Source organism: Hippoglossus stenolepis, chromosome 20, assembly GCF_022539355.2.
Source record: "Hippoglossus stenolepis isolate QCI-W04-F060 chromosome 20, HSTE1.2, whole genome shotgun sequence".
Lineage (NCBI taxonomy): Eukaryota > Metazoa > Chordata > Actinopteri > Pleuronectiformes > Pleuronectidae > Hippoglossus > Hippoglossus stenolepis.
In genome coordinates this window covers 19656669-19774168 of record NC_061502.1, presented here as the reverse complement: position 1 = coordinate 19774168, position 117500 = coordinate 19656669, and the positions used below count along the sequence as shown (strand labels likewise).

Below are 117500 nucleotides of genomic sequence, written 5' to 3'. Positions count from 1 at the left end.
TTCAGCCATCTTCATCGGACCAGTCTGACCACTGTTCCTCCCCAGATGGTAGAGCTGCTGCACCATTTCACCGTCGGCCAACCGCCGGGAAGAGGAAGAGGAGCTTCAAGCTGTGGTCCAATGTTTTCCCAGAGAGATCACTCATGTGATTTAATTAATTTTTGCTGCTTAGAACTCGTGCAGGAACCAAACAAAACAGGCCCTGTTAGTTGTGTTGGTTTTAAATACCACGATGCTGTAGGCTCGTGTTGACGAGGCCGAGTTCCCTGTGTCCTGGAGGTTCACTGGGACTTTGGTTGATCATTTCAGAATTTAGTGAATGTCTGAAAGTAGTGATGATGGCAGATCACAGTCAGTGTAGGTTAAACATCATACGTGTTCTGGAGTCGGTGGAGTGTGGTAAAAATAGTGAGAAGATATTCAAAATTACGAGAAATTACGAGAAATAAATCGGATATTTTTGAGATCGTGAAGTGAAGGGAAGCAAACACGACAGAGGAGCTGCAGCAATGGACCGATTTAATTATCTTTAGGTTAATTTAATACATTATTATTGTTAACTGCTTAAAAAAAGATATTTATCCTTATTTTCATAAATAAAGAGACTTATAATATCTGCCCCGTAACCCGACGATCACAGGTTTGATCCCCGCAGCCGCCATGTGTGTAAACACCTTGAAACATGTGAGGAACACACTCCGTCGTGTTGACAGAGTGTGTGTCTGTGTCCATCCATCCATAAACCTGTTAATTGCAGGAACAGTGCGAGACACTTGCGTCTCCATGGCAACAGCATCACCTTTCTTCGCTCGCTGAAGATCTTTTTTCGATGTGATAAAATCCGTCAGCTCTCGTGTCTCTGTTCTCTCGACTGAATTCACTTCATTTTCACTTTAAACGGCTGCTTAGTTGGCACAGCTCAGTTTGTTTTTATGAGGTAAGAAAAAACCATTTTGGGTTTTTTCTTATACATTTTGCAAAACCTAAAACTCTTACATCGAACAGCGACGTCACAAAACGCTTTCAAAAACCCAACAGGACGTTATAATGCGATTAAGACGTCTACATTTCTAAATAATGTGGTATGATAATAAGGTCAGATTTCATTAAGGTGTCATCAAACCGATGTCACGTAACCGATGTCACTTCTTCACCAGAGTCGGTGTCCTTCATCGTTTCAGATCCAGGACCACGGCCACATCGTGAATCGTGAGAAGGATCATGGATCGTAGTTTGTGATGGTGGCGGCAGCTGATCGTGGATTGTGATTACAACCTGATTGCTTGGATATACAATATGACTATTCTCATATACTACTGTTATTGGAAATACCTTTATCGTGACATCTATCATTACTGCTCCCTTCATCTTCATCCCAGGGTACGTTGGCCCCGACATTCAAATTCGACTCCCAACGGCGTCATCTCCACCAGGACTTCTCACGATAGTTGTTGATGTTGACACTTGGAGGCTTGTTATGTTTTCTTCTGTTGTTTTTTGTTCTATGTTGTAAGAACAGGTCATTTACTCTATATACTCTGTATTGGATTAGACCCCCCTCCATCATATTGGTGAGGAGATAATGAATTTGAATTTTCAGTGAACTATCCCTTTAAATCCAATGAGACAAATAGTGATTTGTGAATAAGGACAATACAAATAACATCTGTATGACTAATTGATTGAATTCTCCATTCTGAGTATAAACATATCTGGGTTAAATTAATCTGGTTTTAATCTGGTTAATGTCGGTGTCCATGGAAACCTGGAGTTTGGAGACCCGCCCCCCCCTGGCCCTACTCCGCCCCCTGACATCATCATCCTCCTCCTCCTCCTCTTCATCACCACAACAGGAAGCGGTGGTCGGACGGAGCAGCGGAGACACCGCGGCCGGAGCAGGTTGAACCGTCAGACAGGTGGCGGGAGGAGAGGCGCAGCTACACCGGGAATCAGCCACTCTCCGCGGGCGTCATGGCGCTGATCCCCTCGCAGGTCCTCCGGGTGGCCATCCTCCTGTCCTACTTCTCCATCCTCTGCCACTACAAGGCGCTGGACATGCCCGCGCACCAGACGTACGGAGGCAGCTGGAAGTTCCTGACCTTCATCGACCTGGTGAGAGAAGTCACAGCCGCGCGTGGTTAGCCTCCGGCGGGCAGCTAGCTCCGTGAAGCCCGGGGGTGTGTGTGTGTGTGTGTGTGGGTGTGGGGGCGTCAGGTTTAAATGAGTGCTCTTCACTTCCGGTCCCCTGCCCTCACTGCTCCGGTGTTTGAGTGACTGAGGAGCAGGAGGAGGAGGAGGAGGGGGTGGGGGGTACATTAACGTTACACCGTCAGCGGGGTCGGTAACGGAGCCTCCACCGGGATTCACCGGTGAACTCCGCGCGTCGTAATAACCCGGAAGTGGTGGAGACAGAGAAACGTGTGTCTGCAGGAAAATGGTTCCCCCCCCCCTGAGCGGGAGCGCGCTGCGCCGCGCGTACACCCACAATTAGAACAGCTGGATGAATCATAACCATAAAACATTTCAAATCAATTTGGAAAAACGGGAGAAAAGACAAAAGTATCTGAGTGTTGTCACGTGACTGGAGAAACTATACATCCCATAAACCAAACGATCCCTCTCCTCCTCGTCTCTATCAACCTGCTGCTGTCGTGGTCTCCATGGTAACAGGGAGCTCCACCAATTAGAGCCAGCGCTCCTGAGGATTGTGGGTAATCTAGTGCTTCTCCGTGACTTCGCACGTACGTCGTGTTTTTCTTAAAACACAGTTGGTATCATTCGGACTTGAGGCTCCGACACGAGAATTTAACGTTGTTTCAGTGTCTCGTCGCTCGTGGGGGGGGGGGTTCTACCTGGGATGGTTAAAATATTACGGCTCTTTTCATTAAAATATTTGGATTTTTACATTTTGATTATTTTCTTTTTGTTAAAATTAACTCCTCCCCTTTGCGATAGGAAATAAACAATCTGCATTTTTATAAATAACAACTTTCCGTCCTCGATCACACTATTTACTGAACCTCACATTGTGGGACTACCTTCAGTGGGACCTTCTTTCACATGACAGGGAACTTAGGGTCAAATTGAATTAAGGACTTCAGGACGCTGTGATGACCGAATTAGAAGAGGACACAAACGCACACAGCCTCCATTCACACTGAACAATGTGTGTGTGCGAGCGTTCACAAAGAGGCCGTTCAGTCAGAGGCCGTCCACACACTGTCCACACACCGTCCACACACCGTCCTCAGTGTCGGACACGACGAGCTGTGACAAGCTGGACAAATGTTAGTGGACAGACGTTAGCGGACAGATGTCGTTTCCAGTTTGATTTGAAGAAAGCAACCAAGGCATCGTTGTCAGTTGTCTCTTTTGTCAGTTACATCGACAAAATGTTTTCACCCGTCTGTTCGCAGGATTACGCAAAAACTGCTAAACTGATTTCCACCAAACTTGATGGAAATCTGTTACAGATGAAGACTTTAGAGTAAACGTGTGTAGGTTGGCCAAAATGAAAACCTTTATTTTACAGGAAGTTAAAAAAGTAAAATGTTTTTCCACTAATATATGAAGGAACACGTGACAGATGAATAATTAAAAAAGCTTTAATGTGGCTCATTATACTCTTAACTTATTTTGAATATGTATTTTTGACCAATGATTCCAGCAGATTATTTACAACAAGACAACTGACTCCATGAAATACTGATTGATAATCGTCCCAAAGGCAAATACATGTTATTATAGTTTTTTTGTTGAGGTCCGTGTGTGTTTTAAAGTGTGTGTGTGTGTGTGTGTGTGTGTGTGTGTGTGTGTGTGTGTGTGTGTGTGTGTGTGTGTGTGTGTGTGTGTGTGTGTGTGTGTGTGTGTGTGTGTGTGTGTGTGTGTGTGTGTGTGTGTGTGTGTGTGTGTGTGTGTGTGTGTGAGTGAGAGAAATAGCCGTGTCATATTTTCCACATTAGACCTCTCCCCCTGGTTAACTGTGCTTTTAATGACCTGTACACACCAGCAGCCAGGAAACACACACCACTTCAACATCTGGATCTTAATCACTGTGTGTTGTGTGTTCGCATCTGTGCAACATGAAACCTGCATTTTGAAACACAGACATGCTTTAGATCCATTGGACAAATAGTCGTGCATATGTGTGTTTTTGGGAGATGAGACACTCGTCGTTAGCCAAGTTCTCATAGAAAGTCATCATCTATGTAGCAGAGAAGCTACATTAGCCGTAGTAGCAACCTTAGATTTGTCAAAACGGATCTTATGTCGTCAAAGAGGCAACACACACACAAATCATCCTAATGATGAAAGGATAACACACACACACACACACACACACACACACACACACACACACACACACACACACACACATAACTGGATTTGAAGTGGCATGCGATAGCTCTAAAGCCAGAATGCCCCGGACGTCCAACCATGCCTTCACCCACTGGGTGACACCAGATCCTCCCACAGGGAGAGGGGGAGCAGGGGGAGGAGAGACGGGGGGGTGCATCAGGTCAGATCTGTCACTGTGAACATATTGATGGGAGAGTTTCATTACACAGAGATGGAGGTTGAAGCACTGAGCCTGTTGGTGTCTCTCCACTGTCCAGTGGACGTGGACGTTCGGGATCTGAGGAGTCTCTGGTTGAAACAGACTCGGAGGAATCGAACGGCTCCAGAGTTTCACATTCACACGTGTCAGTAATGATTAGAGATATGTGATGGTAACTTTTTGGAGATATTAATATTTAGTCATAGGCATAAAGAAAAACACTGGTGCTACTGGTGATGAATGTGGAGTTCGCTGCCTTCAGATAAACCAGCTGAGGTCGTGATTTAACATTTAAAACTCAAGTACAGGATACGTTTATCAATCAAGTGGTTTAAGTTGAACCATAGTGTTGCTAGGTGACGGGAATGGAAGTCGTTGATCCTGATTGACAGTTGAAGCTGTGACTCAGTTCTTCTCACAGGAGATGGAACAGCAGAGTTACACAGAACAGTTCAGGGTGAGGACTGGGAAGGGAAGAGGAAGCTCAGGGTTCGTCCTCCTGGTGAAACTGTAAACTTTATGATCATGTTAAAGCTCAAACCGTCCCGACATCCTTCTGTTGTTGCTAAACTAAAGTGACTTTACAGCATCGTGGATTTGATTCTAAATGAACTCTCTGCAAAAAAACACATTAACCAACAGAAAGTAGACTTAAAACTAAAAGAAGCTGCTCCATGAAATGCGATACAGGCTTTTTAACGGCGGTGCAGGTTGGTGCTTTAATGTCTCTCGTCCTCTCTGAACTCTTCTTCCTCCTCTTCCTCTGAACATTTTTACCTTCTAAGCTCTTTCTTCCTCCTCTGTCCATCTCTTTTAAGTGCGTGTCATGTGAAAGTGCTGTAAGCAGCTGTTAAAGGGCCCCGCTGAGCTGCCTCCCTCTGCGTCCCTCTGCAGGTGATCCAGGCCGTGTTCTTCGGCCTGTGCGTCCTGATCGATGTGTCCAGCCTGCTGACTAAGGGAGGCGACAGCAGGGAGCAGGAGCGCCAGCTGAGGAAGCTGATTGGCCTGAGGGACTGGATGATGGCCGTGCTGGCCTTCCCTGTCGGAGCGGTGAGCGGATGGATGCATCCAACCACACACACACACAATCACACACACACAGACACACACAGAACAGCCTGGGGAAGGAAAAGCCTGGCTTGCAGGAATCAAAGGCTCGGGTAATGTGTTTGCAGTATAATTCTCTCTCTCTCTCTCTCTCTCTCTCTCTCTCTCTCTGATGTTTAGTGTCAAATGGCCTTAATGTTAGTTTCAGGTTTTAAAATCCTTCTGTCTGTTTTTAAATGTCGCTTCGTTTGGACGTTGGCGAGACAAACATGTTTAATGATTAACAGCAGATCAGGAAGCCTCTGGGTAAAGAGCACGACGTCTTCAACACGCAACACACTGGGCTTACTGGGAGACGGGCCAACAGATGGAACCGAGCGTCTCTTGGAGTCCACTGATATTAGCGTCCGTCTCGAGTGATCCGGTCACAATTGGACAGTTCAGGTCTCTCGCTCGTGCAGACTCACACAGACACACAAACCTTTTTGATTGGACACATCTTTTAACTCAAACTGGGTAAAAGCCTCATCATCTGGTCCTCGGGAACAGAACGTCTGATTATTTGCATATTGAGCAGGAAAGTGACGTCCGACCACAGGAGACAAATTCAGGATGTATTTTATTACCTTTGCTGTGTCCATCCCTGGACGGATGTTAAATCTAGGATCTGTAATCCCCCCCCATCCACCCTCTTGTCAAAGCTACGCCCCCAAAACTCATGAACGTGCAACAACTGCTAGAAGACGAGTTTTTTGTGTCTCGCTAATGAAACGATGGTCGAGTTCATTACAGTCCTGTGAGGATTTCAGTTGGCAAAGTTCCCCAAGCTGCCGCACAAACATATCTTCAGTTTCCACACATAACACACACACACACACTCATGAATATGCATACTTCACACCCACAGACACGTATCACACACACACAGTTGGTAGATAACAGCCCCAAGCAACCTCAGATCGCGACACACACCGACACACACAGACACACACACGCCTATAGAGGCAGTCGGCTGGCATGGTGCCGTGAGTTGGGCACAGAGTTCAGTTTACACACAGTACAAAAGACATGATTATCATCACAGCTAATGTCTGGAAACCCAGTCCGACTGATATGGTGTGTGTGTGTGTGTGCGTGTGTGTGTGCTGTACACATGGATGGAATGTAGGTTTATCTCATGTGTTGTGTGTGTGTGCATGAACGTGTACTTTCCACAGCAGTATGGAAAATGGAGTGTGTGTGTGTGTGTGTGTGTGTGTGTGTGTGTGTGTGTGTGTGCCTGTTGAAAGCAGAGAACATGCCGGTCAGGGTACAATGATGGTGGGGGAGGTTGGTTCAGATGCCTCGAGCTGGAACCCAGATGACGGTCAGGTAATTCCACCCCCGTCCTGCAGAACATGGTCTGGCCCGGGTCCAAGCTGCAGATACATTAGACCACAGGTCCATTAGCTTATGGTGCGTTCAGGACACGTGGGACAGAAGGTGCTTTGCCATCAGGATGCTCTGGATCCAGACCCGGGGGCTGAAAACACAATTTGATGATTGTTTTTGTGGGGAACTGGTGGAATGTTTATCATCCAATCACCATTTCTGGCTTTGTAGACTTTTCTGTTCTTCTTCCAGTGGTTTGTCTCTTTCTTTAAAGTCCCAGCTTCACGTGGAAGTCGACCGTTGAACACACAGTCAGTCCTGTGAGCTCTTTTTAACGCCACAGTCTCACCTGTCGTATCAGGGACCTGATGTGGCAGCCGCCCAGTTCCTGTTATCCAACCACTGAACCACCAGCACAGCGCAGAGGGATCAGAACACAGTTTCATTTAGTCTCGTAAATAAAACATCGTACGCAAAACTTCCTCTGGAAAGTTTCCAGTTTCTCAAATTTCACTTGGCTTTGTTGCATCACCACGGCAGATTTTATTACCTCCGCCAAGTGCGTCTTCATCTGCGTTCGTCTGATATTTGTGTAGTTTGTGAGAATTGTTTCTTATCACTGACCTAACGATGCTGTTACTTCATTTCTGTGTTTTTCCAACAGATGTGAATAGTTTTTTTCTTTCTCTCTCTCTCTAGTTCGTGGTCTTTACATTCTGGAGTCTCTACCTGTACGACAGAGAGCTGGTCTACCCCAAACTACTGGACAACTTCATCCCTCAGTGGCTCAACCACGGCATGGTGAGTGGATCGCTCTGCACGGCGCCATGGAGCTGCTCTCAGACCTGCACTGACCTCTGGATATTCTCCTAAAATGATCCTGAGGAGCTGCAGTTCAGAGCGAAAGTGTCGGAGTCAGCTGCTCCGTAGAATCTCTGTAGTTTATCCTGCAGCCCCCCCCGAGTAAAACCTCTGGATGATGTCTGAATGAGCACATGTGAGAATGCAGCAGGAAATAGTGCGAATAATTAGGAGGAAATCTGGGATCGTGCATTAAGAGACTCTCAGGTCGCAGCCTGCTGCTGAATCTGAGCCACTGAATTGATCTATATTGTAGAATTCTGCACGTAAAGTCCTCGGATCATTACTCGTATCAGTGCATCATAAACTCTGTAGAGTACTCGACAAATCTTGATCAACGCTGGTGCCGGGAAACGTCTGAATTTTCATGGAGCGTTGGCTTTGATTTGCCGTCTGGAGGAAGCAGGTTTAATCTAATATTTAGACAGTGACCAACGCGCTGATAACAGCCGCGTGCGTGTGTTTTCAAATCAAGCTGCACGATAATCTGACATTTTTCCGGCGCTGCGTCTGCAATATGCAAAATCGTGTCATGAAACTTCCCTCTGCCAGAGCACCGTCCGCAGAGCGGGAGCAGCACGAGGTGACGAGGGTTGTGTGTTCCCATAACACAACTCTGAGATGAAAAAAAGGACACAAAGACGGCGTGTGTGTGTCTGTTCGGTGTCTCTTCTCCTACTCCAGGAGCTGATGTAATAGCTGAGTGGTTGCTAAGGCGCCGTCGCCAAGGACCAAAACAACCAGAACATCACCAACGGCCGTGTTTTTATCTCTCTGTGTGTGTGTGTGTGTGAGAGAGACTGAAATTGTGAGGAAGCTTGTGCAAGTGTAACATAATTTGTGTGTGTGCGTGTGTGTGAGAGAGAGACAGAAACGTGAGGAAGCTTGTGCATGTGTTACATATTTTTTCTGTGTGTGCGTCCAACGCTTGTAAATATTTTGCGGTATTCCATGGTATCACTGTTGTTTATTTACCCCGGCTTCCACGGCAACCATGTAGCCATTCCCATCGGAGGAGGGAGGGGTCGAGTGATGTCGAGCGAATGAGAGAAGAAGACGCCGTATTTTAATAACGAGTTGAGCAGCTTTGCCAGCGGAGTCATCGACAGAGAACAAGAGGAAGATTAACTGCAGACTTGTTATTGCTCGACCGATTCTTCATTTCCACCAAACGGCTGCAGCTTCAGTTTCCTGAGTTTAGGGCTGAAGTTTAACATCTTCTGCGTTTAGATCGATCTGCAGCAGACGATTCACACTTCTGATAAATGTGATATGATGTCGAAGGTTTGCGATGGAAACCGAGCGGGATAAACACAAGAAATCCATAATTACAGAAACAAGGGTCCAGACAGTTTGACCTCTCATGCTGTCACTGAGTGATGGAGGTGATCTTATGATTTGGTTGGATGATAGCTGCTGCACGTACTCCAGGTTTTATATATTTTGCTTTCACTGATATGTCTTGAGTTCTGGGTTTTAAACCGGCTGTGAGACTTCTGCCTTGCTTAAGAGCCCCTCAACATCATGTGCTGATGCAGCCGACAAGTTTCCAACTCACTTTCTCCAGCTCATTGTTTTAATTTGACTTTGGGATCAGAACCCACCGCTCTCAGGTCAGTCCCAGTGCATCGCCATCCCATCAGTCATGGCAGTGGAGGATGTTTGAGCCCGTGACCCTGCCCTCGGCCATGTGACCCGCCTGCCCCCTGCTGTGCATCTCTGTGTGAAATGGTTTGTCCTGTTTTTAGCCCCAGACCAGAGGATCCAACCACCGCTGTTTGTGGAAGAGGGGGGATTTTCCACAGAGGCAGAACGCTGGCTTCTCGAGCGAGACCACAAAAACCTCAGGGAGAGAGAGAGACACAGAGAGAGACAGACCTAGATATAAAAATAGAGAGAGAGGGACACAGAGAATAGAGGGAGTATTATTTACGAGAGGCGACTCCTCTCAGAAGAGACTAAACTTAAACACAAGACTGGAATTCCACTGAGGCACCCTGGGTAAAACTGCAGCTTCAGGGTGTGTGTGTGTGTGTGTGTGTGTGTGTGTGTGTGTGTGTGTGTGTGTGTGTGTGTGTGTGTGTGTGTGTGTGTGTGTGTGTGTGTGTGTGTGTGTGTGTGTGTGTGTGTGTGTGTGTGTGTGTGTGTGTGTGTGTGTGTGTGTGTGTACAGTGTAATGATGGGAGGTAAACCTATAATTTAAGACCCCAGGAGGGAGAGAGAGCGATTTCGTCCTGATGTTAGTTTGCACACTCGGAACTCGGCCTCTTGGAACTTGAAGGGTCAAAGTAGAGTCGTGACGCTCTGGGCGACTCCTGTGGTGAACGGGGTTTGAAGCTTTCAGCTTTAACATTCACATGATTTTGCTGCGGAATCCGTTTTCAAAATGTAATTCTTCTGACACAAAGTTTAGACCAAAGGTTTGAGAAAAACCAAGACGTGTGAAAACCTTCACATTCACCTTTAAACCAAGCATCAACCCACCGGGACCAGTGGTGTGTGTGAGCTGCTGTTTGTTTCACATTTTCTCCAGCGCCATCTTAGTTTTTTGAAACCAGAAATAACCATATTTGGAGGAGTGGGGGGGCGGAGCCTGCCTGAGAGCTAGAGGGCAGTGCACGCCCACCTACACCTGCCGCCTGCACCCATTGGATGGTGCTAGCTGTCAATCACACTGTGGTATCCTCCCCCCAATACATCCGGTGCTTTATTTGACTCTAAATGATCATAATTTACTAAATGAACATCATAAAGTTGATATGACCGAACTGACACTTGAAGAAATGCGATGAAATAGTTTAAAATCAATCTTGGTAAAGGTAGAAAATCCTGGTTAACAAGCAGCTTTGAGTCAAACTGCCTGAATCTCACAGCATCAAACTGAACCACTTCACACCTGGAAGAGTCCCAGTTGTTGTTTTCTCACTTTAACATGAGGACGAGCAACACACACACACACACACACACACACACACACACACACACACACACACACACACACACACACACAGCTGTGCTCCTCCACAGTGCAAATGAGGTAAGAGGTCTCGACTCTGCAGAGACAATCACGCCTGCTGTCTGTCTTTGTTTTGAGTGTGAGTGCCCCCCAGTGGACAAAGACAGTATCGCGTGAAGGCGATGCTGAGATTTTGATGTATTTATTTAGATTTTGTCTGAGGATCTATATTTTCTTTCTCTTCTCTCGCTCCGTCTTCCTCTCAGCACACCACCGTTCTTCCCTTCATCATCATCGAGATGCGGACCACCCGCCACCGGTATCCCAGGAGGCTTTGGGGTCTGGCCGCAGTTTGCTGCTTCGGCGTCGGATACATCCTCTGGTACCAAACGTTTCCCCTTTAAACCCTGTTAAACACCAGGTTCTGATAGTTAATTAACCCTGATTTAACTTTTCTAGATTAGTTTATTTCCTGAAGTCTGGTTTAAATGAGCCCAGTCGAGTTCACGTGCAGTAAACGTCCTCTCTCCGCCCGGCCAGGACCTGTTGGGTGCACCAGGTGACGGGGGTGTGGGTTTACCCGGTGCTGGAACGCATCGCTCCGCTGGCCCGAGTCGTCTTCTTCAGCGTCATGACGACGGTGATTTGTATCTTCTACGTTCTCGGAGAAATCCTCAACAGCTACATCTGGGACCAGTCACACACAGGTACACAACACACACTGCAACAGAAACACACACGAGTACTACACGTGACACAAAGCTATGAGAAACAGCAGAAAGCTGCTCCACGTGTTCACTCTCCTCTCTCTCCTCCGTCTTTCTCCCAGAAAAGGTCAAAGGTGAGTGATCCTCTCGCGGCCGTGCGGACATCGACCCCTCAGGCGGACAGGAGAGGACGAGTCGTGCTCCGCCCGTCCCGGACAGCACAAGAAAGAAAACAAGCGACCTCTCTGGAGGCGGAAACGACCATTACACCTTTGAACTGTATCCATGACGACAACCATAAAAAAAAGACAGAAACAAATTTGTTAAATGTAAAAAGCGATGAAGCGCCATCTTTTCTTGTTTGGTTTTGCATTTGACTTTTGTTTTGTGAAGGACTGAACATCTCCATGACACGTGTACTACACACAGACACACACACACTCACACACTGTGTTTGTCATCTTCTGGTACAAACCATTAAACAATGTGAATGAATCCCATCATAAGATACAATGACGCCACTGAACATCCATAATGTGTCGAACTTCATTATTCATCCTGAGTCGCTGTGTGGACGAAACTAGATGTGAGTTAATAAAGTTTGGTTCAAAATCTTCTGTCGGCCGCTGCAGTTTGGATTCTGAGTGAATCTTTCATGTGAATCAGGTTCGAACCCCCGAGTGAGTCTGGGTTTAAACACATCGAAGCAAAGTCTGACAAAGCAAAATTTCCGATGAGGAAATGATTCAGCTTGTGAGCGAGTGTTGTTGGACTTTGACCAATCAGCAGAGGTTAGACCGAACACACACACACACACACACACACACGAGCAGCAGGTTGGAGGCTGCTCTGGATATTTATCTTGAAGCGTCAGCAAAGCTAATCACAGAAAACCACTCATAAATATTCTACATTACCATGTAACGTGTGCACTTACAGACTAATTGGGCTCTAATTGGTGCTGCAGAACTGACACAAGTTACCATGGCGACAGCAGTGTTCAATTAAAGCTCATGTCTCCAGAGAAAGGACGTTAGCTGCTGTTTGACTTTTTAGTCCATCGCCATCTTGGGTTTTTGAAACCAGAAGTGACCATATTTGGAGAAATGAAGAATCATTTCTCAGACTTTGAGATTTGTGTCTCCTGACAAACAATAAAGAAAATCTACTAATTACTCCAAACCATCTTCATGTGGCGAGTTGAAACCAGAATCTACTGGTTTTACTACGTTTCTCCCTCAGTAATGATCTGAGACGTGAAGCTGAACGCTTCCACCAGATGTCTTTTTCTTTTTTGGATCTAAAAAAAAAAATTAACACGTCTGTGCAACACTTCCTGTCAAGACAGTCAAAGCAAACTCCCCCCGTCTGCTTCCTCCTGGAACAGAAACAAACGCCCCCCCCTCCTTCCTCTCAGGTCGTCTGCTGGAGAAAGATTTTTTTTTAAATAAATGAAAAGAAACTTCTTAATTTTTTCTGGCACAGTTCTCTCACGTTTACACAAGATGACATCTGATAATATTACACAGATTTTTACAAAGTGTTGGACTGTGTGTGTGTGTGTGTGTCTCGGCTCCTCTCACTGTCAGTTTGGAAACAAGAGTCTGACACAACACACCCTGTTCATTAGTGCTCAGCAACTGACTCTGCACCCTGTTGTGTGTCTGTGTGTCTGTGTGTGTGGTCTCTTCATTAACACGTCAGCTCTGAGGTGACACATTAAAACATTCAGGAATATTCTGCTCTGAATCCATTAACATAGATTTACATGCTAACGAGGAGCCGGACGCTGACACGTGTTCCAGATAAATAATCAGATCAAATGAAAAAAGAATAAAACGTCTCCAAGCAATTTATTGTGTGAAATGTTCTGAAGAAGAAGCGACTGATGGGAAATTTGATGAATTCATCTTTGTGAGGGAGGAGAGCGAATTTCACAAGGAAGGGAGACAAAAGATGAAACTAGTAAAAGAAAGAAAGAAAGGAAGGAAGGAAGGAAGGAAGAAAGATATGGTGTGAAATTGAAAGAACAAAGCATGAAGAGACGAGGAGGTGAAGAAAAGAGGGAGGGACACTGTGGGAGCAAAAATCATGAGGAGGCATTAAAGGAAGGGAGGAAAAGAAAAAGGAGGATAGGATTCAGGAAGGAAAGTGTAAGAAAGCAATGTGAAAGAAAAGAAGGAAGAGAAACGTCAACCATTAGTGTGAAAAACACACACACACAGACACACACAAATGCACATTCTCTGAATTGTTGCATTTTTAAACATTTAGCAACAAAAATTAGATTTTTCATTTGATCATTTTCATATTTCTGTTTTAATCCCATGTTCGACACAGTTTTAGTTTCTGATATTTTACACATTCAGATTTATGAGTTTTATTTCTGATTTGGACAACGTGTGGTTAGTTGACCTACAGCGCCCCCTGCAGGCAGATTGACTGACAGGCAGCAAAACAAACATTATTTATAAAACAATTTATTAAATTACAAAGGTAAATACAAGAAAATCTACAACTCCTGTGTCTGGAAACCACCTCAGTCCTTCCTGGGTTTAGGTTTTGGGGCTGAAACAGACAGAAAGTAAAAGACTGTTAAAGAAAGTAACTTAAAAAACAAGAAGAGAAGAAGATGTGGAAAGAAATGGAAGAAAATTCAAACAGAGCAATTATAGAAAAGGAAAATAAAGTAAAGCTGATGTAGGAAAAGTAAAAAGAACGACAGAAAATAGAAAAGAAAGAATAGTTAAAAAAAAGAGAGAAGAAGAAGAAGAAGAAGAAGAAGAAGAAGAAGTTCTAATCACCGTTTGGATTTTCCTGTTTGTAGAAAGTCTTCAACATCTCAACAGCTTCTTCTGCTCTGTGACCTGAAACACACTGAACACACAAGATACAGTTACATACACAACACGCTACACACAGACAAACACAAACACACACACACACACACACAGACACACACACCTTGAACGTGGTCCCAGTTTGAGGTAAGTTTGCGGAGGAGACGTCCAGAACCGACCCGCAGCCTCCGAACCTCTCGTTCCTGCAGCCGTACACGACCACAGGGATATCTAACACACAGTGAAGGAACAACACACACACACACACACACACACACACACACACACACACACACACACACACACACACACACACTCACACACACACACACACACACACACACACTCACACTCACACACACAGGGAGGATACTGAGCAGGCGCAGGGCCGACGCACACATGATGCACGGCTCCACGGTGACGTACAGCGCCGTTCGCTCGCACACGCTCCTCACATCCAGGTTGCTATGGCGACACCAGTCCAGGAGCTGGTCCAGAGCGACCATCTCAGCGTGACGCGTCGCCTGGGAAACCACACACACACACACACAGACACACACACACACAGAATCACATGTTAGTTACAACATAAACACAAACTCTCGTACAGTAAAAACCACGCTCTACATTGTCCCTACGTTTTTGCTCTGGTTGACTTCGTTCCGTCCTTTTCCGACGACCTGCTCCTTGTGGACCAGGAGACACCCGACAGGAACTTCTCTGTTCTCCAGAGCGTCTCTGGCCTGAAACAACACAAACGTGGAACCATCAGGTTTTTATCTTCTCTGGAATATTTCTACTATTCAATCAATTTGAACTTTTGAAGACACGGAGACGATTCAACGTGTTTTTATGTCATCATGAATCTTCACTCCCCTGACCCAGAGATCTAGTGACGACTCTGGACAGAACTCAGCTCCGGACCTATGTCGGTTTTATTTTGCTGCCCTAGTAAAGCACTTTGTAATTTAGATTTCGAAAAAGTTCTCTATAATCAAAGTTATCATTGTTACTATTGTTATGATATATTTACGTGTTTATAACTTCACTTAAAAACAGAGTCCAGGCTTCTGATTGGCTGTCGTTGAGAATTCTGGGATAAAACCACGTTGAGGCTCCTCGAGTCAAACACATTAACACATTGTTCATAAACATGTTGTTTTAAACACTTTAAAACTCACTCAGCTAAAAGAGAAGACCTTCGAGAATAATAACTTCAATATGAAATGTGTTTTTCGTTGATGTCTGATATTGAAAACGTCTGAATATTAAAAGATTATTGATAAATTAATCATTATTATTGATAGATCAGTATTTTTTTCACTCACCATCTTGAACGCGTTGAACATCCACTTCTCAATTTCTTCATCACTCGGATAAAAAGCCCCAGCTTCACTTCCTGTCTGCGTTCCCATGGCAACAGATACTACTACATGTACTAATACTACTAATACTACAACTATTACTGCAACTGTTACTACAACTAATTCTTCTTAACTCGAGTAAAATAAAACACGTTGTAGCTCACGAGCAGCGCAGTGACCACGCAGGAGGGGGAAGATAATATTGGATGCACCACTTCCGCCTTCAGACATGAGCAGTCGATCCTCGATATTAGATGTTAACAGGAAGAGAGAGAATAATTCCTGTAAAATAAAAGCATAACTCAGTGACACTTCAAGTTCACACGTTTATTTATAATCAACATTAATATCGATGGTATTTTAGTTGCAAAAAAAGATTTAAAGGTTTAATGATAATTGTATTTGTCGACACCAATTCACTGTTTAAACAAATAATCACTTGAAATGCTTTTACATGTTCTGTCTTTCATTTTAATGTGTAACAAACAACTTTCACACCATCAAAATATTGGTATAAACCATATTTAGAGCTTTAATAAGTTTGGTACATGTCTTAACTTTGATCTCTGTCTATATATTAGTGGTAAAACCCTTATTTCTGATGTGACTTTAATAAATATACACAACTATATGACACATATACAACAGATACCGCTTTAAAACTACATTTCCCCTGTTTTTAAACATATAGTTGCAACCTACATTAAATTGACTTAATTATTACTTTTTTAAGTATTCATTTTACTGACTGATAAGTATTATAATAAGTCACTAATTTAAACAGCTGTACTCCAGTTAATCCAGTTTCACATTCAGACTTTATTCAGATTCAGTTGCAGACAGAAAGAAGAATTTGAAGTACCTTATTTTAAAATGCTTGTAAATTGTTATATGTTTAACACTAATGATTCTTTATGTTCATAAAATTGTTATTTATGGTTCGATGAGGATTTTGGGGACAAACATTTCAGTCAAGGGTCAATGTACTTTATTTTATTCTGAAATGTCCAACCGGAACTTGCGTCATCCTGTCAGGTTTTTTTTCTGACAGCTAGCATGTAGCAGATGCTAACTAGCGAAACTCCGGCGAACATGTCCGTCAAATAGTTCGTAGGAAGTTCGGAAAAGGACGCAGAGTTCCCGCAGTTCCGGTCGCTGAATCGCTCCGAGGATGTTTTCTTCCGCCTGGAATTTTATCAAACGTCACAAAAAGAAATTCCTGTTCTCCGGAGCTGTCGCTGGAGGTAACCGCTGTTAGCTGCTGTGCTAGTAGCCGGGGCGCCAGACTCCGTTGACTTATATCCGAACAATGTCCTCTCCTCTCTAGAAACTCCGGAGGTCACTTAAAATACGAATTGAGATCATGGACGAACCGAAGATGCTGTTGTGATCAATTCGTCTCGTCTTTCCCTCCATTCGGCGGCAGATCTTCAGTTCTCTGTCACAACATCGTGTTTATTCCACTGGTTCAAACCTGTGTTAGAACCACGCGACAGAAGTTACATCTCAACAAAACTAACATCGTGTAATAACTTGTTTGTTGTGGCCGAGTTTTAAAAAATGACTTTCAACGATTCAACAAACCGGTTCGTTCACATTCAGTGTGAGGTTGTGCTGTAAGAGCGGCTTCTTTAAATGTCCAGAAAAATGAACGAGGTTTGGTTGGAAGTTCCACGCATGAGCTCAGCACTCATGGATGCTAAAGGGTTAGCATGTTAGCCTGAGTTGTTTCCAATGCGTTTTTAACTCAATAATAAAAAGTGGAATAGTTAATGTAGCGTTGAAGATCATTGGTTTGTGATGAATTAAAGTGAGTCAGACTCTAATAATAATAATAAGACATTTAATCATAAGACTAAAACATGTGAGCTTTACAGATTCTATTCTAAAACATGGATTGTGTCTTTCACCATTAGGTCACATGTTCTGTTTGACGGTATGAAATACAAAAGCTCCTCTTCTATAAATGTCACATTGTTGTTTATTAATAGTTTAAAGATTTGTGCTCCTGAGTGAAGGTTGAGGTGTTAAAACACAACACAACACAACAACACAACACAATAACACTACATCAATACGTACTGAACCTTGGTTAGGTGATAATTGTCGTCATTGCTCACCACTGCTTCCTGTTTGTCTCCGACCACCAGGGGTCTACCTCCTGGGTAAATATGCCCAGAAGAAGATCATGGAGCTCCAGGAGAAGGAGGCGATGGACTACATCGCTCAGGCCAGGAGGCAGTTCCACTTCGAAAGCAACCAGAGGACGTGCAACATGACGGGTAAACACGTTACACGCGTGTTCCTCAGAGCAATGACATGGCACAACGTGTGATTTTATTGTGTGTGTCATTTATTTTGTGTGTGTGTGTGTGTCACAGTGCTGTCCATGCTCCCTCCACTGAAAGAAGCCATCGTCAATCAACTGAACTCAGAAAGTCTCACATCACTACTCAAGACCAAGTGAGAAGAGCTTCCACTGTCACAACCAATGATTTCTAACTATTTTTAATTTACATGTTCACAATTCAACACAGATTTGTTCCAATAATCAATATGTTTACATTTATGTCACTGAATGTTCTTTTTAGTGGATTTTAATGGAACTAAACATCCATGTTGAAGTTTTACATTATATCACAGGAGCTGTTTTCAGGCATGAACTCTGGAAACTGTCTGGAAAATAGTGTGTGGAGATTCTCAGGAGTTTGTGTTTCTCATGGTGTGTTTTCTTCTTTCTTCCTCATCATGTCACAGACCAGCCAACAAACTGGAGATCTGGGAAGATTTAAAGATCATCAGTAAGTCATCAATATTCAGTTGTCAATAATCCCATTACTTACTTTATGGGAAGGATTGCTAATTTAACCTTTTTAGTTATTGTCTTGAGATTCAGGATCTGACATCGTTTGGTTTTCCTCAGGTTTCACTCGCACCGTTGTGGGCGTGTACAGCACCTGCATGCTGGTGGTTTTACTGAGAGTCCAGCTCAACATCATCGGTGGATATCTGTACCTGGACAACTCTGTGGGAAAGAACGGAATGGTGAGGAACACGAGGAGCGTTTCATAATCTCCTCTCACACACAGAGCTGAAGTTTCTGCTGCTCGCGCTAAACCTCCGCTGAGTCAGCAGGATTATTCCAAAACTGCTGATGACCCCAGGTTACATCACTGATGATGCGTCTGAGTTGCATCCAGAGATGTGTCTTAGAACCTTATTCACGTTTGTGTTCTGTGTTTTTTCTTCCAGACACCACTTGCTCCTCCAGACATTCAGCAGCAGTACCTGTCCAGTATCCAGCATCTGCTGGGAGACGGTAACAAACGCACCACGATCACATGAGATCACATGAGATCACATGAGATCACATGAGATCACATGAGATCACGTGAGATCACATCACTGCCTGACTCTGCTCATCCTCGTCAGTAAGGTAATAATCCTCCTCTGTCTCTGTCTCTGGTCAGGTTTGGCAGAGTTGATGACGCTGGTGAAGAAAGTGGTGCAGAACTCACTGGGGGGGTGAGTGAGGTTCTGGACCTAACAAGTATTTTCATGGTCCATGTGTCCACAGATGATTCTCATGTCTCTGCACCAGCAGCAGTTGTTAGAATGTTTGTCCTGTTCTCGTGAACACGATTTCTCAGAGGATTTCTTCACTCTGACATTTTCCTTTCTAACCCAAATCTAACTCCCCCAGCATGTCTCTGAAGCACAGTATGTCTCTGCTGGAGTTGGAGCAGCAGCTGAGTTGGATTCGAGCTGAGGTGGAGGCCGGCTCCGAGCGCTCGCTGTCCTGGTACATGCTCTCTGACGACGAGAACACGCTCACTGACCAGGTGCAAACAGAGAAACAGTATTTATAGAAGCCGCTGCACGGTGTTGGTAACTAACGCTCTCGTCCCTCCAGGCGTGTGGGTTGACAGAGAACGATTTGATGACCATCAGACTGTTGAACGAGACCAGAGACATGTTGGACAGGTAAACGCCGTCGTCGTCATTTAAACTTGAACGTATTTGTATTCGTGAACTTTGTGAGTGAGACGTGTTCTGTGACGACAGTCCGGACTTCACCACCGTCCTGAACGCTTGTCTGAACCGGGGTTTCTCTCGTCTCCTCGACAACCTGGCGGAGTTCTTCCGCCCGCCTCCTGGTGACTGCGCCTCCAGCGCCGCTTCTGATAGGTGAGCTGTTTGAATGACACACCCACTGAACAGTTTGTCCCAGTTTCATATCAATAAACGTACAGATTATACATTTTTCAAGATGTTTGATGTCAACATGTCTCTCTGCGTGTGTGTGTGTGTGTTTGTTTGTGTGTGTGTGTGTCCAGTCTGTCTGCAGTCAGTCTGCCGCTGGCGAAGATCATCCCCATCATCAACGGTCAGATCAACACCATCTGCAGTGAGACTCCGAGTCACTTTGTTCAGGTAGAGACGGACATCCGTCCTCCTCGTTCTGTCTTTACAACGAGACACTTTCATCTGTTAATGCTTCGTTTCATGTTGAGCTACAGCGAGTAGTTTAATCGATCAGATTAAGTCATAGACTGTATTCACTTCTCCAAAAGTGAAGCCAAAACATCTGCATCATCCCCTGGTGGCTGTCTGCAGTATAGTTCATAAGCCCTGCCTCCTCCATGTTCGTGGATTGGACTTTGTTTTAGATCAAGCCATGAATAATTGGCAGATGAAACAGTAATGAAAATGATATAAAGTGTCGTCCTGACTTGTTTGTTTGAAAGATGATGAAACACTGAAGCAGGAGATTGTTTGAACTCATCGATCAGTCGCACAAATCACAGCTGAATAAACAGGTCAAACGGCACTGGTTTGATTTTCTATCTGAAAAGTCCAGCATGTGTCTCACGTGCTGACAAACACAACACAAAGTTAATATTAATCAGCCGAAGCAGAATAAACATGTGTCTCTAACTTCCTGTCTGACGCCTGCAGGAGCTGCTGCTCAACGACCAGGTGAAGGAGTTTGCCGCCAACGTCTACGAGACCTTCAGCACACAGGAGGAGCTGCAGAAATAAGACCATGGACCAATCATGAGGAGGAGGAGGAGGAGGAGAGTGTGGTCAAAATCAGAGATAGAAGATGAAGATGAGTCGAGGACTTGTTGCCCCTCCCCCGTCTCTGTGAGACGATTTCCTCCTCGCCATCGCTCCAACATCTGGCTCTGTGGTGAAAACATTCACAGGAGCGTCTGCTCTGGGAACCATTCCGTGACGGATCATGAACTGGTGGAGGAGGAACCTGCGCCGGTGATCAACCCCTGGATAAAGCAATGCATCTTGGGAATTTAAGAGTCTTGAATAACCAGGTAATGTGATTCTAATCGACACTGAGAGGCGGGAAAACTGTCTGCGAAGGATGAGACGGTTCCGCTAAGAGCCGAACGCCACGTTCTCCAAACAAGTCGTTACGGAACAACTTCGGTTCAATTTGTTAATCACAGGTTTTAGATGATTTCCCCTTTTTTTTTTTTCTATCAGCTGTGATTTCACGTCTCCGGCGGTTCGGTCGACGCTCTCGCTGTGTGTCCAGATCTGAAGGGTTTACAATGTGTTGGGTTTTTTATTTTTAATTTTCATAAGGTGGCAAAGGGATATGGTGATATTCAGACTTTTTAAATTTGACTTTTTGCTTTGAATTTTTTTTTCACGGTGTTTAAAGAAATCTGCAGCAGCTCCGTCCTTGTTTAGCAGATTTTACAACTTCTAAACACACAATGATCACGTTGAAGTGCCAGTGATTCAATTCAGATTTAATATGTCGTAAAGTTAACATGATTAAAAACTAAATATGTGAACAGAACCCGAGGGGCTCGACCCTCAGTGACTATCAGCTCTGTTTGCATCTTTGCACATGAGTCACCTCTTCTGCTGCGGAGTTAAACAAAATAAAAAGAACATTCATAATTATAAATGTGCATAAAAGTAAATATACAATAACATGATTTCAGAAAATCCCATGTTTCTGTAGTTTGGCCAGCAGGTGTCACTCTTCCACTGCTGTTGTGAAAACTCATCCTGTCAATTCATAGAAGGAAATTCATTATATTTAAAAAATAAAATAATCAAATTAACTTAAATTAAAATGAATGTGATTCTATTCTCAACAGTAGTGTTGTCACCTCCTGGTTTTATCCCTAAAACTGTAACAACTAATTGTGTAGGAGCGAGCATCATTATTATTAATATCATTATTATTAATATATCATTATCATAGTGAAATGTTTCCCCCACAGACTCAACACATTTTCTTTCCTTTCACTAACTGACTCAGCTTCACATCAGGAACTCGTTCAGCCTCGGTTCTGTTTTGAAGCTTTAAACGACAAAACTCCCGTCTGTGAAGATCCTCCGATAAACAGACCTTCACCCTCGTGAAGCAGGAAGCAGTTTAAAAGAAAATAACTGATTGTTGGAGCGTTGCTGCCTGGTGGGATTTAAAGGGACTCCCCTTGACTGCGTATGTCTGGACGCTAGTTTCGTGTTAACAGATTTTCACGTTAACCCGTCAGATCCCAGCTTCCTTCTCAGGGGACGAGAAAAGCACCAGGCGGCGGTTTCAGCTCACTTACTTCCTGGTTCCTGGGTTAGTTAACAAACAGGTGAGAATGTAAAACGATGTCTGTCGTCATCAGTGACGCGTGAACGACAGCGGAAATGTATGTTTGTAGAAAATGATTAAAGAGATAAATAAATAAACTTAAAGTGTGATTTCGTAAACACTGAGCGTGTTTTCTTTTGTCTTTGCAAGTGTTTTTAAAGGAATCGACAAACTGTAAATGAAGATGGATGTGAAAAGTGAAGCCAAATAGTTTATCGCCCCCTGGTGGCTGGCTGCAGTAAAGGCAAGGCAGTGACATTTAAAACAAAATTCAAAATCAGAAAGCGCAACAATTTTTCAAGCAAAATAAAAGACATTAAAAAGTAGAATATAAGGTCGAAATTCTAAATTAAGTTGAAGCAGTAAAACAATGCCTATAAATGTTTAAGATAATAAAATAAATTGATAGTTTGACCTTAAATTTTGTAAAATAGTTCAGTTAAAGTCACTTGAATAAAAAAGTTGATGCTTCAGTTATTCAATAGGTGATTACTGTGTCAACAGGGGGCGCTCTACTGCAGCAGCAAACAGGAAATGATGAGTGTGTCTGTTCTCTTTGACTCAACACATTGAAAGATTGATGCTGTTTTGAATAAATTAGAATAATAATTAAGAGCCAACCTGAGACCAGCTTTAGTTTCTGTTGTGGTTTTTAATGGAGAAGCTGAATAATTAGAAACATGTCATTTCCTTTACTGGACTGGATCATGAAACCGACTTTAAACACGTTACAGTTCTGATCAGACAGGAGTTAAAAAGGCTTGAATGAAAAAGCAGAGTCGACATGTTTTGAAGTTCACAGGTTTCAAAATCATTTGAACTTTAGTCGACTGTTCAGAAAATGTGCTGCTGTGAAACTTAATATTTCACTTCACCGGTTGAAAAAGGGGAAACACCGGAACGGCTCGATCACATGATTCTCTGTGACTCGAGGTTCGATTCTGAAGAAACACTGTAAAAAGAAAAGCTGCGGTTTTGAAGAAAGGAAAACTCAAACACAAAACGATGTTTGCAGAGATTTGACTTTTTTCAGCCTATGAAACATTTTGCAAGATTTTAAAACTTAGTTCCAATCCTGCAAAACTTTGCTTGAAAATTAGATTTCAAGCCTTTTTCCCAGTTTTGGAACACGAGGCTCAATTTAGCTGATTCAGCGTGTTTGTGTTATTTCCACCTCAGACCTTGGTCAGATTTCACCTTCAGCCGTGTTTGTGGTGACGAGTCGTTCTCGGCGCAGCCTCGAAGGCAAAGTCGTTTTTTGAAAAACATCTTATCAGAACCAAAAGCTGCAAGAAGAGCAAACAGTGGAAAAAGCCGACGTACGAAAAGAGAAACACAACAGAGACGTCGCACACGAGCGCAAAGGTCAACGCAGCAGCTGAGAGGAAAGAAACACAATAACACGTTTTAAATTTACAAGTTTAAATGAAACTGTGTGTGTGTGTGTGTGCGTGTGCGCTTGGATACATTCACTTTCTTCCTAGTGAGTCAAAAGATGACTTCATCCTCTCTTGTGACCCTTTCAGATATTTTACCTTATAAGGACGAGTGAAGGTGAATCCTTTGGCACAAACGTTCACTCACAGATTAACTGATAAGAGTCGTGTGGTCAAGGTCAAAGGTCAAAACTATCATTACCAAGGTCTAACGAACACACACACACACACACACACACACTCATTGTCAGTCAGATGTGTAATAAACGTGTCTGAGTTTCATCGGCTGCAGCCTCACGACCTTGTGACCCGCTCGCTGACGAAATCCCTTTTACGTCCCGAAATAGAACGCGACTCTCACGTAAACATGCCGAATCACGGCGAGTGGCAGAATGGAGGCCTTGTGCCACAAAGACAAGCCTCTGTTTGCTGAGTAACCGTGAGTCACCGAGTTACGTTCAGCAGAAGCACAAACAGGTTCTGCTCTTCCTGCAGCACATGACTGCGTGTCACTGTTTGAACCCCTCTGTGCTTTTTGTTCACGCTCCACTGATCGTCTGTGGCACGGAGCTGGAAACCCCCAGTCGAGCTGAAGGTCTGTTCTCACCGGCCGGCTGCGTGAGGCTGCTCACGTCTGAGTCTCTGAAGACATAACGGAACAGGTTCTGTTGTCTTTACCTCCCTCCTCTTTACGTGAAGTTTCAAATCCAGCACAGAACAATGAAGGAACGGCTCCTGTGCGGTATCAGTGTCACTTCCACCGCGACGATCAGCAGCTTTGATTCCTCTCGGTAAAACCTGCTGAGCCACAGGTCATGTGATCTCTGAGCTGGCATCAGGTGTTTGAACAATCACCGCTGGTACGTGCTCTTAGTCACGAGTCAGCGCTTGAAACTTTCCCTGTTTCTTTCCAGCATCATCGGTGACGTCAGCTTCTTAAAATCATGTTTCAGGTCAAAACTCTGCTCGAGTTCAAGTTTCTGGTTTCAGATAATTAGTTTTTTTTAATTTTACACCAATAGCACATTTTTTCCCCCATTATTTGACTTGAATTCTTCATTTGTATCTTGTGAAGCTGTTTGCTCCTGTGGTTTGAAAGGTGCTATTATAATTATAATTATTGAATTATAATTATAGTTATTACTTGTATAACAGTAGTAATTGCCTTATTTCCTGTTACGTGACGACTCTCACTGTGTCGGGACCAGATCCGGCTTTGAATCGTGTCCTGGCTTCACTTTCACTGTGTTTTCTGATTTCACGAAGTAGCAATGAGAAAAAAACAGGTGCTGATTTTGACAAATCGACTCGTGTTGACGATTTATCTGACTAGTTCATCCCACTGTCGGGAAGCATCGGATTCCTCTTCTCTCCCTCCTGCGGTGAGACGACACACGATGAAGCTTAAATTCAGTCGCACTCGAAAATGAGTCGTCAGGAATCAGGTCCAATCGAGTACGTCCAGTTCTCCACGAGTCTCCGAATGAAACCATGTTCAAATTCACTAGATCAGTTTTTTTATTTACCAAATCACACAGACTCAGAAACATCAGTTCTCTGAACATGTCTGATTGTTCTCATCCAGCCCCCTGGATCCAGATCCTCCTGATCCAGATTCCTCCTGATCCAGATCCCCCTGATCCAGATCCTCCTGATCCAGATCTGCACCCAAATGTAATGAGCTCCTTCCTTCCACCAAGTTTCATGGGGATCAGTCCAATAGGTTTTAATATCAGACAAACAAACCCAAGTGAAAACATAACCTCCCTAAAGCGGAGATGACAAATCCACCTGACAACAAACGGAGCTCGGCCTCGACGCAGAAAACACAAAAGAAAACAACGTGATCAGAAGCTAAAGAGCGAGAAACGAGGGGTCAGCTCAGGTTCGTCGTATCAGAGCTGATCCACGATGTAAACAGATGCATTACAGCGAGTTTACATCGCTGGTGACTCACAGCTACTGGCAATGAATCATGGGAAAATAACACTGACATCATCTCTTTTATTTCTCACTCGTGTCCTTCTCTTTCATCTACGGTAGTAGTAGTAGAGACGGTGTGTGTGTGTGTGTGTGTGTGTGTGTGTGTGTGTGTGTGTGTGTGTGTCTACATTATTGATTCCCCCTGAGCCACTACAGGCCGTAATCTTTGTGCTGCGACCTGATTGGCTGCTCGCGGTCAGGCCTCGTTACCCGATAATCCAGGCCTCTGCTGATTGGACGACGTGAGATCCCTCGTTAGGAATTCATGATGACACAGACTGAGGTCACACTGCTGATCGGGAGGTGATGTCATCAGCTCACCTGAGCGAGCGGATTGGACCAGAGAGGGGAGATGGATAATACCCTAATAAACAATTGTAAGTATAATATATTTTAAGTATATATTTCCTTTTATACTTTTAAATTTCGATTCTTTTTTAGATATTTTTACATTTCTATATTTCTATATGTGTATATTTGTGTCTGCAGCAGTAAAATGACAATGAAATTATTTGAAATTTAAAAAACAGATAAGTCACAGATAAGTTGATTATTATAATTCTTTCCCTCCACATACATACTAGAGGCAAAGTTTGAGGTCTTGCTCAAGGACACTTCAACAAAAGCTAGTTGGGTTTAACACCACCAACCTTCCAGTAAAATAATAAAACATCAATAACTGTATCAATCAGTGGATGTCAGGTCCATGAGAACTGTATGAATCAACTCTTTTAATTTATAGAGTAAATAAAAGCTTCATTCATCACGTCAATCACGTTTTCTGTCTCTTACATCAGCAGATACTGATGAATTAATATCAATATCCTGACGATAGCCACACAACGTACAGATGTGGGCCACGTCTGGCAATGATGCGGCACTTCTGGCCTTTGCGGTGTACATGCGGTGTATCTTTGGCTCACTTGTGGCCCAGATCTGGCAAATCTGGGACTAAACTATTTTACTCTGTGAGAAGTTTTACTAGATAAACCAAATTCATCATGTCCACAGTTTGTATTTCTGCCTCTAATTTAAACTTAGAGTCTTTTAGACGAGAGTCACTGATGAAAATATAATTTCATGAAGTGATGTAAGATTTCATCAGCGGTGACTCGACATGAAGCTGATGTGAAAACAGCCGACATGAGATGACTCAAGGTTTGTCGAGCTGAGGTGAAGCCGTGTTATGAAACGAGGTCGTAGATCAACACCGCGGCCACATGTGACCTGGGTGTTCAGCTCGAAAATCTGCCGTGTCATTTCAGGCAAGGAAGGAGGAAAGAAAAAAAAGGAACCAGACAATCAACGGTTTCCCGCTGCTGAGAGAGAGAGTGAAGACAAACACGCTGAGTCACGGCGGCCGAAACAAAACTGTTACATCTGTGTTATCGTGAGAAAGTAGTGGAAGCCTGAAGTTAAAGTTTAACTCTTAACGAGGGAACGGCAGCGTCAGACCGGAGGAGCAGAGACTCCTCTTGGTCACGCTGGACGTCAAAGTGGTGTCAAATATTAACTTCTAATGTAAATCCAACCTTTGAATTTTCATATTTTTCAGGCCTGGACTTCCTCATCTCGCCGTGTGGACGTGTGTCTCTGAGTTCAGAGTCACGTCGCCTGTTTGTGTGTTTCTGCTGGTTTCAAGCCTCAGTTTGACGTTTTGTCCATTTTTGTACGTGGTAGTTTTTGTGGATGTTTAAATATATAAATACACAGATGCTAACATTAGACAGCAGCCATGAAATGTCGTCTATGACTACGAGTCTATTTACACAGTAACATGTTAACTTTATTAATATCCACACGGTGATGTCATGTCTTTTCAAAGCTTTGCTCCTCTCGTATGAGACAAATAAAAACCAGTGTTCTGACGTCACTGATACCTAAACCTGGGTGTGTGTGTGTGTGTGTGTGCGTGTGTGTGTGTGTGTGTGTTTGTGTTTTGCAGCTGCCAAGGCCACAAAAACCAGTTTACACATGATCTAAAAATAACACCACAGAGCCGCCGAGGATGTGACGCCACGTGAAGAGCGCCGAGGCCTCGAGGTGCTGGGAGTCCTGGGAAGCGTCCTGTTCCAAACCTGCAGATCGAGAACGTTAGAGCGAGTTTAGGGACGAAAATAAAGAAAAACAACTTTATTCAGATTTGAAAATAAAGGTCACATGGAATTCCCCCATTATTTTTTAAGCTATATATATATATACTTTTATAAAAAGTAAATTATCTTGAATAAAGTAAATTATAGATGCACAATACATGAAATACATTTATCGGGATTTGAATGTTTCCTGAGTAAAGATAATAAAAATAGATATTTTTAACAAAACTTTATAAATTCTGCAAAATAAACAAGAATATTGTGAATTAAAAAATGCAGTTTCTTGAAAAGAGGAAAGAGTCACAGACACTTCAGGATGTAAACTCTTCAGAATGGGACGCGGCCCCTGCAGAGGTTTCCCTTCCTTCCTTCCCTCTCTCTCTCTCTCTCTCTCTCTCTCTCTCTCTTTCTCTCTCTCTCTCTCTCTCTCTCTCTCTCTCTCTGTCTGTCGTCGTGCCAGAGGTGGAAGTCCGCGAGGCGTGAAGCTGTTGTCGCCACGGTAACAGCCGTGTAAACATAAACACAGGGGGTTAGTGGAGCAGTCTGAGCGGAGATCAGCTGTCACGCGGTCGACGCGGTTCAGCTGTGCAGAGGAATCATGGGAAATCCGTCATGAAACCGGTGATAACGTCGGATTTATTTGACGTGAAAGTATTTAAAACGGGGGGGAAGCTCAGTTTAACAGGGAAACTCCCAAAAAGTGAATTAGCTGTAAAATAATGAATGATGTGCTTCCGAAAGGGAAGGTAAATAATCTTGATCGCCCCCTGGTGGCTGGCTGCAGTATAAGTTGTAAAGCCAGCCTCCACGTTAGCACATGGGACATGGACCAAGCAAAGAGAAATTAAACCGCTCGTTGAATGTTTCTCAAATATGGATTCTGTTAGTAGCCGTAGCTTCACGATCACTGAACAGACTCTGAATGAACAAGATGGACGCGTCATGTCGTCTTCACTCGATACAACAAATCATGAGTCAGCATGAAAACGCTTTATCTAGAAATCCAACAGTAACGTACTCACTATCTGTCAACATCTGGTTGGGGACACTCTCATTGGCTAACGCGGGTTTCTGTCGGAGCTGATTATCGTAAATATCCATCATGTTTACGATTCGAGATCGGGGAGGTTTCGACACAATCGGTAGCGGTAAGATTATTACCATGTGATTGTCGAAGAGGGCTAATCGGTCGGAAATCGGCCCGACCGAAATTTATTTCCTGCAGCTGCTGAGACCAAGCTGAACGCCGCATCTTCACTGTTCTCGGTCGAGGCAGCACGATGGGACATTTCCTCGTTCAGGGTTTTCCATGAACGCAGATACATTCCTCCGAGGTGAGAATCAACCCGACAGGTTTTCATTCCACAGATGCTCTGCATGCTTCTTGTTTTGTTGTCTCCTCGTTTCGATGTCAGAGTGACACGTCATGACGGTGAGTTGTTGCGTAAGTAAAAGTACGAGTCATAACTTAAACCATTAAGAGGCTGGAATCCTGCTGCACCACAACATGATGGAACTAACACGTGAAACCTGCATAAATCTGTTTTAAATACGGTTGAATTAAAGTCTAATTATATGAATTTTTTCTCCAGTGCCCCAATGTAATTAGTAGCAAATTACAGAAAAAACACAATTCTGTAACATATCATTACCGCTGCAAGGAGGTTACGTTTTCACCCCTGTGCCACTGATAATTGAAGGAAATTCTGCAACGCACCTTTAACTGAAGTAGAGAAGTGGTTATAAATAAGTGTGACTGGAGCAGCAGGAGCATGTTGGGAGAGTAATGTACCAGGAGGAGGGAAGAGAGGAGGGAAAGAGGAGAAAAGAGGGAAGAGGAAGGAGAGGAAGGGGGAAGAGGTTGAAGAAGAAAGGAAAGAGAGCGAGTGCTGACTGGAGGAAAGAAAGGATGTAGTGAGAGACGAGGGGGGAATGTAGCAGAGGCAAAACTATTTCTCATGTCGTGGTATCATCAGTCAGAGCTGCGTTCCTTCACCGTGAGGTCGACGGTCCGAAACCTCCACGTCACCGACTTCGTCAGCGAGCAGCTATATTTACATCCATGTGCTAATGTTAGCTTCAGCTGCAACGCCACAAACACGGAGGCGACACGATCCTGTTCCAGATCTGGACCAAAACAAACGGGAGTGATTCTGTATCTGGAGATCATTCTTATTAAATATTATGTATTATACTTATTTCCTTCTAATGATGACACAGTCTCATCAAAACGTCAAAACAATATCTGAGACTTCTCTGTAAGTCTCAAAAATCACAACTCGTCATCGTTTCTTTTTTCCAACTTTCCACAGAATCTGATCTTATTCTCACTTGTTCCATTTTCTGTGTGTTTGCCTGACAAACAGGCTTCAGGTTGATTCCTTTAAAACTTTATAATCCATATCATGTGCAATGAAAAAGCCAAATATTGAATGATAGGCTGAATATTTAGTTTCCCTCTGTTTGACTGTGACTCTCTAGATATTTGCTCTGTGTTATTTATCAGAACTTCCATCTGAAAACTGGTATCAGTGCACACAACGTTCATCTGATCCATCACACACACAAGCTCAGTGATGGCCATGATCACATTACGTTTGTATTTAATCAGCACTTTTCTTTCTTCATCTTGACATTCTGACATCATGCGGCAAAACCCACATGTACCGATACAAAGGTTTGATTCCAGAACAGATTCACTGAACTCGGTCATTTCCTGAAAGCTCGACAAAATAAGGGCGAGAACAACTTGTCTCTGTCGACGCAGGAATCTCCGAGCAGATTCCTCTGACCTGAACTGACAGTAAACGTCTCTCGCTCGTTCTCCGGTTGCTTCATATCAGGTTTTACGGTTCGTGTTGGCAGAATCGATTGTGAGATGAAACACACACAGCTGTTTCCTCATCCACAAAGTACACACACACACACACACACACACACAACACAGCTCTGTGTGTGTGGTTCTCAGTTTCCTTTTGTTTCTATCTGATTTCCTGAAACTTGTATTCTGATAATTTACCTCCACTTTAATCGGCTCAGTCAGAACCGTGTGTGATGCAATCGTCTAAATTTGCTGATTTAACAGCCACAAAGGTCAAATTCACACAAACGACGAGCTCGACCTTTAAAAGTGAAACCACAGAGGATGTTACAGTCCAGCGGTGAACACACATGATGCTGGTTCCTGTTCTCTGCATCCAGGTTTTGCAATTTCATGCCGTTTCTGTGTTGCACAATCTGAGCGTAAACATGTAACCGTGGTTTTCGCTCTGTTGAGAAATCCAACCTGACAAACGGCTTCTGGTAACAATCCAGCACTATCAGCCGCTCACGCAGCTTCCCTCAGCCCGGGCTCATATATCCGATCACTCGGCGGAAATGCAGAACAAACTTGTGTGAACCCGCTCGTTCTGTGAAAGCGATGATGAAACTTTAATCATCCCTGCAGGGAAAAGAGTCGCTGCAGCGAAGAGGAGACGGAACAAAGGAGATTCAAAGTTCACAAAAACAGGAGGGTTGTTTGTGGCACTTCGTTAAACTGCAGCTGTGAAGGTGCAGAGGGAAATTATGTTTCTGACAAAAAACCTTGTGCAGCACAAACTGTTACTGGTTTAAACTTATTATATACCAGACGTTCATATGGTTAAGCCACTTTAGTTGAGCCTTAAAGGTCATTTGTTTGTAAAAATAAAGAAACACTATACGTTCTCACTCACTGGCTAACGCAGGTTTCTGTCGGACACGATTTTCTGTAAATTTCAAATATGTTTAGATCATTAATGTATATTTAGAGTTTGAGATCGGGAGGATTATTAAGATTATTTTGTAAACCCGTCACACTTCAGGATTATTTGTTGGAAGGGGTGAATCTGGTTTGGATTATCAGATCTGTGTGTTGCAGCCTCAACACATCCTTCCACCAATACAGACAAGGATGAAAACGTTATGACAGAAGTCATTCAAAACTGGAAATGTTTTGTAAATGTTCAACATGCACATTAAAACCGTGATATCAAACGTTAAAAAGTTCCTGGATCTGCAGCGTAACTCGTAAGGTAGAAAGAAACAAAGGGACAGAAAATCAGCTGCAGAAAGATGACGGGAAGTTTTCAACCTGGAGGCAGCAGCAGCAGGAAGTCAATGATAAATAATAATTACTATTAACAGTGTAATTATGTTTTCTTTGTTTGAAATGATGAGCTTCATTCTGAACTTCTTCCTGCTCAGTTGTATATTGTTCTGTTGCAGACTGCATGTTCTGTGGTTAGAAAGCAGTGAGGAAGTGTGTGTGTGTGTGTGTGTGTGTGTGTGTGTGTGTGTGTGTGTGTGTGTGTGTGTGTGTGTGTGTGTGAAAGAGATTAAACTTGAATGAGCCCTGGGGGGGGAAACTGGGTCACTGCAGCAGAATACGAGTCAAACTCAAACAAAGGGAAAATATTCAGATAATCTGCAGTGACTTCAACTCTGAGATCAGTTTCATTCTGCCACATTATCCCGTCGACTCTATACTCTAATATTCTTTATATCATTTTATTTTACCCTCGTTGTTTTAAATTCATTTAGTGAAGTCTGTGATTTTCGAAGTCTGCATCACAACAACAACAAATTATCTGTGTGAAGAGAAACTAAAAGCTGCCTTCAACAGAAGTTTCATCCAAACTGCACCGATCACGTGACTGAAACAGGATAAGAGACGTAGAGCGATGGAAATCAATCAATCTGACACGGAAACACTGAATCACACTGTTTACTTTTTATATGAGATCGCAGTGTGTGATCTTTGACCCACTACACACCGTTACACTGTTACAGCACATTAACACAACACATTACACAATCACTCACTGTACGGAAAAGATCTAACATCAGGGAAGACTTCAGAAGCTCTGTGTGAGTGAAGAACCACAAACTCTGGATGAAGTGACTTTTAACTTGTCGGAAAGTCAATCAATCAAATGCAAAGAGAGAATCAAAACTATAATAACGCCTCAAGACAACAGAGGAAGCAAAGCGAGCGGCTGAGAAGCAAAACCAGTGAAAGTGATCGTAAACCTGAGGGAAGCTAAACGACAAGCGAGATTCAGATCTAGAGCAAAAAAGAACGGAAGTGTGATGATCAAATTAGATAACACACGAAAACACACAGATTCAAACAAACCACAAAGAGATGCAGAACAAGTGTGAACAAAATAATGAAGCCTCACACAACAACGCAGAGGCAGTGAAAGGATGGAATGAGAATCAAAACCACAGCTGCAAAAAAGACACAAAACACAACTAGAGAAGATGCAAAATGAGGTGCAAAACAAGTGAAAATGATCATATCATCAGGAGATTACCCAGAGTTCAGTGCATGAAAGCAGCGGTAGAGAGAGAGAGAGAGACGCAGAATGACCACAGAGACGCAGAAAACCACACGTGGAAACCGTCACCGTGACAACAGAGAAAAACAACCATAAAGAGACACACAAGAGACACACAACTCCGTCTCAAAATGTCCCCAAGAGTCACAGAAGACAACATCACAATCTCATCGAGGTCAAAGTTCGTGACGCGTCGCATGAAGCTGCCGATTGTTACTTTCTGATCTTGGGCCTGTTTTAAACTCTGAATCATGAGTCTGACTCCCGTCGTCTTATTGTGACGAATCATCACCGCATCAATCCATCCTCACATCGGGGGGGCACGGGTACGACCTCTGTGTGTGTCCGTGTCACGGCCGTAGAGATTTGACAACGTTTTTAAAGCCTGAGACGAACAAAGTCTGGTCCCTGATATGAGTGAAACACAAAGAAGGTCCAGGGTTCAGGTTTCATCACAACCCAGTGATGATACTTTATACATAAACTCTACATCACAGCTGCAGCCACGGGTCATTAAAACCTACGATCTGAACTATCAGAGTCACATAAACAAATAAATCCATCTTTAGTTTCATTTAGTGAAAAGTGAGTAAAGTGCACCAACAACAAAAAGATCCAGGACTCACTCGTGTCTTCATAGTAAAATGAGACGTTTCATAACCAGTTAAAAACTTGTTTAAATGATATATTGTGTATTTGTTCTTTTGACTCATTCACTGAGCAGTTAGAGCAAACTGATAATGTCCTGATACTATGTGATACTGTACATGATACTGTGATACTATGGGAATATGATACTGTGATACTATGGGAATATGATACTGTGATACTACAACAACAGAGCCCGGTTGAAAAAATATCTTTTTTAATAAGAGTTCTTGTTTTGTTTGATCAGCAAAAAGCGAAAGACATTAAGCAAATTGAATCTAATTAATGAGGTAATAAATTCAGCCGTATGATAAAATAATCTGTTACTCGATCTGTTATTTAATGTTTAGATCATTTCGTGAAATCACATTCAACAGGATCACAAACATTATAAACAGTAGAAATGAAACGAAGCAGCGTGAACCTGCAGAATCACTGCATCGCCGTCATCAGCTCCGTTTACAGGAACGAGATGAATCACTCAGATCGAAAGTGCAAAGGATCCGCGGCCGTTCAGCACATTGACATGTACAGTAAAGAGCTGCAGGATGAGGAAGATGAAGATGAAGACATCCATCACTGTTTCACACCCTGCAGCATCATCTGTGGCGTGATGCTGGAAACAGGGAGGGAGGGGAGAGAGAGAGGAGGGGGAGGAGAGAGAGAGAGAGGAGGGAAGGGGAAGGGGAGGGAGAGAGAGAGAGAGAGAGAGAGGAGGGAGGGGGGGATTTCCCGGATTCCCCGTGATGGAGAGGAAGAAATAGAGGAGGAGGAGGAGGAGGAAGAGCCGCTGCTTCCCGGAAGAGATGACGTAATCTGGAGTGAGAACAAGAAGGTCACTGATGAATAAATAAATAAATAAATGTTACTATATTATGACAAATTAACAAATAAGAGAAATGATGTTGTTATAAAATATAAAGTGTGATATACTGATTTAACAAATAAATATGATTTCTTATTTAACAGTTTATAAAATATTAAAATGTTATCACCATTATATTATATATATTGATGATTATTATTAACGGTTGCATTATTGGGGTCTTGTGATCTGTTGCAGCGGAACAAGTTTTCTATACAACTTTTCTATAGCGGCAGAGTCTTGAACAACAGCTCCTCCTCCTCCTCCTCCTCATCTTCGTCCTCCTCCTCTTCCTCCAGGAGCTGATTACGTCACCCTCTTCCTTTCCGGGAAATAAAGCCTCTCATCCTCTCGATGGATTTACCGGGCAACCAGCAGGGGACCGGGAAGAGACACCGGGACGTTGATGGGCCTCCAGCTCCTCCAACAACAGTTACCATCAACATTTCAATGCTGGGAAACGAGAAAACTCTAATAAAACAAACACTTTCATCTGAAAAGCTGAAAAATCTGAGGATGGTGACCAGAAAACCCAGATTCGACTTCACCAACGTCCCAGTTTTTGAGGTTTTCAAACAACATAAGATGGAAACTGAGAGTCGAGGCGACGGCACCAAAAACAAACAAAAGCAGAATAACTTCAGGATGTGTTTTGTTCTTTTCACACAAGAAACCCCCCAATAATCCAAACTGCTCAAAATACAAAACCACAAGCTACAAAACAAATGTAACCAATCACTAGTCACCAGCTCATTATGACAGTGGGACTTTAAACAGAGAAAAAGAATCTAAATTATAGTAAAATATATAAAACTGAGGGTTGAACTTTTGTCAAATCGGCATTAATTTGATAACAAAGTTTGAACTTGACTGAATAAACGAACCTTCGTGTGATTCTCTGGAGCGACTGATGGAATTCAAGTGTTTTCCTGAGGCCTCCTCTGCCCCTTACTGCCTCTGGTTCTTTTCACTTTCTCTTCCACAGGACCTCAGAGTGAGAAACTCCCTGACAACCCGATGTTGTTCTCTCATAGTGAAACTCACAGTTTATTTCCTTATCTCCCGTCCTGTGAGGTGGAAGGTCCACGAAGCAAACGCACCCTGCAGCTCAGCAGGTGAAAGTGAATTCTCATATAACACATAACTTCTTATAATGACCGAGCTTTTCTCCGGAAGCTCTGCAATCGTCACATTAGGCCTTGTCCTACTCTCTTTAATTTAAAAAACCTAAATTGATTCTGCTAATGTCTCGTTGTGTTTTTTATTGAATCTTCCTCTCGCAGAGTTTTTACTTTCTTGTTTTCACTTCACCATGTTTGTAAATCCCTTTGGCTGAACGCCTGTTGTATTTAACTCATCATCCATGAATAAATCTGACTTGATTTAAAATGACACCAATGAACATGATGAGATTTCCTGAGAGGATGTTTGAGCAACAACCAGAGAGAGAACAGCAGCACGCACAGTCCCAGCTCAGGACCGGCCCAGTCAGACCAGTACAGTTCAGGTGTGGGTACAAGGACGAGACTCAACTCATCCCTGTTAGTTAGGATTCTTGTATTGAGCTGATGTAATAGTTCATTTTCTCTCTGTCAGTTAATTCATCATTTGTTGATTCATGGAAATTATGCAACAAAACATGACAAAATACATTTTACGATCAAAAGCTTCCTCAAACCAAATAGAACCAGTTTTACATCCTGTTTAAAATCCCATTTAAAATCAACATGAAAACAGATTTCTGAGAGTGTTCGAATCATAAATCCCACAGCTAAATATTCAGAAATCTTAAATGTTGTAAGTGTTTTTTAAATAAACGACACACAGCTGCACTGGCAACAAACCCTTCAAATATAAAAATAGAGAATGTAATATTTAGCCGGCGGGTTAGCGCTCCGATCATTTGGTATTAATAGTCGACAGGGTCAGCGATGACTTCACGCAGCGGAGCATCAATCTGGATCACCACACTGACCTCATAAACTTTTCAACACCCGTGTGTCTGCGGCCTGAGAGAGAGAGACGCTGTGTGTTTCTGTGTGTGTGTGTGTGTTTCTGTCTGTGTGTGTGTTTGTGTCTGTGTGTGTGTTTCTGTGTGTGTGTTTCTGTCTGTGTGTGTGTTTCTGTGTGTGTCTGTGTGGGTGAGAGTCCACAAGGCACACGTCCAGTAACACTGGAGTCATCTATGTCTTTTCACATGAATCAAAACCAAAAGAAAAACCAGAACTAAAAAGCTGAAGTGGGGCTCTGGGCTGAGCGGTGACAAACCGGACATGTCACATTTATGTGCTCAATGTATTTTACAACGGAAGCTTTTAAGGAAGTCCAGCCTATATATTCATATTTCATGAGTGACGCAAACTTCTTCGACTGAGGCTGAAATTCTCGACAATTGCAAAACCAAACCATATATGGCATCTTGTTGGTTAAACTAGAAATATTGCACAGAGGTTGTTTTCCTCACCAACCAGGGAAGTCTCAACCACCATATTTCCAGAGAAATATGAGTACGAAATTCATGAGGTCACCGTGACCTTTGACCTCAACGTTCTAATAACTTCATCCTTGAGTTCAAGTGAATTTTTGTGCCTTGACCTTCGACCACCAAAATCGATTCAGTACGTTTTTGAGTCCAAGTTGACACTTCAACCAAATTTGAAGAAATTGCCTCAAGACAACGTGAAAACATTAAAACAATTCATTCCATGTGATAATCCAGATTTAAACTTTTACAATTTAAATAATCGAAATCAGTCGTCCTACCTCACAATTGGTCAAGTTTTCAGTTTTCACAATGAGCCAAAAATAACTCTTCCTGAGAACAGATGTTTCATGTTTTCATAACTCGGTGATTTCATTTCATCTCTAAACTTTCAACCCTGAAACCTGACGAAGAAATTCCATCAGCAACGCGGATATTTAAAGGTTTTCTGAAGCGTCTGAGCAGGGAAACACCGTCGGGTTGATCATTAACTGTTTTACAGCAGCAGGTGTATCACAGCTGAGTTATCTAAGTGGAAAATCAACATGGACGTGTTTTCAGCTCAGTGTGAAGGCTTCCCTGGAAACAGTGTGTGATCCAGGCTGAGTGAACAAACACACACCCTAACAAACACACACACAGTGTCTCACACACACACACACACACACACACTGACAACAGATATGGAAGTTTCTAGATCAGTCAGTTCAGTCCCGGTTCAAGGTCATGTTTCCTGTTGCGAGGCTCATTTCGGGTAAAGCCAACATATGAGCCTATTTCCACATTTCACAATTTCTGAACTCTGTATTGTTTCTGAGAAAGACGGTGGAGGTGGCAAAAGTGAAAGTCGCAGAATCCGGACGCTTCTAGGATACGCCCCGTCACAGGCTTTGAACTGGAAATGAGGAAAAAGAGGTGGCGGAGGAAGGGAAGGGGCCGTTTTACCTCAGTTACTGTAATTGTGCAGCTTGTCAGGGTCAGAGGTCACGATCGGGTGGTTTAATCGTAAAAGTCACCGGGCGACCTCAAACTTGAGATTTCCCCAAGTTGACCTGGCGTTAACAGCAGATCTGTGGTTTGTCGTTAGGCTACCGACAAACTACTCCAGTAAAATAAGCACCGCTACTGATACCAATCTCACTTGTACCATTACAACCAGCTGCTAACTTCTATTTCCAGTAAAATAAAGTTGTCCCATCTCACAGCAGCGTTCAGGAAATCCTCCATCTGTTCCCGCCGGCGAGCAAAGAAGATCAACCGATTAAGACTCATTAAGACGCAGAATGTGGTAGATTACAGTAAAGCCACTTCACGGCCACAGTCAGTTTTTACGAGCAGCTCAGACACAGCGAATAAATCCATCAGGGGACAAAACATCAGAAGTTTCTTCACTTACCGACGAGTGAAGCGTCAGGATTTAAAACAATGTCAAGAATCAAACAACACATCAATGTGTCTCTGTGTGGAACCTGGTTTTATACTGATGAGATGTAACCACAGAAGAACCTGAAGCTGGAGAGAGAAAAGAGAACGAGAGAAGGAAACGGATGAAGGAGAAGAAGAAGAAGAAGAAGGAAAGAAGAAGAAGAAGAAGAAGAAGAAGAAGAAGAAGAAGAAGAAGAAGAAGAAGAAGAAGAGATACAAGTTAAATTTAGTTAAAAGTTAAATAAAGTTTTCAAAAGTTAAATTAAGTTAAAAGTTAAAGTACAGATGAAAGAGGAAGACTAAGAGATGAGGAAGAAAGGGGGAGGAAAAGCTTGTGGGTGGATGGAGCAGAGAAAAGAAGAAGAGACTGAGATTGAGGAGGGGGAGAGGAGGAGGAGGACAGGTGGTAAAAAGGGGAGAATAGAGGAGGGGGAAAGAAGAGAGGGAGTGAAGAGTGAGGAGGAAGAGGAAAAGAATCGGGAGAGATTGAGGAGGGGAAGAGAAGTGGAGGAGGAAGAGGAGGGAGGGAGGGGGGGAGAGGGATGAGAGGAGGAAGAGTGGAGGAGGAAGAGAAAGAGGGAGGCAGGGGATGAGAGGAGGAACAGTGGAGGAGGAAGAGGAGGAAGGGAGGGAGGAAGAATGGAGGAGGAGGAAGAAGAGGGAGGCAGGGGGATGAGAGGAGGAAGAGTGGAGGAAGAAGCGGAGGAAGGGAGGGAGGAAGAGGAGGAGGAGGAGGAAAGGGAGGAGAGGGAGGAGGGAAGGAGAAGGTGGAGGAAGGGGAGGAAGGAGGGAGGGAAGAGGAGGAGGAGGAGGAAGAGGAGGGAGGCAGGGGATGAGAGGAGGAAGAGTGGAGGAAGAAGCGGAGGAAGGGAGGGAGGAAGAGGAGGAGGAGGAAGAAGAGGGAGGCAGGGGGATGAGAGGAGGAAGAGTGGAGGAAGAAGCGGAGGAAGGGAGGGAGGAAGAGGAGGAGGAGGAGGAGGAAGAGGAGGGAGGTCTCTCCTGTTATGGCGCAGACTCCATCTTGCTGAGTTGCATCATCGCAGCCACAGCCGTCTATAAATAGGATGACGTCACCCCTCTGCTCTCTGTCCTCCCTCCTCTACCCCTCCCTCGCCCCTCCCTCCCTCGTTACATTCCTGGTTGCGTCATCAGGCCACTCCCCCTCCACGCTGCTGTAAATACTCGTGTGATGCAACGCGTCAGACACAAGCGCAACTTTTACGCACGGAGCAGCGCGAGGAGCGGAGCGACAATAAGAGGAAAACTTCCCCGACTTCACTTCGTCTCATCCGGCCACTGACACCTCACACAGGTAGGTCCCTCTTTTACTTCGCTGGAGGAGGAGGCGGTGTGTCCTCCTGCCCCGGGCCGCGGGGAGGCTGTGTTGTCCCGGGCAGAGGAGCGGAGCGGCCCCGGTGCGCTCTCGAATGTCCCGGGACACTTCAGACAAACTTCTCAACTCGCTCCTCTCGTTTCCATCTCGTTCAGAGACACAGAGACTTTCTCACGCTGACTTTCAGCTGGAACCTTCCACTTCAAAGAGTTGATTTGATTTAATAACAGTTTTTATGGATGTTTTAACAGATATTTGTGATTTATGTCTTTTACGTGTTTCACATCACAGTAATTTAGATCAAAGGAAAACAATACACTTTAAAGAACCTGTTGGCTTTTCTTTAAAACGACATAGATGTGTTTAGGGAACAGATTTTTTTATTATACATTTTAATAACAACAGAGACTTAACACAACTCACTCACAAGAGCAGACAACAACACAACACAACATTATTATATCACAACCTCATCAACAGGCCCAACAACCTAATTAGGTGACAAAGGACAAATACACGAATACATAGGTAAATAAATGAATATACTTTTAAAATGCTTCAAGTTTAGAGAACTGAAGTTTATTTTGCTGTTTTTCTTATATTTGTTGATACTTCACATGGAAAACTACAGTATTTTCTTTAAAATGCCTTAAATGTTTGTTTTTAATCATTTTTGTGAGAGAACAGAAGTTTGATTTTAAAGGTTCTGAGGTTAAATTTGATGAACAACAACTGTTTCTATTCTCACTTTTTAAAATTATATGTATAGAGATGATACAAAACTTACACTGAAAATCAATATCAACTTTAGATGAATTGGAAAATGAAAATGAAAAACACAGTTATAATAATAATAATAAAAACAGATATAACTTGAATTAACCTTTAAGTTTAATCAAGTTTTTGAGAAACATAAAAACTACAGAGCTCCTTATGAAAACACTTCAGGAAAAAACAACATAAATATATTATTTCTCATGTTATTTTCCCTTTGTGATACAGACTGTGTTTGTTTTGGTCTCACTGAGCTGAACCTTATAATCATCTTATCAAACCATTCGTCATAATTCTCCATGAGTCACTGCTCCGCTCACTAAACAAACACTTATACATGATTATCTCAAAGTATTTATGACATCGGCTCTCAAAAAATAGGCAGATATATATTTTGTTGCCTTGTAGAAGATAAAATCTTGACTTTTAAACAGAAAAACTCACCCAACATCTTGTGTTTGAATATTTCCAGACTCTCATGCAGCATTTTACATCTTTGTTTTTATTTATTTTCACATATTAAACACTTATATTACAGTGAATCCTAATAAGTTGTCTGTGGTTTAACTTGATTGTGACCCTCTCATGCTTTAATGTATTTTTTTTACCACCTCCCCGTCTTCAGAAGCTCTTTTTAAATGTTAGTTTTGTTTTCTGGTAACTATAGTTTGTTTTCCTGTGAGTAAGTCCAAAGTATTCCCAGTGACTCACACGGATCTGTTTGATTCTTTCCAGAATGATGCTGCAGCACTCGGGTCCCTCGCTGGCCGACATCAGCTGCTCCGCCCTGGTGCCCTGCCTGTCCCCGCCGGGCAGCCTCACCCTGGACGACTTCACCAACTTCACACCCATCGTGAAAGAGGAGCTGCGGCTCGCCATCCAGACCAAGCGCCTGTCCAACGGGCTCAGCGTGGACATGAGCTCGGACGGGGCCAGCTCCAGCTCGGACCGGGCCTTCGAGGAGCCTGCCCGAGGATCCGGGGTCAAGAGAGAGGTACGTGAGTCAGAGGGGAAACGATACGACAGGCGGGGCGTGGTTTTACCAAATGAGAGCGTTGGCTTATTGCAGGGTAAAATGTTCACGGTGTGTAATTCTCTCTGGTTTTCAGTTGGTGGTTGAGGAGCATGACAGGAGGAAAAGGAGGAGAGAGAGGAACAAGGTCGCTGCGGCAAAGTGTCGCAACAAGAAGAAGGAGAAGACCGATACTCTGCAGCAGGTACTTTTTAACTTTCATCACTTAACCGAGTTCACATCAAACCTTCTCCACGTTTTCAATCACAAACATAAATGTCAAGAAGAAGTTTTAATGAATGTCCCGATGAAACAAAGTTTGAAATTAATACATTGAATACAACATTTCTAATTCAACAAATCACAAAGACGAATGATTTAACAAATAAGCATTAGAGGAAGGTCTGAACTGATCTCCGTCCTTGTCTCTGCAGGAGTCGGAGAAGCTGGAGTCGGTCAACTCCGACCTGAAGGCTCAGATCGAGGAGCTGAAGCAGCAGAAGCAGCAGCTCGTCTACATGCTCAACCTGCACCGGCCCACCTGCATCGTGAGAGCGCAGAACGGCCAGACGCCCGAGGACGAGAGGAACCTCTTCATCCAGCACATCAAGGAGAGCACCTTACAACTCCACAACATCACCTCCTCCTCCACCGCCTCCACCACCTCCTCCATCTCCTCCCTCTCCACGCTGTCACCCCTCGACGGAGGGCTCCTGACCCTCGACCACATTCACTGTCCCGGTCACCTATGAGCAGCTCACGACTTCTCTGGGACGATGCTCCCACCCGCTGCCTCTGATGTGGCACAGACCGTTTAGACTTACGAGACATGCCGGACGCCAGCTTCGGACTCGGACTCATTCAGCATCCACATCGCTGCTACAGGGAGTGACCCCCCCCCTGAAACCTGATTGGACAGCTGACATACAATGGACAGCACCTTGACATGCGTCGCATGTTTCAAACAGTCAGGGCCAAGGACGATGCTAAAGCACTAAAAACTAAATGATCATTGATTGTCTTTTTTATTTACAGGTATTTTGAATAGATGAAAGTCTGATTTAGTGTCTGAGTTTTGTACCAAAGTGATTTCATGGTGATCAAGGCACACGGTTTATCTGTTCACCCACAAAGAACGTAGTTACAGAACGACATGTGAGCGTGCACACACGCACCAGAGAGTTTGAGCTGCGAGACACTGACTTCAAAAGCAATGTTGTTTGCGCTTGTTGTATGAAAATCTGTATATTTATTAAGAAACTGTCGTTGTTGTATTAACCCTGTCTGCTCGTCCTTTATACAACATGAACTACTACGTCTGCTGCTACCACTAACCACTCAGGTCGCACGCTGGCTGTAGAAGTCGCACTGTAAGTTTATTTTATTGCCTCGTTTCACAGCTAACCTCTGAGAGAGTGTGAGGCTGCATCGACGCCGCTTCGTTTTCCGTCCGGCTCCTTTTCAACGTGACGGGGATCAAACTGCTCGTGTGGACAGAGATCGTTTTAGTTTGAAGATGCTGTTTACATATGGAAACACAGTAGTAAGGATGTAGCCTAAGTCAGGTTGTGGGCTGTCAACCACAGTAGCAGTAACAGTTGCAAAAGGGAAATTTAATTTGCAGGCAGGGTTTGTGATTGTGCACCTAACACACAGTATAAATGCCGATATACTCCTATATGCAGACGATACTTTACTTTACTTAAATGTTGGAGATGTGCCGTAGGGAAGATTGTCGTGTAATTTCACAAGTACACTTTAATTATCACTGCGTTCCCTCTTAAACACACCTAGTGTTGTTTTTACATCCTCTGTGACGATGAAGCTACATGAGTGTTATTTTTCAGACGTGTTTTCTACCGAGAATCTTGTATATTGTATTGACTGCGCATTGACTCTGTGCTACTGTATATAAACACCAGATGCCTCCTTTGGTTTTGACATAGCAAAAAAAAAAAATATATAGGTTGTTATTTTATAATAGTGTATTTATTAAAATTTGTCGGTTTGAAAGTTGTGTTCACTGGATATCGTTAGCTAGGTATCAGAAGTGTTGCGTCACCTTTTGGCCCGTCCTCCACTCAGACTCATTGTTCTTGTCGAGCACCAATCACTGCAAATAAGTGCAAATTGTCCAGAAAGTGTGTGTGTGCATGCGAGGCTGAACAACATCCGTACATATTACAACAAGAGAAGGGAAATAAATAGGTTGTTGAATTGTGGAAGACGGTTTCTATTGTGTATCGTGTGTGTGTCTGAGAGTCACACGGTCAAAGGGACGCAGGCGTCTGCGTGTGTTCAAAGTGTGTGCGTTGTGGTTGTGGCTGTTAATTGTCGAGTCGTAGCACTGAGTTGTGTGTATTCTGTTGTGCCAACTGCTGGAGGCATCAGCGTCCAAATGAATAAACCACAGGCTGTCAGGTATAAACGCTCCGCTGCTACCAATGTGTACTTCCATCTCTGTGATCCGTCAATTTCTGTTTTTGATACTTTGTTAATTAAAGATATGTGTTGAAATGAAACCTGTCGTCTTCAGAAAAACTCAGTCAACACTCAAAGAAGTCAATGCACAGATGATAATGATTAGAACTGAACTATGATGTGAAACTAAAGGTCCACATTTTATTCTACGTGTTACAAAGCTGCAGAAAAGAGGACGAGAGCTCGTAGTTCACATTATCAATATAATAATAATAATAATAATAATCAATATAATACGCTATTTACAATGTACAGTCAATGACGAGTTCAAACATTGGACAATAGGAACTATGTTTGTGAAACTTATAATTACTAATGTAAGGAAAAGAAATCGAATTAATGTCTGAGGTCAGTGTCTATTTTACTTAAAGATGTTTCTAATGTAGAAGAATTTCCACCTGTGTGACATATTTTTCATCTAAAAGAAAGTAATAAAACTAGATAATTTAATTTTGATCTTGTGATAATAGGCTTTAATAGTTAATGAGCCCCCTCAGCAGCTGTTTGTTGTTTTATTTTGAATAATACACACGTCACACACACTAACTTTGCCTCTCGCTTGCATCAGTATGAACCCTGCTGTGTTTTTAAAAAGATAAAAAGGTAAGAAGGATAAAGATCTGGAAAAATAGACCAGAAAAACAACAATGCTCTTTCCATAGGACCAGATAATTATATTCCCAGAGGGACATGAATCTTTGAACATGTCGGGTCGTCCCTTCCTGTCTTTTCTCTTGTTTTTCACTGGAGCCAGAAAACCAGAAAACTTAGATGCAAATTAGAGAAGCTGTATTTACCCTGAAGAGAGAGAGACAAGACTGGACATGCCGTCCGTCCTAGAGAGAGAGAGGGGTGTGTGTGTGTGTGTGTGTGTGTGTGTGTGTGTGTGTGTGTGTGTGTGTGTGTGTGTGTGTGTGTGTGTGCACCGGCTGATCAGATATGACTCAATGTTTGTGAAGACAATCTGTGAAATACAGTTTAATTAACAACCAACTGCAGAAATGTTCAACACACACTCTTTTTAAAATAAGACGCGTTCTGCTCATATTCACTTTGATAATTCCAACGAGTGTTTTTACTGTAAAATGTTTTCATGCTCTAATGTTCAGAAAACATCACGTTCCTCAGACCGTCCGCTGCTGCAGCTCCTCTGTTCAGCCTCCGTCTCAAACACTGGGTTTTAGCTCCTGTCTCTTTAAGACCCCCCCTCCCGATGAAGCCCAGTCTGCTCTGATTGGCCAACTGCCCCTCCCTGTTGGGATTGGTCATTAGGGGGCGTGTCAGAAGAGTGCTATGCAAATGGAGAAGATGTGACATGACCCGACTGGAGCCGACGCTGGTGTCGATGTCCCGTCAACAAAGACACGTGATCTCTGCATCGGAATTAAAACATCGCCGGAATCCTGCGGAGAATCTTTTTATTCACTCTTCTTAAATAAAATCTCGTCTGATGACTCGTCTCGTCTTCACGGTTAATTTAACCAAAACTGAACGTTATCTGTACGAGAATATAATTTATCGTAATTCAACATAACAACCCTACAAACGTGGGCGCGAGCGGAGGAAGAAGCTCCAGCAGAGCACAGAGGGAGGAATCGGATCTCAGGCAAGATTATAAGTTGTAATTAACATACCAGTTTGTATGAAAGTACACAGAATCAAGTTGAAACGTTTCCCTCACGCAGAACACCGCCCACTTTTCCACCGCTCCGCAGCTCACCTGAAAACACCTCATGGAACATCTTTTCCTTTCCCAACCCACGTTCTAAAGAAGTGAGTTTAAAATTTCTTTAACAGAACGACTCAGAGGTCGTGCTCTCCGACCCGACGCAGCCACATGGAGCAGAACAACATTAGCGTTTGTTTTCGTCACCCCCGAGTGCCAGACAGGTGGGGTCAAACCACAGGATTTCAACTTTCAAGCCGACGTGGATCAAGTGATTCTCTGTGTTTGTCGGTGGAGGGATTTTACGGCTTCATGCCAATTAGCCAGTTGTGTAATTGGGTGGTTAGACGTCCATTAAAATGATTTTAAATGGACAGGAAACACGTTCAGACCCGACAAACTGAGGAGATGCTGAGACACATTTACAGTATTTTTATGTTGTATTGGTTTTTACCTTTTGTTTGTTTGCGAACAAGATTACGCAAAAATAACTGCGCAGATTTCTACGAAACTTGGTGAAAGGATTTGGCATTTATTCTTCCTATATAGCATTGTGAGATTCTTCCACATTCTAATTGATTTCTCACAGAAGAATTCATGGATCTTGATGAAAATAATCAGACGTGTTTAGAGGACTGATATTTATGAGTGTCTTATTTGGTGCAGATTCAAATAAAAGTCCGGATCTCGTGAATTTGAGTGTTTTTGCATGAGGGGACTTTTGGGCCTTGGCGGAGATATGAACTCTCCTGTTCTTCAGGATTCCAGATTACAATCTGTCATTACTCATGTCTGTGCATGTTGATTTCCTGTAGTGTCACTTATTTTTATTGTTGTTATTATAACAGAGGGATGAATTAAAAGCAGCTCAACTTACTCGTCTAAGGAGAAAAAACAGAAAGTGGACGTTTCGCCTGCTCCTCTGCAGAGTTGAGCCAAGGTTCAGCTGTCGTGTCTGAGGCGTTTAATGAAATGATTGGTTGGGAACGCCGGCAGCAGAAACTCCACTGGTCTGAACAGGATCCGACATGAAGCTGCTTTATTTTTGATTATTATGAGAAATCCTGCAGAACTCAGTCTCTCTGGTGTCGTTATCGCAGGAATAAAGTGTTTAAAAGTTACTCATGTTTCAAAGGTAAACAGTTTCTCTGTGGTTTTCCATTTCACGACTAAATACAAATAACGTTGTCCGATCACAGAACTAAACTGTTTACTGTTTGTTCCTTGATCACTTGACGAGCTGTTGGTGGAGAAGTAGTTGGTCAACACACTCGAGGCTGAAGCAGAAATGGAAACCAGAAGTTTCAACACAGCCTCGTGAAAAACAGACGACTCTGCCGTTTGTTCTCGGTTCAGCTGGCGCCAGCACCGAGGTCACCGCGAGGCGAGGCGCTCTCTGAACATCTTTACAGGAAGTAAAGATTCTTTCACCAACTTCAGCGAAGGACGTTTTTGACACATCTTACACGGGTGAAACTGAGCAGAGGAGACGAAACTGAGGAACTGAGCCAGGATGTGTTATAATAATAATAATACATCCTTAAACAAATGTAATACCTGGTTTTAACATCATTAAACACATATAAAGATAAATTATACATTAAAACAGTTTCTGTGGAACTTGAGATGTTAACTGCTCTGTTACCAGTCTATTCATTTCAGGTGATTACATTACAATTAAATAAACCAACGTATATCAGCACACGATTCCTGAACTCGTATTGACATACTTCTAACTAATCTATTTACGATAGTAGCATAAGTTTCACATATGAAATTCAGTTGGTTTTCCTTTCCCATACCAACTGTCCTTTTCTGTTTTCTCACATGGACTCACTCGGACTGGGAGGAAAGGTTGTGGAGAATCTCAGGAGTTCTGCCTCAGACATTTGTGTCCTCACCTTCGGCCCCTCTGGAAAATTACAGGAGAAGAACCTGGAGTTCAGGTCTGAAAAGCAGCTTCTATTCCCTGAGTGTGATGGTTAACACATCAGTTAGTGAGTTAGAGCTTCTATGGGTCATAACACTGTGCATACAATGAATTTATTTCACTTAAGGCACTTCAGGTAACTGTGACACACACACACACACACACACACACACACACACACACACACACACACACACACACACACACACACACACACACACACACACGCACACCAAATATGCGTTGGTGTATGAAGCTGTGGCCTCTGACCACAACACACAGGAAGTTGCAGTTCAGAAATTATGACACTGTCGTTACATGAGTCATGTCATCTCCGCTTATGACTGAATTGCATCAGTCGAGAGAATGCCAAAGAATATTCCCTATACATGTCTGTGTGTGTGTGTGTGTGTGTGTGTGTGTGTGTGTGTGTGTGTGTGTGTGTGTGTGTGTGTGTGTGTGTTGTTTTGTGTGTGTGTGTGTGTGTGTGTGTGTCTGTGTGTTGTTTTGTGTGTGTGTGCTCGTGTGTGTGTGGGGGTGCGCATACTTTTGCCCCATATTGGACAATACCTCATGTGGGACGAGCAACCACAGGTCACAAAAGTTCAGATGTCATTTCAGGTCGTTCTCATCTCACTGACGTTTGTTGGAGTGTTTCTGTTATGTTTGCTTTTATAATTTTCATTTGATGGTATAAAAATGGGCGGAGACGTCATGATTGACAGCTGAGACTGACTCCTGATTGGTCGAGCGTGTGTATCCTCGATCGAACGGCTCCTGATGACGTCTTTAGCACAAGACGTCAGCGTTCGTACCCACACACGTTTATTTAAAGTTTATTATTTATTTATGATCTTGAAACACGATTGTCTCTAAAAGTCTCTAAAAGAATCGTTTTCAGGAAGTTTTGTTTTTACAGTAGCTTGTTTATATTTGACCATCATGAGAGGAACAGTCACATCATGATGTTTCAAGATGGCAGGAAGTAGGTCCCATTGAAGAGTGGGCAGATTGCATCAGTGGTCATTTCAAGGAAAAGAGCTGTAACCCTGTCCATGGATTTCACATGTTTCTGTGTGGGTGGGTGGGTGGGGGGGGGTAAAAACTGCTGTCAGCAGAAGAAATTAAATTAAGAAACATCCAAGACTCTTGATTTCTCAATTTTTATATGTAATGAGTCAAAACGTTTCTCAAAGAGTTGCTGGAAGTTATCGCAGAAACAAGAAGGTGAAGATGAAACGTAATGAGAAACGTCCTGTTACCTTGAATGAAACCGTGGAAACATGTCTGATGATGTAAGAACACAAGTCAACAACACATATAACACAGGTCCATTATTTATCACGACTTAAAGGGGACTTTTCTTTCAACACTGTGGATTTAAGTTGTATTTACATTCAAATACTTTGAGTAACACAAACATTTGTATCTCATGAGAATCCACAACGTCTGGAACTCTGACCACTTGCTGTTCTTCCAGAGAAATTACAGAGAATGCATTCCATCATTTAGCAGAGGCGGTTTGTATTTATCTGACTGGGAAGCTGTGTCACTGCCGGTGTGTGTGTGAGTGTGTGCGTGTGTGCGTGTGTGCGGGTGGTGTGCGTGTGTGTGTGTGTGTGGGGTGTGCGTGTGTGGTGTGGTGGTGTGTGTCGTGTGTGCGTGTGTGTGAGTGTGTGCGTGTGTGCGTGTGTGCGTGCGTGTGTGCGTGTGTGTGTAGTGTGTGCGTGTGTGTGTGTGTGCATGTGCATGTGTGCGTGTGTGTGTGCCGTTTCAACACTGGCAACCACTTTTCTCTTCGCGAGAAATTTGCAGAAATATATGAAGTCAATCCAACCTCTGATTGGAAGATAAGTTTCTGAGCAGATAGAAGAAGCTCCTGCAAAACAGCTGCAGCAGAAAAGTTCAACCTGCTCTTCCAAACCCATCTCGTGAGAATCGCTCCCATTGTGAACACAATATCTCAAGAACGCCTCGAGGGGATCTCTTCACATTCTGTGCAAATGTTCACTGGAATTCAAACATGAACTGATTAGAATGTGGAGGTCAAAGGTCAAAGTTCACAGTGTCGTCACACAGAACATTCATGTGCAAACACTATGATTTAAACAGCTGAGTCGAGCAGAGCGCAGCCTACAGGTGATGTTATGACGTGACACTTAAAGTTCCGACCCAGACGTGTGTGAATATGCATGAGTGTGTGTGTGTGTTTGTGTCTCAGCTGTGCGTGTCGGTGGTGCTGGCTCCGTCCTGTATTCTCAGGAAAACTCTCAGGGCGACGTGTTGCTTCCTGTCAGCGATGCTGTTGCTGCTGTGGATGGACGCTCATTTAGAAACTGATCTGATCACTGTGACGTCAGTTTCCTGCAGGAGTGAGAGCAAACGCACAAACCAGAGGGGTGGGGTTGTACAAGGTGAGTTCAGATAAACTTTTACTGTTTACCTGCAGGGAACCAAAGCTGCTCAAATGTGATTGGTCGAACTGGAAGCTTCCAGCCCCAGAATCTTGTCCCTCGCCTTCAGGTTCTGTTTGTGGAGATGACCTGAGAGATAATCCCACAACCAGCTGTTCATTCTACCTCTGAAACGTTTCTCCACACATCAACCCTTCTTTGGTTTCTCTGAGGAATAAGAGTCAGGTTTTCCCAGACGTCTGCAGAGGAGATCCGGTTGATCCACACCTTTTTTCCTGCGTAAGCATCTTGTTCATTCACCTCAGAGTGCAAGAGGAAGGGAAAACGAAACCACCGAGCACATTTCAAACCCTGATTTCTGATGCGATCGTGGTGAGGATGGGGAACTGTGACGTTGAGCAAGTGTCCGTCAGCGTTACCAAACCACAGGTTCAGGTGAAGCAGAGTTTATAGAACCTCTCTGACACGCCTGCGACTTCAAAATGACCTGGAGACCTTCAGGAGAAGGAGATACGATTCCCATGTGACCTCTCTTTCCCTCCAACATGCACAACGGTGACAAACATGTGGTCGGAAACACACACGAGGGATGTTGCTGTTTCCATACATCATTATGTGTTTTTTTATATTTGTTAATCAATGGAAAATGATGATTTCAAGTTAAGGACTTTTTTTTTTTTACAAAAGACACAATACGTCATTTTCTAAGATACCGCTCTGGCAACACAGACGTTTGATCACTTTTCCCTAATTTAAATAAATTAAAAATAATTTAAATAATACTTTATAAGAATATGTAGACCCCTTGTAAAGCATCATCCGTCAGGAAGTGTAACACAAAACAATCACTGGGTGAAAAGTTCATGCACAATAGTGGGTTGAGCTTTATTCAAATAGGACAAAATACAATTTAATAAAAATGTACTCAGTTAATAACTCAGTTATTAATGTTGTTCTAATGCAGTCAGTGTTATTTCTATTGACAAAACAGCCCCAGAACACGACTGTTTATTCCTATAAAAATATACATGTATGATGATAAATAACAAGCTTCGTATTTCTATACATTACAGTCCAACAGGTTTGTGTTATATGTATTTATTCCATGAGGGAAGAGGGAAAATGTCAAGTTCTTCAACCAATGCCGTTCCAGATGTTCCATGTGGAACTTATGAGTCTTCACGTTTTCCAGAACACATGATTCTGACTCAGCTCAAGTTTAATTATTAACTGAGCTGTTTTTAGTTTTTGGTCCAGTTCCTGGAATTTCTGTTTGTATCTCAGGTTCCATAAAATAAACCTGCAAATAAGCTATTGTGTAATACTATTGTATTATAAGATTTTAATTCATAATCTTTTAACTGAACAGATTTTACACCTCAGATCATCACATCACACAATCTTATTTATTTTGACACAACAGAGGAAACGTGCATCTGACTCTAAAATGAAATAAAAAAATAAAATAAAAGTGCAGTCACAAACCCCAAAAAGTTTTTTAAAAGGGAACAGATAATTCATCCTTCATATGTGAAGTGACAATATGAATACGAACAATGCTTTATTTAATTCTCCCCCTGAAAGCTGAAAGAGGAGTGGAACCACAGTGATGGTAATGTAGAGTGTGGCCACCAGGGGACGCTCTTCACTGCCATTATGAAATCTGCCACTTTATTTCTGATCATAGTGAACACTGCCCTCTAGAGTTGTGTTGTTGCATCACACGGTGGATTACAGCTGTAGAGATGTGTCAGAGGTCAGAGGTCAGAGACGTGACCCCTGACCTCAGACCGAACAGGCGGCCATGTTGTCAGGCTGCAGGCCGGACGAGGAGAAGAAGCAGTGCATCATGGGACACTGAGACTCGTGGGCTGAGAGAGCTTCAGTCAGGAGTCGCTGCTCCTCGGACAGAGAATCCACCTCGGTCTTCAGCTTCTGGTTCCTCTGCTCCAGGAGCTCACAGGCCTGGAAGAGAGGAGGAGGAGGAGAGACCAGAAGAAATGGTGGATGACAGGAAGAGGAAGAACTCACAAGTAAATCAACATCTCAGATTTGAGAGGAGCCTTTTAAATCACAGTGCATATGATTGATATAAGGCTCAGGACCTTATCATTTACTTTGGTGCTATTGTCAAATTAAATGTAGATCAATAATCACAAGGAGAAGCTGTGAAACTTCTGTTTTATGTAGTTTCTGTGACTCTGGTGGAGAATACAGCTGCTAATTCGTTGTTATCTTGTGCTCCTGCATTATTACTTTTACCGTTTGTTTGTTGGTCTGTGCAAATCTGGAAGTACTAACCCAACCATAACCTCAGAAATGACCTTTGACCTCAGGCTCTGGTCCCCATGAGGTGTACTGGTCCTGACAGCTAAAGAGGTAACACACACACACACACCTCATGCAGCAGGTCGGCTCTCTGTGTTTGTCTCTTGCGACTCTTCTGAGCTGCAACTCTGTTTTTCTCTCTCCTCTTCATCCTCCTGCCTTCGTCCTCTGAACCCTGACACACACACACACACACACACACACACACACACACACACACACACACACACACACACACACACACCACACACACACACACACACACACACACACACACACACACACACACACACACACACACACACACAGCAAGACAAGCTTTTCAGTGACCACTGACCAATAGAAGTTGATTCAAACTTTCCCTCATTTACAACCCATGACCTCTGACCTTGTGTCGTAGTTCACACCAGGAAAAGAAGCGTGATCTTACCACACACGTGTCCCACAGGTGGTCGTCCTTGCTCTCTGACATCACAGGAGTTTAAAATGTGTGCGTTCAGGCTCAGCGTCTCCGTCGCACAACACAAAGTTTCTGGTAAAGTCTAAACAACAGGCGAGAAACCTGCAGTTTCACTTCAGCTTCCTTTTCACCTTTTTAATTTGTTGCACTTTTAGAAGAAGCAGCGAGGACGGTTCACATAAGTCACGTGACCACGATCTGTGCACCGACACACAACTCATCAGTCGATAACCTTACACTGTGGTTTATCTCTTTAATCCCACATTCGGCAGAATAACAACAACTGCGTTAAACCACAACTAAAAATAGTTTTAAAAAAAGCTTTTCACTTCTGTTTGAGGTTCTGAGGGGAACAGTGAACTTCAGACTGAGACAGACAAGCAGGTCACAAAGTGTTTTGGTTTGAGATATTTAATGGAGGAAAATGACAGATATTAAAAGCCTTTTCCTTTAAAAATGACACAGCACAGGTGGAGTTCAGGTTTGAAAAAGAGTTTATATTAACAGTAAAGATCTTAAAATGAAGACGAACTTGGAGACAGGAGGGCAAATTTAAATGTTCTGATCAGAGAGTGTCAGGCTCTGGTTCACCCCCCCCACAGGGTGACCGGGTCTCTTGGCGAGAGGCACGTAGCATTCTGAGGCCGCCGCTTCTTCTACGGCTCGCTCGATTGGCTGCCTGTTCTTTGCCGCCGTGCGCGTGGCCAGCATCGGAGAGTCTGATTGGCCGTTGCAGCTGAACACTTCTCTGTGGATCTCCAGGGTGGTGTGGCTGGGCTTCATGTTGAGGATCTCACAGAGGCCCTCGGCTTGTTTCTGCAGAGTGCTGATCGACTGAGGACGGACAAAGAAGAGTAAATAAAACATTTGATCCAAAAACATATCCTCATATCATCTGTTAAACGTGTATATGTGCCGGTTTGCCGTGTCACCTTTATAACCTGGATGGCCTGTTTCACCATCTCAGGAGCTGCAGCAGACAAATCAGTCATGATGTTCTCTGAGGAAACAACATTTAGGATTAGATTCTATTGTTAATACACATTATGTGGAGAACTTATGTAAATAAGTGAATAATAATCTACTAATTTATCCATCTACTACTAATCTATTATGTGTTTCATGACTTCTGTGTCAGGTTTGAACCCAAGTATCAGCTGAACGGTGATAAACCACAGGAATAATGTGCTCATAGTTTGATTTGCTGATGCTGTTATTTCATTAAGACACAATAACAACAGACTGTAAAGGAGACAACTCCTCACGCAGACACTGATCTACTGAAGTCGACTGAAACTCACGAGCTGAACAAAAAGCAGCATCTCAAGGTATTTCAGTTCACTGAGGCTGAAACTTTCAACTGTCTCAAAGAGAAGTAGCTCTTCCTGATTTTATGAAAGCAAGAAGAAAATGTCCGGCATACACAGTCGGTGGATATGAACCCACTGGAGAGAATATGCAACGTTTTAAACCACAGAGGAATAAAACAAAAAGCAAAACACTAGAGAAGATTTTCTATCAGGTGTCCATAAAGTGAAGTGTGTTCATTTTTGATACTGATGATATTCACATGTTTTAGGTAAAGAATTAACTGACTGGCAGAACTTTAAGTGTCTTTCTGAGCATCAGAGACTAAAAGAGCTGAGTTTAAAATGTTTGTGTATAAGTGTGTTCAGTAAATACCTTGATCAGGGTCTCGGGCCACCTCCTGGGGTTTGACTGCATGTTCATAAAGCCCCTGGAAACACAACATGGCAGTGGATGTAAAGGAGAAACAACTTCTGGATAGACAACAGTTACTGTGATGCACATTATTTATTTGATTATATTCATGATCTTTTCCTTATATCTATCTAATAATTCCAGAAGTCTCTCTCTGTGTGTGTGTCTCTCACATATCTCTAGGAACCATTCATCTTGTCGGCTTCACACTTGTCATGTGTATCATTAAGGGCCCAGTGAAGTGCAGTGTGCGATTTGGACACGAGATACGTTCAATAACAGTAAGAAGATTTGAACAAACAGGCGACCAGCGTCTGGAGCAGCATCAACGCAAGTGACGCTGTCAATCAACATCTGATTCTGCAGTTCAGGGCAGTCGCACTTCACTGACCTCACAGCCACAGCTGAGCTGCTTATTTAAGACAAACCCACTCCCACACCCACCATGAGTTTACGCTCGGCCTTGAGGGAGTGGACCACGTGAGGCAGGATCTGTCTGGGGTAAGTACGGCGCCTCCTGGTGGTCTCAACGATGGTGTCATCCAGGAGGCTTTCCAGATCAGCCGATTCGTCCTCTGCTCAGGAAGGAGAAACAGAAAGAGACTTTATTTGACATACTTTAGTCATCGGGGAGCTGATTTGTCCGGTGAACACTGAAAACAAGCTGTAGAGTCAGACGAGGGACAAAGTGAATCACCCTCAGCGTCAGGTGCCTCCTCCCACGGTTTTCCATTCACCAACACGTTGTCCTGAACAGCAGCTTCAAAGTTCTGCACGGACACAAGTGAACACAGATCGGACAAAGAGCACAGACACCAACAGTTCACATAAACATGCAACTTATACCGTTTGAAGAGTTGAACACATTCTACCTAAAACCCTCAAGTGAAACCATTGATCTGTTTGGGATGTTTGTGTCTTTTATTGTTTATAGAAAATTAAAATTAACATTAACATACAGGAGGTATGAGCTCTACTCAGTGATATTGTAGTTGTAATATGTTTAGTAAACCTCCCACCACATGGGGGCGTAGTGCTGCTGCTACAGCTCGATAGAATCTGGAGGTTTATGACACTATTGATATTTGTAAATATAAATATAAAGTAGTGTAGTACCAGTAGTGTGTAGTAGCAGTGTTTTGTAATTGTATATTAATGTGTGCAATGGTTGACTCGAGTCTGAATGAGCAAATAACCGTTTTACACTCACACACACTTTTTAGGTTTTAATGCCAGTTTTTGTTTTTCATCTTTTATGCTTCATATCCTTTTAGTGTTTTATATCGTTTGAAGTGTTTTTAGGAGCAGGTGCAATAATCAACTCGCTTTTATTCCGCATTATTATTCTTTATGACGCGTAAGAGCCAGATGTTTGTTGTTGTGCGTTCTGCAGCTGCACTTCCTCACGAGACAATAACAAATATCAGATTGGATTTGTTGTTGTTATTATTTCACGGAAGGGGATTTCGCGTGAGAGATGATTTTACTCACTGAACTGTTGAAGGTAATGTAACGTATTGTAATGTAACGTATTGTAATGTAACGTATTGTAATGTAACGTATTGTAATGTAACGTATTGTAAAGTGACGTCATGTAACGCACCATCAGCAGCTCCTGCAGTAGAACCTGTCTCGTGGCCTCGGGGACGTCCGTCTGTCCGTCCAGCGCGGTTTTTAAAATGTCTTTGTATTTGTCCACCAGCTCCGTCACTTGTTTCTTCGCCGCCACCGGGACTCGGAACTCCTCCGCCGCCACCGCCTCCATCTTTACCGCCAACTTGTTTATATTCTGTGTCAAACCGGAACCAGAGATGGGACTTCCCCGGTCCGGCGGCTAACAGGGTCCCCCGGAGCAACACTTCCGGGTGGCTCAGCGGAAAGGTTCCGTGCTGAAAGGTTCCGTGCTGCTCTTGTCTGACTAAACGTTTCTTTCTGTGTTTTCAAGTCTCCTCGTGTTTATAGTTTAACTTCTCAATGGAACTTGGCTTCGTGGACTCTCACTGTCACATCTCAGCCCGTGAATTTGAGCAGGTAGCCTGTCTCATGTCTGTAAACACGATTAGCCCAAAGCTAACTGGGTGTAAACCACAGTACAGAGCAGTTTAAACTATTTGAATAAAACAAACACATTTGTTTGCATCACAAAGGCTAAGTCGAGCATTTAAATGTGCACCGACTGTTTCTCTTTTCCTTTGACGGCTGGTGGCTCCACTTTGATTTAAGACCAGTTTCTTTTGTTGTCCCAGGATCTGGAGGATGTGCTGCAGAGAAGCAGACAGGTCAGTTCTCTGTTCAAACTTTATTTGTTCTCCAGCTTTCACACAAACTGCATCACGACTGGCCGACGAGCCACGAAGGAGAAAAATACAAATAGAAACCTTAATAGAGTTTTTAAGCTATAAGAACTAGAAGGTCACTTGGAGAGCGAACGATTGGATCTGGACCTTCTCCCACTTTGTCCTCAAAGAAGAAGACGACTGAGAAAAGATGCAAAATGATCATAAAACTGAGGGAAGTTTAACGACAAGCGAGATTCCAAACTTCAACAAAACAGCCACAAAGAGGTGTGAAAAACCAGTTGACATTTCTGAAGAATATTCAGAGTTCAGGGTTTATCTGAAAGCTGCTTTACAGAGCATTCAGCTCGGACATAGAACCGAACAATAGGGTTATCACTGCAGGTAAATACAGTTTTGTGTGTATGTCTGTGTGTGTTTATGTGTGTGTGTGTGTGTGTGTGTTTGTGTAGGCCGGGGTAGAGACTCTGATTGCTGTGACAGAAGAAGTCGGGGAGTTCAGCAGGATTCTCCAGCTGCAACAACGGTCTGTGTCCTCAGTGTTGTATAACCAGTCCCAGGACGTACAGTGTATAGTCCCCGTCTCGTACAATTATATAATGTAAGGGAAAGCAGGAAGGGCTGATGCAGTAAAAGCATAAAAACTACAAGGAGAAAGAGTTCGGTTTGCACTTTTCAAGTTATAAAACTTGTTGGACTAGCAAATAAAAACGAGAGAAGGGGGAGAGAGGGGACACATTTCAGATTTGTACTGAATTAAAAGTAAGTTGAATAAAAACAAGGGACATCTTCACATTCTGCAATAATCAGATCAGTTTGTAAATCTCTAAATTCATAAGATTGTGGCAGAACATCTGTAACTACAGGACAATAACACAGAACCGGGGTAAATGTACCTTCTCATGAAGTCCCTCATGCACAATGTATAGAATGAAAATAGTTTACATTCTCCTTTACAGCTGCTCTCTGCAGGACAGCCGCATGTTTATTATTCCTCTTTTCTTTTCTCACAGTTATCCAGATGTGGTGGCTCCGTGTTTCGGTGTCCATCCTCTGCAGGGCGGCGAGGGGCCCGAGCAGCGCAGCGCCAAGCCTCAGGTGGCAAAACAGACGGATTGTACTTTATTGATTCTGACTAAACGAGGAGCGTAACTGTACCCACTCTTCTCAGTGGGGTCAGAGGGAGGAGGGGTGTGAGTCCTCTGCAGGGAATAAAGGTCCCTAACTAGAATCCACACCTCAGGCTGTGATGTAAACATTAAACAATATTTAGTTCCTGCTCTGATTATCTTTGGGGCTTCATGTTTCCTCTGATTTAATGTAAAAAACAAAACACTGACTCTAAACAGTTTGCTTCGGCACGATGACGAAGAGGTCAACTGAGCCTCTGGTGTTCAAGGCTTCTGACGAGCCTTGAACATGAAGGCTGTGCAACTTTTTATGTGGACGTTTATTAACAGGACCTGGATGCTGCTCTGCCGCTGTTCTACGAACACAGAGAACGCCTTGTTGCTGTAGGAGAGGTAGAAACACACACACACACACACACACACTGTATTTACTTGTACTGATCAAACATATTGTTTGGTTCACAATAGTTCACAAATGTTCCGGACCGATTTTTCAAGTAATTCTCTTCTTCAAACTGAATTCCTCTGCTTATGAGAGTCTGTGACTTCAACCTGAACCTCTGAACACTAAAACCAAGTTGTAGAAACACACACATATATCACACACCACCACTTTACACACATTCTTTCATCCCTTAACAAAGAAGTCAACTTTAATGTGACTTCTGGAAAAGAGGATTTAACTTGTTAAAACTCCTCTTAATCTTCTTTGCTGGGAAAAGCTAATGAACTCAGTCAGTCACAGTCTCTCTCGTGCACTTCTACATTCACTAGAGAGACCCCCCACCGGCACCAGAGGACTAAGTCCCATCTCCTGTTTTTCTATACTGTTATTTTTATGGATCAGGCGATGTCCTGCTGCACCGAACACGTTTCATTCATCTACAGTGTGAGACTATAAAGAATGTGACTCATCATCAAACGTCTCCAGCAGCATCTTGGTTCTTGATGTTGTTCTGGTTGATTCAGTTTCTTCCAGATGAGCTTGTGCAGTTAATTTAGCGTCGTGCTCGTACAATGTGAGAAGTTTAGTCAAGGTTGAGGCTGTGGATCAAGAGTCAGAGTCTTTGATGACATTTTAACCTGTCAAATAAATAAAAAACATTCAGTTATTCTAGCAAAAGGAACATTTATAGATTTACTGTTATTTCATTGCAAGAAGTTTTCCTCTTTTTCATGGGGTCACAACCAGTCAATGAAAAGCTGATACATGTTTTGGATGAATAATAAGAAAGTTCAGGAACTTCTGAACATTTATTAATTTGGCGACCTGCGTGAGTTCACTTGTTTTTCTCTTGTTCTGGCTCCAGATCGGTTTAGACTTCACACCGTGGCGAGCTCCGACTCAGCAGGACAGAGACGACCAGATGACCGTGTTCGTTAAACAGCTCGACGTCGCCAAGGAGCTGGACCTTCCTGTGTGAGCACATCAGAATAGACTAGAATGAAAAGTACATATTATACACCTCGGTCTCACAACGCTCACTTTTTTTATTGGAATAATAATTTCACAACGAGGCCATGATGAGATGATTCATATCACGATGAGGGGAACATTGGCCGAGGCTGCAGCTGGTCTCCTGTAAGAGTTGAGTAGATTAGATAATGAAGGATCAGGATCCTACAAGAATTCATGGTCAAGAAGGAATGAAGCAGTGACTCATGACTCCTCCCACAGCAGCAGGAAACTACAGGTGTTTTTTACCTCCAGTCTGTTATATAAGTTTGTGAGAGCGTTATTTTATTATTGTATTATTCTATTATTATTTAACCTTATGAGTTAATTGATTTCGGTCAAATAAAGAGCAAAGTCTGATCTTTCGGTAGTTTTATTCAACATCTGCAGATGGACTCACAACACATTCAAATACATGACGTGGGAAAATGAGCACGAGGGAATATTGATGTGTTATACCTTCTGGTGAGGTCACATGATGCTAAACACAAACTGAGTTGCACGTCTTCACCTGGAGACTTCTGACTTTCTCTGTCCTTGGTCGAGCTGAGAAATGTCTACGTTGTAACTTCTCACATTAAGAAGAGTGGGACAGGTTTGGTGTTTGAGACAGAGGCTGAATAGAGGAGCTGCAGCAATGGACAGTCTGAGCAAAGTGATGTGTTTTCTGAACATTAGAGCATGAAAACTTTTTACAGTTATAAAACTAATTAAAACGATCAATATGAGCAGAATGAGTCTCCTTTAAAAAGAATCAAGTCTGCATTGATGGTTCTTGTTGACTCGTCTTTCTACGTTCTCTGCACAGGAACGTCCACTCACGATCAGCTGCTAAAGTCACCATAGAGACCATGAGAGAACAGGGTGGGTGTCTCCCTCCTGTCAGTCATGTACACACAGTTTCTACAGCTGCAGACGATTGGACGTCTTGACTCTTTGATTCGCCCTCAGGTATCAGTCGCGCTCTGCTTCATAACTTTGCGGGGAAGCCGTCGGTGGCTCTGGAAGGTGTGAAGGCTGGTTACCTCTTCTCCTTTCCACCTGCTGTCTGCAGAAACCAACAGGTGAGTGTCAATTCCCTTTGCCTGAGCAGCCCTCAGATGCATCGTCAGCCTACTTTGATTATGCAGATCATCCCGCAGCCTGAGGAACAGGGACGCTTCTCATTCTGGACCGATATCGTATTACAGGGAAAAATTCGCCGTTGAGAACAGTTCATCTTTACAAGTGATTCATTGCGGCACTGACTGGGCAAAATGAACATAATCAAACAAACGGATTTCACATGAACTTCAAGCTGATGCTGAAACATGTATGAAGATGAATCAGGTGTTTCATGCCAGCAGCAGCGAGGCACCACTCAGCCTTGTTTAGGACCATTTGAGGCAAGATGAGTGAGATAAGTCTACTTCTTGCTTAGTTGATGTTCTGAAATCCCAAACATATCACTGGTTTCCTAATGGATCCCTAATTAATTATTTACATTCTCTTCTCTTCAGCTTGACCTTCATCAAGGTCATGGCAATATTGAGGGACAGTTCAGATGAAGCCACAACAATATAAATCAGTTTTGCGTCATTTGGTCTTTCATTAACACAACTCCTAAACTTCCTATGTTAATATGTTTACTTACCGACCCAAAACTTCATTGATCGTTCATTTACGACTTATATTTTTTTTCTGCGTCCTTATCCTGTTTTGTTTTCGTTATTCAGTAACTCCAGTAAAGAGATTAAAGAAAGAAAGACAGAAAATCTCTTCTGATATATTCTTCCCCAGATTAAAGAAAATATAAGATAAGCAGGAAATCATGTGTCTTGTGAATCTGCAGCCGTCCATGATACCGAGGTGATTAATTCATTTCGATGTTTCCACACAGAGAGACAAACTGATCAGAGACATCCCACTGGAGCACATCTGTCTGGAAACAGACTCCCCTGCCCTGGGGCTCGACAAGCACGTGAGTTTGAAATGATTTGAGTGGATCGATGCTGCAACACACGAGCAGCTGCTCTGCAGACGTTTAGATTTTAATAACTCTCTCTCTGTCTCGCAGGCGAGGAACGAGCCCTGTAACATCGTCCTGTCCTGCCGGTACATCGCTGACGTCAAAGGTCTGTCAGCTCAAACCGTTCAGCTCGTCACGGCACAAAATGCGTACAGACTGTTCCCCAGGGCTGACACGCAGCAACGCACACACACACACACACACACACACACAGTTCTGAAATCTACAGTTTGGCCTGAGGAGGTTTTTTTTTTTATGCAAAAGACGCAGCAGGTTTTGACCTGATGATTTGACTCTGGATGAAACAAGGACACATTATAATCATGAAGGTTTAATCTGTGGAGACATTTCAACTGACGCTCACTGAAGTTTTACAGGGAACAGACAGTGTGGGTGATATTCAAACACAGACACAAAGAAATCTAACCAGTGAATTGTTTCCTTCAGACTGGGTATTTGTATTTGTTGTCCCAGCTCTCAGGGTCTTGCAGCCGTTTTACACCAGGTGTGATTTATCTGGAAGAGGAGAAAAGATGCACAACAATGATTCATAGAGTCGTGATGAAGCATCTGGATCAATATAATGAGAAATGATCTAATAGTTTTCATAGTTGCATCATTCTGCTGCATGAGTTGTTTAACCCTTGTTGTTGTGTTGTGTTGTTGTTGCACATACTTTGTTCCTAAAGGTTGTGTTGTTTTTTTGTGCCCATTTGATTTACTTATTCAAGGTTTACTTTACACCTGCATGACAAAAAGTTTAAGTTAAAATAAAAAAAGTTCTTGAGCAACTAAAGCCTCCCTCTTCAATCTTAATGTAGCACTTTTCATAAAGTGTTATAGAGGTATATAATTATTCATAATAAATATGTTATTTAAATATACAGCAGTGTTATCTTATTTTTTTTACCATGTATTCTATGAAGCACTTTGTAACCTTGTTTCGATAAGTGCTATGTAAATAAACATGTTATAAATATTGTTTACACTTTAAGTCACACGCTGTAAATACTCATCGAGATATTAATGAAGTATTTCAGTAAATGGCTCAGGAGCCTCCTTACAGCTGTCTTCAAAGTGCCTTCTCTCCGGAAGCTTGACCGGGGGCGGCCGCTCGGAGCTGCCCCCCCCGCGCTGCGGCCCTGCGGTCAGAGCGGCGAGCAGCACCGGGCTGGTCCTCAGGTGACCGCGGTGGTGCGTCCTCTCCGTCCTCTCCCAGGACTGTCGGGGGTTCAGCTCCACCTGACACCACGTCTCCCTCCGCAGGTTGAGCTGCAGCAGAGCCGGCTCCTCACGGCCCGACATCACGGGGCTGTACTTTTATCTGATGAATAATCCAGAGTGTGCTCGGCTGGTGATGCTGAGGTTTCCATGACAACGGGAAACTCGAAGACAAGTCTGTGTGCTCAAAGATCTTCTGTGTTTGTTGCGATGTGTCACTCCATCTTAGATTCTAGCGCCACAAAACAGCTACCAGGGCTAAAAAAGAACACAATTTCTTTGCAGCTTAACCAGTATGTTTTTCTCATTTTCTAACCTCAAAGCTAAAATGATAGGAATAAACGAAATACTGTAAATCATAAGAAACTTATAACAATAAACCAACAAAGTGACTGAGACAAAGGTTATATAGGCGTACATCTTTATTTACAGTTTATTTTCAAGACCAAATTCACTCAGAAATGTGTAACATCTATCATCTAACTCATAAACAGTCCTGTTACATGATAATGATGATGAATCATCTATACACAAGATGTGTGTCTGTTTCTGACCAGGCTAATTGTTCTGTTTTGAAAACAGACACAGAGTGAGACCTCTTCCCTCTCCACTATCCCTCCAACGGTAACAGGAAGGTGATCTGATCCTCATGAGAACGACAGAGATAATATGTAGTTCCTGGAAACTCTGTGGAAAAGCTTGGGTTGTTGTAACCTCACGTGAACCTTGTCTGGATCCAGATCCTTCACCTGCTGCAGTGGCCACCGGGTCAGAGGATGATTGGGATTAGAGGGCAGATAAATGACCCGAGCACATGGACGCACTAATCTGAGTTCATGGACCAAGACCGTTGAACTGTCAAATTGTGTAAGAAAAGATAAGATAGACTTCATTAATCCCGAAGGAAGGAAGCCTGTTATAAGTGAACATTTAAAAAAGAGTAAATGAAGACCCATGTGCCTAATAGAAATGAAATGAATTACACAGGGATATCGCACATATTTTATTATCATTATTACATTATGATAAACACAGATCAACTTGTTTCCTGCATGGTCCCGTTGTTGCATCATGTCTGCCCAGCTTCCACATGAATGATGACATTCACGTAGTACAATATACTACAATATACTACATTATACTACAATATACTACAAGTCCCAGCTGCTCCTCTATTGGTTCATCAGCATCGGATCATTGTCCGTGTGTCACTGTCAGCTGAACAAAAGAGAGAGAGAGACTTAGAGAGAGAGAGAGAAAGAGAGAGAGAGAGAGACTTAGAGAGAGAGAGAGAGAGAGAGAGACTTAGAGAGAGAGAGACTTGAGAGAGAGAGAGAGAGAGAGAGCGAGAGAGAGAGAGCGAGAGAACCAGACATAAAGAGAGAGAGAGAGAGAGAGAGAGAGAGAGAGAGAGAGAGAGAGAGAGAGAGAGAGAGAGAGAGAGAGAGAGAGACAAAGAGAGGGAGAGAATTAGACATAAAGAGAGAGAGAGAGAGAGTGAGAGAGAGAGAGAGTGCGAGAGGGGAAAGACATAGAGTGAGAGCACCGGATAGAGAGAGAGAGAGAGAGAGAGAGAGAGACAAAGAGAGAGGGAGAGAATTAGACAGAAAGAGACAGAGTGAGAGAACCGGAGAGTGAGAGAGAGAGGCAGCGTGCGGGCTGAACGGAGCCGGTCGGTGTGACCAAGTTACCGGAGCCGGTGTGAAGTGGATCCCGGAGCTGAGCGTGACGAGCTGTGCGTTGTTGTGATTCCTCTCGCGCGTGAGTCCGGTTCTTGTTTGCCTTCATCTCTGCCTCCAGCGGATGAGGAAGCCGCTCGGCGCCGCCTCTTCTGTGGAGGAAGAAGACGCCCCGAGCCGACATCATGGTCGCCGGTGAGCTGGTGCAGGAGCATGTGCGCGCGGACACCGGCGCACCGGAGGACATCACGATCTCCAGGAAGAGTCCGGAGCTCCCGGGCGGCGCCGCGGCCGAGCGACACGCGGAGCCGACTAACGGAGCGGTGAGGACGGGCGGGGCGTGGGAGGCAGCAGCCGACCCCGCTCAGGAGGAGGAGGAGAAGGAGGAGAAGGGGTCAGAGGAGAAGGAGGCGCCGCCGGATGAGAGCGAGGCGATGCTGCCCAACGGAGGCGGAGGGGAGGCGGCGGGGGAGGCACCGAAGAGCCGGGACACGCAGCTGTTCGCGCGCCGGTTCGCGGTGCTCGCCGTGTTCAGCCTGTACTCGCTGGTGAACGCCTTCCAGTGGATCCAGTACAGCATCATCACCAACGTCTTCACCCGCTTCTACGGGGTGTCCAACGACAAGGTGGACTGGCTCTCCATCGTCTACATGGTGGCCTACGTGCCGCTCATCCTCCCGGCCACCTGGCTGCTGGACCGGAGGGGTCTGCGGATCACGGCCCTGCTCGGCGCGGGCCTCAACTGCGCCGGCGCCTGGCTCAAGTGCGCCAGCGTCGGCCCGCAGCTGTTCGGAGTCACCGTCACCGCGCAGGTCATCTGCTCCGTGGCGCAGGTGTTCATCCTCGGCCTGCCGTCCCGCATCGCCTCGGTGTGGTTCGGTCCCCGGGAGGTGTCCACCGCGTGCGCCACGGCCGTGCTCGGGAACCAGGTCAGCCACAGACAGAGAAGCAGAGACACGCACACACATACGCAATAAAGCAAAACTACTACTCGTACTACTACTAATAGAAATTAAAATAATAATGACATGCAATGTGTGAAAAACTAACACCAGTTAATTAAATCATTCAAAAACATGATGAGGCAAAATCTGTTCAATTTGATAAAAAACGTTAACTATAGAATCTTCATATCTAACTCCACTCTGCATCAAAGACTGTAAACAGAAGACTGTTGCCTTTGATGTAATGAATAACAATATACTCATCATCCTAATTATAAGTTTATTCTAATATTCTAATCCTAATAACAGCTCCTGGTTCGCAAAGAGATAAATATAAACAAAACATCAGAGGCAACAAGCAAAATAATACAAGTATACAAGTAATACATTTATGATCGTGGAAGAAGAAGACGCAGTAGGTGGCGGTAATGCACCTTGACGTTGGTTGCCAAGAATTTATAATCGCAAACCTTGTGACTTATTGGAAAATGTGAAACATATTAAGGCTTTACTAGAAAGTTATAACATTAACGAGCAATTGGAGGACGATTCCCCACAACCTGGCAACCCATCGTTAATGGCTCCTGTTAAATTATTCTTCAACAATTAATTACATCCGTTGATAAACCCTTACTAAATCATTTAGTGATAAGGATTCAAAAAGGTGGAGAACAACGGATGCAGAGGGCCCAATGCCTGTGTTCACCTTAGGCCCCCAAATTGCTAAATCCGCCACTTGACTAAGCCACCGAGTTGTGTGGTAATCCGTCCGATAGTCTTTGTGACAAACTAAACAAACTTATGCCGAAGAAAACATAACCTCCTTGGACGAAGGTAATAACAGAACAGAAAAGATGATAAAGTAATACACTAGAATGTCAAACACTGCATTTTGATCCGTAACATTATGAAACACAGTGTAACAACCACGTTTCTCTTCCTCTTTGTGTCTCTATGTGTCTCTTTGTGTCTCTATGTGTCTCTATGTGTCTCTTTGTGTCTCTTTGTGTCTCTATGTGTCTCTATGTGTCTCGTCTCTAGCTGGGAACAGCCATAGGCTTCCTGTTGCCTCCAGTGTTAGTTCCCAACACACCTGACGATGTCGAGCTGATGGGTCACAACATCAGCATCATGTTCTACGGTACCGCCGCTCTCTCCACGGTCCTCTTCCTGCTCACAGTAATAGGTAGGCTACACACCACAATCACACACTCGTAAACACAGACACACACAACTCAAATGATGCCTTGCGTTTTGGGACGTGGACGTTTACCCTCTGCCGCCATCTGTTCCATTTGCTGGGGCTTTGTGGTTCAGTTGTCTCGAAGCTGTGTGAGGTGACATTAGAATAGAGGTGTGGGCTCATTTTTATATCCCAGTGGGGACTCTAAACTGAATACACACCAACCCGTGGGAACGCATGTCTCTCGTGGGAACAATATTGATGTCCCCATGGGTTCAGACTACTTTTTGAAAGTTGACTTAGGGTTCAGGTTAGAATTAGGTTAAAGTTAGTAATGTAGTTGTGATGGTTATGGTTCAATCTTTATTTAACCAGGAACAGTTGAGATGTTGAGATCCTGGCCAAGACAGCAGCAACACAAACAAAGTACAAGTGGATGACAATGAGTTGTCCCCCTGAGGAGAGTGAAACAAAAGTGTGTTTGTGTTCTGAGGACTAAGGTCCCCTGAAGCAGGATTTAATCAGGGTAACTTCGGGTTTAACAGGCCTACAAAAATACAAAAATACATCAAAACTATTATAGCTTAATTTTAATTTAACCAATTCTCCGAACAGAGTTTGGTGGATTTGCTGCAGCGACAGCACTTCTGGTTCAGGAAGCCGGGGATCATGGGTAATATCCACTGTGTCTCAGTTCAGTGAGTCTGACGACAGACTTCACAATAAAACTCACATGTTCAAATAAGGAAATTCTTCATGTGACCACCGCACTGATTTATACACGTGTGATGACTATTGGGTAATAAATCCTAAACATTAACCCACATTACCCGAGGTCACATTGTACATGATGTACAGTACTTTTTGTACCTGTATGTTCTCTCCAAGGGAAGACTGTATTATGTTTAGTCTCTGAACCAGTTTTACAATGTTCTAGAATATTTATATAGTTGTGATTTTAAAAAGGCACCACAATAGAAACAGTATTTAAGAATAATTGTTCATATCCGATAGCTACTTGTTCTGTTAAACGACATCAATACTGATGCACCAGCGGGTTGTCAAAGGGCATAAAGGAGCTTCATTGAAATATGGGATAAAAATGTTTAATTGAATGTGTTGAAGAATTTCTGTTGTTGTTATTTTTCATTAAAGCTTATTGAAGTTCCGCAGGGAGCCTACCTGGGTCTCCGTATAGTTGCAAATAGAGGGGTTCATTTGGTTTTCTTATAATTTGGTATTTAGTCATCTGAGCAAGTCGCATCAAAACTTGATTCTGTCTCTTTTGCATCCTGCAGTGATAAAGGACCGACCCCCCCTCCCACCCAGCCAGGCCCAGGCTGTTCTACCAGACTCTCCTACTGAGGATTACTCCTACAAACGGTCCATCCTCAACCTGATACAGAATAAAGCCTTCATCCTGCTGCTCATCAGCTACGGTAAACTCAAATAAAACCTTGTCTGGATTCAGATCTATTTTACTAGCTATAAAATCCATATCGGTGGGTGCTCTAATATACACATACAGTTTATATTATACTTCTTTTTCTAGTTAGTATAATTCCTGCTATTAAAACACAGGAACGTTTTTACACAGACTGGCACTAAGTATACGATTGAGACTATAACCACATGTGTTGTTTCATATTTATTCAACTCAGTGAGAAACCTTTGTAGAAAATGTGCTTTCTGAGGTTTCTAATCCAGAGGTTGTGCGTTTCCCCTGAAAGACACTGGGATCGTTTTAAGACTCCAGCATTAAAACTGCCAGAGGGGCTTTTCTGCACTTTGATGTTTGTAGCATGACTATCTTCTGGCACATGGTGTTCACATGACCACACACACACACACACACACACACACACACACACACACACACACACACACACACACACACACACACACACACACACACACACACACACATCTTGTTTTAAAGCCGACACATGATGTTTTTTCAGTCTTGCTTTCCTTCGGTGTGTTATGTAGGATTTTTGTGAATGTAAAAGTTTGGCAAAGTTAAAGGTTTAATCACAACAGAGTGGGTCAGTTGACCAATCAGAGCAGACTGGGCTTTATCAGGAGGGGGGGGGGTCTTAAAGAGACAGGAGGAAAAAGTGTTTGAGACAGAGGCTGAAAAGAGGAGCTGCAGCAACGGACAGTCGTAGGAAAATGACGTGATTTCACTTTGCTGCTGAAGCTAACTGCTCCCTCCCCCTGTCTCTGTTTGTCCATCTGTCCACAGGTATAATGACTGGTTCCTTCTACTCCGTCTCGACTCTTCTCAGCCAGATGATCTTGACCTTCTACGAGGTAAAAGACCAACAGCAGGGAGACGATGTTTTACTTCCTAACCCTTCTCACACATTGCTCCTGTCTCTTCCACCTGGGTTCTAAAGGAGGGACACACATTACAGATATTACACTATTACTCAATGTAAATGTGATGTAGTCATTCAGGTTTAAATATCGATCAAATGGAAAGTGGGCAGAGGAAAAGAGGGGAGCGAGAGGCAGATACAGAAAAGAACAGAGGAGCTTCTGACGGCTTCGATGTGACATGAGTTTATTGTCTGTGGCTCCGAGTTCATTAGCTACTTTCACGCATGCCTGCTGCCCACCATAACACTGTCAGTGCGCGCAGACACACACACACACACACACACACACACACACACACACACACACACACACACACACACACACACACTCAAGAAAACAATGAAGAGAGAGAGACTCTAAAACGTTTGTCTTTCTTTATAGTCCCTCTCTCACATTCTGTACGCCCACTCTGACTGACAGCAACACACACACACACACACACACACACACACACACACACACACACACACACACACACACACACACACACACACACACACACACAAACAACCCTCGCCCTTAAACATTGTTACATGTGACACTTTTATACACACCTGTAAGGTGAAACCCACGTGTTTCTGCAGAGATTTGATCAGTTAAAGGAGGACAAAAGCCCTTTGTTCTCATAAATCCTCTCCTCCTCCCCTTTCCTCTCCTCTCCTTTCCTCTGGTTTCCTCTCCTCAGAACCAGGAGTTGAACGCTGGGAGGATTGGTTTGACTCTAGTCGTTGCTGGGATGGTCGGATCCATCCTCTGTGGCCTGTGGCTGGACCACACAAAGACATACAAGTAGGAAAGACACACACACAGCACTGATGTTGCTGATAATGTCTTTGTCGTGTTCACAGGGGCTTCAGTGTTTTGAAACATGAGAGGAACAACGAGTTGGAGACGCACTATTATTTAAAAGTTTTAATATTTCGTGTGTCAAACAGTGTTTTATCAGATCCGTCTCATGTGTCTGACGCCTCTGTGAGAACAAAACAAATCCTACAAGTCAAGATGAAACCTGAAACTAAAGTTTGAGGTGTCAAAAGAAATGAAATCTTGACTCTGAGCTGTGGGGTTAGGAAATGAGATTCACAGTTGACCTTTAACGACGATGACAGAGATAATATCACCTCTGAGTGGAGCCTGATTATCACTGATCCACTGACTGACGGATGTTTTTCAGGATGACGACTCTGATCGTGTACATCCTGTCGTTTGTGGGCATGATGGTCTTCACCTTCACTCTGGACCTCAACAGCATCTACCTGGTCTTCTTCACAGCTGGAGTCCTGGGGTAGGATTCACTGAGCCAGTTACAGTGCAAACATTTACCTTGTGTTTGTTAAAGCACCTTACTGCAATTTTACACTGTTTGAATTACTGAATGATCTTTAAAGTAAATATAGTGACATTCTTGTTATTTTCCTACCTCTGCCAAATACCTTAAATTCAATCAAGCTGCACCAAGTTACAGACACTCATAAATATCAGTCGCCTAAACCTTTCATCAAGATCTGTGAACTATTCTCCAGGAAATCAACGAGCATGTTAAAAAGTGGAGAAAGGAGGGAAGAAACATCTCTGGAAAAACCTGCTGACTAACACACAAATAAATGGACAGAGTTGTAAAACATAACCTCCTTAATAATAATATGACACGTCCACACAATATAATATACAACTGCAACTTTTTAATTATCTAATTGAAGTGTAAGTAATATAATGACTTAAATAAAACTGCAGATCTCTGTGTGTTGTGGGTAAACTCAACTTTATTTATAATTAGGGTGTGGTCAACCTGTGTCAACACTAAACTGCTGCTTCACCGTTTCCTTCAAGGCTGCACAGTGTCACTGGGTTTAACCTTTTCATAGATAGATAGATATTTTACAGTTTAACCATAAACTTGATTATATGAAGGTTTTTGGTTCCGCAAACATAATCAAGGATACCGAGACTCTCATGTAGTCATTTGCTTCTGTAGAGAGGAGCAGGGAGCACATTGAAGTGGATTTATCTTTCAACACAGTTCACTGCTCAATCGTAATTTACACACGTTCCGATTGTTTTCATTCAGCTGCTGAAACGAGTTTGACACAGATCGTGTGTCGTTGCTTCTTCGCCCGCGTCCTCAGCGTCATCCTGCAGGTTTGACGCTGATGCAGTGTTGAAAACAAATAGAGACGATGAGGGCCTGAGCTCTGTGTTGTGTGTTAAACATGAGGTACAAAGCAGGTCCTGTGTAAACGACCTATAAACACTGAGGATCCAGGGTGTTAAAGCCACGACCGGGATTGAAACTGCTACTTTTGCATTATTTCAAATTAAAATGTGAATATGACATGAACGTGAAAGATGTCAGAAACTGTCTGGGTCGATATCGACTGCAGCGATGTGGTTTTAAATATAAAGGCCAACAGGTGGTGAGAGCTGAATAAAACAGGAAGGGCTTTGTTTGTGTGTAAAAGGCTGAAATCACTTAAGTCCCATCTCATCTGTGTCGTCTGTGTTTCAGCTTCTTCATGACGGGCTACCTGCCTCTGGGCTTCGAGTTCGGAGTGGAGATCACGTACCCGGAGCCTGAGGGAACATCGTCAGGACTCCTCAACGCTTTCGCTCAGGTGAGGAGATGCGTCCAACATGTGCAGAACATCGATTAAATGATGGAGAAAATCTGAGTGTGATTATGTTGAATCAATGATGGGATGGACTGAATGTCTGTCAGCAGCAGACGAGGCTTCTGAAGTCGCCCAACTGCTCGGCAAGTCTCTAACATGTGTGTGTGTGTGTGTGTGTGTGTGTGTGTGTGTGTGTGTGTGTGTGTGTGTGTGTGTGTGTGTGTGTGTGTGTGTGTGTGTGTCTCTGCAGATGTTCGGGATCATTTTCACTCTGATTCAGGGCAAACTGATGACAGATTACAATCCGCTGGCTGGAAACCTCTTCCTCTGCGCTTGGATCTTCCTCGGAATACTGCTTACTGGTAGGCTCTGTTTGTGTGTGTGTGTGTGTGTTTGTGTGTCTGTGTGTGTTTTTTTGTTGTTTGTTGTTTGTCTCAAACCATATACATATTCAAAGTCTAATATTTCCTCTCTTGATTCATTTCAGCCTTGATTAAATCAGAACTGAAAAGACACAATGTCAACATGGGTGCAGACTGCAGAAACCTACAAACGGTAAGTTCTCACAAACACACACACACACACACACACACACACACACACACACACACACACACACACACACACACACACACACACACACACACACTCTGTGCCTTATGACTTTAAATAGAAAAATGTTGTGTACTCACACCGACACAGATCCAGGAAGTGATCAGACCGTCCCAGTGTCACCGTAGAAATCCAGAAAGCAACTCCTCATCCCATTGATACTCCGTCGACTGTCGGACCGATCGTGACTCGAACACATGAGCAGAGTCAGGATGTTCTCTGCCTTCGCTATGTTTTTATTTCATCAGCTGGTTTTCATGGCAGCATGTGTGGTTCTTTATGTGTCTCTGTGGAGTCTCTGTTGGACAGCGTCCTCTGAAGTGACCTTATCACGACACATTCTTGGACCGTTCTCTACTTTGCCTGTTTGCTTGGATACTTGTTTTTCTCCCTGCTTTGACGTCGCTCCTGAACAAAGCTGTTAAAACCCGTCTCCACTTAAATTCAACCTTTCCACCAACTGATTTTCTCAAATGATTTCTGAAGGTGCCCCACAAAGCCCGTTTCAGACCAGCCAAGCCTTTAAATCTTGTCCAGTGCTCTTCAATCAGTCTTTTGTTCCGTCCTCCCACCCTCCTGCTGAGTCACAGCTGAAGAGCCCTTCATCACACCCATCCTCTTCCTTCTCCTCTTCCTCTTGCTCTATGTAACTTTGGTGAGTGGGTACGATCTCCTGTGAGAAGAACTGACTGAGAGTCACAGCTTAAAGCTGAACTGTAGATCAGTTAAAAAGATACAAGGATCGAGAGAAAAGGTTTAAACTGACACAAATTGTCTTTAAAGTGAAAGCACGATGTTCGTCTTGCTGCTTTAACGCTGTATGTCCAGCTGTATTACAGAGCTTTTATTTTGAAAAGTTGTGATTGTATCGCAGGCCTCGGAAATAAACAACATATTATTCAGTCTTCTTTTGATTTGGACTTTCAGGTTGCCGTACCAGGATTAGAAAGAAAAGGCCAAAACTGACTTTATAAAAGATCTGTAAAACTTCATCATTCATTTGAATGTTGGTCGTAAAGTTCCATTTCTCTCCTACAGGGTTTGCACTGGGTCTTGAAATGTCCAAATATTCCTTCACATCTGTCGCACTTTACATTCGTCTTAAATTTTACTTGTTGAAACCTGTAGAAACCTAAAGCTCAATTAGCTTCTACATATCTATAAATACATTTCTCTCCTTCTCCCAGGTCCCTGATGAGTCTCCCGAGGAGCAGACTATACTCGACAAGAAAACCAACGGAGTCAGTCTGGCTTCCTCCCTCAGCTTCTCCCATGAAACCTCAGTGTGACGCTGCCAAGTCCCTGAATCACTGGACGAACATGAAGGCCTCCCCGCTGCCCTGGGATACGTGTCGGCACCCACGTACCTGAAGGTGAACTTTCTTTATTGCCGAGTGAAGGATGTGGGTCAGGTCTAATCAAGCACAGCCACAAAATAAACCGGATCCAGGGCGAGCGGGGGGACTGACGAGAACCGGAGGGAGCTGGTGAAACCCTCGACCCAAATATTGCTCCTCTGCAGAGGGATCCACGTCCCTCATGCCCCCAGTCACCGGCATAGTGAAAGAAGCGTATGCAAGTGACCGCCTGCAGAAGAAGCTCCTCTGCACTTTATCTGTGTTGTACTTTGTGAATGTGGCGCTTTGCAAATCTGCCATCAATGGAAAACAGGCTCCAGAGGAATCATGGTGGTTTCTGTGGTCGGAGTCTGCAGGTCACTGGGAGGAGGAGACAGTGAGCAGCTTTAGTTTTGTCCTGCGGCCTCGGCCAACATTTCCTGATTTTACTTGAATTGTCCACGGATGCTCTGGACTGCAGTAGTGAGACACACTGTACATGTCGTGATGTCATCGTTTATTTGTGAACAGATTTCTGTCATCATCAAAGAGCTCAGTGACACCTTGAAGGAAATGACCGACTTGTTTTGACTGAATAAAACGGTTCAAGTAGATCATGACATTAGAAGAACAGTTCTCTTGTTCTGTGTTGTGAGATCTTCGATGAACGTGGACCAAACAGAATGTGAACACGTCCCGAGTTCAGCGCACAACAGGAAAATAAACGCACAACTTCAAAGTTTTAACTCGTTTTAATGCACAATCTGAAATGTTTTGGTTGTTTTTGGTGTCGACTCCTGTTGGTAGTTGTTCCGCTGAGAATCTGAAGGTGACAGATGTGGAGATAGAAGAACGGCGCCATCTGGTGGGTTAGTAGTAACACAGCGAGCAGAGCAGGGGAAGCACAAACGTGTGACAAGAAGAAAATGACCATTTATATTTACACATCCGCCTCTGTTGTTTTGTTTTTCTTTAGTCACATGTAAAAAACTGACTGCTTTTCTTTACTGTCTTCACCCATTTCTAAAGCAAATATTTTCCTTTTTTAACTTTTGTCTGTACAGTTTGAGAACACGTGAAACCTGGTGTTGACACTTTTATACCATGTCCATATTAGGTTTGGTATTTTACTTCAACTCTTTCCTAAAGATTGAAAGTAACTGAATACTTCACTTGTTCATTTCCATTTCTGCCACAATTCAGACTAAAGACATAACGTTTAAATAAATGAAGATGCATCATTATAGAATAAAACGAGACATTGTTGAACTTCCAGCAGTTCATTAGGTTAAAAGTAGTTTACCTGCGACAATGTTAAAGTAGAACTTACATTAATGACAACCCAATAATAGAATATAATTCACTGTCTGTTTTTCTGAAATGTTCTGTTTGATACTTTGATTAGTTTTTGATTCTTTCTAATACTTTAGTTCTTTTATTTCAGTTAAACTTTGAATGCAGGACCTTTAATGGTTTTGCTATTTTTACTTCAAGTGTCAGGAAATGACATCGGACAACTTCAGCTCGAGTCCGCGACACTTTCACGACGAGGAGGGGCATGAGGTTATTTATTGTCGAGACTAAAAAACGTCTCCATGTTTAACATGTAATCATCAAAGGAACTGTTCGTGTCTCTCTGGTCTCGTACATGTCTAAGAATAGCAGAAAGGCTTTTGACTTATTTTGTCGTAACCCTTTGTGTTTCTCAACGGGAACAGTTGAGAAACAAGTGTAACCACTTCACTCTCACTTCTCCTTTGGTTGAAAATATTTGTTTGGTTCCATTTCAGTATAGTTTGTGTTAATGATTGATGAATTTTTTTCTGCTCTGTAGATTCTAGTGGACGATAATCTGACATTTCCTCGTCCATCAAATTTTTTTTATAACATGAATCTTTGAACCACACTTGTGTCTTGTTTGTAAAATGCATTTTTTGTTGTTGTCATGTTTAGATATTTATTAATCTGTGAATAAACTGTAGCAAGCAGCACTGAGATTTAATTACAACTGCTTCTCTGGTCTGATGCATGACAAATGTTTTGGTATTTGTATTTATAAAAGCGTGTCTTCAGTCTCATGTTTGGATCTGATTGCCTCCATCCGGTCTTTCCACGTTTCTCCATACGACCAACAAGTGAGAAGGAAATGTGGCGTAGTGGTTCTGTGACGGCTGCGGAGACTATTCCTGAATCAAATCATTTCGATTTCGATTTTGCTTTACATTACCAATTTAATCAGTTTGGATAGTTCAGATGTTTTGGGGGTTAGGCTATTTCCGTCTTTACTTTCCAACTTTCCATTTAAAACTGGTTCCTACTTTGGCTGCAAGTAAAAAAAAAGTCTCAAATTTTGACTTTGATGTTCAAAAAAAGACTTTATATTCATTTCCTCAAATCGCTCGACACTCGTTTTGTTTTTTCCAATGGAAGGAAACAGTGCATTTGTTGGTGACTTTTAATACACATTTTCTCTGTTAATCATTTCCGGCAGCAGGACGGTGAATGTGACAGTGAGTCCAAAAATAAAGAAAGTGAAGGAACACGTCAGTGTTTTTTGGGGTTTCTAGACAACAATGAATACAGAGGAATAAGGTGTAGGATGATTTAGATACGCACACAATCGTTGTTGTGACGATCAGTTAGTTACAAAGTACTTGACAAATATAACAAAGAATACAACAGATCAAAGGCGACAAGCAAATTTTACAGCAGATAAAATAATACATCACTTAAAAGTTACGGAAAAAGAAAAAGTTTTGAAAAACGGAAGTAACAGCAAAAAAACCGATTGTTGCAGTGTCTAAACGTGTCCCACTCTTTGATAGAAGAGTGTAAACCTGTCGTTGGACCTTTGGTTACTTTAAAATCACTTGTGGGACGTTGGAGAAACGAGTGCTGTCATATATATATATACTGGAATCACATGATACGCAGATGACATTACTCTGTATGTTTTTGTTGGAATCATGAGACGCAGAGTAAAATTCCAACAATAAAAGGATTTACGCCGATATCTGTGTTACCATGTTGTTTTACACACACACACACACACACACACACACACACACACACACACACACATGAACTATGAAGTTCACCAAATAAGGGAAGACAAATGATGTGTAAAAGCTTACGCAAGTGATTGTGCAATGGTTTTTCCGAGCAACCCCCATTTCTAAACTTCTGCAATATTCTTGTCAATTTTTTTCCATACTGGAGGACGTGAGCATGTGTTGGTGTTTGGAAGTGAAACCGCCCCTAAACTGATATTATCGACAGGCTAAGTGATGACCAACGTAGTTTTTACTGAGAAACTCAACCAAGGAGAGGAAACGTCATCAACACAGTTCTAGTTCTGTGCCAAAGACAGAGAATGGCTCCACTTCTGTTTCTCCTCATTTTGTTGCCTACAATTGAAGGTAATTGCTCCTATGTTTGCTGTTTTTATGTTTATTGTAGTTTTAAAGAATTACAATTGTAATTATTATAATATAATTATATATATTAATTACAATTATAACCTGGGGTAAAAAATCAGCACAAAAAAATTCGTAATCTGAATCTGTTGACAAAGTTCAGAGCACGTTGAGTGTTTGGCAAAAAGCTCTTTTTCTCTCAGAGTCGTTTTCTGCTTCCTGTTGCTCCTGTTTTTACAATGAGACACGATGAATGTTACATGTTTTTAAAGTTTTCCTTCGGAACCAGGTAGAGAAAACATGTTTGGACACATTTCACCTCATGTTTTCCTTTTACAAAGAATTCCAGTGCTGACATAAAATATGTTTTGAATGTTGTGCCAACGAGTGGTTTGAAGAAAAAATTCCAGCATTTTCCATATAGCAATATACATTTATTTTATCTTTCTTTTTATTGTGAAATTTGCATATATTTATTCTATTGTAAAATCATATTCAATTCATTTATACATACAATTTCCTATCATAGGGTCATACTATTGTGAAATCATACCTGCCTTTATAATTACAACAGTCTATTAATACAGATATACTTTTCAATTTCATCTATTTATTGCCTATTTAAACTTGCACACATGATACTTTGTCCACCTTATATATATACACTTTAAACATGCAGCCATTTTCTGAATATTTCGACATAACCATTCGGTTTTGGTTGTCTTGTTGTCTCTGCAGCGTATCTGGAGAGAATACATCTCTTCCACACACGTGGTGACGAAGCCGTTCTGCCCTGTAACATCGTATCTTCATCTACAAGGTGCTCCATGGTTACATGGATGTTCAACCGTGCTCAGAAGGAGAGCCCTGTTATTGTGCACAGTGTACTTGGCAGTATCCCGGGTGTGAGTCTGGACACTAACTGTTCTCTGCTCATCACCAACGTCAGCGATGAAGATGCTGGTCGGTACTTCTGTGAGCTGAAGAACAGTCATCATCAAAAAGCCTTACCTGTGATTCTCACTGTTTTCACCGGTGAGTCTCATCTCTATCATTCTTCAGAGAAATTCTACTTTCTAACTGCGGGTTATAATACAGGACTGTGCATAGAACACAAAAACTGCTATAAAACACTAAATGTATTAATAATATTTTACTGTCAGTTGCTTATTATTTTAACCAACATTAGCCCTGATCATAAATACTAAATATTCATTCACGTTCAGTATTTTAATCCTTTAAAATACTAGTTTGTTGACATAATACAATATACATGTATTATTTTCCATATACTACATATAACAGGATTTGTTTGTGGAGATTTAACACAGCCTGGCACGTGTCACTGATTAATAACAACATTAATGGCTTTGTGTAAAATCACATTTAAAAATAAGTTTCTCTGTATGTTAAGGACAAAAATACTTTCAAATTTAAATTGACCAAATACGCATATAACTAACGAACTAACTGTGCAATGCTCTTTTCTATCTGTACAAGTCACTGGCTATAATGTGCAGTTCATTACACTGTATATATTATTTCTATTCTATTCATATTTTTCCTTGCATTATTTATTATTTTACCGATGTCTGTTTTCTGACTTCTTTCCCTCTTTTCTTTTTCGAAATGGACAAATAAATAACTACAATTCAATTGAAAGTCAGACTAAAAAATATGGTTAGGTTTGCTTTTTAAAAGACGCAATAACATAAACAGATGAATGATCACGTGTTTCCTGTCAGTCTCTTGGTTCCCAGCAGACGGTGGCGTGGTGATCGAGTGCGCTCTGGAAAGACCCTTTTTGTTCAGCTCCTGTGTGGACAGGAGGTTCCGTTGGCTGGATAAAGGGACGGGGGCTGTGCTGTCAGGGGAAGACGTCTCGTTCAACAACATAGTGGACAGATGTGTCTCCTCTCTCCATGTGGACAGACGCCACAACACGAGTTACACCTGCCAGTATGTTGATGGGTACATGCAGGTACAGATACAGGCCGACTACACACCGGCTGCCAAAGGTGAGACGGGAAACTGTCTGGAGTAATTCCAATGATCGTGCACGTCACAGTCCTAAAGCTGTTAATCACCTTGTGTGCAGCTTTGCCTAAAATGAGTAAAGTAATTAGTTGTAAAATATGAAAAGCTTGTATATTTTTGCAGTTTCTTTTGTCCAAAGATGTGTTATCTTTGGTTTTAATAAAAATCTTCATTTCTGACCTCAGGTTCCTCAGAGTCCTCCGGTTCCTCGGGCTGGACTCCTCTGAGCTACGTCATGTTGACTCTGCGTGTTGCAGGACTGATCCTCTTGATCACAATCACTGCTGTTATCATCAGAGACAGAGGTGAGGACATGAACAGAAACACGTCCTCGTTTGAGGATTTATTCATTTCTCTCATTTCTTTTGTTTTGTCTTTCTGGTTTTTTTTTTCTTTTAAGGAAACAAAAAGCCGCTGGAAGACGACAAATCTTAGTCAAACTAAGATTTCTGCCTCCTGGTTGTTTCTGGATCATTTGGTCAAAATCTGTGTCGTCAAGGAGTTTGACCTGAAGCAGATCCAGCTCCGTGTGGCGTCTCTACACCATCGTATCTACAAATGTTCATGTCATCTATATACAGCCTCGACATGTATAAAAGTATATATGCAATAATTGAACCTGTGAATCAAAGAAATGTGCTGTATAATTTAAATTACTTTACAAACATGAATAATAACATGGTTATTATCACTTGACATGTGCTGTTTTATAAATAAAGTTGACATTGAGATGGATCCAGGATAAGTTGATAAAGTGGAATCAGCCTTGGTGGAGGAATGTGCACTTCTATTTTCAGAAACGCAGAAATTACTCACAAACGATAGTGAAAAGATGAACACAGTTTGAGGATTTTTTAAACTTCTTTAGCTATGTTTTTTTTTTCAACCTTTTTTCAAATGCTTTTGGTGCAGGAATACAACAAACACTGTAGTGTGGTGAAGAAAATGAATAAATAAATAAATACATGGGAGAAAATACATTCAAACAATAAATGAGAAAGTCATAAACTCATGACAGACAGTTACAGTAACATAGGACAGGTAATCTAGGCAGAGTTAACAGTTAACTTTATTGGTTTAATTTCTCACGTGAATTTGTGTTTAATGTATAACATGAAATGTATAATTTCTTGTGATATTCTGTGAAAATGTCTCAGTTGTTCGCGGGAGTCTCTCATTCGACCTTTCACAGTTTGCGTCGTGTCAGGACTTATGTAAGAGTTGGGTTCCTCGAGGTGAGCGAGAGGTAAACAAGGGGCCGGACTCTGACCTGTGATAAGGCCTGCATGCATGGAGTCAGTGCACGGCTGATGTGGGAGCTGGATGTCACATGAGCAACTTACAAATTAGGATATGCAAGCAAACAGATCCTCGAAACACTTAAGACAACCAGTCATTATATATCTTGTGTTTTACTGAGACTATAAATAAAGACTGACTCTAACTTTTCCATCGAGTTGAGAGAGAGCAGGAATCAAGAGGGACAGCGAGCAGAGTGCTGAGCTCCTGGAGACGCCTTTTGTTTTAAAGCAACACTGTGGAGCTTTTGCTGAGGAGCAGTGGACACAAGTTGTGATTAATTGATTATGTTGCGCTAGCAATCACTTAATCAGAGGTCAGACTGCGTCGTCCGACCCACGGAACAGAAACAGAAATATTCCGAATGATCCCAGAAAAGAAAAGCTGTAGCTGTAACTAACACAGTTCTTGTTGAATATAGATACAGGGGTACTGGGGCAGAGATCTTGACATCTGCATACGTAGTGAACAAACCTACTTTGGTCTCTTGCCAGATTACTATGATCCCCTGGGTTCACTGACCTTTCACTAAAGTCTTTCTCCAGGAGCAGAAGGAACAGATTGTATCGTCATGAAATCGAAGAGACAAGTTATTAAAAAGTCAACACTGCAATCATTTGTTTTCCTGTGTCCAGAAGAACAACGGTCTCACCGTCTGCTGACCCCTAACCCCAAGTGCTCTGATGGTTTGAATCCCGTCTCACCTCGTGTTCTGTCATTTTTATTGCCACTCTAATGTTGCTCCACACTCCTCCAATAAACATTGTCCAACGTTTCCATTCTGACGAACCCAAAAACTCTCTTCTTAAACATTACACAAATGCAAAATCTGCCATTACAGCACACAAGTAAATCACACTGTAAATCACACTGTAAATCACACTGTCACACTGAGGACTCCGTAGTTCCACTGGTGAACTTCTATCCTCCTAAGAATTGAATTGCTCACAACTACCATAGGAGAATTTACAGTTTCTACATTAAGAGCAAATAATCAGATATAACATCATCTCTCTGAGGAGCCCCTCTGAAATCTAGATTTTACATTTAAGTTTTAATTGCTCACATTAATGGTGCTGATCATATTCATTCACTATTTAACTGCATCTGATTTTTCATTTCCACGCCCTCCACCTCCTCCTCACATACAGGGAACAGCACAAAGTTTATGGGCTGGAGGGGTGAGGCTCAAGCCCACACACGGAGTCAGATCCAGGTCGTCCTCTGAAACTCCAGGAGCTGGAGTGAAACGGAAGTGTTGCAGGAAGGTGACGAAGAAGATGAAGAGCTCCATCCTGGCCAGACTCTCTCCGAGACAAACCCTGCGACCTGTTGAGAGGGACGGCGAAGTAAAGTATCATCTGCAAATAAGTGAACATCGAAAGGAAAAGGCAACTGCTCACGAACCTGCAGAAAAAGGCATGAAGGCGTCTCGCTTGACAAACTTTCCCTCTTTGTTCAGGAAGTGGGCGGGATGGAAGGAGTGAGGTTTCTCCCACTCGTCCTCATCGTACAGGACAGATGTCAACAGAGGATACACTGTGGTCCCCTGTGGACAACATTACATTTCAACTAGACATTATTCTTTTCGAACAACGTAAAATGGTTCCCTCTCTCCGGAATGCAATAAAGGTATGGACAACATTAGATTTAATCTAAGTTTTCCAAGTGAGGTGGATCCCCCACACTAGTTGTTATATTGAGTCTGACCTTCTTAATGAAGTGACCCTGGAAGGTGACGTCCTGGCTCGTCTTGTGAGGCAGAGACATCGGGGCGATGTTGGCCAGTCTCTGTGTCTCATGGATGACGGCATCAGTGAAGGGCAGGTTCTTCCTGTCTTCAACCTGCACCTGACGACTTCCGATCTCCCTGCGCAGCTCCTCCTGGACCTGGTCTGAGAAACAGGGGAAACTTATTCTCTTTGGGTTCATCTTGGTACAACAAAGCTTCTATGTAAGAGAGCTGTGCACATGTGTTGCTCCTCACCCTGTATTTTTGGATACTTGGTCATAAGCAGGAGTGCCCATCTCAGTGTAGTTGCAGTTGTATCAGTCCCGGCAGCAAACAGATTGAGAACTGTCATCATGAGGTTTTTATCGTGGTAGTGACTGTTGGTGTTCTCAGATTTCTGCACAGAGAGAACAAAGGAAATCTTGATATACAATGAATGTGATATGCTCGGGCGGCCCAGCTCTACTGAACTCAGACCTCGATTGAATCAAATATCAAAGGCAGGTGTTAATTGGAAATGATTCACAATCATTGAGCAGCTATGATAGGAAAGTGCTTCCCAACCTCCAGATGTTCCTTTTGAACCAGAAAGGCGTCTACAAATCCTCTGCACATCTGTGGACTGAGAGTCTCTTTCAGACGTCTGAACAGCTTCATGTTCTGTTCCTTATTGTCTTCAATCATTTTCTTGAAAGCCTTCGGGTTACTGAGGAATTTACCAATCCATGGGAACAGGTTGTATAACTGTAAAAAACACATATACGTGAACACACATTTATATATATATATATATATATATATATATTTAAATTAACAATTGAATGTCATTCGGATTCTGTTCTGTTAGATGCAAGAGTTTTATTATGTGTATTTAAATCAAAGCACTGTAAGTATAAGATAGAAACACATATAAAGTGATACCTGTACTGATGGAGAGGCCACGAGTTGAAATTGTTTGTTTATTCGATAAACCAAAGACGTAAACTCTGAATCGTCATATTCAAATCTGTTTCCATAGACCATGGAGCAGATGATATTAGAGACTGCACAGCTCAAGGGTTGGGTCGTATCAAAGGCTTCTCCTGCAACAAGAAAAACAAGATTTGATTTCTTTAACGCCTGAAATGTTGATTATATATGTGTTTGAAAACACTGACCTTTGAACTTGTTGAACACTTCAGTGAGGTACTGGCATTCCTCAATAATTTTTTCCTCACACACTTTTTTACCCATCCCATAATCTCTTAGGTTTGTCAAGGTAAAGCGCCTCATTTCTTTCCACGCATCCCCATTGGACCATACGACCCCTAAAAGGGAACAATTCAATAAAATACATTAAAAAAGTGATAAATTATTGATAAATCCTCCGACCAGAAAACATGTACTTCTGCAGAACACCTGTAAGCACAGTCAGCAGATGGTGAGATGCTGAAATCTCAATCAGGAGAATTTGTCTCTTGCGAAGACTCAACCTGTAAAACTAGCTGCGAGTAGCATCATCATCACTACCATCTGACACCAGACGCCTTGCCAAAGAGAAGCAGTGCCAATCACTGCATTAGCGAGGTCAGTGATCAATAATTAACTAAAGCTCTCAATGGATATAGTAAACATTTGTTAAAATTATTTTGCGAAAGAATTAAAAATAAAATAAAAATAAATATTTTCTTACCATGTCCGCCACTGGTTTCTTGCATAATTAACATTGAGTCTCTTTCTCCAAACTCTTCAGCACAGTTAACGAGCGCCTCCTTCACCGTCTTGTATCCGGCCAGAACCACAACTTTCTTGGGTCCCAAATAAATGGTGAACACTGATCCATATTTCTTGGACAACTAAGAACAGCAGCATATATGGTAAGTAGGCTATTTACACACACAAAGAACTTACACACAGTCCCAAGAGAAATTTGATATTGTGAAAGAACAGATTTTCACTGTCAGGATACACTTCACAAAAAGGAAACTACTCAGTTAATCTCTTTACCATCATTAATGAGTGGTAGGTTCTCTTGAGGTCCAGCTGCAGCAGGTTTCCAAGCAGGGGAAGTGGTCTGGGTCCTGGAGGCTCTTTCCTGTGTTCCTGGGAGCTGAAGCTGGAGGAGGACACAAGGTAGACCAGTACCAGAACCAGTAGAGCCCCCAACAGGGAGACAGAACTGGAAGTCTGGAGAAATAAATCTAATATCCCCATGATTTAAACGCTGTTAGAGTTCTGAAACTAAATAGGTTGCTTTTCAGTGTTCTGTGGATTAATGGCGAGAATGGGCACAGCCCCAGAGGAGGAGGGACAGAGTGTGGACAAAGGACGGGGAGACTGTGGCAAAGTTTTTCTCAGGTCAAACTTGTTTAACATTTGACTTTAAGACAGTGAGTCTTTAAAGACACAAATCATATACAACCACACAAAGCCCTTTGCTCCAGTGATAAAGCATCGGCATGATAACTGATTGAATAGGAGCATGATCAGGCCTCTTGGTTAACACTCACATGAAGTCTTTATAAGTTGAAGGGGAGTGCCCAAATGTGGCATCTATATTAGGCGAGGCAAAGTTGTTTGTATAATGCGTTATCATGCACAGAGGTCATTGAATGTGCTCTACAGAAATGAGAGGAGAATAAAAAACACATTACAAAGCTGTCAAGCTCCTTTTTAAATGTTGAACATCCTGTTAATGCACTGAGATGTTCTCTTTGCTAAGTTGTTCTTTTCCCACACTCACATAAACATGAATAAACGTTGGGGTTTTGTCAGATTTGAAGAGGTTCCTCCCATTGAGTGCTTACAGTGCATAATAATAATAATATAATAAAACTGTAAGTTTAGATGTGTTATGAATCCTTTCAGATCTATTCAGCAGGTTCATGTCCACGACAGGAGAAGAGCATCATCCAAAATCCTGGATTCATTTCAATAGATTTATTTGGTCGTCTTCAAGCCCTGATGGCTGTGCAGTGATCGCTTGGTCTAAGACAGAGAAAGTGCTGCACTGTATGAATGTGTGTGTGAATGGTTGTGATGAACTAGTTGCTCTTCAGTGTTGTCCTCTATTCTTTAATACACATGGACATTTGACTACATTTCCCAAGATGTAGTGAATCTCCATTTCTTGTAATGGACGTTATTAGCTAGTGTGAGGCAGGATCATTTTGTGTTAGAGTTTTGAATGTCTTTGTTGTGTTGGGGTTATTTTCAATATGTTGGGACCTAGTATATGTTAACAATAGTTGGGCCTACATTTGAAGCCAAAACCTGACCACATGTTTCCTTTGTTCTGAAGACAAAAGAGAGGTTCCAGAACTCAGTCTCCCAGGGTCCTTCATCTTCACACCTGTGTTAAACCTGCCCCTGGACTCAACTTTCTGTGTGCCCCATGACCCATGAGGTCACCAGGCCAATAAAAGCCCAGTTTCCCCTCTTTTCTTTCTCTTTTCTCTGGGAGGAGAGGTGTAGCTCTCCTGCTCACCCAGCCAGGGAGACTTCCTCCCTACCCCAGCTCTTCCAACCTTCAAGCAGGCCTGCCTGAAGCAGACTGCTAAAACCTTCCAAAAGGCAGCGACGCGAGAGCCTGCCTAAAGACTTCAGCACGAACAGCCTCGACACGACGTCTTGCCAGCAGAACCACAACAACATGAGCCACAAACCAGCAAGACCATTTCACTGGAATTCAAACAGCACATCAACCTTTTTCCCCTTTTCATGAACTGGTAACACAACTGGGCTCAATACTTAAAGGGCCCATATTGTGTCAAATTCATTTTCTGGGCTTTTACTATCTGTAATGACTTGAAGGGGGTCAGTAGGGACCCTCAAAGTATGAAAACTGTCACTCCACAGACTTTTTCACTCAGTCCATTCTAAGAAATATGTTATTGAAACGTCTCATTTTGTACTTCCTCACCCTTATGATGTCATCATAGAATCGAACTCTTCCCTCAGCCCCACCCAGCGGGTACCAGTCCAGCCTCCGAACCCACCACTCTTCCATGTTGCTGAGCTAGCAGCTTGTTAGCTACCACAGGCTAACCACAACAACAACACTGAAGAAACACTGCAGCGTGGAGGGATGCAAGGAAGAGAATGTGTCCGTGCACATTCCTCCTAAGAACGTTACTGTTCGAGACCAGCGGTTACGCTTTATTTCTTCTGACGTGCCGTGTCGCTATGTTCAGCAACATGTCTGCTTGGTGTATTGACACTCCGTAGTGTAACTCGGGACGTTACTCCTACATTGGCCGACTGTCCTGCTAACACTTGAACAAACATGAGGACGGTGTAACTTACAGTTAAGAAACATCCTGTTGTAACCTACTGTAAATATGTGGCTGTTCTTCTATAGCTGTATCCAAACATAATGTGACTTTCAGCTGTGTTTACCAGAGAAATCGTCAATGCGCCAGAATCCCGTCTCACCTCGTGTTCTGTCATTTTTATTGCCACTCTAATGTTCCTCCACACTCCTCCAATAAACATTGTCCGACGTGTTGGGACATGGTTTTTGTGAAACCAAAGTTCGGGCCTCCATGTGCAGTCAAAAGCCTGAAGCCGCATGTCCTTTGTTCTGGAGAAAACCAGAGCAAAGGAACTCAGTCTCCCACGGGGCCTCAACGTCACACAGAGGTGTGAAAACCCACCAGAGACACAAGGGTCAACTCCTATTGGTCACTCTGGGCCCCATGACCTGTGAGGTCACCGGGCCAATATAAGGCCTGTTCCCCCTCTCTTCTATCTCTTTTCTACAATCCCTCCGAGGGGAGAAGGCTGTCCAGCCTCTTTCCATTCACCTCTTCGAGAGGAGCACACCGCTCCTTCCACGAATCCTCTCAGAGGAGAAGGGCGACGGTCCAGCTCACTCTTTCAACTCAAATCAACTGCATGGAGGAGAGTTGCAGCTTCCAGCTCATCTCACCAAGGAAACCTCCTCGCAATCCAAGCTCTACCAACCTCTAAGCCGCGACGCAATGTCCTGCAGGAGAACTTCAAACAGCAACTGAGCTGCACAGCCCAACAGAACCACAAAGGCAGGAGCCACACAACCAGCAAGACGATTTCACAGAACTGCGAACTGCACAGCAACCTCTTTTCCCCTTTCCACAGACAGGTAACACAACTGGGCTTAATAATCATACTAGGCTAAGCAAGACTGTTTATTCGATTCCTTGTGATGTTTATAAGTTTGATTTGTGTTGCTGTAATATTGTGGTTACAAGTTATTTGAAAGTTAATGTTAGTTATGCTCTTCAGTCTTTCCTTGCATGCATCTAGTAACTTTCTCTAATTTGGCACACACACAGACACACGCATATCGCAGCACCTAATTATCTCTGACCCCCGCCACATGTCGTAAAACATTCCAAAGGGGGGAGGGTGTTATCTCTTTGGCCAGCCGCCATTTTGGAAACTCGCTGACTCACACAGACACACACACATGCTTACTCACATACCTATCTTTGTTTAGTAAGTACACCGTTAGTAATTTGTTTTTATAGAATGCCGAAAGGCACACCATTTTATGGTATCACGTTTAATGCATTATTGCACAACATAAGTTTCCATACACAAGTAAATCACACTGTAAATCACATTGTAAATCACACTGTCACACTGAGGACTCCGTAGTTCCACTGGTGAACTTCTATCCTCCTAAGAATTGAATTGCTCACAACTACCATAGGAGAATTTACAGTTTCTACATTAAGAGCAAATAATCAGATATAACATCATCTCTCTGAGGAGCCCCTCTGAAATCTAGATTTTACATTTAAGTTTTAATTGCTCACATTAATGGTGCTGATCATATTCATTCACTATTTAACTGCATCTGATTTTTCATTTCCACGCCCTCCACCTCCTCCTCACATACAGGGAACAGCACAAAGTTTATGGGCTGGAGGGGTGAGGCTCAAGCCCACACACGGAGTCAGATCCAGGTCGTCCTCTGAAACTCCAGGAGCTGGAGTGAAACGGAAGTGTTGCAGGAAGGTGACGAAGAAGATGAAGAGCTCCATCCTGGCCAGACTCTCTCCGAGACAAACCCTGCGACCTGTTGAGAGGGACGGCGAAGTAAAGTATCATCTGCAAATAAGTGAACATCGAAAGGAAAAGGCAACTGCTCACGAACCTGCAGAAAAAGGCATGAAGGCGTCTCGCTTGACAAACTTTCCCTCTTTGTTCAGGAAGTGGGCGGGATGGAAGGAGTGAGGTTTCTCCCACTCGTCCTCATCGTACAGGACAGATGTCAACAGAGGATACACTGTGGTCCCCTGTGGACAACATTACATTTCAAATAGACATTGTTCTTTTCGAACAACGTAAAATGGTTCCCTCTCTCCTGAATGCAATAAAGGTATGGACAACATTAGATTTAATCTAAGTTTTCCAAGTGAGGTGGATCCCCCACACTAGTTGTTATATGGAGTCTGACCTTCTTAATGAAGTGACCCTGGAAGGTGACGTCCTGGCTCGTCTTGTGAGGCAGAGACATCGGGGCGATGTTGGCCAGTCTCTGCGTCTCATGGATGACGGCATCAGTGAAGGGCAGGTTCTTCCTGTCTTCAACCTGCACCTGACGACTTCCGATCTCCCTGCGCAGCTCCTCCTGGACCTGGTCTGAGAAACAGGGGAAACTTATTCTCTTTGGGTTCATCTTGGTACAACAAAGCTTCTATGTAAGAGAGCTGTGCACATGTGTTGCTCCTCACCCTGTATTGTTGGATACTTGGTCATAAGCAGGAGTGCCCATCTCAGTGTAGTTGCAGTTGTATCAGTCCCGGCAGCAAACAGATTGAGAACTGTCATCATGAGGTTTTTATCGTGGTAGTGACTGTTGGTGTTCTCAGATTTCTGCACAGAGAGAACAAAGGAAATCTTGATATACAATGAATGTGATATGCTCGGGCGGCCCAGCTCTACTGAACTCAGACCTCGATTGAATCAAATATCAAAGGCAGGTGTTAATTGGAAATGATTCACAATCATTGAGCAGCTATGATAGGAAAGTGCTTCCCAACCTCCAGATGTTCCTTTTGAACCAGAAAGGCGTCTACAAATCCTCTGCACATCTGTGGACTGAGAGTCTCTTTCAGACGTCTGAACAGCTTCATGTTCTGTTCCTTATTGTCTTCAATCATTTTCTTGAAATCCTTCGGGTTACTGAGGAATTTACCAATCCATGGGAACAGGTTGTATAACTGTAAAAACATATACGTGAACACACATTTATATATATATATATATATTTAAATTAACAATTGAATGTCATTCGGATTCTGTTCTGTTAGATGCAAGAGTTTTATTATGTGTATTTAAATCAAAGCACTGTAAGTATAAGATAGAAACACATATAAAGTGATACCTGTACTGATGGAGAGGCCAAGAGTTGAAATTGTTTGTTTGTTCGATAAACCAAAGACGTAAACTCTGAATCGTCATATTCAAATCTGTTTCCATAGACCATGGAGCAGATGATATTAGAGACTGCACAGCTCAAGGGTTGGGTCGTATCAAAGGCTTCTCCTGCAACAAGAAAAACAAGATTAGATTTCTTTAACGCCTGAAATGTTGATTATATATGTGTTTGAAAACACTGACCTTTGAACTTGTTGAACACTTCAGTGAGGTACTGGCATTCCTCAATAATTTTTTCCTCACACACTTTTTTACCCATCCCATAATCTCTTAGGTTTGTCAAGGTAAAGCGCCTCATTTCTTTCCACGCATCCCCATTGGACCATACGACCCCTAAAAGGGAACAATTCAATAAAATACATTAAAAAAGTGATAAATTATTGATAAAGCCTCCGACCAGAAAACATGTACTTCTGCAGAACACCTGTAAGCACAGTCAGCAGATGGTGAGATGCTGAAATCTCAATCAGGAGAATTTGTCTCTTGCGAAGACTCAACCTGTAAAACTAGCTGCGAGTAGCATCATCATCACTACCATCTGACACCAGGCGCCTTGCCAAAGAGAAGCAGTGCCAATCACTGCATTAGCGAGGTCAGTGATCAATAATTAACTAAAGCTCTCAATGGATATAGTAAACATTTGTTAAAATTATTTTGCGAAAGAATTAAAAATAAAATAAAAATAAATATTTTCTTACCATGTCCGCCACTGGTTTCTTGCATAATTAACATTGAGTCTCTCCTCCAAACTCTTCAGCACAGTTAACGAGCGCCTCCTTCACCGTCTTGTATCCGGCCAGAACCACAACTTTCTTGGGTCCCAAATAAATGGGAACACTGATCCATATTTCTTGGACAACTAAGAACAGCAGCATATATGGTAAGTAGGCTATTTACACACACAAAGAACTTACACACAGTCCCAAGAGAAATTTGATATTGTGAAAGAACCGATTTTCACTGTCAGGATACACTTCACAAAAAGGAAACTACTCAGTTAATCTCTTTACCATCATTAATGAGTGGTAGGTTCTCTTGAGGTCCAGCTGCAGCAGGTTTCCAAGCAGGGGAAGTGGTCTGGGTCCTGGAGGCTCTTTCCTGTGTTCCTGGGAGCTGAAGCTGGAGGAGGACACAAGGTAGACCAGTACCAGAACCAGTAGAGCCCCCAACAGGGAGACAGAACTGGAAGTCTGGAGAAATAAATCTAATATCCCCATGATTTAAACGCTGTTAGAGTTCTGAAACTAAATAGGTTGCTTTTCAGTGTTCTGTGGATTAATGGCGAGAATGGGCACAGCCCCAGAGGAGGAGGGACAGACTGTGGACATAGGACAGGGGGGGGGGGACTGTGGCAAAGTTTTTCTCAGGTCAAACTTGTTTAACATTTAACTTTAAAACAGTGAGTCGTTAAAGCCACACAAAGCCCTTTGCTCCAGTGATAAAGCATCGGCATGATAACTGATTGAATAGGAGCATGATCAGGCCTCTTGGTTAACACTCACATGAAGTCTTTATAAGTTGAAGGGGAGTGCCCAAATGTGGCATCTATATTAGGTGAGGCAAAGTTGTTTGTATAATGCGTTATCATGCACAGAGGTCATTGAATGTGCAAGTTGTTCTTTTCCCACACGCACATAAACATGAATAAACGTTGGCGTTTTGTCAGATTTGAAGAGGTTCCTCCCATTGAGTGCTTACAGTGCATAATAATAATAATATAATAAAACTGTAAGTTTAGATGTGTTATGAATCCTTTCAGATCTATTCAGCAGGTTCATGTCCACGACAGGAGAAGAGCATCATCCAAAATCCTGGATTCATTTCAATAGATTTATTTGGTCGTCTTCAAGCCCTGATGGCTGTGCAGTGATCGCTTGGTCTAAGACAGAGAAAGTGCTGCACTGTATGAATGTGTGTGTGAATGGTTGTGATGAACTAGTTGCTCTTCAGTGTTGTCCTCTATTCTTTAATACACATGGACATTTGACTACATTTCCCAAGATGTAGTGAGTCTCCACTTACTATAATGGATGTTATTAGCTAGTGTGAGGCAGGATCATTTTGTGTTGGAGTTTAAAATGTCTTTGTTGTGTTGTGGTTATTTTCAACATATTCCTTACACTTTGCATGTTACTTATTTCTTGCTGATGTCTTTTTGACTCTTGCTGCTGTAATACTTCAAACTTCCCCATTGTGGGACTAATAAAGGACTTCTTATCTTATCTTATCCTGTCTTGTCTTGTCTTGTCTTGTCTTGTCTTGTCTTGTCTTATCTTATCTTATAACCTCCTTGGCTGTTGCTGCTGTTATTCAGTGTCAACACATCATGACGTCACCTGTTGGTTTATAAACTGCCATTTTGAAGCCTCCAGTTTCAAGTTATGTCCATCTTTGTTTTTTTCTGCTGGTCATTGCACAGAATACAGATTTTAGACACTTGTCCATTGACTTCACTGACCCTGAGTCTATGTCCATTTTTATACAGTCTATGTATAAGCACATTAAAAGCATCATATATCTCTTTAAGTTTCTAGCTACTCAGACCTCGGGTCCAGACTGTCTGTGTTTGTTTCTTTGAAAACTTCTTTTCAATGTTCCCCTGGATTTAAGGTGATTTAAGGATTTAAGGTGATTTAAGGATTTAAGGACTTAAGGTCTGTGTATTTAACAGCAAATGAACTTTCATTTTGAAATGATAACCATTGTATCATTGTAAGGAAACGTGTGCAAATGCTTCCTAACAAAGTTCCCCTTGAACACAATAAACTCCAGAGCTCCTCATGATTTCTCCACAGGTCAGGGGACAGGTCCACATAATAAACAAAAACCAAACCATGACATCTTCATGACTTATCACTTACATTTTATTTTACAAGATAAAATACTATTGTGAAAGTGCTGAAAGCAGCAGAGTGACAAAGTACGTAGTAAAGCCTTGCGCAGATTGAAAATCTCTTCTCCTGAATATAAGTTCATCACGCAGCATTGTGGAGCCAGGATTCACATACAGGCAACAGCACACAGTTCATGGGGGGAGGGGTTGAGGGTTAATCCCACTCGAGGCGTCAGATCCAGGTCGTCCTCTGAAACTCCAGGAGCTGGAGTGAAACGGAAGTGCTGCAGGAGGGTGACGAAGAAGATGAAGAGCTCCATCCTGGCCAGACTCTCTCCGAGACAAACCCTGCGACCTGTTGAGAGGGACGGCGAAGTAAAGTATCATCTGCAAATAAGTGAACATCGAAAGGAAAAGGCAACTGCTCACGAACCTGCAGAAAAAGGCATGAAGGCGTCTCGCTTGACGAACTTTCCCTCTTTGTTCAGGAAGTGGGCGGGATGGAAGGAGTGAGGTTTCTCCCACTCGTCCTCATCGTACAGGACAGATGTCAACAGAGGATACACTGTGGTCCCCTGTGGACAATAACTATTACTGCATGTTCATTTCTTTTCACATTTTGTATTTTTTATATGAACATGGGTATGAAGGACTCGTGGGACCTCTTCAGTGAAGCAGAAATTAGATAAATAAAGAAATGGAAACACATTAAAGTATTCAGAGTAGGTTCGGTGGGGCAGATAATGTAGATTTGTGTTGTGTTTGTGAAAAGTAACCAGTAAAAATATCAGTATTGTAATAGTTTCCTCTGTTGAGCTAAACCTTGTATAACAGTACTTAAAGATATTTAGATATAATTCTGTAAAACACTGCTCATTATTTAATTTTACTTTTACCGTAGGTTATGTTTCCCCCCCCCCCATCCTTCGTTTGTTGGTTGGTTTGTTTTTTTGTTTATTTTAACCAAGGTTCCACAAACGTTCTCTGACTGCCCTTCTGGTGGATTATATATCTGAGTTTTCCAAGTCAGGTGGATCCCCCACACTAGTTGTTATATTGAGTCTGACCTTCTTAATGAAGTGACCCTGGAAGGTGACGTCCTGGCTCGTCTTGTGAGGCAGAGACATCGGGACGATGTTGGCCAGTCTCTGCGTCTCATGGATGACGGCGTCGAGGAAAGGCAGGTTCTTCCTGTCTTCAACCTGCACCTGACGACTTCCGATCTCCCTGCTCAGCTCCTCCTGGACCTGGTCTGATGGAAGGGTTTTGTTTTTATGAAGATGATATTCTAGTGTTGGTGGAGCTGCAGATGTCTTCAGCTCCTTACCTTGTATTTTTGGATACTTGGCCATCAGCATGAGTCCCCATCTCAGTGTTGTTGCTGTTGTGTCTGTTCCAGCAGCAAAGAGATTATTAACCGTGTTCAGAAGGTTTTTATCGTGAAAGTGATTGTTGGAAATCCCAGATTCCTGAATGGAGACATGACCCAGAGCAATGAATGATAAATACACATCATGAAGAAATCACAATGCATAGTTCTCTGTATCCTGTAGGACTATCGACAAAAACTAAAGCTCATATAGATGGAAAAACCCTTCATGATCCTTCTGCCAGCCCATAATGACCGTATGAAATGTAAAAGTCACTTCGGTTGTGTAGGTTCCTGCACAAAATGGATGAAACCAAAAGTATCAATAAGCGAAAAAGGCAGACATAAGAAAACCTTTGGTTTAAAAAGGATTAAAGGGATTAAATGTAATATAATATTTTCAGCCGTGTAACAAACTACAAACTGTCTCGAGAGACGACTCTTCCCTGCAGCCCACTGTGGGTTCTTCTACCCACTTGGAAGGGAAGGTTAAACAAGGGGTATTCAATTGGCTGTAATATACAACTTCCCCACTAGATGTCACTAGATCACTGAACCTTTAAACCAGGTTTCTCTTAAACCACATTCAGTTTACACAGAAGAGCTAAAGCAGGCTCGTGTTCTACAATAAGTAAATGTGTAGAGCTGCTAATAGATGACGTATTAACTGGAGCAAGAGTTTTTAGTGGAAAATGTTGCTGGGCTGCAAATGCAGCGCTGTCAGGATGCAGCTGCGACGACCTTGTGATGACTTTAGTTCGTAATGATTCACGTATTCAGAGAACTTCTCATCGACAGAAGTGTTTATTTATTGTCCCTGTTAATTTTAATTTGAATAAATAAAATGAAATTAAACATTAGCCATGACTAAAGTAGCAACTTTTAAAATATAATATATTTGAATTAAGCGTTTGCAAACCTTCAGGTTTTGCTTTCGGACCAGAAATGCGTCCACGAAGCCTCTGCACATCTGTGGATTGAGGGTCTTCTTCAGATGTGTGAACAGCTCTAGGTTCTGTTTCTTATTAGCTTCATAACATTTGTTGAATTGCTTCCTTTTAGAGAGAAATTTACCAAACCACGGGTACAGGTTGTAGATCTGTCAAAAAAAGAATCAAAACGTTTTTAAATTATTTTTTTTCTTCCCATTTGCAAAAGTTTTTGTATCATATGTATTAAAATGGCTGTGCTGAAAGCTGTGTAAACACAGTAAATTATACTTGTATTGATGGAGATCCCGCGAGTTGAATATTTTTGTTTGTTCGATCGACCATAGACGTAAACTCTGGGTCATCGTATTCAAACCTGCTGCCGTAGACCATGGAGCAGATAATATTAGAGACTGCATAGTTCATCGGTTGGGTCGTATCAAAAGCTTGACCTGCAAAAGAAAAAAACATTTTTGTAGGATTTTTGTTTAAAATGCTGCTCAAAATGCAGGTGGTTGAATCACATATATTTACCTTTAAATTTCTTAAACACGTCGATGAGGTAATCGCATTCCTCAATGATTTTGCTCTCACTTGCCCTCTTGCCCATTCCGAAGTCTCTCAGGTTCGTCAGAGCAAAGCGACGCATTTCTTTCCACGAATCCCCATTGGACCATAAAACCCCTGAAATAAAGTAGTAAATACTGCTGGTAAACAAAAAATGTAAAATAAAAAATGCTTTTCCTTTACTCACCGTGTCCTTCACTCGTATCGTGTGCGATTAAAATTGGGTCTCTGTCTCCAAACTCATCGGCATAGTTGACAAGCGCCTCCTTCACCGTCTTGTATCCGGCCAGAACCACCACTTTCTTGGATCCAAAGTAGACGGTGAACACTGATCCGTATTTCTTGGAAAGCTAAGAGCAGAGGAGTGATGTCATAATTTATACATGACTCACAATCCAAAAGGAAAGTGGAAGAAAGCCTCCTGCACGGAAACAACTTCCTCACCTTCAGTAATGAGTAGTAGGGTCTCTTGAGGTCCACCTGCAGCAGGTTCCCCAGCAGAGGAAGTGGTTTTGGTCCTGGAGGACCCTTGTCCTCCTGGGAGCCGAAGGTGGAAACAAGGTAGATCAGGACCAGGACCATCAGAGCCCCCAACAGGGAGACGGAGCTGCAGGACTGAAGAAAAACATTGAACATCTCCATAGTCTCACACAATGAGTTTCCTCCTCCTCTGTGGGTGCAGGTGTGTGTTGTGAGTAGGAGGGAAAGCTTTTGTAGCTGCAGGGAAACAGCCCGGCCCACAGTGACGCAAGAAAGGAAAAGTTCACACGCATTAATTAGTAAACCTGTCTCATTATATGAGATCACATTTCTCTTATCGACGGTTTAATTGGGATTCATGGTCAGTGATGTCTGTACAGAGGTTCCTGGATAAGCGACAGTAACATCTCACCCAGACTGGAACTATGAACCAGTTATTTTGACGTTTGGCTCGTTAAAAATGGTCTCATCAACATATCTAAGTGCTAAAAAACAGGTCAACTGGACTTAGTTGAGTTTCTTGAAGACACTTCACGTCTCGTCCAAGAGACTTTTCAGTCCTAGCCTCTCAGGTCAACCTCAACAACTCCAAATGATCCGACAAGTTAAATACCTGGACCGTCTTCAAGAAACTCAACCAAGTCCAGTTTTTTTTTTATCACCTGGATGACTGAGAGTCTCATCAATATCTTATGAGAATTGTGGGACTGGACAATGTTGGTTTGGGGGAAAAAAGTCGTTGTGATAAATAAAAAAAAATTAATCTTTTAGAAGTTCTGCTCGTTCAGACGTTCTGTAAGAACTGTGAACTTTTGGTGTTGATCTGGATCAGGGAGAGGATCCAGCAATCTTGAATCTGAATGTGGTTTTACAAGGGGTCTGCTGGGTCTTATTATTTTTCTTTTTGGTCAAACTGTGCATGTTACTGTTGGACCTGAACGCTCACAGCAGCAGATCCCACTCTGTCAGTTTCAATACGACAGAAAATAAACTGTCACACAGATTTCTGTCCAAGAATCCACAGATGTTAAGATGTGCTAAACACACAGGCAACCTCCAATTCACCCTTCGCCCCCACATATGTAAAACCTGGCCAATGATAAACTGAGTCGGTTTGATAACTCAATCGGTTTGATGTTTAACATCGCGAGGTGATTGTAGGGCAAAGATCGTCTCAGGTTTTCTTCGGGACGCTCCTTGTTCTAGCCTTGTTCTCTGTCAGCAGATATCCAGCAGCGAATAAGAAAAGGATCAATGCATTTAAAACACGTCCGTCCACAGCGAGGACGACAATTATAATAAAGAACTAATAAGTCATAATTCATCACAAACGTTCTCCTCCACGGTCCAGAGGACTCAGGATTTAACCCACATAACATCACATCGGACCTGATGTGATGTTAGGAACTGGAAATCATTTAATCTCATCAGGAGGAGTTCCCTCTGAGCTGCAGCCTGTTCTCCTCAGGTTACTGGTTTGGTATTAGAGAAGAATTAGATTATTTGCTACTCCCCCAGCAGAACTCACCTCATCTGTTTGAACTGCTGCCCTCAGAAGGGAACCACAGGTCACCGAGAATCCTCCAGACTCAGGAGTAGTTTCTTTCCTCAGGCCTGTCAATCATCACACAAAATGAAACCTGCTCTTAATCTACTGCAATGACGTCTGAATCATGTGCGATATATGAATTTTATGATGTGAGGATTTAGAAACTATGCAGTTTTTATATTCTTGTGCAATTTGACTGTGGTATGAAATGTGTTCTATCATGTGTCTTTTTCTTTTTATGAATCTGTTCCAATTGGAGTGGTACATTTTATTGTATCATAATACAGTGACAATAAAGGCTTTCTATTCTATTCTGTTCCTATTTATTTATTTATAAATCTGTATTTATTCTATTGTTCTATTTTCTTTATTCAGGATTCATTGTTTCTCATTTAATCTCTCTGGTGTAGATTCTTTCCTCCAAAGCACAATGAAAATAAAGGTTATTATTATTATTAGAAGTAGGAGTGGTAGCAGTAGTAGTAGTAGTAGTAGTAGTAGTAGTAGTAGTAGTAGTAGTAGTAGTAGTAGTAGTAGTAGTAGTAGTAGTAGTAGTAGTAGTAGTAGTAGTAGCAGTAGTAGTAGTAGTAGTAGTAGTAGTAGTAGTAGTAGAGTAGTAGTAGTAGTAGTAGTAGTAGCAGTAGTAGTAGTAGTAGTAGTAGTAGTAGCAGTAGTAGTAGTAGTAGTAGTAGTAGTAGTAGTAGTAGCAGTAGTGGAGTAGCAGTAGCAGTAGTAGTAGTAGCAGCAGCAGCAGCAGCAGCAGTAGTAGTAGCAGTAGTAGCAGTAGCAGTAGCAGTAGTAGTAGTAGCAGTAGCAGTAGTAGTAGTAGCAGTAGCAGTAGTAGTAGCAGTAGTAGCAGTGGCAGTAGTAGCAGTAGCAGTAGCAGTAGTAGTAGTAGTAGTAGTAGTAGTAGTAGTAGTAGTAGTAGTAGTAGCAGTAGCAGTAGTAGTAGTAGTAGCAGTAGTAGTAGTAGTAGTAGTAGTATCACCTCCTCCCAAGTTGTGTTTTCTCCCCAGACATTTGTTTGTTTGAATGTTCGTCAGCAGAATTAAATAAAAACTACCTGATGATCACCACAAAACTTGGACGAAGGATTTTTCAGATCGATGTAGTGACTTTTTAAAAGAGTAGAAATGAAAAGCTGTGAAGTGACTTTGTGGATTTGGTGTTGTCATGTCTTTTATTTCCTCACTGAACCGCAGCTTCCTCTGCTGACGACCATTTATAGAAAATAGCTGCTTTTCTCCTCTGTTTATTTTCCATCTCCTCTCTCTCCTCCGCAGGGTCGTCGTCAGGCTGCGGTGACATCTGACCTCTTGTCCGTCGGCTGCTGCTTCTTCGTCTGCTGGATTATCAATCTGGGAAAACGGCTAAATTAAGGAAAGAGATAAAAAAGATGTAAAAGAGATGACAAGCTGATAAGCTCCACCTACAAAACACCAGATGGTCAAAATGAGGAAGTTTTCACTGCTGATAACAGGAAGGAGATTTCTCATTTCTCTGCAGCAGATCTGAGATCTGACAGTAAATTAGAGATTAAAAAAACTCAACCATGATAACAGAAATCCGTTGGATTAAAGTGTTTTTAATCCTGATACTGACGCCTCAGGTTAAAGGTAAGCCTTCATTATTATAATCTATAAAAATCATGGTTCTTTAATGGTTCTCACAGAGTCATCACCAACTGAGGAACTTTACCACGTAGGAGATTATTCTTTTCAAACTTCACACGGTTCCTTAAAGTACAAGAGGTTCCTCATTTTATTGGAGTTATTTTGTGATGAGAAATAGCAGAGAATTTGTTTTCAACGTTGATAAATGTGTCGATTAGTTTCCTAATAACTGATCTATAATTCATCAGAAAACCATGAAATGTGCCAATCACAATTTGTCACATCTAAGATGATATCATGAACCCGTTTTGCTTAAAAACTGTTTAAATGATTATCATGTTGATTCACTTCTGTCAGTTGACTTAACGACTTGTTGTTGCAGCTCTATGTAAAATATAAAACCACATCTCTCAGTTGTTTAGGGTGTTTGGCTGACGCCTAAATCAGATGAAAACATAAATACAATAAATAAGGCATGAATTCATGACTAGCTGATGTGACCTCTGACCTTCGTTTCCACTGTTGATTATTTCCAATAACCCTATTGTTCTTTTTCTGCCTCACTCATTATCGCACACTTTACATTTACTTTTACTAACTTCTCTTGGAAACGGAGGACGGGACATTTCCAAAGCTCCGCAGACTCTCACATTAACCTCACACATATTAACTGTATATTTCAGCCTGTGTTCTTCATGCTTGTTCATCTTTTCTCCACAACAGTCACTGAAATGTCCTCCGTCATCGTCAGGGACGGAGATGACGCCACGTTGCCGTGCAAAAATGTGATTCGTGATCAGAACAAATGTAACGCCACCGACTGGATCATCAGTCCCTCGGGGAAAGAAGTGTTCACACTCGGGAGCATCAGAGAAGATGTCGAAGATAAAGACAGACTGAGTGTTACAGAGAACTGTTCTCTGGTTATAAAGAAGGTCACGGCTGCAGACGGCGTCCGATACGACTGTGGACAGCGCATATCAGGACAAATTACGTACCATAGCGTTTATCTGTCTGCTGTTGAAAGTGAGATTTCTGAAACGTTACAATATTTCTGATCTCAATGATTACGTTCATTTCACCTTTGCTGTCTTTTCTCATTCCTTCCTCAAGTGTCAGGAAAGCTGCTCCTTATAAAGTTTTCAGAGACAAAATAATGAGCAAGGACAACAACAAAGAATCGTCAGGAGAGAGTCGGAATCACAGACTGTGCCTGAAACGTGTATTCTCTCAAATGACCAGTAGGGGGCGACTCCACTGGTTGCAAAACACATGTTTTTATGGAAGTCTATGAGAAACTGATTCGATTTAAAACGTCAAGAGTTGACGTTTCAATTGTGTCAAGTCTTAATTTTTCAGTTTTCAATATCTAAACAAAATTCTGATCTGTTTTCCATGTCTCTGTTCATGAATGGTAATTAGGAAACAGCTTTTAATTTTAAACACAGACATTACTCCTTCAATCCAGAAGAGTATTCAAAATACTTTTCAAAAACTTCAACACAGACACTCGGAGATGTTTAAAAAAACGATTAGATTAAGACTTAAAGGAGATATATTATGTTTTTTCACTTTTTGTGTTTATAAATATATTGGATATAAAAATGTATGTAGCTTCCAGATCCAGAAAGCGAAGCAAATCCCGAAGTGCCTGAAATGTGTTTTCTCTCAAATGACCAGTAGGGGGCGGCTCCAGGAATCAGTTTCTATTGAAGTCCATGTGACAATGATTTTACTTCTGACTTGATTTATAGCGTCAGTAAATATTTAAGGTCTAAAATTTTAGTTTCAAGTCTTCTTCAGTGCATCATGTCGACTTTTTCTCTCTCTTCTCCACCAGTGACTGAATCTAGAGTCGATGATAAGGTGGCGTTGTCCTGCTCCGTGTCGACATGTATGTTAAGCCACAAAGCGAAGTGTCTGTACGAGGATCCGAACGTGGCTGAGGATGGTGCCGGCGGGACGACATCACAGTGCACAGTGACACTTTCCACCTCTTATCTCGAGCAGAAACCGAACTATCGGGACTTGTTTACATGTGAAGTGACGGACGATAATTTCCAAAACGTGCAGCGGTTTGTCCTCAGCTCTCAGTCCTCAGGTGAGAAACAACGCACGTGGTTGTACGTCGCGGTGGCTGTAGGTTTGGCAGCGCTCTTAATAACTTCTGTGGCAGTCATCAGGTGGAAGAGAAATAAAGGCAAGAAAATGTTGTTTTCTTTTTTAAATATTTGTATTTTCACTGACGAAGCTGAAATGAACCTTTTCTTTGTTTGTTTCAGGGAGCAAAACACAAATGGATAAAAATTCTGTGAGTTTTGAAGCTGGATATTTAAAAATGTTTATTCAGTCACGACCAAGTGGTTCTTCATAAAAACGGTGTGTGACAAGTTATTGTCACATACTTCATAATAGAAGAATACACTTTATTTGTATAACACTTTTCTCAGCAAAGTTACAACAGGATGAAACAATAAAACATCAATTAGATGTAAATTAAAGAATAAAAGAAATGTAATTAATATAATATTTAATATTTAATTAAATAAAAAATCGCTCTGAGATTAAAGATGTATTTCTGATCCCAGTTGGTAAGTTATTTCCATCAGGCTCATAGGGAGTAAATAAATCCTTAATAGATACAGAGGCTTGGTTCTGTAAAGCTTTAAAAGTCATCAATTAAATCTAAAAAGTAAAGAAACTTCATTCAGTTGATTCAAGATAATATATTTTAAGGGAATATTTCAGAATTTTGGGAAATATGTATCTTCACTATGCTAGAAACCAAATTAACTAGACTGTGTTTGTTTAGGGACAAGGACTAAAACCTGCGGAGACTCAGTCTGGTCCAGAAACCAGTCGGGACAAGGTGAGATCACACACTTCCAAACTGGAAGTCAAACTGGAGGCTTCACGCCTGCAGCTCACAAACCAGCGGGTGGTTTGGTCAGTATATTGTGAATCCACATGTTCCTGAGGAGTCAGTATGTTGTCTCCACTGTCCAGGCTGATCCTGAAGACGGTGTTTGCTACACCTCCGTCAGCCACATCAAGAAGAGCAACAGCGACGACAGGGTGAGAGATGACGTCTGCAGGACGCTGGGGAATGATGGAAACACAAGAAACACAACGGAAGCCTGTTGATTTACGTCTTTAAAGTTTGTAAACACAACGTATTATAATATGATAATAATTTACTACGAGATGTTGTTTCCTTCTTCCTTCTCAGGTACGAGTTAAAGATGGAGGTGATGCAGTGACCTACAGCACTGTGAAGTTCTCTTCTTCTGCTGGAGCCTCCAGTGACGTCCACGCCACCGTCAACAAGCCCAAACCAAACAGAGACCACAGCACCTGAGAGTCTTCATCTGTCCTCACCTCTCAACTTAATCCGTCACAGATAGATGTCTCTGTAGAACCAGGAAAATCCTCAAACATATCAGCAATCTCCAAAACGTATTCGCTGAATAGTAATTTCTGGGATGCAATGCACTGTAAAAAGCTTTGTGTCCAGAATGGGGGTGTTAAAAAGTAAAAACGGTGTTTACACAATATATTAAACATTAATAAAGCGACCAACACTTATTTTGTCTGTGAAGATATAGTGGAGTAATGGTGCCACTCGTTCTATGTGTGATGTGATCTTGTACAAATAAATAAATAAATAAATTTAGAAATAAAACATGTATAAATACAGAAATAGTCATTTTCATCGCAAAGTGTATTTATTTTTTTCATTCATGTTTTTATTGAATTATCTAATCGTCACTTTATATATTTGTTTTTTTGTTAATTCATACATTCATAGTGTTTCATAAAGAAAAGGTAAAAATGTCAACTTTCAACTTATTAATGTGGTTTTCTGAAGTTTCATTTGTGTTGACAATTTGTTCTTAAGATGAACAGAAAGTGAGAAAAAATGAAGTGATCCAAAGGTCGAAAGCACCTGATGTAAAACAGAGTGAGTCATGATGAGGAAGTGACTCACAAGTGGCAGTTCAGACTCGCAGGAAAACGATAAAGAGAAGAACGATGGCTGAATTCAAGTGGATTAAAATGTCTTTATCTCTCATCCTGGTGCTTCAGATTGAAGGTAAGGATACACAACACGAAGGAAACAGTTCACAACTCTACAATTGGTGGTTTTGTTACTGTCTTTTTCATGTGTGTGTGTAACACTGAGTTAAAAGGACTCTTTGTTGGTTTGTTTGAGGTTTTGCAAAGTCCGAGAGACGGGCACACAAACGTCATATCTGTGTATGTGACAGTGAAGTTACAAGCTACAAACACTGCAAGTAAAACTGAAGCCAGGTGCCTGAAACCTTCAAGCTCTTGAATGACCAGCATGGGGCGACACAACTGGTTGCAATAAGAAAACGTTTACTTCCAGTTTTGCTTCAGTGTTTCACGTTAACTTACGTCTAGTGGCTGATTAGCTCCCTTAAGGAAGGTTATGCTTTCATCTGTGTTTGTTTCTTCGTTAGCAGGATTAGCACAAAACATGGCGGAAGGCTGCGGAACGGGTCAGCATATTATTTTAAGACTTTGATCTTGTGATATTGTGAGGTTTCTCTTAATTACAACTTTATTCTTGCAACACTACAACTTTTTTGCCATAGCATTACGACTTCATTTTTGAAATCTCAATTTTGTTTCTTCAACGTGGCCATAATACTCTGTCGTTGATTTCTCACAGAATAATTCATTGATCTTGATAAAAAAAAAAAATCTATATTTCGATATTTAAGTAATTTGTAATTTTTTTTTCTCGACAGGTTCAACCGGACACGACCGCCACCACACTGTCAGAGTCGGAGATGATGTCACTTTGTCTTGTGAAAACCGGATCAAAGATCAGCTGAAGTGTGACAGTACGACCTGGCTCCTCAGTGAGAGGCTCCGGTCACCGGCTGTGGAGCTGATGAATCTCGGACAGATCGGTGTAGGAGCTCATTCTAAATCTGACAGACTGAATGTTTCAGAGAACTGTCTGGTTGTAAAGAAAGTCACGGTCAAAGATGCTGGTCAGTACACATTCAGACAGTTTAATGGATCACAACAAGTTCAAAGTGCTTCGGTTTATCTGTCTGTTATTAGCAGTGAGTATTTAAATTTTCTTATTAGGACAATATACTGAAATATTGAATAATTTCTGTGATGACTTTCGGTTTATTCCTTTTCCCCCCAATATATCCCACCAGTCTATGAAGACAGCGCTGACATGACATTCAAGTGCACTGTGTTGACATATGAAGGCTGAAAGGGGGTGTAAAGGAAGAACGGTCAGAGTCGTGCTCAGCCACAGTCTCGTTTAAGACTCAATGTAATCAGAAGCCAAAGTCACTCGAGAGCAACGTGACGGAGCGTGATGGTGGGAACCTGCTGCTGTGGAGTGCCCACCCTCTCTCATGTGAGGAAACAGGTAGGTGTGTTCACTCAATGGATTCGAACTATAAATACAGATGGACAATGTGACAGCTCCCCAGAGGCAAAGCCAAAGCATCTTGATCACCACCTGGTGGCTGGCTTCAGTATAGATCAAAAACGCTGCCTCTTCCATTCAAAAAAGATCAGAGCACATACCAAAGAAATTTCCCCAAAGATGGTTTCTCTCATTTTAGTTTGTTCTAATGCTGATGTTTCTTCAAGTTTCTGATACGTTTGGTTTTTATTAGTTATTTGAAATAAAACAGGGTTAAATGTCATGTTTGACAGCTGAAACTGACTCGTGATTGGTCGAGCATGTGCACCTTGCTACAGCAGCTTCCTCCTCAAGCTGCACTGTGCAGATCTGGCTCCACATGCACAAGATGTGCATCTGAATCCGAACCCAGTTGAACACGTCTCCTTCTACTGATAAACTACAGCAGTGCTCGTTAACTGAGTCAAACAAAATCTCCACCAAATCATTTTATTATCTAATTATTTGTATTCCTCTCCAAAGTAAAAGCGCATGGTTTGCTTTGTTGCTGCAATGCTTCATATTGAGCTGAATTACAGAACTTTTATTTTGTAAAGTTGTAAACTTGGGTCTGAAGATTGTGTCGATTCCTATAAACCACACTATATCTTCACTGCAGATAAACCAGGTAGGATGAACTCAAAGTTACACAGGGATTTGGTTTATTTGCTGACTGATTTCCTCAAACCCAATCAGAAATGTGGTGTAATGTTTACAGATTTTCCTCAGTGGTGGTGGTGGTACATCGTTGTGGCTGTGGCTTCAGCTGCACTTCTAATAAGTATAACAGTGCTCATCAGACAGAGAAGAACCAAAGGTAAGAGCATGAACACATCAATATAAGATTTTTTCTTTTCAGGGAGGAAAACACAGGTGGATGAAAATACTGTGAGTGGAATTTATCTTCTTAAAACTTGAACAATTCTTCATTAAAACGTCCAAAACAACTGGACCTATGTTGTATACGTTGTTGACGTGTGTACTTTCATCACAAAAAAATGTTCCAGAGAAATGCATTATTTATTCAAGGTAACAAGACGTTTCATTTTGTCGCCTTTGAATTGGTTCATATCCTGTTTACCGGCGGCATTGTCCGTCTCTGCTGTAACTTCCGAAGTAAACAACATATAACGAAGGAAAAGCACACCGCTAGCCAATCAGCAGTTCTTTCCTTCCACAGTTTGTATTGGTTACTCATAACAGATCACGATTATTCCTTGTCATTAGCGTTTTGCACTGACCCGCCCCCTAACAAAGCCAGGTCCAACATTACCTACATGCGCTGGAGGCATTTGACCAATCACAACAGAGTGGGCCAGCTGACCAATCAGAGCAAACTGGGCTTTACCGGGAGGGGGGTCTTAAAGAGACAGGAGCTAAATCCAAGTGAGACAGAGGCTGAAAAGAGGAGATGCAGCAACGGACAGTCTGAGGACAGTGATGTGTTTTGTCTGTCCTCACTATCAGAGCAACGTATACTCAAATGTATTGTAAGAAAATTGTTTGGTAAAACCTATGGTCAGTATATTGTGAATCCACATGTTCCTGAGGAGTCAGTATGTTGTCTCCACTGTCCAGGCTGATCCTGAAGATGGTGTTTCCTACGCATCCATCAGCTTCATCAAGAAGAGCAGCAGTGAAGACAGGGTCAGATGACTGAGTCTGTGGGACAATGAAATCAAAAGCCGGTTTATTTCCGTCCTTAAAGTGTCTGTAACAGACATAGGCTGTAAGGGAACTAGTTGTGCAACGTGAGAAACAGGAACCTCACGTTCATGTCACTGTTTCTCCTGAATTCATGTGATAAATGGTATATTTTCTTTTGTAGAGTTTATTATTTACTTTATAACCAGACCCAAGGTCAGATTCTTGTTGAGTTTAATGCTGATTTTGTTGTATCTTTGTTTGTGTGTTAACAACAGATTTCATTATAAAGACTGGATACATTTCTTTCTTCATTTCTTTCTCTCTTTCTTAATCAATGAGTAGGAAGTGGGTGCAGCTTCTCGTTTCTACTGAAGAAACCGTGATGCTCGTCACACTGAGTGATGTGTTCATGTAGTTTCAGACACAGTGAAGTTAAAGATGTGACCACATGTGACAACGACTCTGAGACATGACGGACGGTTACTTATTCATTTACTTTATTGGTCCTCAGGCAAACTAAGTTCAATCCACAGCTGGAAACCACAGAATCACATTTGATTCACGTTAACATTTTGAAGCCCAAGTCAATAATGTTAATAAATAATGTGACAGAAATTCAAGCTCGACCACCTGTAAAATATAAAAGTCCAGATGTGAAGTTGCTCCAGAGGTGACGTGTGTCGTCCTTTATTTGGACTGAATCTACTGATATTTGCATCACTCATGTGAATGAGTGACAAGTGTCTAAATCTAAAAGTCGCCTGCTGCACATTAGTTCATCGTAAAATATTCACACAGTCTCTGGTCGACGGGGGAAAGTCGGTGCTGATGGATATTTTCTCTACATGCAACTAGCACATGACGACAGAGGAGACGTGTCACTGAGGGAAGTGATCAACAGGAAGTCAACGCCACATTTCACTTTTTACTAAGAACCGAGAAGCAGAAAAGAGAAAGAAGAAGAATGGATGAAATCAAACGGATTAAAATGTCTTTACATCTGCTACTGGTGCTGATTCAGTTTACAGGTAAGAATAAATACACTTACAAAACTTTATCAGTGTGAATAATAAGAATAATACCAGATTGTCTGTTTGCTTTTAAAAGTGAAGAGTTTCACTGATGTGTTGTGGCACAAGTCTGGCACATTCAGGGGACTGATATTTATGAGTACTCTGATATTGTAGTTGTGTATATTTGTGTACTGGATCATTCCTCGTATTTCAATCTGCTGTGTATTGCTCTCTGTCTAATTGTGGTTATTTGCTCTAGTTTGAGTCACCTGCTCCGTCTACTGTGATAATGAGCTGATGATGTCACCTCTTCAGTCTCGTTCTTCCTTTGCTTTACTTCTACTTTGTCCCCTGATGAAGGCCAGTGTGCTGCAACATGTAGTTGCTTTGTTATGCCTCTGAGCCAACGACCTTCAGGAACACTTTGAGGGGAATTCCTTCAAATGTGGGACAAACATTCAGTTTAACACAAGTATGAACTATTAGACTTTGGTCGTCCAAGGTCAAGATCGCTGTGACTTTACAAAGCACATGTTTTGCCTTGTGAACGCGATATCTCCGTTACACCTCCAGGGAATCTGTGTAAAGTTGGTACAAACGTTCTCTTGGACACAAAGATTAACTGAGTTGATTTTGGAGGTCAAAGGTCAAGTTCACTGTGACCTCACAAAACCCTCTTTCCCTCATGAACATGTTGTCGAGAGAATCATTTCCAGTTTGGCACCAATGTTCCCATTAACTCACGGTTTAACTGGTTGGATTTGGTGGTTAAAGGTCAAGGTTTCAGGTTTTTGGCCTCTCGCACATCTCAAGTCTGAATTTCTTCAAATTCTGACCGGTTGTCTCCTCGAATGAAAACTTAACGGATTCGATTTTAGTGATCAAGTGTCAGAGTGACCTCATGAGTCTGGAAACAAATGTACGTAGACTGGAACTGGACTGGTTGGCTGAGGCATTCAAATGCAGGGAGATAACTGTAGTTGATATTTTTCAGGTCATGCTCCATTTTGTCTTAATTCACAAAGTTATGTCTAAAAGAATCCTCACATTCAGAAGTGTATGAAAATATGAGTCTTTTTCTTAGTTTAGTTTAATTGTTGCTGTCTCTCTCTCATTTCCTCCACAGTGCTCGCTGTCCAATATTCCTACATCATCGTCAGAGCTGGAGCTGAAGTCACTTTGCCTTGTGACAATGTGAGAGATGATCATGTGAACTGTGGAGCTACTACCTGGTTCTTCACTGATTCAGAGAGGAATGGAACAGTAAAACTGTTTATAAACAGGCAGCTCGACACATCTGAGATTTCCAAATCTAAAGCAGACAGACTACGTCTTGCTGCAAACTGTTCTCTGGTTATTAGGGAGGTCACAGCTGAAGATGCTGGTCTATACACCTGCAGACAGTTTGACCTGACAACACAAACATATGAAGATCATGTGGTTTATCTCTCTGTTGTCAACGGTGAGTAAAAGAGTCTCTTCATAAAAACATTATGATAATTCTGATCATTCTGATGGACATAGTTTCACTCATGTTATCTTTCTCTCACAATATCTGGATCATCACCAGTGACTGAGCAGAAGAGAACTGATGAGGTGACGTTGAGCTGCTCTGTGTCGCCACACAGAAGGTGTGACCTCACAGTGAAGTGGCTGTATATGAATATAGATGTGGATAAAAACAACAAAGACCTGAAGACATCACAGTCTTACTGCTCGGCCACTGTGAGCTTCAATAAATCCCATTTTGTTCACAAGATGAAGAACTATAGCTCATTAACATGTAAAGTGAAGGATCGTGACAAAGAGGAAAAGTTTGCCTTCATTCCTCCGTCATCAGGTGAGAAAACACAGAACACGATGAACTGCTCCTGATCCAATAAATTCTGTTTGTTAATACATTTCTTTTTCTTAAGAAGGAAAGAACAAACCAGCTCCAGAAAACTATGAGATGACAACAGGTACTGAATATTCACTGCACCTCTCATTCATCTCTGTGCTGCTGCGTGTTGATGGATTTAATGTTAACAACATGTGTAAATACAGGAAGTTGGACTGAACAGAAAACTAAAGCTCTTGTCATTCTGTTGACAGATTGGTGGTGGTACATTCGTCTGGTTGTGGGTTTTGCCACAATCGTAATAATGGTTGTGATTCTCATCAGATGGAGAAGAAACAAGGTGAGAACATTCACAGATGAAACTAAAATGTCACTTATAGAGTTTATACCTCCGCCAAGTTTTTATTTATCTTGTAATAACGCCATGAAATAATGATGTCATCATAAGTTCTAAAGTTTTAATGTGAAAGTTAAAGTTATGGATGTTTCTTTGTGTTTTGATACATGTTGTTATGCTGTGATGGTTTTGTTAGCACTGCATTAGGTCATTTACTTTTAATAATTATTTGCATTGTGTTGTCTCTTTGTCACTATGGTAACCGTGCTACATCCTGTCCTGCGGTGTAATACATCCTATTCTGTCTTTGTTTAAATCCATTTTATCACACTTCCTTATCAACATTTGTATTTGTTGTGTTCTGTGAAGCACATTGAACTACACTAACCTGATGAAAGGTGCTATACAGATGATTGATTGATTGATTGATTGATTGATTGATTGATTGATTGATTGACTGATTGATTGTATATCCTACAGATCCAGGGTGGTGATGATGCAGTGATCTACAGCACTGTGGAAGCTCCCTCCTCTTCTACTGGACCCTCAGCTGATCCCAGCAGCCTCTATGCCAACGTCACAATCATACAATAGTAGAGTTACATTTGACATCGATATATTTATATTAGGAATCATTTGTTACAACTTTCTGCTGTGAAAACAAAGTCACTCGTAATAATGTGATTCTCATTAGATAGAAAAGAAACAAAGGTGGGAACATTCCCAGAGGAAACTGTGATTTAGTTTAAACCACTGCCAAGGCCCGACAGTCTGTAAAGTTTGATATAAAAAGTCACTTTTATCGTGTGGACTGGATTTAACCAGTTTTCAGCCATTTTATTGATTCTTGAAGTTTGTCGTCCAAAAGCTGGAATATTTTATACTGTATCTTCATGTTCTTCTGATCCAGCTGTTATTCTTATACATTACAATGGTGACGTGTTATTTGTAAGAAAATTGTACTTTCTTGATTCTTCTTGTTCTGGGTTTGTTCCTCATGGTTGATGCACTTATTGTAAGTCGCTTTGGATAAAAGCGTCAGCTCAATGAAATGTAAGGAAATGTAATGTATGATGATATGATATGAATGATTGTATATGAAACAATGTGTTGTAAAAAGCGTTTTGCCCAGAGTACCAGAAGGGGGAGCTGTACGTCAGGTTACTGCTGCAATGTTTAAGTAATAATAATAATCATAAGATGGTATATCTTCATATAGATATCGTACGTTTAGCTTAATGAGCCGGCTGTTATAGACATGTTAGTGTTTTATGCTGTGATGTAGATACTGCAGGTTGATACTTCCAGGTTTGAGTTGAGTGACTTTTTAAATGATGTTGATTTACATGCAACAAGATGAACCTTCCCCACCTCAGTCAATATCAGTATTTATAACAATATTTAGTGCTTTTATTAAAAGGGATGTCCTGCAGGTTCCACGTCTCTGAGCCTGTGTGTGTTTTATTGTGACAGGTGTTTGCACCGTTCACCTCGGCCCCCTCACTAACGCTCAGGACTCAGGCCTCTTGCTGTTCCGTGCATCTCTCTGCTCTGCGGCACGACGCTCGACTGGATCTCAACCAGCTCAGTCACAGGGAAACTTACTTTCATACAGTCATTGAAGTTTCAGCCCAATAATCTGAAAGAAAAAGGTCAAAATGAAGCAGAAAATAGGAAGAAATGAGGAAAGCAATTCCCCTGTAATCCTCAGAGAGACAAACTGATACCAGAGTAATAATTATACTGAACACAGTTCTGTGAAACTTACTCTTGATCTGTGGAGTGTTTCTATTATGAAGTTTGTCTCTTGTATTTTGGAATTCCTGGATCCGCCCCTTTGTCCGGCTCCGCCCTGAAACTGACTCAGTTCTTTCTGGACTCATGTTTCATGCTTCCACCAGGTTTTTTTTACTCCTGCTGAAAAACAAAGAAACTGTCAGAGGCACAAACCAACTCTTTGGTGGAAGTAAGACATGTTTGTGGTTGTTTAGGTAATGAGCACTAGATGGCAGCAGTGGACAGAGCAGAATAACTTGAAGGTGTAATATTAACACCCAATAATATTATAATTAACCCATTTTTATCATACTTCCTTATCAACATTTGTATTTGTTGTGTTCTGTGAAGCACATTGAACTACACTAACCTGATGAAAGGTGCTATACAGATGATTGATTGATTGATTGATTGATTGATTGATTGATTGATTGACTGATTGATTGATTGATTGATTGTATATCCTACAGATCCGGGGTGGTGATGATGCAGTGACCTACAGCACTGTGGAAGCTCCCTCCTCTTCTACTGGACCCTCAGCTGATCCCAGCAGCCATGGAGAGACTCGTCCCGGTGATTCCTCCACGGAGCAGCAGTGAAGACAGGGTGAGAGGACTGAGTCTGTGGGACAATGAAATCAAAAGTCGGTTCATTTCCGTCCTTAAAGTGTCTGTAACAGACATTTAAATTGTCAAAGTGAACAAAGTGACTCCTTGTGTCTGTAATTTACCTCGAGATGCTGTTTCCTTCTTCCTTCTCAGGTCCCAGTTAAAGATGCTGGTGAAGGTGATGCAGTGACCTGCAGCACTGGTTCTCAAACTCTTTTCAACAATGTTCCCCCTTTGAAATATGTTTTCAGCCAAGTGCAACACAGCATCAGTATCAATGTATCTCACCAAAGCAATAAGCTGTGTCTTTCCACTGACGTCTGTCCATTCATCCAGCTGCAGTGAAAATGCTTCAGCAAGTTTTTACACAACTTCATCAACAATGTCTGTTCCCATCGTTTCTATTCTGCAGCAACGGTGTCATTTGACAAAGGCCCAGTTTAGAACTGATCTGCTGTGTTTGTGTCCAGCATCGTCTCGTCAGTACAGCAGCGGCTGGAAGTAGCAGGTCCTCAGCTGTGGTGAAAGGCCTTTTGGCTTCAGCATGAGAAGCCTCCAGTGCTTTGGCTGATGTTGTGGAGACTTTTCACATCGTTTCTTGTGAAACTATGAAGTCAGACTGTTTCTTCTTGAGAAACTCTGGTGTCTTACCGACATGACACTGATGTTTTGTGCTGAGATGTCGCTGCAGCTGCGCTGGCTTCACGCAACTGTTTGCTAACTTTTCCTCACAGAAAATGCACAATGCTTTGGGCGGATTGCAGCTCGTCGAAGTAAATCCCATTAAAACATATTCTTCATGATACTGGCGACATTGTGTTGGCTCTGTTTTCACTTTCTTGTTCACTTCCTTCTCCTTGTTTTCAGCTGCGTTGCTGCTACGTTTCAACCACGAATCCATGTTTGTTGATTTCGTTGTTCAGAACTGAAACTGGCTTCATCACAGTGAACAAACGTCGTCATGAACGTAACTTGGGAAACGATAACATTGAAAATAGGAATATTTACCATGAAATGTGGTTTATTGAACTGACTTTTACATTTTATTGAATAAATAATTATCTTACATTTAAAAATACATTTCAAGTACCTCATGCAGTACTCCAGTGATCCCTAGGGTACTAGCACCCCATTTGAGAATCACTGACCTACAGCAGTGTGAAGTTCTTCTTCTGCTGGAGCCTCCAGTGACGTCCACGCCACCGTCAACAAGCCCAAACCAAACAGAGACCACAGCACCTGAGAGACATTTACCTGCTTTGTGTCTTCACTCATCCCAGAAGACCAAGAATAAAGCCAGAGTACACCGACGGTTTGATCTGCAGTTATTTATCCATACATGAACCAACATTTACTTGAATCTCTGCTGTATCTGTTTTCTTTTAACATTTCATTTCCATGATAATGTTCAGCAGTTCATGTAAAAGCCTTTCTGTCCGGGGGCTGTAAGGGAACTAGTTGGTCAACGTGAGAAACAGGAACCTCACGATCATGTCACTGTTTCTCCTGAATTCATGTGATAAATGGTATATTTTCTTTTGTAGAGTTTATTATTTACTTTATAACCAGACCCAAGGTCAGATTCTTGTTGAGTTTAATGCTGATTTTGTTGTATCTTTGTTTGTGTGTTAACAACAGATTTCATTATAAAGACTGGATACATTTCTTTCTTCATTTCTTTCTCTCTTTCTTAATCAATGAGTAGGAAGTGGGTGCAGCTTCTCGTTTCTACTGAAGAAACCGTGATGCTCGTCACACTGAATGATGTGTTCATGTAGTTTCAGACACAGTGAAGTTAAAGATGTGACCATATGTGACAACGACTCTGAGACATGACGGACGGTTACTTATTCATTTACTTTATTGGTCCTCAGGCAAACTAAGTTCAATCCACAGCTGGAAACCACAGAATCACATTTGATTCACGTTAACATTTTGAAGCCCAAGTCAATAATGTTATTAAATCTTATTACAGAAAAATCCTCCATGCACATGTGACCTGAACAAATGGTTAAATAGCTCTTGGCTCCATGTGTTTGAATATGAACCTGAATAAGTTACATTAATTCAGTAACTTCAAGATAATTTGCAATTTGTTATTGTTTTTTAACACAGGAAAAAACAATAAACATGTGACAGAAATTCAAGCTCGACCACCTGTAAAATATAAAAGTCCAGATGTGAAGTTGCTCCAGAGGTGACGTGTGTCGTCCTTTATTTGGACTGAATCTACTGATATTTGCATCACTCATGTGAATGAGTGACAAGTGTCTAAATCTAAAAGTCGCCTGCTGCACATTAGTTCATCGTAAAATATTCACACAGTCTCTGGTCGACGGGGGAAAGTCGGTGCTGATGGATATTTTCTCTACATGCAACTAGCACATGACGACAGAGGAGACGTGTCACTGAGGGGAAGTGATCAACAGGAAGTCAACGCCACATTGCATTTTACTAAGAACAGAGAAGCAGAAAAGAGAAAGAAGAAGAATGGATGAAATCAAACGGATTAAAATGTCTTTACATCTGCTACTGGTGCTGATTCAGTTTACAGGTAAGAATAAATACACTTACAAAACTTTATCAGTGTGAATAATAAGAATAATACCAGATTGTCTGTGTTTGCTTTTAAAAGTGAAGAGTTTCACTGATGTGTTGTGGCACAGGTCTGGCACATTCAGGGACTGATATTTATGAGTACTCTGATATTGTAGTTGTGTATATTTGTGTTCTGGATCATTCCTCATATTTCAATCTGCTGTGTATTGCTTTCTGTCTAATTGTGGTTATTTGCTCTAGTTTGAGTCACCTGCTCCGTCTACTGTGATAATGAGCTGATGATGTCACTTCTTCAGTCTCGTTCTTCCTTTGCTTTACTTCTACTTTGTCCCCTGATGAAGGCCAGTGTGCTGCAACATGTAGTTGCTTTGTTATGCCTCTGAGCCAACGACCTTCAGGAACACTTTGAGGAATTCCTTCAAATGTGGGACAAACATTCAGTTTAACACAAGGATGAACTGATTAGACTTTGGTCGTCCAAGGTCAAGATCACTGTGACTTTACAAAGCACATGTTTTGCCTTGTGAACGCGATATCTCCGTTACACCTCCAGGGAATCTGTGTAAAGTTGGTACAAACGTTCTCTTGGACACAAAGATTAACTGATTAGACTTTGGAGGTCAAAGGTCAAGTTCACTGTGACCTCACAAAACTTTCTCTCCCTCATGAACATGTTGTCGAGAGAATCATTTCCAGTTTGGCACCAATGATTCCCATTAACTCACGGTTTAACTGGTTGGATTTGGTGGTTAAAGGTCAAGGTTTCAGGTTTTGGCCTCTCGCACATCTCAAGTCTGAATTTCTTCAAATTCTGACCAGTTGTCTCCTCGAATGAAAACTTAACAGATTAGATTTCAGTGATCAAGTGTCAGAGTGACCTCATGAGTCTGGAAACAAATGTAGATGCAACTGGACTGGTTGGCTGAGGCATTCAAACGCAGGGAGATAACTGTAGTTGATGTTTTCAGGTTTATCTTGTCAGTCATGCTCCATTTCGTCTTAATTTACAAAGTTATGTCTAAAAGAATCCTCACATTCAGAAGTGTATGAAAATATGAGTCTTTTTCTTGGTTTAGTTTAATTGTTGCTGTCTCTCTCTCATTTCCTCCACAGTGCTCGCTGCCCAATATTCCTCCATCATCATCAGAGCTGGAGCTGAAGTCACTTTGCCTTGTGGAAATGTGAGAGATGATCATGTCAACTGTGGAGCTACTTCCTGGCGCTTCACTGATTCAGAGAGGACTGGAACAGTAGACCTGTTTGTAGACAGGCAGCTCGACACATCCAGGATTTCCAAATCTAAAGCAGACAGACTACGTCTTGCTGCAAACTGTTCTCTGGTTATTAGGAGGTCACAGCTGAAGATGCTGGTCAATACAACTGCATACAGTCTAGCCCGACACAACCATATGAAATCATGTGGTTTATCTCTCTGTTGTCAACGGTGAGTAAAAGAGTCTCTTCATAAAAACATTATGATAATTCTGATCATTCTGATGAACATAGTTTCACTCATGTTATCTTTCTCTCACAATATCTCGATCATCACCAGTGACTGAGCAGAAGAGAACTGATGAGGTGACGTTGAGCTGCTCTGTGTCGGCATATAGAAGGTGTGAACTCACAGTGAAGTGGCTGTATATGAATATAGATGTGGACAAAGACAACACTGAACTGAAGACATCACAGTCTTCCTGCTCGGCCACTGTGAGCTTCTCAAAATCCCATTCTGTTCACAAGATGAAGAACTATAGCTCATTAACATGTAAAGTGAAGGATGGTGACAAAGAGGAAAAGTTTGCCTTCATTCCTCCGTCATCAGGTGAGAAAACACAGAACACGATGAACTGCTCCTGATCCAATAAATTCCGTTTGTTAATACATTTCTTTTTCTTAAGAAGGAAAGAACAAACCAGCTCCAGGAAACAATGAGATGACAACAGGTACTGAATATTCACTGCACCTCTCATTCATCTCTGTGCTGCTGCGTGTTGATGGATTTAATGTTAACATGTGTAAATACAGGAAGTTGGACTGAACAGAAAACTAAAGCTCTTGTCATTCTGTTGACAGCTTGGTGGTGGTACATCGCTCTGGCTGTGGGTTTTGCCACAATCGTAATAATGGTTGTGATTCTCATCAGATGGAGAAGAAACAAAGGTGGGAACATTCACAGATGAAACTAAAATGTCACTTATAGAGTTTATACCTCCGCCAAGGCCTGATAGTCTGATGAAACCACGTTTGAATTCCCTAAATCTGGATTTGTATTTGGATCGGCACCAAATTTCACACACTCATAAATATCAGTCCTCTTAATATTCTGGATTGTTTTCATCAGGGTCCATGAAATCAATAAAAATATCTCACAAAGTTAAAACAAGTGAAAATAAAACCTCCTGGAACTGCAACTCATCTTTGTTTGTGTGTGATCCTGCCAACTATAGACACACAAATAAACGCAGATGAAAACATAACCTTCTCGGCGGAGGAAACGAAAGGTTTTGATGAACCTGATTCTTCCCTCTGCGAGGCTAACTCTTCTGTTCCTGTCGACTCAGGGAACAAAACACAGACGGATAAAAACACGGTCAGTTACAAAGATGAAAATAACTGTTACAACTTCTCAGAAGCAGCGTTTCTGGTCACTGGTTTTTATATTCTACAGCTAAACTAAAAATAAAGCATCAGAGGAGCTAAACCTGTCTTATGTTCATATAAACCAGACAATGCTTAGTTTTTATTTATCTTGTGATAATGCCATGTCCATGATGTCATCACAAGTTGTACATTTTTTGTAAAAGTTATAGAACAGAAAAGGTTAAGTCAGTATGAATCCATATAAGTGAACATGTGGTGTCTTCATGGTGTAGGTTGACCCTGCAGATGATGTGGCCTACGCCTCCATCAGCCACTCCCCTTACAGCGGTCCAGGTAAACTCCTCTGTTCAGAAAGAACTGTAACAGTGAAAAACAAATGTTTTCATAAGTGGAAACATAAAAACATCATTTGATGTCCGTCACTCGATACATGTTGTTATGCTGTGATGTTTTGTTAGCACTGCATTAGGTTATTTTACTTTTTAATAATTATTTGCATTGTGTTGTCTCTCTGTCACTATGGTAACCGTGCTACATCCTGACCTGCGGTGTAATACATCCTATTCTGTCTTTGTTTAAATCCATTTTTATCATACTTCCTTATCAACATTTGTATTTGTTGTGTTCTGTGAAGCACATTGAACTACACTAACCTGATGAAAGGTGCTATACAGACTGATTGATTGACTGATTGATTGATTGATTGATTGATTGATTGATTGATTGTATATCCTACAGATCCGGGGTGGTGATGATGCAGTGACCTACAGCACTGTGGAAGCTCCCTCCTCTTCTACTGGACCCTCAGCTGATCCCAGCAGC

The 117500-nt window shown here is 42.2% G+C and overlaps 14 protein-coding genes, 2 long non-coding RNA genes and 1 pseudogene across 19 annotated transcripts; 9 read left to right on the top strand and 8 right to left on the bottom strand.

Moving 5' to 3' along the window:
* The first annotated feature begins 1817 nt into the window (after positions 1–1817).
* On the top strand, positions 1818–12117 carry aig1 (androgen-induced 1 (H. sapiens)). Its single transcript, XM_035143886.2, has 6 exons — positions 1818–2112; positions 5453–5608; positions 7676–7777; positions 11060–11175; positions 11334–11500; positions 11623–12117. Exons 1-6 carry the CDS (start codon positions 1972–1974, stop codon positions 11640–11642), a joined length of 702 nt encoding a protein of 233 aa, XP_034999777.1. The 5' UTR covers positions 1818–1971; the 3' UTR covers positions 11643–12117.
* Positions 12118–13800: 1683 nt separating this feature from the next.
* Positions 13801–15954, bottom strand: adat2 (adenosine deaminase tRNA specific 2). Its single transcript, XM_035143888.2, has 6 exons — positions 15669–15954; positions 14979–15083; positions 14714–14864; positions 14465–14571; positions 14305–14377; positions 13801–14068 (listed from the first exon to the last, which is right to left on the bottom strand). The coding sequence occupies exons 1-6, from the start codon at positions 15753–15755 to the stop codon at positions 14040–14042; spliced, it is 552 nt and encodes a 183-aa protein (XP_034999779.2). The 5' UTR covers positions 15756–15954; the 3' UTR covers positions 13801–14039.
* A 775-nt stretch (positions 15955–16729) lies between these two features.
* pex3 (peroxisomal biogenesis factor 3) lies at positions 16730–22175 on the top strand. Its single transcript, XM_035143885.2, has 12 exons — positions 16730–16948; positions 17855–17986; positions 18086–18167; positions 18462–18505; positions 18628–18749; positions 18957–19023; positions 19175–19229; positions 19408–19546; positions 19618–19688; positions 19770–19892; positions 20042–20138; positions 20664–22175. Exons 1-12 carry the CDS (start codon positions 16876–16878, stop codon positions 20745–20747), a joined length of 1089 nt encoding a protein of 362 aa, XP_034999776.1. The 5' UTR covers positions 16730–16875; the 3' UTR covers positions 20748–22175.
* Positions 22176–39781: 17606 nt separating this feature from the next.
* On the top strand, positions 39782–44268 carry atf3 (activating transcription factor 3). The gene is made up of 4 exons (XM_035144551.2): positions 39782–39939; positions 41470–41728; positions 41844–41951; positions 42181–44268. The coding sequence occupies exons 2-4, from the start codon at positions 41471–41473 to the stop codon at positions 42496–42498; spliced, it is 684 nt and encodes a 227-aa protein (XP_035000442.1). The 5' UTR covers positions 39782–39939; position 41470; the 3' UTR covers positions 42499–44268.
* Positions 44269–51319: 7051 nt separating this feature from the next.
* batf3 (basic leucine zipper transcription factor, ATF-like 3) lies at positions 51320–53209 on the bottom strand. Of its 2 annotated transcripts, none has more exons than XM_035144168.2 (3): positions 52954–53209; positions 52636–52740; positions 51320–52202 (listed from the first exon to the last, which is right to left on the bottom strand). In XM_035144168.2, exons 1-3 carry the CDS (start codon positions 53035–53037, stop codon positions 52023–52025), a joined length of 369 nt encoding a protein of 122 aa, XP_035000059.1. In that variant the 5' UTR covers positions 53038–53209; the 3' UTR covers positions 51320–52022. The 2 variants fall into 2 exon arrangements, with proteins under 2 accessions (XP_035000059.1, XP_035000060.1); XM_035144169.2 differs by having other exon boundaries at positions 52996–53198.
* Positions 53210–53420: 211 nt separating this feature from the next.
* On the bottom strand, positions 53421–56596 carry nsl1 (NSL1 component of MIS12 kinetochore complex). The gene is made up of 6 exons (XM_035144167.2): positions 56351–56596; positions 55445–55517; positions 55192–55322; positions 54709–54763; positions 53958–54025; positions 53421–53859 (listed from the first exon to the last, which is right to left on the bottom strand). The coding sequence occupies exons 1-6, from the start codon at positions 56510–56512 to the stop codon at positions 53578–53580; spliced, it is 771 nt and encodes a 256-aa protein (XP_035000058.1). The 5' UTR covers positions 56513–56596; the 3' UTR covers positions 53421–53577.
* Positions 56587–62429, top strand: tatdn3 (TatD DNase domain containing 3). The gene is made up of 10 exons (XM_035144166.2): positions 56587–56778; positions 56994–57026; positions 57497–57570; positions 58058–58142; positions 58505–58567; positions 59485–59594; positions 60439–60494; positions 60582–60694; positions 61510–61590; positions 61687–62429. The coding sequence occupies exons 1-10, from the start codon at positions 56722–56724 to the stop codon at positions 61921–61923; spliced, it is 909 nt and encodes a 302-aa protein (XP_035000057.2). The 5' UTR covers positions 56587–56721; the 3' UTR covers positions 61924–62429.
* On the bottom strand, positions 61954–63024 carry LOC118099513 (spermatogenesis-associated protein 45-like). The gene is made up of 2 exons (XM_035144170.2): positions 62703–63024; positions 61954–62154 (listed from the first exon to the last, which is right to left on the bottom strand). Exons 1-2 carry the CDS (start codon positions 62941–62943, stop codon positions 62135–62137), a joined length of 261 nt encoding a protein of 86 aa, XP_035000061.1. The 5' UTR covers positions 62944–63024; the 3' UTR covers positions 61954–62134.
* A 1699-nt stretch (positions 63025–64723) lies between these two features.
* Positions 64724–75683, top strand: flvcr1 (FLVCR heme transporter 1). Of its 2 annotated transcripts, none has more exons than XM_035144164.2 (10): positions 64724–65467; positions 66524–66668; positions 67964–68104; positions 68911–68978; positions 69733–69836; positions 70222–70332; positions 71554–71659; positions 71907–72018; positions 72144–72211; positions 73456–75683. In XM_035144164.2, the coding sequence occupies exons 1-10, from the start codon at positions 64724–64726 to the stop codon at positions 73555–73557; spliced, it is 1701 nt and encodes a 566-aa protein (XP_035000055.1). In that variant the 3' UTR covers positions 73558–75683. The 2 variants fall into 2 exon arrangements, with proteins under 2 accessions (XP_035000055.1, XP_035000056.1); XM_035144165.2 differs by lacking the exon at positions 73456–75683 and adding an exon at positions 72359–73447.
* A 1142-nt stretch (positions 75684–76825) lies between these two features.
* LOC118099075 lies at positions 76826–79808 on the top strand. Its single transcript, XM_035143347.2, has 5 exons — positions 76826–77024; positions 77760–78056; positions 78767–79039; positions 79244–79363; positions 79459–79808. The coding sequence occupies exons 1-5, from the start codon at positions 76979–76981 to the stop codon at positions 79491–79493; spliced, it is 771 nt and encodes a 256-aa protein (XP_034999238.2). The 5' UTR covers positions 76826–76978; the 3' UTR covers positions 79494–79808.
* A 1354-nt stretch (positions 79809–81162) lies between these two features.
* On the bottom strand, positions 81163–84333 carry LOC118099719 (cytochrome P450 2K1-like). The gene is made up of 9 exons (XM_035144462.2): positions 84076–84333; positions 83762–83924; positions 83247–83396; positions 83011–83171; positions 82654–82833; positions 82345–82486; positions 82068–82252; positions 81765–81906; positions 81163–81686 (listed from the first exon to the last, which is right to left on the bottom strand). Exons 1-9 carry the CDS (start codon positions 84280–84282, stop codon positions 81499–81501), a joined length of 1518 nt encoding a protein of 505 aa, XP_035000353.2. The 5' UTR covers positions 84283–84333; the 3' UTR covers positions 81163–81498.
* Positions 84334–87648: 3315 nt separating this feature from the next.
* LOC118099720 lies at positions 87649–90764 on the bottom strand (annotated as a pseudogene).
* Positions 90765–92454: 1690 nt separating this feature from the next.
* Positions 92455–95836, bottom strand: LOC118099601 (cytochrome P450 2K1-like). Its single transcript, XM_047338042.1, has 9 exons — positions 95639–95836; positions 95382–95544; positions 95162–95311; positions 94919–95079; positions 94618–94797; positions 93657–93798; positions 93397–93581; positions 92763–92904; positions 92455–92684 (listed from the first exon to the last, which is right to left on the bottom strand). Exons 1-9 carry the CDS (start codon positions 95834–95836, stop codon positions 92497–92499), a joined length of 1509 nt encoding a protein of 502 aa, XP_047193998.1. The 3' UTR covers positions 92455–92496.
* Positions 95837–98502: 2666 nt separating this feature from the next.
* On the top strand, positions 98503–102542 carry LOC118099602. 2 transcript variants are annotated; one of them, XM_035144278.2, is made up of 7 exons: positions 98503–98839; positions 99560–99862; positions 100677–100937; positions 101119–101147; positions 101649–101705; positions 101843–101911; positions 102066–102542. In XM_035144278.2, exons 1-7 carry the CDS (start codon positions 98776–98778, stop codon positions 102192–102194), a joined length of 912 nt encoding a protein of 303 aa, XP_035000169.2. In that variant the 5' UTR covers positions 98503–98775; the 3' UTR covers positions 102195–102542. The 2 variants fall into 2 exon arrangements, with proteins under 2 accessions (XP_035000169.2, XP_035000168.2); XM_035144277.2 differs by having other exon boundaries at positions 98505–98839; positions 100677–101036.
* Positions 102543–106835: 4293 nt separating this feature from the next.
* LOC124851212 lies at positions 106836–117320 on the top strand. The gene is made up of 8 exons (XM_047338206.1): positions 106836–106972; positions 108084–108419; positions 115630–115899; positions 115976–116020; positions 116151–116237; positions 116525–116667; positions 116951–117011; positions 117313–117320. Exons 1-8 carry the CDS (start codon positions 106909–106911, stop codon positions 117318–117320), a joined length of 1014 nt encoding a protein of 337 aa, XP_047194162.1. The 5' UTR covers positions 106836–106908.
* LOC124851182 lies at positions 109734–111530 on the bottom strand. The gene is made up of 3 exons (XR_007032267.1): positions 111411–111530; positions 110903–111048; positions 109734–110773 (listed from the first exon to the last, which is right to left on the bottom strand). It is a non-coding gene; the product is annotated as an uncharacterized LOC124851182 (long non-coding RNA).
* On the top strand, positions 111267–112321 carry LOC124851183. The gene is made up of 2 exons (XR_007032268.1): positions 111267–111516; positions 111672–112321. It is a non-coding gene; the product is annotated as an uncharacterized LOC124851183 (long non-coding RNA).
* Positions 117321–117500: the final 180 nt, after the last annotated feature.

Coding starts and splice junctions, on each gene's coding strand:
- aig1 (XM_035143886.2), top strand. CDS start 1,972: ATGGCGCTGATCCCCTCGCAGGTCCTCCGGGTGGCCATCCTCCTGTCC. Junction 2,113..5,452: donor TCCTGACCTTCATCGACCTG/GTGAGAGAAGTC, acceptor GTCCCTCTGCAG/GTGATCCAGGCCGTGTTCTT. Junction 11,176..11,333: donor GGCGTCGGATACATCCTCTG/GTACCAAACGTT, acceptor CCGCCCGGCCAG/GACCTGTTGGGTGCACCAGG.
- adat2 (XM_035143888.2), bottom strand. CDS start 15,755: ATGGGAACGCAGACAGGAAGTGAAGCTGGGGCTTTTTATCCGAGTGAT. Junction 14,865..14,978: donor AAGTCAACCAGAGCAAAAAC/GTAGGGACAATG, acceptor GTGGTTTCCCAG/GCGACGCGTCACGCTGAGAT. Junction 14,378..14,464: donor AAACTGGGACCACGTTCAAG/GTGTGTGTGTCT, acceptor TTGTGTGTTCAG/TGTGTTTCAGGTCACAGAGC.
- pex3 (XM_035143885.2), top strand. CDS start 16,876: ATGTTTTCTTCCGCCTGGAATTTTATCAAACGTCACAAAAAGAAATTC. Junction 17,987..18,085: donor GAGGACGTGCAACATGACGG/GTAAACACGTTA, acceptor TGTGTGTCACAG/TGCTGTCCATGCTCCCTCCA. Junction 19,230..19,407: donor GTGCAGAACTCACTGGGGGG/GTGAGTGAGGTT, acceptor TAACTCCCCCAG/CATGTCTCTGAAGCACAGTA.
- atf3 (XM_035144551.2), top strand. CDS start 41,471: ATGATGCTGCAGCACTCGGGTCCCTCGCTGGCCGACATCAGCTGCTCC. Junction 41,729..41,843: donor GATCCGGGGTCAAGAGAGAG/GTACGTGAGTCA, acceptor TCTGGTTTTCAG/TTGGTGGTTGAGGAGCATGA. Junction 41,952..42,180: donor AGACCGATACTCTGCAGCAG/GTACTTTTTAAC, acceptor TTGTCTCTGCAG/GAGTCGGAGAAGCTGGAGTC.
- batf3 (XM_035144168.2), bottom strand. CDS start 53,037: ATGTCAGAGAGCAAGGACGACCACCTGTGGGACACGTGTGTGGTAAGA. Junction 52,741..52,953: donor GGTGTGAACTACGACACAAG/GTCAGAGGTCAT, acceptor TGTGTGTGTCAG/GGTTCAGAGGACGAAGGCAG. Junction 52,203..52,635: donor GAGCCGACCTGCTGCATGAG/GTGTGTGTGTGT, acceptor CCTCTCTTCCAG/GCCTGTGAGCTCCTGGAGCA.
- nsl1 (XM_035144167.2), bottom strand. CDS start 56,512: ATGGAGGCGGTGGCGGCGGAGGAGTTCCGAGTCCCGGTGGCGGCGAAG. Junction 55,323..55,444: donor GGAGGCACCTGACGCTGAGG/GTGATTCACTTT, acceptor CTTCCTGAGCAG/AGGACGAATCGGCTGATCTG. Junction 53,860..53,957: donor AGGCCATCCAGGTTATAAAG/GTGACACGGCAA, acceptor GTCCGTCCTCAG/TCGATCAGCACTCTGCAGAA.
- tatdn3 (XM_035144166.2), top strand. CDS start 56,722: ATGGAACTTGGCTTCGTGGACTCTCACTGTCACATCTCAGCCCGTGAA. Junction 57,027..57,496: donor TGCTGCAGAGAAGCAGACAG/GTCAGTTCTCTG, acceptor GTGTTTGTGTAG/GCCGGGGTAGAGACTCTGAT. Junction 59,595..60,438: donor AAGGAGCTGGACCTTCCTGT/GTGAGCACATCA, acceptor TTCTCTGCACAG/GAACGTCCACTCACGATCAG.
- LOC118099513 (XM_035144170.2), bottom strand. CDS start 62,943: ATGTCGGGCCGTGAGGAGCCGGCTCTGCTGCAGCTCAACCTGCGGAGG. Junction 62,155..62,702: donor AAGGCACTTTGAAGACAGCT/GTAAGGAGGCTC, acceptor CTCCTCTTCCAG/ATAAATCACACCTGGTGTAA.
- flvcr1 (XM_035144164.2), top strand. CDS start 64,724: ATGGTCGCCGGTGAGCTGGTGCAGGAGCATGTGCGCGCGGACACCGGC. Junction 68,979..69,732: donor TGATCTTGACCTTCTACGAG/GTAAAAGACCAA, acceptor TCCTCTCCTCAG/AACCAGGAGTTGAACGCTGG. Junction 72,019..72,143: donor CCTCGGAATACTGCTTACTG/GTAGGCTCTGTT, acceptor GATTCATTTCAG/CCTTGATTAAATCAGAACTG.
- LOC118099075 (XM_035143347.2), top strand. CDS start 76,979: ATGGCTCCACTTCTGTTTCTCCTCATTTTGTTGCCTACAATTGAAG. Junction 78,057..78,766: donor GATTCTCACTGTTTTCACCG/GTGAGTCTCATC, acceptor GTTTCCTGTCAG/TCTCTTGGTTCCCAGCAGAC. Junction 79,040..79,243: donor CTACACACCGGCTGCCAAAG/GTGAGACGGGAA, acceptor TTCTGACCTCAG/GTTCCTCAGAGTCCTCCGGT.
- LOC118099719 (XM_035144462.2), bottom strand. CDS start 84,282: ATGGGGATATTAGATTTATTTCTCCAGACTTCCAGTTCTGTCTCCCTG. Junction 83,172..83,246: donor AGTGTTCAACAAGTTCAAAG/GTCAGTGTTTTC, acceptor TTCTTGTTGCAG/GAGAAGCCTTTGATACGACC. Junction 81,687..81,764: donor CTTCATGCCTTTTTCTGCAG/GTTCGTGAGCAG, acceptor CCCTCTCAACAG/GTCGCAGGGTTTGTCTCGGA.
- LOC118099601 (XM_047338042.1), bottom strand. CDS start 95,836: ATGGAGATGTTCAATGTTTTTCTTCAGTCCTGCAGCTCCGTCTCCCTG. Junction 95,312..95,381: donor CGATACGAGTGAAGGACACG/GTGAGTAAAGGA, acceptor ACTTTATTTCAG/GGGTTTTATGGTCCAATGGG. Junction 95,080..95,161: donor CGTGTTTAAGAAATTTAAAG/GTAAATATATGT, acceptor TTTCTTTTGCAG/GTCAAGCTTTTGATACGACC.
- LOC118099602 (XM_035144277.2), top strand. CDS start 98,776: ATGATAACAGAAATCCGTTGGATTAAAGTGTTTTTAATCCTGATACTG. Junction 98,840..99,559: donor ACTGACGCCTCAGGTTAAAG/GTAAGCCTTCAT, acceptor TCTCCACAACAG/TCACTGAAATGTCCTCCGTC. Junction 101,706..101,842: donor CAGAAACCAGTCGGGACAAG/GTGAGATCACAC, acceptor TCCACTGTCCAG/GCTGATCCTGAAGACGGTGT.
- LOC124851212 (XM_047338206.1), top strand. CDS start 106,909: ATGGATGAAATCAAACGGATTAAAATGTCTTTACATCTGCTACTGGTG. Junction 115,900..115,975: donor CTTCATTCCTCCGTCATCAG/GTGAGAAAACAC, acceptor CTTTTTCTTAAG/AAGGAAAGAACAAACCAGCT. Junction 116,021..116,150: donor AAACAATGAGATGACAACAG/GTACTGAATATT, acceptor TTCTGTTGACAG/CTTGGTGGTGGTACATCGCT.